The 144,179-nt window shown below is 46.2% G+C and overlaps 1 protein-coding gene across 1 annotated transcript; it reads left to right on the forward strand.

The window, feature by feature from the left end:
* Nucleotides 1-21,735: 21,735 nt before the first annotated feature.
* EIF4EBP1 (eukaryotic translation initiation factor 4E binding protein 1) lies at nucleotides 21,736-69,130 on the forward strand. Its single transcript, XM_086944036.1, has 3 exons — nucleotides 21,736-21,906; nucleotides 56,904-57,074; nucleotides 68,706-69,130. The coding sequence occupies exons 1-3, from the start codon at nucleotides 21,777-21,779 to the stop codon at nucleotides 68,735-68,737; spliced, it is 333 nt and encodes a 110-aa protein (XP_086800162.1). The 5' UTR covers nucleotides 21,736-21,776; the 3' UTR covers nucleotides 68,738-69,130.
* The last annotated feature ends 75,049 nt before the right edge of the window (nucleotides 69,131-144,179 follow it).

A 144,179-nucleotide genomic window follows, 5' to 3' on the forward strand; every position in this document is an offset into this window, starting at 1 on the left:
TAGCTAAAAGCCATGCTGGATCACAAATCTTATCGGCCAAACCAGCTATGTTCCAGGAGATTAAATTCATGCAATCATCAGAAGCTGTACATATAAACCTTTCTCTGGTAGTTAGAGCAGACATTGGAGTAGGTATCTCTGTGTATATATCCCCCAAGTCCACGGGGCTTGCTGCAACTGGTTCTAAATGAGCCAGAGTGGGATTATGGACCACAGGCAGAACATGGAGGTTGTCATTTTTGGGCGGGGATCCAAAGTTAGCGGTAAATTACTAAGGTGGTCTGCATGGTAACCTATAGTACATACGCCCTCTTCAATACCTCTTATGGAAAAACTACTTTCTGACCGCATATCAGATATGGCCAGAGAAGTACACTTGGTTTTCCCATTAGACACTGTGGATAAAACAACTGGCAAACAACCGTTTGTGTCAGCATATGTTACAGCAGAACATGGTCCTGTCTTTTGGCGGCAGGGCCCCTTCACATCATATGGCCTTGACGTACATAAGACATTATCAGTCCCCCCAACACCCTCAATACACCTTGGGCATCAATCGCAATCCTCCAAACCACTAAGGGCCCGATGTAGGTAAACGGGATTTTCCGATTTCAAAATACCGAGGCGGGCCGAATCGGTATTCTGAAATCGGAAAACGAGATGTAGGAAAAAAATACCGACTGAAAACCGATTCGGTCGGCATCGGTAATGAGATTCGGTACGTTCCGATTCAGCTCGGTCCGAATCGGAAATTACCGAATCGGCCAACAACGAATCGGAAAATACCGAATCGGCTACCACCGAATCGGATATTTCCGATTCGGCGAATACCGAATCGGTAAAAGCCGATTCGGTAAAAACCGAATCGGCAATCATAGACCCATGGCGAAAAAGCCCATAGGAATGCATTGCATGACCCGATTCGGCTTTTACCGAATCGGATAATACCGAATCGGATTCTACCGATTCGGATTTTACCGAATCGGTAAAAGCAGACTCGGCAATAGGCGATTCAGCCAATGAGGTGGCTCCCCCTCCCCCACCCAAACAGGGAGTGGCAACCCTGGCAGGTGCAGCCAATTAAGAAGTTCCTAGAAGTTTCTGGAAAGCCTGCCTGAGCCCAACACACAGTTAGCAGCAGTGGGAGAAGGAGGTTGCAGACTGAGCAGGAGCAAGAGAATATGGCAGATCAGGCAGGAAGCCAGAAGTCCTCCCAAAAGAGGAAGCCCAAATTCACCACCACAGAACTACAGGTGCTGGTTGAGGAGGTGGTGAGGGTGCACCGCCAGCTCTTTGGCAAGCTGTCCCTCAACGTGCCAGACAGCACCAAGAGGCGATTGTGGGCAGACATCGCCCAGAAGGTCAATGCTGCTGGAGTCACCCCCAGGTCCATTGACGAACTTAAGAAAAGGTTCTATGACCTCCGCAGCCTCACCAAGAGGAAGCTGGCCGACCTCCAAAGGCAGGCTGGACTCACCGGAGGAGGCAAGAACCCGGCGCCACCCCTCACCGAGCTGGAGGAAATTGTCTCCAGCACCATCGAGAGGGAGAGCATTGTAGGGATCGGGACCCTGGACAGCACTGCGATGGCCACAGCTACAGGTAAGAAGCATGCGCATCATGACACACCCTACCAGACACCTCCCCATTAGACACAATGCATAGGCAAACACCAGCACTGTACTGTCACCAACATACAAGAGACAAGCATCATGGTACATGTAGTCAGCAGGAGTTAGCCAAATATGTCAGTGCAGAATCACAAGACAGGAAACAGTGTGACACGGTGTAAGGAGATGCAAGGACATGTGGAATGCCATAATTGTACTGACTGTAATACATCGGCACTCAGTTTACAAATGCTTCTTTGTACCTAGGGGCACCATCAGGCGGCACCACTGTGGCAGCAGAGGGAGCTTCGACATCACATACTGCAGTGGCAGGGCCGAGCACCAGCCAGCCTGGCCAGGAGGAGGAGGAAGAGGATGAGGAAGGAGACACCCCAGGGCTTGGAATGGAGGGAGTCCTGGTGATTGATTTCCAGGCAGTGCACTCCCCAGTACTGCCCAGCTCACCCCCCTTGCAATTTTCCCCATACAACTCCCCAACAAGGCAGACCATTCCGCCGACAACAGCTCCTGCCACAACCGTGGCCTTGCCACCCGTCCTACCTGTCCTGGGAGCAGGGGCTCCGGGACCGGCCAGCACCACACCACCACCAGTGGCACCCCAGCCCACTCAGCAGGCCGGAGGCAGCAGTGCCAGACGCCGTGCCACCACCACCACCACCACCACCACCACTGCTGCACCAGCACGGGAGGGCAGTGTGTTCCTGGGCCTGGAGGGCCAGATGGTCAAAATCCAGCGCCAACAGGCCAGATCCACCATGGCCTGCCAACGCCAGCTCCTGCAGCACAACCTGCAGATGGGGGAGTTGGTGAAGGGGTTCCAGGCTGTTGTGGACAGCAACAAGGAGGTGGCAGCAGGGTTGGGCAGGCTGACCACTGCCATCACCCACTCCTCTGCCAGGCAGGAGGAGCATGAGGTTGCGCGCAGGAGGGATGCCCGGGTGCTCAACCGGGCCATGGCCCGCCTTGCAGCGGCGACTGCACAGCTGTGCCATCGTAGCGCAAATCAGGAGTCGGTGCAGAGTCAGCATACTGCTGAGCTGACCAGGGGGATGGCCAGGATCACCACGGCCATGGAGGCCATGTTAATATCAAACGCCGCCTCCAATCCTGCCCTGGACCTGGGTGATGCTGGTGACAGCAGCAGCCGCAGCAGCCCGGCCAGCGCTGCATCAGAGCCAAGGAGGAGCACCAGGCGCTCCGCTGATGCTGCTGGCCATTCGGAGGGGGCCGAGGGACACCCCAGTGGGTCTGGAAAGCGGGCCAAAAAATAGGCTGGCAAGGGGGGATGATCATACCAGAACCCTGGACTTTATTTGTTTTGACAGACTCCATTTTTTTATGCACTTCAGTGATGTAACTGTGGTGCATCACTATTAAAAAGTTTATTTTCCAAGCAACATTTAGCTGTCTTTGCATCTGTACTCAGTCAGAAATAGTTCTCAGTGATCTCCTCACGTCTGTATCTGCCATCACATGGCGTACACACCCCAGCTGGCTGTGTCAGTGGCACAGCTTCGTCGTCGTCATAGTCCTCGTAGTCAGACAACTCCACCTCAGTGCCCTTCTTGACCGCAAGGTTGTGTAACATTGCACATACAGCTATGATCTTGCAGCAGGTGATGGGGGTATACTGCCTTGCACCTCCACTCTTGTGCAGGCATCTGAATCTACTTTTCCAGATGCCAAAGGTCCGTTCAACAACATTCCTGGTGCGTATGTGGGCACGGTTATACCTCCTTTGGCTGGGTGTGGAGGGGTTGAGGTAGGGGGTGAGTATGAATGAGCGGAGGGCATATGCACTGTCGCCTGGAAGAGAAAGGGGTCACATTAGACACATGCATACATGTATTACACCTACCTACTATGTGTTATGGGGGTCTGATGATGTGGCTCACCTAGGAGGTATCCTTCTCCAAAATCGCCAGCCATCAGCCGTGCATATATGCCGCTCTGTTGGAATATATAGGAGTCATGGGTACTCCCTGGAAATTTTGCTACCAGGTCTGTGATGGTGCACTTGGCATTGCAGATCACCTGCACGTTGATGGTGTGTGTCGATTTCCGATTGCGGTATATGTATTCGGTGTCCGCTGGTGGGCAAATCGGAATATGCGTGCCATCTATGCAACCGATGACTTGGGGAAAGTGTGCCATCTGGTAGAAGTCCGCTTTGGTTTGTAGCAGTTCTGCGTGGGTTGCAGGGAATGAGATGTATTGGTCCATCCTGTCTATCATGGCGTCAAGGAATATGTGGAAGAACCTTGACAGGCTGCTCTGGCTCACCCCTCCTGCTGCTGCTACTCCACTTTGATAGCTGCCAGACGCTACCAGGTGTAGGCTGCATAGCACCTGGACGTGCGCAGGGATGGCGTGTGCCCTTGGGGTGTGGTGGTCCAAGTATGGCTTAAGGTCCCTGATGAGCTCAAGTATGGTGTCAGAGTCCAGCCTGTATCTCTGTAGGATCTCAGCCTCAGTGAGCATGAACAGGGTTATCCTCTGTCTGTAGACCTGTTCATTTCTTAGCCATTCCCTCAGTCCTTCCTGCTGTAGCCGTAGCCGCCTCGCAATGACATAGAAAGCTGCCATCCTGCAAGTTGCAATGCATTTTGGGACTGTTTATATGGGTTGGAGTTGGTTACCACCTGATTGCAATCCATGGTAAATACCGAGTGAATTCTACCGATTTTGAGCCGATTTCGGTGTTTCTGTGCCTCCCTACATCTCCCCAACTGTCGGAATCGGGGAATTTCCCGATCGGAGATTTATACGAATCGGCATGTTTTCCGAATCGGATCATGTCCGAATCGGTATTTTTTCCGATTCGGTACATGGACCGAATCGGTGATTTTCCGATTCGGTCCCACTACCGATTCGGTAGTGGGACCGAATCGGTGATTTTCCGATTCGGTGTCACTAACGAATCGGTAGTGGGACCGAATCGGTGATTTTCCGATTCGGTGTCGCTAACGAATCGGTAGTGGGACCGAATCGGTGATTTTCCGATTCGGTGTCACTAACGATTCGGTACATGGACCGATTCGGTCTTTGTAACCGAATCGGTGTTTTTCCGATTCGTTACATATCCGATTTTCGGTATGTACGTATCGGATTCTTTCACATTCGGTACACATTCCGAATCGGTTTTCTATCCGATTCGTTCTGTTTTTGGTCCCCTACATCTCGATGGCTGTTTACCGATCGGTAAGGGCCAAAAATCGGTATTTTCGGCCGATACCGATCGGTAAAGCCCTACCTACATCGGGCCCTAAATGCCTCGTATCTGTTGGATAGCTCTAGGGGAGTAAATGGGATCAAATGAGCCATGTTACCGTTCTCACCTATATTACGGCTTAACGGTATAGTACTCCACCCTTGCAGCACAGGGGTTGGAGCTAGTTGATGCAAATAAGCGGGATTCAGGGCAGACTCCTTATTAAGGAAGTGGGTGGAGAAATGGGTATTGTTAGACAAATGTTGTGGTGTAAAAACTGTAGACCTGGGATAAAAATACGTCAGGGGACGTGGTACAATACAATTATTTTTATTTTCATTACCAAAAGGCCAATTCAAAATGTGTTGAACTGCTTTTCTGTCCCTGAAATTTATGACGACAATATCCCCCCCTATGTCCTTCGCTCTACCCCCCAACCAGGACAAGCGACGGGCATGGACTATATCACCGTTTACCAGGTTGGGTTTGGGTCTGTACAGAGAGAGCCAGTGCATGATCTTATTTTTTAATTGAAAATAGCCCTCACGTTTACCGTTTGTCAATTCGGGAACTCCGGTAAGCACTACCACATACGGAAGTGCTTCCGGTGGGAGTTCCACAGGTGGTCTCCTAGTCTCCCCTCCAAGTCCCCGGGTGGTCTCATTCCCTTCTGGTCTTAATGGATTATTTAGGGGGATGCTTGGTACCCCAGGCAAGGCGCTAACTGGGATGACATTGTTACTATTCAATGTTGTGGTTGTTTTACCCAGAGCTACTGTTGGCTCTATTAGCTTAGGTTTATCAGTAATTTTGCCATCAAATGTTGACACACCCACATGCGAGGGGTTGGAAGCAGCAGAGGTTGCTGCTGCCTGATTTTTACCAATAGAGGATGTAGAGGAAGTGGAGGCCACAGCATTTTTTGTATGGTTGTGCGTTGTTATTACAGCTTTTTGTGGGTGTAACACTTTATGGGGCCCTTGTGACCTAACAAAATTCCCTGATTTTGTTAGATCCCCCTCTATTTTGCCCAACCTTGTTTCCATTCCCTTGAATCTATCTGCTAATGCAAGCATGTAACTACGAACAATTAGTTCTATATTGTCCAATAGAGACTTGGGGGAAGCAGGTGGTAGATCTTCTTCCATTGGGATATGGATAATGTCCGGCTCTATGACTTGGGTTGACATTGTCTCTGGTATAGGGGTAGTAGAAACGGGTACTAATGCCTGCTTATTAACAGGAAGTCCCGTAGTCATCATGGTAGCAGTAATCGCCTTTTTACCAAACTCGGTGTGACTTAATTTTGTCTTGTTCATAATTGTAGTTTTCCGTCTCCTTTTTGGTGGTGGAGGCCCATGTATTTTGTGTGGCAATGGCCTCGTGTTTTTACCTCTTACGACTTTACCAGGTCTGATTGTAGGTGAAATCAGGATAGTAGAAGTTTTGGCAATGTTATCAGAGTCATTAGTCACCAGTGGTAGCTCTTGTTGGGTTAGCGTGGGTGACACGGCAGGAGCCAAACATTCTTTAAGGAGTAGGGGTACACTGGCAGTTAGTGATAGGTTATCTACTGTTGTAGTACTCAGGTCATCATCTAAAGTGACAGACATTATAGGTTCAGAGTACGTTCTATTTTTAATCCGATCAATTGAACGGCGTCGTTCTGCCCTCCTCTCTGCTAACAGCAGCTCCTTATTTCCCTCAGATGTAGATTTAAGGAGGTAATCGTTCAGGGTTCGGTTTAACGTACCCCCAGATTTTTCAAAACCAGCAATAGCAGGACTGGTAGCAGCCGTAGCCATCATGCAATGACAAATATATTGGCAGACTTAGTAGGAAATAACACTCACAACTTACGGCAGGCAAACACCAAGTCCTCTGGCCCAGCCCAGCCTCTTCTGGCCGATGAGGGCCGTAGAGGGCCCGCCCTTTGCCCGGGCTTAGCCTCGGGCGTCCCGCGAGGCGGGGCTCCTTCTCCCTTTATGGCGCCTGGGCGCGCTCACTGGCGCGTGTTGCGTCACCTCCACGGGCCGCCGCGAGGCCTGCCGGGAGTTGTAGTCCTCCGGAGCGGCGGCGCGGAGTCCAAAGCCCTGGATTGACTCTCGGCGTTGGCGGCGTTGGCGTGTTACACAGGTAGGTTATATCACCCCAGAATGACTCTCAGCGGTGGCGGCTGAATTGCTGCACAAGATGGATCTGGTAAGTGGCTGAAATTGACCCTCGGCGGTGGCGGCAGGTACGCAACATAGTAGTAACATAAATGATTTAAAAACCAAGCATTGTCACTCTCAGGAAAATTGAAGGAGCGAAGATACCCTGAGAAAGCCATCCGGACCACCCAGAAAAGGGCCCGCAACCAAAATAGAGAAGGCTTACTTGAAGAGACACATAAAACACTCACAGTCGCACCCCTTACTTGTGTGACTACTTATAACACGGTCTTCAACCAAATATCCAGAATAATCCAAAAACAATGGAGAATCGTGGGCACTGGCATATTGAATTGGGAAAAAAACACTGTTTTCCTATTAAAGAGGACAGAGTCTTAGAGACAGTCTTGTGTCCACGAGCACAAGAACCTCCAACGAGCACGGTCCTAAACGCATGGGGCTTGCCAAATGTTAGCGGACATTACCCATGCGGAAATTCTAGCTTGTGTCATCTTATAAAACCTGGAAAAACTCTCCATCTAGAATCTGGTAAGACATGGCAGCTTCTAAAAACTACTAATTGCAATTCTTGCAACGTGATCTATTTGATATCCTGCCCATGTGGACTCCACTACGTGGGGATGACCAACCGAAAGATCAACATTTGCATCTGTGAACACAGAAGTAATATCAGATGCAAGCGGAACGCCGCCAGGATGACAGACATCTATCTGGAAACGGGACACATGACCAATGACCTCAATTGGATGGTCATCGAGCAGGCGACAAAAATCTCACCAACCTACAAAACCGCCTATTTGAAAAAGAACAATGTTATATTTATCGTTTGTCAACCAACATAACTGGTATAAATGACAACATTCCATGGAATGCACTCAACAATACCTGAAGTGCAGTCCCGTGTAATAACTTTGTATCCCACAACTAGTTATTAACTAGGTATTCTCTATTCTTACCCCGTCTATGAACTCAGTCGCCTGGAACTATGGCCAATCATCTCATTGAGAAACACTACATTCTCATCTCATGGGCTTTTCTCCTCTTTCCTTGAGCTTTGCACTTGTTCCAACTGTAACCATATGGTTCATCAGTGGTGCATCCGCACAACTGTTGACATATTTTTGTGTTTACCTGTTCTGAATTATTTTTCTATTGGTCACGCTAAACTCAGCACGAGGCCCCTGTTGAATTTCTCCACTTGTGCAAATTCCTCCTAGGTCCTTTGGAGACTAACGTAAACATAGATTTTTAATACCTCCAGCATTGCCCCCTTCAGTATGTAGCCTCTTCATTCCTTCTTCCCCTATGTCTGTCTGACCAAGAGTCGGCTGTTTTCTATCTTTACCCTCCAGAGTGTCTTTTTTGCCCACGCAGTCCGTGAACAGTCTAGTCTTTTGGAAGCGGTACTATGCTCCGGACGCAACACGCGATGCCACGCTGCTCAACAGCACAGCGCGTGCCGCGCCCGGATCTGTACAGCTCCTTCCGGGTCTCTACATATACGGTTTATCCTGCAGTCGGTGACTACAGGTGTCCGCCCATTCCTGGATCAAGATAGCTTCCCAATTCACGCAGCATTTGTACGATTTTCATTCTCTTTGATACCACCTTTCTCTATTCATATGTGCTAATATCCCGGCCTATACCGAAACATTTTTTGCATACCGGGACTTTGCCTATCCCAACCGTATAAAAAGGTTTTGGGAGGCTATACAAAATTGCATTGCTCTTATCAGATGAGCCACACTGAATGTTCGGTTGTTATTTATAAATTGCGAAAATCACCTATGCTTCACCTGAAGGACTGGGTTTTTCTAAGACCCAGCGGTGCCAGGGACAATACCTGAAACCTTCGTGGGTTACCTGTTCCGGCGTACAAATGACAGAGACACGGGACACTTCCTTCGGCGTCAAAGATTCGAGGTTTATTTACTGCAGGGAACACAGAAGTCACAAGAAGTACATAGCATGTAGGTTCAAGGAGACTGCTTCAAATTGTATCTGTGGATCGCTCCTTTTATACAGTTTTTTCGTCATAGAACAACATGACAAACAAAAGGTTACAACCTGGTTCCCACAGTAAATTTCATAGGGGGTCGCTTTCATATATTCAGGGCCCGGAACATAATCACAGTAGCATTACCGGTTCCCAACTGTAAAAGTACATCTTCCCACCATTAGTGCATTCCGTTCGGCTGTAACCGAATCAAGGAAGAGTCAGAAACAGGTGCAGAGGAAGACAAGGATAGTGAACAGATTAAAAAGAGTGTAAGGGGGTGTTATCAGAAACACGATTGCAGGGATCAAAGGAGACGTGCCTAATGAATGCACAACTGAGACAATAGACCGGCACGGCAAGATGAGCCTCGAGCGGGGCCATCTGCCTTACAGTGTCATCCCCCTCGTCATAAAGACATCCTCAAAGGAACACGTGTCTTCCGCAAGAGTTTGGGAATCCCAGGGTCATGAAGCGGACAGTGTCCGTTCGCTGGCTACTTGAGGGCAAGAAACAAAATGGATGCCGTATCTAAAATGGAACCCGTGGGTTCAGATGAAGAAACCCACGAAACAGACGAACGGTTTAGGTTAGCACAGCGAAAACGCGCACACCCACTAAACTCGTCATTTGCGGTTCATAGATACCAGACTCGACCATATTCGGGCGAGTCGAAAACACCACTTACAATTGTCACGGAACCTCACACCCACTGACACGGGTAGATGTCTGCCACGTCTGCTACCTTTCACTGAGAGACATGTTATATTGCACTATTCACAATGCAAATGATTTCAGCATTTACAAGTGTAGTACGCATGCTCATATGTGAAATGTTATACCTAGGATCAGGGACCCAGTCAACCAACTCAGTAACTGCACATGTATATAATCAGTTGCACTCCTTCATGCACTGGATGAGGTGGCTGCACTCTAGCCGTCTTTTCCAGATTTCATGTTGTGCTTTATTTTTCCAGATTATATATTGAACGGTGGAAACCGTAAGTACGGCTGCACCCCTCACTCACAGCACACCTTAGCGTGTGTGCTGATATTTGCACTTGGTCACTCCAATTGTGACAGATTCCACTCTTTTGGTTTTGAAGTAAGCCTCTGTACCTTTGTTGGGCTGAAACATGCCGACCCTTTGACCATTTTATGAGGATAACGAAGAGCAATTAATTCTTCACAATATCTTCACCACCTTTTTAACTGTGCCCTGGGACCTCAAGAATAAAAATAATGGCAGAGGATCCTATAGGTACTTTTAATTTGCACCAAAATTCACCTTCCTCCCACACAAGACAACCTGCTACGCTGTAATTCAGGCATCGCAGCACAGCTGGGTTGCATTCAGCAGCCCAGCTGGGAACCCCATGATGAAGCATGCCACCAACTAGGTTGGTGGGTGAGGGTTCTTCTTAAAAAACCTAAAGGCTTTTTACAACATTGTGCATGACATTGAGCCATTTGTACATCTGGATTCTTACACTGGGTCTGTCCATTTTGTTGTTGATTTATATTGAAAAGATGTCATTGTGAGAAGTAAGCCTGGTATATGCTGTCCAACATACTGGTGGGCACCTCGCACCAGTCTAATCGACCCCTTATTGATGGTAGGTTATGAAGTCAACCCTATAGAAAGCCATTCTAGGGGTAGCTGTGGAGAACAGCGTTCAGGCTAAGACTTGGAGACGAGTTAAGCAAGTTGTTTTACCATTTATAATGTCTTGAGTGCAAAAGGTGCTCGGGCTGGGGCTTCAAGCACCCCAATGCACAACTTCGGGATACCTCGGGAAGTAGATGCAGGTAGCAAAATGCAGGATGTCCAGGAGTTCCAGTCACATGTCTCTCATGTCCGCCACGGGTCTCAGCTTTGCTGGGAGCGAAGGTCGGGGTCAGAGAAGTCTGGAAGTTTGTGTCCTGTGTCGCAGATTCTTCAGGGTCCGGCGGGAGCCTCGAAAATGCAGACCGGCAAAGATGCTGTTGGTGCCTGTTTGAACAGGGTGGTCACTCCTTGACCACAAGGAAGAATTGAGAGGATTGTGTGCCATAAGAAATTTAAAGCAAGGACAGAGTCCCACCACCCAACATCTGATAGATATCCTAGAGGCAGATGACTTGGCAAAAGCATCAGATCCTAATACTCAGAGTAATAGGGATGGGGGTCATCCATCATCAGAAGAAGATCCTAGTGGGGTTCCCCAACAGGATTCTGAAGGTGATGAGGATGCAGGCCAGGAAGGGGTTGGTGAACCCTTCCTGGGAGACACGGGACTACCTGAGGATGGAGAGGGCCTAGGAAGGCCTCCCTCTATCCCTCCACGTAGGCCTGCTGGTGTTACCAGAAGGCCCAGATCACTCTCAGGAGAATCTGGACATTCTGATTCATCACTAGGGTCCTCTGCCTCATCTCACAGGAGGAGAAAATCCCCTGAGAGAAGAGAGCATGAAGCTAGAATGAAGAAGTCAAGCTTAGGATCCAGAGGCAACAAGTTGCCCTAGAGAAAGAGACCCTAGCTCTTGAAAGAGAGAGAAAATTGTGTGGGCTAGAGCCCACTGGTGGCAGCAAAATCCCTAGTGGTAGGGTTAGGTCTTATGACCATAAAAACTTAAGCAAGATTGTCTCGCACTATCAGAGTGGGGATGACATCCACAAATGGATAACTGCTTTGGAAAAGGCCTGCAAAGTACAGCAGGCACCCCAGAGTCAGTGGGCAGCAATCTTGTGGCTCTCCTTTGCAGACAAAGGTAGAGAAAAGCTGCTCACTGTTAGAGAAGAGGATGCTGACAATTACAATGTTCTGAAGAGTGCTCTAATAGATAGGTTTCGCTTAACCACTGGGCAGTATAGGTTGCTGTTCAGAGACACCCAGAAGACACAGACTCAGGACTGAACTGATTTCGTAGATTGTGCTAATAAGGCTCTGGAGGGCTGGTTACTGGGCAGCAAAGTGCAAGACTGTACATGATTGCATAATTTGATTATGAGGGAGCAGATCCTTAATAATTGTCAAAACCAGCTTCTACACCAGCACCTGGTGGACTCTGATCTGACCTCTCCCCAAGAATTGGGAAAGAAAGCAGACAAATGGGTCAGAACCAGGATGAGGCCTAGAAATCAGGGTGGTGACCAGAAGTCCTCAAACTTTCCTGTAGATTGCTTACTGGGAAATGATCTAGAAATCTCAGCCTGGGCTGTGATAGAAAAAAAGGCTCATTCCAAAATGATAGGCCTTCCTGAACAGGTTGGTAGGGATGTGATGGTCACAGCCCAAACTCAGACAGAATTTATTTTGTGTAGCCTGAAACTATGGATCGCTCCACTCAGACGGAGAGCATTGGGGAGGAAGAAAAGTCTCCCCCCCACCAGACTTTAGGTGAGGGTCAGCCTCCTCAGTGAACTGACCATACCGCTTGTGGAGGAACTGCCCCAGAGGTAGTCAGGCCTGGCCTGGCAGAGCCCCTGATGTCAGTGGACCCTTCCAAGGTGGTACCCAGTCTGGAGCAGGTAACCTGCCCCTCTCTACCCTGCCCCAGTCAGCCCAGGGCTGCAGAGGTCTGGGAGGCCAGTGGACCCCAAAGGGCCCCATGTTCGGAGGACCCCCCCCATCAGCAGATTAGGGGCACCCAGTCTAGTAGCCCTAGCCAGGTGCAAATTCCTCAACATTCTGAGGGATCCCCCTTATCCTTGTGTAGGGACCTCGCCCAGATGGACTCTGTTGGACCAAGGCAAACCTGGGACCCAGTGGTTCCAAACCTGCCTTGTCCCTCCACTGGTCCAACCCAAGGGATCCAACCCCCAGCTGTAGGCAGCCAGAGGTTGACCCTGAGAGCACAGTGCAACTCAGTCATGGAAAGAAAGGCATATATAGTGGATGGTGATTGGAGGAAGCTGAGCCCAACCTTAGTGGAGCCTCACTTCAGTATTCCATCCCAGCACCAGCCTTTTACTTTGCCAAAACACCCCACAGGTAGTAATTCCCTATGGTGGAGACCCTCTGATACCCTTAGGGTGAGGGATTGCTTAGTGGACCATAAGACAGGGGGTAACCATGCTAGTGCAGGTACTTCCTTATATGGCCACTTAGTCAATATAGGCTTGCATGGGCAAGGTTAGCCTTATCTCCTTTCGGTTGTTTTTTTGTGGAGGGGTATAGGAAGGTGGATATCTGACTATATGGTTACCCCCACTTTTTGAATGGTGTTTAGCTGGTTTTCGACTTAGTTGGACTTGGACCCATCTATTCAGGGCCCCAGTCTATCTGCTTTCTCTATAAAATGGACTCCATGTACTTTAGGTACATACCAGATTGGTTACTGGGTCACCCTTGTGAGCCCCTGTATAGTGTACTGTTAGAACTGGGGGTCTCTAGTTGGCAGAGGTAGGTACCACTGTCCAAATAGGGACCCTTGATTCTAGTCAGGGTAAGGAGGAAACCCCCAGGGATAACCCCTGCTCACCCTCTAGGTAGCTTGGCACGAGCAGACAAAGCTAATCAGAAAGCAATGTGTAAAGTATTTGTACCAACACTCACAGTAACACAGTGAAAACACCACAAACTGACTCCACAACAGTTTAGAAAATAAAGGTATTTAATCTAAACCACTCAAGACCAAAACAACAAAAATCCAACATACACAGTTCAAGAATATGGTTTCAAAAGAGTTCTTAAGGTTGTAATAAAAGTTCTTTAGGTTGCTATAAAATAATTTACAGTTGCGTGAAAAGTTCACAGTTGCGTCACGTTTCAGACACAGTGCCTTTAGTTGCAACAAAGTTCCAAAAGCAGAAGCTGGTGCGGTGGAAAACAAGCAAAGCATTGCTCCTGAGACCCTGGGGAGGCATTTGCGACAGCCCCGCTGCAGCAGCGGGCGTGTTGCGACGAAACCGGTCTGTATGGGGAGGAAGGCCACTTGTATGGATTCCGGTGTGTAGGTTCCGTAGGAAGTTTGTTCTCGCAAAGGCACGATGCGTTGATCTTTGGAGTTGCGACGATCTCCGGGGCGACGATGCGCGGACCAGCGGTGATCTTCTCTCTCGCAGCTCCTCGATGCGTTGGCTTTGGCGATGACTCTCGCAGTGACGTGATGTGGTCCGCAAGCAGGCGGTGCGGCGATCTCACCCAGCGACGACAGTCTCTGCAACGACACTCGCAGCGATGTTAGACTTCCCGCACCGATCGGGTGCGTCCCGCAAACGAAGGATGCGACGGCTCTGACAGCGGCAACAGGGGCTGCGACGATCTCGACCTTCGTGGCGGCGGGAATCTTCTCGCACTGTCGGGGATGCGCTCCGCAGCGAGCGATGCGATAACTTTTCTTTAGCAAAGTCTCTCAAGCTTAGTTTCCAGCTTCCCAACACAGGTACAACTTCCAGAGGCACCACACATGGGTCAAGCACTCCAGGAAGAACAGAACTCTCTCAGTAGAGCTCAGGGGAAGCTGGGGATGAAGTCCTTTTGTTCCTGGGACCTCAGAACAGGGAGCAGGCTCTTCTTAGGCCCTTGGAGATTCCTTCAAGCAAGTGGACACTGCACAGCAAAGTCATTCCCCTCTCCTTGGCAGCAAAGCAACAGCAGGGCAATCCAGCAGGGCAACAGCTGGACAATCTTCCTTCTTCAGTTTCAGCTTTCTCTTTGGCAGAGGTTCCTTCTTGATTACAGGATGATCTAATTTTCTGTTGTCAGGGGTCCTGTACTTATACCCCTAAAAGTATTTGTTCTCTTTGTGCATGTGGGCCCTGAGCCCGGTCTGAACCAGTTCTGGGTGTTTCTTGAGCACTTTGTTTTCCTGGCTTCTCCTTTCCTTTCAAAGTGAGGGGCAGGGTCGTCAGCCGCCCAGCAGGAGGTGGAGCCAGCATTGTGGAAGTCAGGCACAGCCCTATTCAGGCCCAGGTGCTATCTCCTCCCACCACTCAAGTTGCAAATGCAGTCATTCAGCCTAGGGCTGACTCAGCCAGCCTCCTGGGGAATCCCCAGCCTCTGTCACTCGCAATCCAGACAGTCAATACACAAACAGGCCAAGGCACACAGGAAGGTCAGACAAGAGAACAGCAACTTTCTAAAAGTGCTGTTCTCAAACACAGAATTCAAAAACAACCTTTCCTAAAAGATGTGTTATTAAATTCTGAGTTCAGGGATATAGACTCTTATGTCCTATCTTGTTCCTATGGGAAGAAAGGCTGGTAGCCACTGTAGCCAGCAACCCCCATGTTAACCTATGGAGCAAGATAGCCTTACAATAGTGAAAAACGAAATTGGCTGTGATTCAGTACCAGAGCATGTCACCTGCACCAGTACATGCTCTAACTTTCACATACACTGCACCCTGCCCATGGGGGTACCTTGGGCCTTTAATAGGGGTGGCCAATGTGCACAAAAAGGGAAGGGTTAGGCCTGGTCAGTGGGGACCTGACCAGGAGGACATGGCAGTTCACAGACTGCACACAGGCACTGCAGTGGCAGGCCTGAGACACCATTTTAGGGCTACTCATGTGGGTGGCACAATCAGTGCTGCAGGCCCACTAGTAGCATTTGGCATCACCAGCCCTGGCACACCTAGTGCACTTTACTAGGGACTTCATGGTGATACAAACATGCCAATCATGTATATCCAATCATAATAACAATTTACACAGAGAGCATATGCACTTTAGCACTGATCAGCAGTGGTAAAGTGTGCAGAGTCCTATTGCCAACAGCCACGGGTCAGGAAAAAGGGAGGAAGAAGCAAAAAGTTTGGTGATGACCCTGCAAGATGGGCCAGTTCCAACACAACCCCCTTCCAGCCTAAAGCCAGGGTAGACCAAACGATACCTCGATGGGATTCCCTGCTTAAGGCGATAGAACACGGAACCTGGCCCAAACAGCAGGGCACTATTCCTGTTCTACGCCTTCCTGTACCTAGTTGGATCACTCCATTAATACTCTCAGGGTCCACCATGCCAATCCATGTGGAACCCTTCACCTCACCTGTGGACACCACCTGTGCAGCACCTAACCTTAATTTCCTCACAGGTGTGTCCCAACAGACTGAGAGCAAGCCACAGTGACCACCAACATTGATCAGGGATGAGACCCAGGCCTCATGCCTCTCATGGCTCTCAAACCCCTGTGGCATCAGAGGGTGGGGGCAGTAGCCCCAGGTGCTTGGCACCCTTTGTCCACTCTCTCTCTTGTCAGGTCAGGTCTGACACTTGGGTACTGACCCACCAGTCCCGGACCTGAATCCGACGGCTGGACAGGAGGCTGAGGTGGTCTTCTCAACACCTGGTCCTCCTCTTCCTTGGGGCTCTGTACCCTCCCACCTGGAGTGGTACCCCCTTCTAGAATAGTCAGGGCACCTGTGGCAGGTACCCTGCACCATTCATCCACCAGTTCAGGGGTTCTATCCTGCAACTGGTATTCCTCACTGGTCATGGTTTTAAGGGCAGGAGCTAGTGCCTCTCTGCCAGATGTCAGCAAAGGGCAGACATCTAAATATGACACATGTCTTCTCCCTCTAGAAGGGTGGAATACTACCCCCGCCGCCAGGACTGGTGGGGGGGCAGTATTCCAAAGTGTTTGACACCTTACACGACATGTTTTGATAAAGCCAAAGCAAGGTTAGCATTAACCGCGAGGATTATAATACACTTAAGAGTATATGGTATGGCTATATCATAGAACAGCTATAAGGAGATGGTTCCGGAAGCTGCAGAGGGGCACAGCTCATGCTAGGGCACCCTCTCAACTAAAACTAAGCACTCTACCTCCAGGATTGTCGAGGTCTACCTTAGGAGTGGCTTATAGGTGCATATGTGTCTATTTATGGATATAGATATAGGTATACTATATCCAAGTAAGGGGTGATTACACCACCTTACCCAGGTTGTAAGAACAGACTTGTGGTGTCAGTTTAGAAGGCAAACCAGGGGTGGCACAAAACATGCTGCAGCCCCTGGTAGGCCTAGGGTGCACTTATGCCCTGGGTACCTATTGTACACTATACAGGGACTCACAAGTGTGACCCAGTAACCAATCGGGTATGTACATGTAGTCCATTTTATAGAGAAAGCAGATAGACTGGGGAACTGAATAGCAGGGTCCCAGTCCAACTAAGTCGAAAACCAGCAAAACACCAGGCAAAAAGTGGGGGTAACCATATAGTCAGATATCCACCTTCCTACAGTCATGATTCTATAATTTCTGTTTGTAGGCTATTGCTGTTATTGGTTTAGGGGATGGAAGCCCCACTTTAGCAACAACCACAATTCTTGTCAGGGTGAACCACATAATGTACTAATTAACATGAGCATAATGCTCTGGTTGCTTTACAGTCTAACTTCTAAATCTTCCACAAGTTTAGGAGTAATCTGATGAGTGGTTCTGAAGTTTCTTATTCATACCTAGTGCCATCCTTTGTTGTGGGGGAATTCCCTGACCTAACCCCACAATTGGTTCTGGTCAGACCTTCACCTTCCCCTGGTCCAGACTCCAAACTTTCTGGGGTGACAAAATGGATGGCAGGCATGGTGCCAGGTTCCTTTGTGTTTGCTGTAGGCAAAGCCCTTTGAAGTATAAGTAAGGTGGGATATAGCTCCTCGCCAGCCATCCTGTTCACACCTAAGCCCCATTTGTCTCATTGCCTGGAAGCAATACACAAACCCCAAACACAGATCTAATCACAGGTCTATGATCCAGGACACTGGTGGGAAGGCACAGTTGGTTGAGGCAAGAACATTACAACTTTCTAGATGTGGCACTTTCAGAATTGTAACTTAAAATCTGACTCCACTATTAGAGATGACTTTAAATAACAATTCATTCAAGTGTAAACAGCATATTTCTACCTGCTCCCAATACGAAGTTAGCACTTTTTTAATACAATAAGGTAACTCAGTGTTAGTCAATGGGTGAGATAGGCCATACAACAATTAAAACGACTTTAGGAGTTTTTCACTGCCAGGATATGTAAAACGTAATTACACATGTCCAAATTTTTAAACATAATGTACCCAGCCTTTGAACCTTTAGGGCCTACCTTAGGGGTGACTTATAAGTATTGAAAAGGAAGGTTTAGGCACTTCAAATGCTTTTTATGCCAAGTCAATGACAATTTTAAAACTGCACACACAGGCAGCAGTGGCAGGCCTGAACATCTTTTACAGTGTTAATTTAGTGGGTGGCACAATGAGTGCTGAAGCCCACAAGTGGCATATAAATTACAGGCTCTGGATTAAGGTAGCAACATTTAGTAGGGATTTACAGATAAATTAACAGTGGTAATTAAGTGTAGGTCACTTTTATCATGTTTGATGCAAAGGAGCACCAGCTAGCAGTGGTCAAGTGCACAGTCCTGGTGTCAGGAAAATAATTAGGGGGTTAATGCAAAAGGTTGGGAGAATACCACGCCAAGGATGTCAGGTCTAAACCTGGTGATAGAGGAGTTAAGGCTACTGTGATCTTTTTGGTAGCTGACTGTCCATTTGAATGTTCAAGAATATGATCTTGAGTGTCCCACTTGTTACAACAATAGTCAGTTTATCTAATCCTTTGGAAATTTAAAACCCACAAACTTTGGCTTCGTAGCATATGATTTTTGCAATCTTTATAATGTTTTTCCACCATCTGAAGGTTTTTGAGCAATAGTGGTTAATGTTGATTCCTTTAAAAAACAAATGTGTTTCTCTCCTTTAGTAAAGTTACCCATAGCAGAGGAAATGGCTCAATGTTTTTGCTGGATACTTTTTAATGTATCTGCTACCTCATACTATTATTTCTGATATTAATACTCAATATTGCTCTCATTTTTGGAAGGCTCTTTATGAGCTCTTACAAATCGAACAAGTTTATTCTTCCGTTTATCATCCTAAGTCAAATGGTCAAACAGAGAGCACCAATCAAAGTTTGGAACAGTATCATAATTGGATCTACTAATTACCCATTGCAGACATTTCCTACAATAATTCATCTCACAGTGCTACCAAGGTTTCACCCTTTTATTTTGCGTAAACTTTTATTCCAAGAGTTTTTTCATTGGTATGGTACGGCTCCGGTAGGCCCTGGTATCTTCCCTCTTGGTGGAGGGACAGATATGACCCTTAGAAGCAGATGTACCTCTTCTTTCTTGGTTGCTGTGCCAGAGTAGTTGGAGAGGGGCTTCCCTACTCCAAAGGAGGTTCTAAGCAATTTGTTGAAGGCTGGATGTACTCGAGGGTTGTTGGAAGCCTCACAGTTGTAGGACAAGACAGCAGACCACGATTGTTGAGTCCTGGAATCAGCCGGCAGGGTTTGGTGGCAGAATTGTGCAACAGGTTCACGGGTCAGTAGCTCTTCTTTGTCCGTTGCTCTTCTTAGGTCCAATGAATCTAAGTTGGAAGGTCCAGGGATACCATAAAAATACTACATTTAGGGTTGTTAAAGGGTAGGCAGGTAGTAGCTAATGGGCTACCTACCTTTAGGGTGCCTACACTATCTAAATAACCACTTCCTGTGGGAAGGTTCACTACACTAGCCCTAATAGGTTGTTGCCTACATTCTCAAGATGGAGGATTTGCACAAGTAGCGTCCACATTGCCTGCCACACCTTAGGAGTGGTATTGGCTGAATGTGGGCACACCTCCTCATCCAACTAATTTTCCCGCCTTTCCTCCCGCCATAAGTGGAGCAGGAAAGGGGGTTGGCATCTTCCACTATGTGGAGATGCCTGGGTGCATTTCACAGGTGGCTTTGCCTTCAAAGCTTCCCACCTCGGAAGACCATCCTGTCCTGAGGGAGGTGTGAAGCACCTTCACCCAGAGCAGGTTTTGTTCCTGGCTGAGAGCGCTGGCCCTCACCACATGAGGTCAGAAACATGTTTGGTGGTGGCAGACTGGCTAAAACTATCAGAGACCACAACAGTGCTTGGTAAGTTTTCTGGGGACCTTTTAAAGGATCGCCTGTGTGGATTTATTAACAAATCCAACACTGGCATCAGTGAGGATTTATTAAGACAAGAGGTTTGGTACCAAACATCTTAGGGTACAGTGAAGCCATCATGGAGCTATGAAACTCATAATGACAAGTATCTATCCCATATACATTCTATGGCTTCCCTGTGCACTTACGGTATCCAAGAATGGATTTGATATTGTAGGGTCATATCTTCTCATGCAAATATGTCCACACATGGGATATAGTGCATCCTTCCTTTGGGTTGTAGGGCTGGAGTAAGGGTGACATTACCTGTACCTCATGCAGTGTATTGGTTTTCTATGCACCAAGACAAGCAGCCTGCAATGGCAGTGTTCATGGTCTTGGTGAGGGGTTCTGGGGTGGCAACATTTGTGCGGCAACCCCAGTGGACCCTCTTGAGTCCCAATGCGCCAGAAACCAGGGGTACCATTTACTAGGGACTTATAAAGTTGCTGAAGAGGTGCCAATTGTGATACATTTTTAGGGAGAGAACACTGGTACTGGGATCCTGGTTGACAGGGACCCAGAACACCTCAGTCAAAGTTGCATCAAAAACCAGGCATAACGTGTGGGTGGCTACTGCAACATACACGCAGTTTCTCACAATTATTCGCTAGGCTTTAAAAGTTAGTACAATGAATATATAATGAAAAACGTGTTTCAAAATGTACTATTTGTGCCAATTTTTCTAACCTTTTCTTGAGGGTGAGCCCCCTGAACCTCCTTGCAGTAGTCTGGCATGCCTGCTGCATTCACTTGTCCACCACGCTCCATATAGGGAGGTGTTTGTCTTTTTTTTGTTTTCTCTACGAGAATGTAGGTGTGATTGGGAATCCTGGTGCACTATAAGGTCATTTACTCTGGTTTAAAGGTTAATGTATATAATGAAAAAATTATTGTAGGATACACTCTGCACCATTTTATTCCAAATGTTCATGGGAGTGAACTCCTGCCAACCCCCAATGAAGTGGTCGGGCTCACTGGGCTCACTCACTGCTCACCGTATAGGGCTGGCCTGACAAAATTTACTTTGGTGTGATAATATTTGCCAGGACTGGTTCTGGTTCCTAGTCCCGCCCTGTGGCGCATATCCTCTTTTCTCCATGCACTATTATAGATGGAGCAAAAATAGTACAAATTAAGTTGCCACTTTTCCTTGCACTGCTTCAAAGTTTCTGAAATATGTTCCTAGATACTGTAATTGTACCAAAATGGCCGTTTATTTGCTCACAGTTGTCTTTTTCAGATGTAATTTTCTATATATACATGTATAGAAAAAAGTTAGCATTTAGGAAAGCAATACAAACATTCCTCTTTAGTTAAATATTTCTCTATCTAATAATCAATTTTATTGCGTGGGTAACTTTTGTATCAGAGCGCTAAATAACTAGGAAGGGATTCGAAAAAGAAATGGGCTAAGAAAAAAATATTATTAAAAAAAATGTATGTGATAAATTAGCGCATTGAAAAATTGTGAACAGTAGAATGTGCCAAGAACAAAAGAAAAAGGAAAATCACTAGCCCTGGGGGCTATGAGAATGAATCAAGCAAACAAAGGGGTGTACTAAAACAAATATGAATGCAGCACAACAAACAAGCAGGCAAAAAGAGGCACAATAAACACAAGGTACGAAATAAGAACGTGTTGCTTTCGCCGTTTTTGTTTGTTTTTGTCTGTGTTGCGCCTATTCGTACACGCACTTGTGCTTGTTTTTTTCAGAGACTTCCATGGTGCACGCGGTGGGCGGACTTGAATAAATAAATACTCTAGTCCTTCCTCTGTGTCTTCAGCCTCGCGCAGAGCTTGTGTGCAACAGAGCCTGCTCCATGGCTTCCCCAGGCTGCAGCCAGAGCCGGGCCATCCCGACCCGGCGGGTGATGCTGAGCGAGGGCACGCAGCTGCCGCATGACTATAGTAGCACCCCCGGGGGCACGCTGTTCAGCACCACGCCTGGAGGTGAGGCTCCAGATACATGGGAAGAGGGACCAGCACCCCTTGGGGGAGGGGGAGTTGGACTTCATAATAAGCGAACGTGCACCGCTGCATGTGCTGCAGCTCTGTAGAAGGGATCAGCAGGAGGGACCCATGAAGGTAGCGGTAAGCGTTAGCAGCACCACGCTTCGTAGGGAGGGGTTGTTTGTGCACAGCAGTGCACTCGCATATGGTGGGTACAGCCATCTCTGTTCCTGGAGCTGTCCCCTCTATTGGCACTGCACTTGCAGTGGCAAAATCACAGCTGTGCCACCCCTGTTCGGGATGGAGCGTAGGGAGATGGGGAGGGGGTGTTCAAGTTGTTGCATCATGGAGGTGTAGAAATATTCACCAGCACCCCGCAGGTGAGGATGGCACACCCACCCTCAAGGTGCAGTCAGCCAGTGAGCTGCAGCAGCACCCACAGGGAGCTGCTCAAGAAATATATGGGCAGTGGTGGAGGGGCTGCTGCGTCACCTATGGATTTGTACGGTTGAGGTACCTAAAGTTCCTGAGTTGAGGCACAATATAGGAGCGGCATCATTACCACCCTTTGAAGATGAGGGAGCACTAAACCGAGGTAAAAATACCACCTGGAAGGATTGGGGCAGTAACAGTACAGCTACCCTGTGAGGTGATGGGTACTAGTGCAGGGGCGTAACACACCTCTGCAGCCCCCACGGTGCATGGGGGCCCTGTTCACCCCAAAACAAAGGACTATATGTGAGATAAGGAAGACTCCCGGCGCACTACATATTAAGCAGGTGAGCATCATTTTGTGTTACACCCCTCTACTAGTGTTGGGCAGTTTCATCATCCCTTTATGTTTAAGGTCTCTAGTATCCGCGTACAGAACCACACCTGGAGGTCAGAGGACCAATGGTATAGACCACCTGATGGTAGAGACACGTTGAAATGAATGCACATGTGAAGACCCACACTAAAGTGGGTTTGTTGTTGTGATAGATGGGAAGTCACCCATGAAAGTGAGGTGCAATGTAAAGGTAGTCAAAAACCCTGAAGATGAAAAGATAGTAGTCTCAAACCTGCAGGTACGGTGATTCAAGGGGTGGGGAGAGCGAGTAGCTTCACTAGTGGATTAGAGGGAGAAGTGGGTGAGACAGCAACACCACCAACTTAACGGATAGTACACAGCTATCAACCTGGCACCTTACTTCTCGAAAGCCCAGAAACATATTTGCAGAGTGCTTAAGGTTCATCGCTCAACCCCTCCCTCTCCAACGCATATATGAATCCTCTGGCCAACGCCATCTGTGCACATGACATAAACATCCACTCCTATGCAAGCAACACACAACTCATACTCTCTCTGACAAGACCCTCCCCCCCAAGAAACCAGTTCACTGTCTACACGACTGAAGATGCTAACTGGATGTAAGCCAACTGTCTCAAGCTCGATGCCGAAAAGACAAAAGTAGTGAATTTCTGCAAGAACACTTCTCCATAGGGTTCCAACTGGTGTTTGTCCGAACTTGGACCCAGAGCCGACACCAGGAACCTCAAAATAATAATTAACCGAAAACTGGGCATGACCGCACAAGTCAATGCCGTCACTGCATCTTGCTTCCACTCCCTGAAGATGCTGAGGAAGATACTCAGATGGTTCCCAAGCAACACTAGAAAAACTGCCACTAATGCAATGGTCACCAGCAAGTTGGACTATGGGAACACTGTGTACGCCAGGATCACTAAGCAGGCCACAAGAAGACTTCAAACCATCCAGAACTCTGCAGCCAGACACAACCTCAACCTCTCACACATAACTCATATCACACCTCGGGGAACTTCACTGGTTCCCGATAAAGAAACACACTTGTTTTAAACTCCTTACACACACATTCAAGGCACTACACAATTTAGGCCCCATCTGTATGAACATTTGCATCCCCTTCTACTAGACACCTCTGCTCCACACACATTCCTCGCACACAAAACCAGATCAGGAGGACGAGTGTTCTCTTACATTGATAAAGCGTGGAAAGATCTCCCACTCCACATCAGAGCCTCCTTGCTTTTTGAATTTCGCAAGAAGCTTAACACCTGGCTTTTAAATTAATCAACCTACCATAAGCAGGGCTAGGCGCGCACACACTTTCTCAGCGCCAGGACACCTTTGCAGGTGATAATGTGCTTTACAAATACGCATAACATCACACCATCAGCCAACGAGAGCAAGCCTTAGATGAAGTGGTAGCAGCACCACACTTTCCAGTTAGGGGAAGTCAAAGTGTAACACCACTACCCCTGCTTGTGACAGGGTGGTTGGTAGTCACATATCTTCAGTTTCAAGGATCTTCAGTTTAGATTTTTATCGAATTAAAGTAAAACTGGAGAAAAATTGTGTTTGTGTTTTCTCACCTGCTAGTGAGAACTGTGTGCGGCCTGCAGGTCTATGTTGTATTTCGGGATAAATCTGTTTTCATCTTGTTTGGTGTGTTAAAGCTGGCCGCTAAGTTGCAATGTTGTCATTTCAGGGCGCTCAGATGAATGTGTTACTGGTACCCAAAATAATGTATGGTGAATACATATATCTCGCAAAACTAAGAGACAGAGCTGGAAATGGCCGGATTCAAGCATGTGGCCTAGCATAGTGCTAGATAAGAGCTGCAAAGGCTTGACACCTCTTATGCTTCACGGTTCGAATTAATAAGTGCAAATGAGGAATGGTAAAAGCCTGTTGCCCCTCCTTGTGAGTAAGGGGGTGGAATGAGGTAGCACACCAAAGTACTTTTTGCATACCCTCTAGGCATGTGTTCTTCAAACTTTGTAAACCCCCTCCCCCTAAAGAAATCAATTAGTTCATTAAATTTGCAATGTTTAATATGTCTAGACTCAGTTAAACATTGCATTGAAGTTTGGTTACAGTTTTAAACTGCAATCCATACTATTCTGCTCCCTCCACCCCCCCCCCCTTACTTTAAAAAACAAACAAAGCACTATTATCAATATATTGCTTCTTTTGTCCAGACCCTTGCGCCCCTGCCCCATCGCTCGAGTTTGAAGATGAAAGGAGGGTCCTTGACACTGTCACATTTTGGTATCCGTGTGAAGAAGCAGTGGATACACGTATGGTACTGGTGGGGTCGGCCCCCTGCCTGACATGCTTCTCAGCATCGCACCAGAGGTTGCGTAGAAAGGATGCCCTTACTGTTAGTTCTAATGGGCCCTTGACGAGGGCCAGTTTGAATGACCCTATCTAATCACGTGTAGGTGCCTCGATGAATTTGTGCATAAACCTAGAACACTGCAAAGTTATCTAGTGAACTCGGAAGTTGATTACCTAATGGACTCGTGCCAGCATTGGTAGATTTGTCGCTTGACTACTTGAAGTGGGCGGTTCTTGCACTCTCACGTGACCAAAGTGAAGCAAATTACGTGTCTTATGGTGCTGTTTCGTCTGTTCTTCGCATTCATCGTGGCCCCCACAAATGATAAATCGTACACGCTGCATCGTGACAATCAGCCGGGGTTCCATTCCGGGAACAAGCGTGGCCACAATCAAACCTTCCCCGGGAATGTCAACATAACCAGTGTCTCTTTAAAGTGATACTTTGCACCTTTAATTGCTAGCACTACATTCTCGGAGGGCGAGGCGCTTATTGTGACCTGCAATCACTTTAGTTTAGAAACTGTAAATAATGTTTGCTGTTTGTTTTGATATTAGATTTATGTGCAGAAAATAAAGTTGGTGGATTTACCCTAGATTTGACGGGCACCGAAACCAGGTCCCGAATTTGTCTTTTCCTTATTCACATTGGCTTCAATGGGCGACCCACAGGTTCTAATCATGGATGGTTCTTTCAGATTTTCACCCCGAGTTCTAAAAATTAACCACTTAAGTTGGCTCGTTACAAAACGCTCCAAATCACGTGTTACTTTCACTCTTTGTAGCAGTACGCGAAGTTTAGACCCAGAGACGGCAAAAGGCCGACTAATTAATGCGTAGATTCAATCTGATGACTTCTAGAATACGATCACGGGTGTCAACCACGCTCGCTTCTCTGTGTGCTGTGTTGCCGCTTGTTAGGCCAGGCTGTTTTGGGCGCCCATTATTTAGGAATAGATACAGCGCGCTGTTCACATTTATTCCCAGCAGCTGTGATTGATCGAAGGCCTGGGCCGACCTCCGGCAGTCTCGGATCCGCAGCGGGGATCCCTGGACAAGGATACTGTATGGAATCTCGAACCGAAATATTAGGGGCCCGTGGCCTTAAAAGAGAAACTTCTGCGTAAGATTGAGGCACAAAGAATGCAGCCTTTCAGATTCAGGCATAGGGTGGGACCTGTCGTCGCCAGCTTTAAAGTTTTAAGAGCTCGCAGTCTCTGCTGTTACTAAAAGGATGAAGGTTGTTGGTGTGCCATTGGGAGTCTTTGACGCCCAGACTTGTCTAAGTAGGATGTGACTAATCACATGCAGCAAGGCAGGATTATTCACTCTTTACAGTTCCTTATTACTGCAAACTCTCCTTGGAAGTGGAAACTGTTTTCCAAGGGCAGAATTCAAGTTTATTCGTGAAAACGCAGTTGCCATGAGACTATAGTCCCGATTTTTAGGTCTTGTTTAAGAGCGCATGCGTGGTCTGTTGGGTGACAGCTTGTTAGTTTATGAGATTTTTTAGCTTTCAGTGGATTTACAGACAGCCCATTGCTTACCATTTGTTGGCTTTTTGTCACTCACTTGTTCTAGCTTCTTATTCAACCAGCTTCTGTGGGCTTTTTTTTTCCTCTTCTGGTGATTGTGCCTTCCCTGGAGCATAGACCGAATACTTTTGCCCATTGCTCCCTTTTCAGGTGCTACTTATTTCTTTTAGTTTAATCACTCTACGAGAGCGTGTTTTTCCAATTGTCCCCCTTGTGTACTTCGTGTTTCTCTCTCTTGCCTGTATTTCTCCCCTCGCCCTCCATCCCTCAGTTACTGTTCTTGCTTCTCCCATCACCAGCTACACATCCTCCGAAATTGGCTTACTGCTCCATCATTGCCGCCCAATTCTCTATTTTCTGTGTGCTTCCAACTATCCACTGTGGGTTGTCAGTGTGCTTCCCCATTCCTGCCCACCCACCTTCTGTCAATTTGCTTTCCCCTCCCTGTCCTCTGCTGTCCTTCCCCATTGTTGTCCTTGTCACTTATCCTTCTGTCCCCTCACCCGAAATCTTCTCACCTGCCATGCTACCTCATATCAAAAAAACTTTTTATTTACTAATCCATCTTGGATTGGTAAACAAAACGAAAAACCTGCTCAGCTCACTTTGTAGGTGTACGCATCTGTGTTGGTGCACACCTACAAAACAGCACAACAGCCTTGTCATAGCATGTTTTTTTGTTAAATTATGTTCAGTCATGCTTCACAAAAGGTCTGCTGCTGTACTGCATGGCAAAAAATCTTTACTTAAGCCAGTGGGGCCCGTAGACCATACCTATTGGCTTTACCAATACTGTTTTTCCCCCTTTTTAAGGTTGAGTGTGCGGTAGCATGCACTAGTGAAAGATTATCGATTACAAGGCGCTGTTAAGTAGAAGGCCTTGGAGCACGCCCTGTGTCTTACAGTTTGTTGGCTTGCGTGGCACTCTTCTTTGCAGCCTCATAACTGGTCACTACAGGCCTAACATCATTTCCATTCCTTTGTGGGGGTCGGGGACCAAACACCGATTGATTCAACTTAATCAGTGCCAGTCTGCTGCTCTTGATGTGACTGGCTAAAACGTGCCCATCAGGACATACAAATTTACAAACTTTTATTTTCTATTGTTAACTTTCTGTATTTTGCCAATTCTTCTTTTCTCACTTTGCACTTGTGATGTGTTTTTTTTTATGCTCGTGGAGCTGTTCCCAAAAGATGGCGATTGTCTTGTTCTATATATTGCAAAGCAACATTGTTTCTTTCTTATGTGTAATTTTTAAACTATGCAGTGCAGTATACCTCAAACCTCCCAATCCACCTCTCACCAATCCACTCGATCCAAACTACCAGAGACCTTCCCAGTCTTCCCCACTCACCCCAATCCACTGCAAACCACCACACTACAATCCTCCCAACCCACCATTTTCCAATCTGCCCCAATCCAGTCTAAAACAAACAGCCCGACTCCAAAACCAAAGCTATCTGCCCCACTCCAAACCAAAACAACTTGCCCCAGTTTGCCCCATTCAAAATCCAAAACAACTTGGCCGACTCCAATCCTAAATAATCTGCCCCACTCCAATACCAAATAATCTTCTCCACTCCATCCTAAATAATCTGGCCTCTCCAAAATAATATGCCTCCAACCTGCCCCACTCCAATCCAAAACAATCTGACTCCAATCTGTCCCACTCCAGACCGCCCCACCCCAATCGTCCCTAATCCAAAACACTCTACCCCACTCCAAAACAATCTGTCCTACTCCAATCTGCCCCACTCTAATCCAACACAATCTGCTCCACTCCATTGCAAAACAGTCTGCTTCAATCCAATGTGCCCCACTCCAATCCAAACCACCCACTCTAATCCATTCCACCCCGTTCCAATCCACCGCAGCCCAGTCCACCCATCCAGTCCACCTTAATCCACTCCAATCCACCCCACCTTCTCCCACTTCAGTCCTCCCCAGTACAGTCGGATCAACTCCATTCCACCCCTCTCAATCCAATCTACCTCGCTCAATACAATTAAACGTTCTCCATTCCAGTCCACCTCACTCCTGTCCACCCCACCTATTCCATCCCACTCAATCCAATTCACCCAACTCTAATCCACCCCACCCCAATCCAGTCCAGTCCACCACAATCCACCTCACCACACCTAAATGCAATCCACACCACTTCAATCCAATCCACCTGGCATCACTCCAATCCACCCCATGCTACTCGAGTCCACTCTGCCTTATTCCAGTCCACCACACCTCAGTTCAGATCACCCTAATCTACTCTACCCCAATCCATCCAGCGCCCCACTCCAAACCAGTTCGCCTTCATCTACCCTACTCCAATCCAACCCACTCCAAACAACCTTAATGGAACCCACCCAAATCCACCCACTTTAATTCAACCCACTTCAATACACCCCACTGGAGTCCATTCCACTCCATTCCATCCCACTGCAACCCACTCCTAAAAACCCAGTCCGCCCCAACTCCAGTCCAATTCATCCTAAACCCATCCACCCACTCCATCCCTGCCCATTCCACCCCAGCCCATTCCACCCCTCCAATTCAACCCACCCCATTCCAATTCACCCCACTGCAGTCCAATCTAACCCACTTCAATTCACCCACTGCAAACCACTTCAATTCACCCACTGCAAACCACTTCAATTCACCCACTGCAAACCACTTCAATTCACCCACTGCAAACCACTCCAATCCACCCACTGCAAACCACTCCAATCCACCCACTGCAAACAACTCCAATCCACCCTAGTCCTATCACTTCATTCCAGTCTACCCACCTCGTTCCAATCTAATCCACCCCACTCCAGTCTACCCCACTCTACTGCAATCCATCCCAATACCTCAACCAACTCTACCCTATTCCACTCCAGGCCACTGCACTCTGCGGCACTCTTAGCCACTGAACCATTAAACTCTACTCCACTCTGCGACACTCAACTCCACCCTACTCCACTCTGTGACACTGTACTCCAACAAATCTACTCTATGGTAATCTACTCCTCCCACTACTGTCTACTACACTACTCCCCCACTCCACTCTACAACACTTTTAGCCATGCTGAACAGCAGCCACACTTGTACAACATCACAAAAACACATTACCTAAGGCAATAATAACTCTTGTATACGCGAGACCTATTGTCTTTACCATCACTTGTTCATTCTGTTTCAGCCTGCCTCTTTACTTCAACCTTGTAACTGGGATAATCACAAGTTCCTCCATGCCACTTGCATTTCATCAGGAGATTTTATATACTCTTATTAGGGGTGAGTGTTCCGCTAGCTTCCAGACTCGCGTACAAGTCGGTGTGCCTGTGTCTTGAGCCCATAGCTCTTCTAGCCTACACAGCTTGACCTGTATCATATGCCGGGCATCCTAGCGGGCGGTGCTTTGCCGGCGGCCTGCCTGGGTCCAACATCCATTTCCTGAGACCGGAGCTCTTCGCTGCGTTGGCCTGTTCTTATTTGTGCCAGCGTCCCAGCTGGCTGTACCTCGCGGGTGGCGCAAACCGTCTGCTTTGGTCTGCAGTGCTCGCCATTTCTGACAATTGCCGCTTGTGGGCGTCCTCCGTGCTGGCTGGGGGTTGTACAGCATCGCCTCCCCTCTACCACTTGGGGTGCCACTCCTGTTCGGCAGCTCCAGGATCTCTCAGCATATTACTTTGAAAGCCCTGGACATTGCTGAGTTGGGTTAGTGCCTCTGCCAGGCGGATGGCCCGGGTCAGCCCGTTCTCTCTGTGAGAGGTCCTGCTTCCGCTCCAGATGTGAGGGTGCACCTTGTATCACCAGGGAGCTTTCGATTTTTGTTTTGGGGACATTATTCTGGATTTCTTGATATAGGTTATCGACTTGGTTGTCACCTGACTGAAGATTTCTCCTGGTTTTTGACATCTGTGGGGTTGTGTTTTTGATGCCTATGTGTGACTAACTCTTCGCTGCTGAAGGATTATATTGGACCTGGTTGTTAAAACTCGAAAAACTTTAAGGATAAGCTGGCAGACCTCAAGCACCATCTTCAACTCGTTAAAGATCGCTTACAGGACCTATTATACTTCTCTCTGAAGATGAAAACGTTTTGGGAGCTTCATTCCCACTTGATATTGGGTTACACAGGTGTGGTAATATTTCACGTCAGTAAATTGATGTACAAGTGCAAATTAACCTTTCATCAATTTCAGAGGTGAATTTGCAATTCCAAAGCAAGTCCTTTTGATGTGTGAGTTTAGCTTAAGCGCCCGATTGGCTTGGTGATTCTGATCCATTGGGATTGGCATGTCTACAGCTACTTTTGTGCTTCTTTTCTGCACATAGCTGGTACTGCCAAGGAGGAAGTGCTCCTCCCGCTCCCCAATCCGTGTACCCTTCGCAAATGCTAAAGCGTAAATGCTCAGATTTGGCCTTGATAAAATATGCTGTGTTAATTGTTGTGTTTGTGCCCTTTCTTGCTTTGCAGTGTGGTGACACTAGCTGTAGCGCTATGCAAAAATAACTGAATAACATTAAGAAGGCAGCTGCCAGTCCCAAGTCGTGTAGCGCCATTGCACCATCTCCTGCCAAGCAGTTTTCTGGTTCTGTGTACAGTTCTCGTGACTGAGCTCCACCCTCTGTGCCCTTAAGGGCAGGCTAACCCTTTACCGTCTGCACTACTGTTTGTGGTACTTGTGTAAGATGGGGCTTGCTAGCTATCCTGCTTTCTGGGTGCTGCTGCGCTCTGACCTCATTAGAGTAAATTGCTGTCTGTTCGTTGTGGCTACACATTCAAACTTGTAGTTGGTTATACAACAAATTGGCACTCTTCACTTGAACACCAACCCTTCAGGGCACTTTTAAAGCTGCATCTATCCATAATATCACCAATATGTTGTATATGTGCTGGTAATGTTCTTTGCATGCTTGAATAAAAGGCAAGTAGCTGTCTCCTCTATTGTACTTTTTAATATTACGTAACCCATGTCTGGTTGAAGAGGAACAATTCCTGGACGTCGATTCTTTAATTACTCCCGGGAAGCGGAAATGACGGCACACAGCCTTTGATACCGATGACATCACAGGGTTGACTCTCTCTAAGCACTCAACCCCATCTCTTTTCTAAAGAGGGGTTAAGAGAAGAGCAAGGAGGGGAATCTGCAGAAAGTAATCAGAGTTGCCAGAGATAACTTTGCCACCCATTTTTTGCCTTTATAAACCCTGAGGCCAGGGAGCAGCAAGGACCATGCCAAGGGTACCAGAGTGCAGATCAGGCCATGGAGTAGTTATTGCACCCCGTAGTTGAGATCTCTGCTGCATTTCTTACCCTAATTAAGGAAAACTTGGATGTCCCTTGAGCGTTTACTCCAAAATTTGCTACGGTTGCTGTTAATCGAGTTCCAAGGCAAATCTGAAAGTAATCGGATGCTGTCAGTGTTGCATCTCCTTTCCAACCAACCTTGTGGAGGGGGGATAGTTTTCCTAGAGTGGTAAATCTGACCCCCGTCTTTCACCTGGTCCAGTGGTTCCCAAACTTTTTCGACCTGCGGCTCCCTTGACCTGTTGGCCAGTGGTTGCAGCTCCCCATAATGTAACTTTTTTTTGGTGGGTGGGGGATGTAAGCCTGGCCTCAGGAGTACTTTTATTTTTCTCCCTGAAAATAATTGGGTGAACCTGATGAAGGGTTTTTAACCATAGATGTGTAAGCAAACAAAACGCCCATCTTTGGATTCAATTCCTTGTGAGTAGATGAGCAGAATTTCCATGATGCGAGTTTTAAAAGAAAAGTATTTTACGTTAATCTAAACAAAATTTGTGTTTAGTTCCTTCAAGCACATACTAACTATGCCAATGTGTGTGGGTGGTGTGGGAATGTTAGCTTACAGGGGTGAGGGAATTGATTTTTGAAGTGTGCCAAGATACATGAGCATTTGTCATTAACAAAAATAGGAACTGTTCTGGCAGCGTCGACTAAATGAAGATTGGCAATGGTTCATGGAAAAATGCTTCCTCTTTGTCATACAAATGATTGATCTTTGCTTTGAATCCAGGTACAGCAAGGCACCACTTTTCGCAGCAGACACAAGCATTTGACAAAATAATAATATTCACTTTGAGAACAAATTCATCCACTCCCCAACGCCCTTCCTTCACCTTTTAAGTTCCATTCCACTCCCCTTATTGGCAGCATAAAGCTAAGGAAATTGTGTTGTGGACCTGCAGCTGGGCGAGTCGCCAGCCACATACTGCTACTCGCCTCCCGATTCAAATGCAGAAGGACATTGAGTATACAATACACAGGCTCCTTGTAGAGCTATGAAAACACAATCTCTGCAACACAGACATCGTCTCCCTGTGCATAGGCCTCTCAGCTGTCACAGGCTGGCTTTTGGATGTACAGGCTGTCTCTGCTTGCTGTAGCGATAAGACAAGCCGGAGCCGTGCTTGTTGCTGCATCCTTACCCATAGGCAAGACGTCTATGATTTACCGGGACAATGCCAGTTTTTGACCATCTATCCTGGCGTCCAGACACTGTTCTTGTAGAAAAAAAACATGCATGTCCCTATTTTTGAGTCAGGCATGCATATTCAAGTTAAAATGCCGAGCATGCACACATTTCTACCAGTCTCTCTTGTGGCATCACAGACAATTGCTTAGCCTTGTGGGAAACCAAGATTACAGGTAGTAGGGACTTGCTCACTGCTGGGTCTTCTGGCACTGGAGCACCGCTATCCGCCCTCTAGCCCGGTCTGTCACCCCAGCTGGAGGGGGAAAAACAGACTACTGCAGAGCCAGATCGGCTTGTAGAGGGAAGCAGGTTCCACCTTATTGACATAGGTTGCTTTTGCTGGCCATTCCCAGCAGCACATCCCACCTTTCGTCCATTGACAGGTTTCCCAGCAATTCTCTGGAAAGCTCTGCCTGTGCTGCCTCGGAGTGAGCTGGCGTCCGGGCCTTAGGCAGCTAGCAGAATCCAGTGCTCCATATATCCGGTATTTGTAAAGCGGGAACTACTCACCCTTACGGGTCTCAAGGCACTGGGGGTCGTCATGGAAATTAAGTGAGCTATTGCCCAAAGTCCCATGGTGCTGAGCTGATCCGGAGCCGGGGATCGAACTGTGAGCCCTGTGCTCCGAAGTCAGATGCCCTGGCCTCTGCACCACACCTGTCCTCTGGCAAAGGGCCTTCCACCGCCAAGGGCCGCATGGCCTGTATAGTGCATCATGAGTGCCTGGACTCTCCTGTAAAATGTAGTGTCTTTCTGGGCTGTTGTAGAACAAGTGTGAGAAGAACTATCAAGGCTGTTGTCTTCTCATAGATTACATCCCCAGCCCCTATAAAACATACAGCACTCAGGTTGGTTCTTAGTCTACCACAGGGAGGTCCCTGGTGGATTTGTGTTTATAGACGTTGACGGTCCCCAGGTGGCAACATGGATTTTTTACACCAAAGGAGAAGTTAGGAATTCAATAACATTAGAGGATGAATATCTGATGTCATGCGTCACAGTTTGAGATTGAACAGTTGGAACTTGCTGTGTCAAAGGGGCATCTCAAAGCAATAGTAGTGCCGTATGGGTGAAGGTTCGGCTTCTAATTCGACTTGAGTCCAACTGTTCGAATAGCACTATATAAAGCTGTGTGTGGTGTTGTCAATAGTAAATCTTAAATGTGCAAACTTGGACATTTTCTCATATGCAACACAGCAAGTGTGTACTGCCTCCCAGTAATACTAGTATTCCTCCGTGCTAGCTACGGGTTCACGAAGGAGCTGAAAGAGTGCCTAGTTGAAGTATTTGCATAGCAGAAGTTCTGTGTAGGCACTGGAATGCCTGTTTGCTAACTGCACACCTAAAATAACTTAGTAATACACAGCTCCTCCCATCAGTAAGCCAATTCAATTCAATAAACTTTATTCGGAAACATGTAAATCATGTCCATAAAAGTACATACATACAGAAAACATGCTAAAATGTTCAAGACAATCGCAATCACTAAGAAAGAAAATACAGTAGAGTACATATAATAAATCAAATAAGACACTTAAAAAGATTTAGAATAGGTAAAATGTTGTATAAAAAACATTAAAAAATCATGCTTTTCCTATAACTAATGGCCCTGAGTAAATAACTAGCTGTATAAAAACAGATGTCAGGATGATGCATATTAAAAAGTAATTTCATTGCCGCATTAACAGTTCTGGCTCCGAATTTAATAAATAAAGGTTTTAAAAAGAATTTACGACATTCGCTATACAAGTTACAAGTAAGTAGAAAGTGCTCTGTGCTTTGTTCTGAGATATTGTCACACCGACATGGACCTGTGGGGCGTGTTTTAATCTCAGGAAATGCAACCAATAGATGGGCCGTACCCATCCTCAACCTGGTAAGAACAAACCTATGTTGCCCTTTAGTTACCTGAGTGAGGTATGGATGTAGGCCCACAAATTCATTCAAATGGTTATAACGTACACAGGTGGAAAGCTTCAGATCATCCGTGGCCCGTCTTTCTGCACAATGATTTAAGAAAATTAATTTCAGACTCTCTTTAGAGAGATCCGAAGCAGAACAATGATCTGATGCAACGTCAAACCCAAACACATTAGAAAAGGATTCAATAATGTATTTAATCCAAGGGATTCTGAGAAAATAGTCAAGACGAAGGCAATCCTCAATGATGGTCCTATTAAATGCAACTTCGTCTTTAATCCAAACAGAACGCCACAACATCAAAGGTCTCAATAATAATAAATCATTTAGATGACATAGTCCTAATTCTTTATGAACCAGACTATTAGCAGTAGAAGTCGGGAGACACAATAATTTTTTCAGAAATGTATTCTCTTCTACGTGCAAAGATTCTGCCCTGGATACTCCCCATACGCCTGCTCCGTAGAGGGCAGCAGATAGACACCTGGCTTCGAAAATCTTAAGCATAGCTTTAGGTCTTCTATTACCTAATTTACTTGCAAAGGCAAATATTCCATTTGCACTCCTGGCCATTTTATCACGCACCACCTTATGCTCGGTGTCCCAGCGGCCGTTTTTAGAAAAGTTGACCCCTAGGTAGCAAAAGTTTTCCACGCACTGCACCTCTTGACCATCGATGAGATACCTATAGGGCTTTTTAGTTTTGACTTTACTAGCTCCACACTCCATCACATAGGTCTTGCTCTTATTAATGACCAGCTTTCTCTTTTCAATGAAGGCCACAAATTTATCTATCAGAAGCTGTAGGCCCCAAGGGGTCCTGGAGAGCAACACAGCGTCGTCCGCATAGAGTAACACGGGGATGGAACTTGTGTTTACTCTAGGGGCGTCCGCTGGTACCTCCTTTAGGATCGAATCAATTTCATTAATAAACAGAGTGAAAAGCAAAGGGGCCAAAACACACCCTTGTCTAATACCTCTCCTGACCCTAAATTTATCTGTGCATTCGCCCGAAGGCCCATAACGGACGCACGAGCTAAGCCTCTCGTATAGACGGGCCAAAAAGTATATAATTTCCCTAGGTGCTCCCATTTCTAGCAATATAGTCCATAATATGGCGTGGTCCACCAGGTCAAAAGCACTGCTCAGGTCAGCGAAACATAGGTAGAGCGAACCGTTTTTAGCTCGGGTGTATTTCCCTATCAGGAGCTCCAGGTTTAAGCATTGTTCAATGCAGCCTCTACCTTTCCTGAACCCGTATTGACAGTCTGTCATTATCTGATTAGACTCAGCCCACTCTTCTAATCGGACGAGGAGTACACGGCTCATAATCTTGACGGACGAATCCAGCAATGAGATTGGCCGGTAGTTTTTAACATTTCCTCGGTCCCCTTTCTTATGAATCGGGACTATTATGGATTCGGACCAGGTGCACGGGAAAGTATAGCGAACAGCAGCATTAAAAACTTTGACCAGTACTGGTCCCCAAGTCTCAGGTGCAAATTTGTACATGTCGACTGGGACACCGTCGGGTCCCTGGGCCTTACCGCCCTTACTAGCCCTAATACAACTTAGGACCTCCTGCAAGGTGATGTCTAAATCAAGTACTGGCCAAGAGCAACTTGTCGGCAACGTTACCGTATTAGAGTTAAAAATACCGGAGAAGTGCTGTACCCACGACTCCTTACCCACGTTTGAGGTTAACACGGGAAGTTTATCGTCTTTTAAAAAGGGGCTATTTACTACTGCCCAAAAAAGGGTACAATTGTTCGATGCAGCCGCCAGATCCAGCCGCTCCCAAGCTTCCTCACGTAATTCATTTTTCCTTTGCTTAAGAGCCAGGTTATAATCGGATCTAAGCTTAGCTACGGCTGTTTTGTCTCTAGGTTTATTGGATAGTGCGTTTTTCAGTGACTTCAATGCCACAGTGCAGGCATTGTTAAACCATCCCCTTGCTTTGTTATTAAAATTTCCAGTCAGCCTAGTAAACTTACCACTAATAAAAACATTGATTTTCGTAAAATGAAAAGTGCAGGCCTCCAGGTTTGGTTTCTCATCGATAATTGATGTAATATCGGTTAAGCAGTATGAGATAATGCAGTTAGAAGTTACTTCTGCTCTATCTCCAACCCACCTTATCCTGAATCCGTTCGGCCTATGTACCTCAATGTTTGTAATAGGGCTGCTATCTGGAATTGTACAAACTTTCCAAAACCTAGTTTCGATAACAAGACAGTTATGGTCACTAACCAAGTAATCAACAACCTTGACATCAGAACTAAAATGGGCTAATTCGGAAGACATGCAAATAAAATCAATTACAGTGTTTGCCCCTCTCCCCACAAAAGTTGGCAAACTATCACCCTTCCCATCCTGTTCAATCTCTAGGATTTCCATATCGTAATCTAGTATGAAGGAGTTCAGAGTATCTCCATAAGTATTATGTTGGAAATGCGTAGCTGGCTCTCCAACACGATTCAGAATGCCACACAACTTGTGGTTAGAGAGAGGACAGACAGAAATATTAAAATCTCCAACATATATGAACTCAAAAACTGTATTGGAAACTTTCATCAATTGTTTGATTGCGGTGTCTAATTCTAAAATAACCTTATATCTACTGGCATCAAAAACGTTATTATACATATTGATCAACAAAATGTTTTTGTGTGCCTCATCAACTAGCCACAACAATTGGGAGTTATTACCCACAGTGATGTGCTCCTTCACCCTTGTTCGCATTTTCACTGAGGTCAGGATTAACAAACCACCTTTAGCCCTACCTGAGGTAGTAGCCGTTGCTGGTAACTCGTAAGCTACAAAGCCATCAAGGCCCTTAAAATTTAGGCACCAGGTCTCTTGAAAACATATGATATCAAATGTTCTAATAAGTTCTAACCACCCCAATACTTCTAATTTAGAGGCTAGTCCTGCAATATTCCAGCTGGCAATAAGGCGGGATGTTGTTGGCCCCGCTAAGGTGTTGCAGGGTGGACCCACGTGCTTAGGCTGTATACTAACAGTAGTAGCAGTAATATTTGGGGACTGATGCAAATCAGATCCAACACCCCCTTCAGCAAGCTCATGTCTGACCTCTTGTCAATCGCAATTATTAAGACCAGACAGAGCATCATACCTATTATGTAGTAGCGTGCTTGGTACTAGGGGGAGTGCCCAGCGATTACGCATATTCAAGTGATTGTCCCACCCTAATGCTGGTGTTTTCGGTAGAGTTACATTTTGTTGTTCCCCATAGAAGAACTTTAATGTTAGGGGTACCACCGTGCCTCTTCTACGCTGAGGTGGGAGAATATGTGTTAGGACATTAGGAAGTACGTCAGGGTGGGCAAACGTTACCACCACACAGTCCCCTTTAAATCTTTTGGGGCGATTCCCTATCCAGGGAACACGTTTGGCTGATTTGATATCATGCGCCAGTTGCTGTATCCCACCAGGCGCTAACCTCATGTTACCAGAGAGCCAGTGAAGGGCCTTACTACACAATGAGCTAGATGACTCGGTGACACCGTCATCCGGCAGAGGTACATTTGCTAACACCATTACGACAGGTGAGGCTTCCTCAATAAACTGCAGGGGGTCTGTTCCATGGACTTGTGCTTGGGGTGCATTTCCTATCAATGGACACTCTACTGTAGTTGCAGTATTATGATTAACTATCGGGGCAGGCTTATGCACTACGTTAGTCGTCACACCAGATGGCCCTTCCCCAGCTTGATTAGCCCTTGCAGTAGTATCTCTTGTTGATAATAGAGTATTAAGACTACCTATTTCCTCGGTCAACTTTGTTTGCACGCCCCCAAGTCGTTTTACTTCTGCCTGTAATTTATCTATTTTGGAGATCAGAGGTTTTACAATTTCAAAAAGTTTACCCTCAACAACCTCAAGCAGTTTAGTAAACATATCATCATCTCCTCTATTTCTTGTAATCCCTTCCCCTACAGCCTTTTGTGGAGCTCTAGAGGGGCCAGGGGATAATATTCTTTTTCTTTTTACTCTTGGCCTTTGTCCGCCCTGTTTCCGTTGGTTCTTCACACAGGCGCGCACCGGCCGTGGTGTATGCTCAGTTAATGGTAGGTCATCCTCCACAGGACCAGATACAGTTTCTGGGTCTGAGTCAGTAACGTTATCAGAGTCTACCTCCAGAGTAACGGGAGATGCTAACATAATCAGTGGCTGGCTGTCAGTCTCAATCCTAGATGATACGTTTGGCGAGACCCTATTTTCCACCAGCACGAAGGGGCTATCCTCTGCTGACTGAGGCAAAGTAGGGCTTAACCTACGCAAGTCTGGTGACTGGCTTAGCCCAAGTGATTCCCTCCTTTGTTCGTTTATTTTCTTCACCGTTTGCACAACATAATTATCCATGGTGTTAGCGGGCAGAGCAACAGGTTTCTTTTTTGTCGCCATATCGATGTCACACAGTTCGCAAACAATGCAGCAGCAAGGTCTTACTTGTAGGCGCGTCTGGTGGTCCAGGGGGTTGGGCCCTGCCCCTGCCTCCTCGTGCCGATGAGGGCCGTAGAGGGCCCGCCCTGTGCCCGGGCTTCGCTCCGGGCGTCCCGCTCGCGTCCCGCGGAGCTGGTCCTGCACTGCTTTATGGCGCCTCCCTGGCGCCCTCGCGTAGTCACAAGCGCGCGCCGCCGCGTAGGCTGCCGGGATTCGTAGTCCCGGAGCGGCGGCGCGACCAAACTGCAAGGAGAGTGACTCTTGGCGGTGGCGGCGTGAAGCGTGGCCGACTGGCAAGCTGCGGCGTTATTCAGGTAAGTTTTGCAGCGTCTCAGCGTGTCTAATTCGACTTGAGTCCAACTGTTCGAATAGCACTATATAAAGCTGTGTGTGGTGTTGTCAATAGTAAATCTTAAATGTGCAAACTTGGACATTTTCTCATATGCAACACAGCAAGTGTGTACTGCCTCCCAGTAATACTAGTATTCCTCCGTGCTAGCTACGGGTTCACGAAGGAGCTGAAAGAGTGCCTAGTTGAAGTATTTGCATAGCAGAAGTTCTGTGTAGGCACTGGAATGCCTGTTTGCTAACTGCACACCTAAAATAACTTAGTAATACACAGCTCCTCCCATCAGTAAGCCACTTGGATTGAAAAGCATGTGAAGCATGAGCCTTTGTTTTTTTTGAAAACCAGAATTGGTAGATTCACCAGTACGCGTATTGTGGGCCACTGATTTTGTCAAAGGTTGAGGATTTCAGTCTTGTCCACTGGTGTGTGGGTAATATTTAAACCATGATGTGTGTTTGCTTGGCCCGGCATGTGTACCTATTCTCCTGAAGCATAAGGAAGACAGAGTGGTGCCCAGTATGAGTTGGAATTGTGTAAGGGAGGTGATTCAATGTCCACTTTAGCAGAGTCGAGTGAGGGGGAGGCCGAATGAGTGGGTAATGATTGGACCTCTGGTGTGTTATTGCTTGACCAATGATTGTTTTGAGTTACCGGTAAAATGTGTGTGTTGATCAAATCTGAGACATTCAAAATTGAAATTTGAAATGGAGCAAACCTAACAGGCACTGGAGAGAAAATGAGTCTTAGGACAATGAAATATTCCTAGTGGAGACCTCAACAAAGGGCTCACTTGCAACACCTTTTCTCCACTAATCGGAGAGATATCTTCTAGAGAGTTCTACCCCTTCCTTGTAAGGCTCTGGGGTGCTGTGGTGCCTCGCTAGTGTGCCTTCCTTCCAACAACAAAACTTCCATAAAGAGCAGAGATTTGACCAAGTATTAAACACATCTACAAAGAACCAAGCCGGCCTCCCTGCGCGGGAGAAGGGTGGACTGGCCTGCTCCTGGAGTTGGAGGCGTGAAGATATATTTGCCATTTGTCAGCCAGAACGCAAAGTGCCTGGAATCACACATGGACTATATACATCTCAGTGAGTAAGCACTGCCACGCTTCCTGTTTCGAAATAGAGTTGTGAGGCGGGGGCTTATTTGGCGCGAGCAGAGGTGCTCGTTTTTAGGAAAGTTCGATCGGGTGTGATTTTTCGAGCTGGTAGTGTGGCAATACACTTCATATGAACAGAACATCCGCGCCGCCCATCCCGTGAAGGCTATTAGAAGCTCACGTGAGTGGGGTTTGTTGACATATGCCCTCGTGAGCGCACTTTAAATCAAACCACGAGTGCAAGCAGGATGCCGTCGAGCCCTGTGTACAAACACGGGCCGCTGTGCCAGTTGGCAATGCATATCTGTGGCATCTCTTCACCTGCAGTCCCCTTACCGGTGAAACGGCTGGTTCAGGGTGTTTGGTTACCCAGAAACGTTTCCTAACCGCAGAATAGTCATCTCTTTGAGCTTAGTTAGCTTAAAGGCGAATTTAATGTGCCATCCACGAAGGAGCAGCCACGTTTTGCCTAAGGGGTAAAAAATAAATCTCCCACCATTGATAGAGCCAAAAACATTAACAACTCCTCTTTGGCAAGAAGAACCTCGCCAGCGCTGGGCTTGGATATTCATGCTGCTGGACACAGTGTAGTGTACAACCCAAAATATTTAGCGAAATGCGCCTTTAAACATATTGCCTCATTAAAAAAAAAATGTTCTATTGACTTTTTACCTATATCTTTCGTTCATTTTGTGGTCTGCCACTGAGTGGAAAATCCTCCTCCTTCCCTAAATCACTGCTGCTCCCAGGAACACCCCTCAACACAAGTTACACAATTTGAGGTACTTCTTGTTCGTGTAGTGTAATATGTGTGGCTGTGGAGACATCCCCTTTAGGGATCAGTCCACTCCAGGGAAATTTCGCGGATTCTCACTATACATTGTATTCCCGAAGTGAGCACTTGCTTTGGTGATGGCTACAGACTCCATTAAGTTTTGATTCTCTTCTATTGCTGCACGTGGTCCAGCAGGCGAAGAGGCCCTTTTCAGATTCAGTCCTACTCATGTCTGCCTAAGGGAGTTCCCTTTGCAGAATGACTCTCCAGTAATTTCAACCTCTGTGTGTTTTTTCTTTCTTTTCTTGAATTTAGTGGAATCTTGGGGAACAGGCATACGTGCTACTTTGCTTTCGATTATGGTCGTTTGGTTTTTGCCCCCTCCAAGATTAGCAACGTGCTTTCCATGAGCATTTTGTGCCAGGTGTTTTTCCTTTGCATATCATGACAGAGAAACAAAAAATCCAAACTGAATTAAAAACAAAACAAAAAATGGAGTAACATTGAATAAACAAAATGACAAAATCCAGTAATGGGAACCCAGAGACCTGCATTTTTCTAACGTTTTAAGTAGAAGTCGCAAATATCACTGAACCACGCAATAGTCATTTAAGGGATTTTTAGTTATTTCTTTTTTAGAGTTTTTTTACCGCGCAAAATTGACCCAAGGGTTTCAGAGCGCTTTACAAGGGTTGAACAGCCATCACTTTTACAAAGTATACAAAAGAATAGTAGTAGACATACCAGGATAGAATACAATAAAAGATACATTAATTGTTAATTTTTTTGCGGAGGTAGGGATGGTCTGAATTTTCGGTTAGGGGAGAGAAAGTGCACAGAAGCAAGCCCATTATCTTTGGTGGGTGGATTTAGGTGTTTGAGTAGGAAAAATGTAAGGTTTTTCCTGTGGCGTCGGAACTATTGATTATCACATAGATCTCGGGGTAGAGCATTCCAGATTCTTGGCGCATTCCCAGAGAAGGAATTTGCAAGTGATTTTTCTTTCTTGAATTTGGGTGGAATCAAGTGTAAGGTGTATAAACTTTGCAGAGCCCTCTTTTGGCCGACTTTTGATCAGTTGTGTGCTAGGTAGTTTGGTTTCACTTTGAAAAGAGCTATGTGGGTTATGCCAGCCATCTTGAATGTGCTTCTTTCTTTAATGGGAAGCCATTTGAGTTTAAGCGTGGCAGTGATGTGATCATAACGTCTCTTCCCTGACAGAAGTTTAGCTGCTGCATTAAGCATGGTCCTCCAGGGGATAAGGTCGTTTTTTTGGTGCACCAGTGAAAGTGGCTTTACCACAGTTCAGTTGAGAGAGGATTAGAGATGGCTTTACAGTGTTTAGACCTTATTGAGGCATGAAGAGTATGGCCTTTTTTAGGTGTTTCAGAGCTACTAGGTAGCACTAGGATAGTCTTCGGGGTTGCTAGCTTTCTGGTCGCAGCCATGCGTATGAAGGCCAGGAAGCTATCCCCGAGGTACTTGGAAGGGTGACCTCACTATACTGCAGATTCTGTTAATGTTTTTAAGTTAATTATTCTCTTTTACATTACACTGTGATTAAATTGTTTTTGTACCAACTTTTTAACTACTTGAATGGACTAGATACTGCTACCGGGTTTGACTTATTAATGATTTTAACTATATGAACTATGTGACATGTCAAATTTTTTAAATATGTATTGTTCTGTTGCTTTTATGATTTTAAGTAATCGAATAAAGCTTGCTTTTGACTTCGACTTTGAGGTGTTTCAGAGTATTAAAACTCCTTTTTTCCGAGGTATTAATATGATCCTTCATGCTTAAATTGTTGTCAAGTTAGGGATAAGGTACTTTTTTGGTGCACCTGTGAAAGAATGTTCCACTAAAGCATTGGTTGTCAGCATTTGTTCATTTGCAGAGGTTGCTAAGATGCTAGTCTAAACGCCTTATTGCAACCAAGATACTTCTTGCATAACCTTCACTGGTGTGCCACAATGCAGAGCGAGAGCACATTTGGTGGCATTTGTAGTTGTTCTTTCGAACTTCTCTCAAGGATTCCAAATATGAATTTTGAATTTGAATAGAATTTATGGAGTGGTTACCCTTTAGGGTGTTATGGAGCTAACGGAAAAGAAAGATTGAATATGCCTAATTCATGCCGAACCTTAGTTTGTATATAATGGCTATTTGTCCCTTTTTTGGGCTAACATATGCACACCGACACTCATTGGCATGGCACTTATTATGGATGAGGAAGTCTCCCATATTTTGGGCCATGCTTCATTGTTGATAACCTCATTCCACTCTGCTAAGATGGTACTAACAGGGCAGACTCCACCTCAATGTGAAGGAGTTTTTGATATTAGATATACTGGATACACAGGGGATCCAGGTGCGATAAATCAAATAAAAAATACCTTGAGGTAAACCAAAGGATATCCCTTTATTAGTGGGTACCCCAGAAATGTTTAAAAAACCAGACGGTTGAGGGGGATGTTCTTAGGGTTTAACCCTTTCGCTGCGGCGGCTATTCCGCCGCAGCACTAAGTGGGCGGGGCGACCGCTCGGCGGCCGCATGCTGGTGACAGAACCGCTCCGTCACCAGCCGCGGTTGAGCTATTCTGGTGACGGAGCGGTTCCGTCATGACCCGCCCCGCTCCTTAAAACTGCCGCGCAGGCGCGAAATCACTGCCGCGCAGGCGCGGCGGCCGGGCCATGACGGAACCGCTCCGTCATCAGCACAGCCCACCGCAGCTGATGACGGAGCGGTTCCGTCATCAGCAGGGGAGGGGTTAATGAGCCTGCATCAGTAATGAGCCAACATGTTTCTGCCCTCTAGTGTTAATACCGATCTGGGACATTCATCAGGGCAAAGATTGCATAATAGACCAAGTGCACAAGTGCAAGAGACATAAGTAAGGGTCAGAAATCAGACATACCTGGTGCATGGAGGGCAGGTAGGTTGTCAAGCCAGTATACTTCTTGAGGAATGTATGACTACAGAGGATACCACCACCACCACCACCCAGACCTTGGTATGGTATTTCAAACTTTAGGGAACATTTTGTTTCCTGGTGCAGTGTGCGAACACCAGGACGCTTGACTGTGCCTGCAGGGCCAACTCCACTTTACTTCTGGACCCTGTGCACTGTAAAGGCACTCATCCACTCTCATTATCTGACGAGGCTGTGCACTGTTGTATGTCAAGTTTAACATCTATAACACAACACCGTGATGGAAGCAAAGAAGCACATCCTGTCACTTCGTAGCTAAGAGGCAAACTAAGATTTAGATTAGGGTGTTTGTAACTGTCGAGCTCTCTGTGTTGGAAAAGTAGGTCTTTCGCGCCTTTGTAAGAATGTGTGATGTGTCTGCCTTTCATTATCATGCTAAGAATCATTAATTTAGCTTCTAGTAATGTCTATACCTACTCAAATGAGATAATTTTAACACAATTAGAAAAACAACAGATTGAAGAAAAAATCTGCAAGTTTCTTAACTTAAGCTTTGCAGGTAATCTGTAGCTCGCTGATGGGGGTGCATAGTTCACTGAGGGAAAATACCGGGATTGTACCTCGCGAGCCACAGGTAACACTGGAACCTCTGTAAGAATTTTGCGTAGAAACAAGCACATTAAGTATCTGTGCTAAATTATATTTCAAACTTGTGACCAAATAATGGGCACACCTCTCCTACAAGTGCATTAACTGCCAGAGTTAACTTGCCATTATACACCTTGAAACTTACTATATAAATACAAATCTCTGCAGCAGGTGCCTTAACTCCAGTGTTTTCTGTGGACAGGTGCTGCCAATCTTCAGTATTCATAAAGGAAAGGAAACATTGGCAATGACAACAGGTTTGGGTTTAAAGTTCTAAAATATGCAGCGTTAACACATTAAGATATACACAATTGAGGGAATCATCAGGAATAGATAGAAAATGATATAGTAGGGAAGCAGTCCCTCACCCAGGTCAATGCAAGCACTCAAGTGGAAGGATACATCCAAGCAACCAGTAGTATTAGGTGAGAAACGAATACTCCTCTGGGCTTAGCCAAGACCTTGATAAGCTCTGAAGACAGTACCTGCAAGAGGCTGTTCGATGAAAGCCATTGGTAGAAAGGGACAAACCTGAAGCCCACTATGTGTATGTTGTTAGCTGTTTGTCTGTTTTGATAGGTGAGCTGCCAGAACCCACACCATGAAAAAGAGGTGCAGAGGGAAGTCCCTACGGGACTCTTTCTAACCTTCATGGCTTTCCAGTCCCTGCTTAATCTGCTGGGAAGTGGTTTCTGGGTGACCCGGAGGTGAAGGATCTCCAACAGGATTAGACCCACCAGGGCGCAGGGGGCAGAATTGGTAGGAACAGGAGGACCAAGGAAACCAGGAGAGCCTGTGTTGGGTCGGAAATGTCCTCTGCGTGGTAATAGAGATGCTGTCCTGCCTTGAGTGCCAACTGTACCGACGTCTGAATCCTTATGCTGATTTTTGTAGTCGTAGGAAAACACTGATCATGCTTGTGCGCCATGACATGGGCCTGTCTCACAGACTGCAGTCTTGTTGGACTGGGAGGCGGGCCCAAAACTCTGCTCTCATAGTGGTGGAAGGATACTGCTCTCCCCAGAAATTAAGGAGCACAAGCGTGGTGGTGGCAGTTTACTGTGTAGTGATCAGTAGGAGCGAACTAGTAATTTTTACCCTGTCACTGGAGTGAGGCCTACATGCTCACTCATTTTAAAGGTGTGCTGCTGATTACTTCACTCACCATTGACCTGTGTCGTTTGGTGTCAAATCCTGCACAGCACAGGAGTGGTGTATCTGCGCTCTGTGTGTGTGTGTGTGTGTGTGTGTGTGTGTGTGTGTGTATGGGAAGGGTACAGTACAAGGGTTCTTATTCTATTTTTATGATTGCTTATTCTCTATTCTAATTAAATGTTTAATGCAATAGAGTATATTTACTACTGCTCAGTGCGTGCATGTTAAATTCATGCACTGGATATATGTAGGCCGCTGAATGGTACAGTACCTGAAGAATGCTGTGCAGTGCGTGCAGGATAAATGCATGTGTTGGGTATATGAGTACCTGTGAGTGCTGCAGTATATAAAATGTGCAGTGTGAGCAAGTAAAATGCATATGCTTGATGTATGTGTGCCTATGAGTGTTACAGTACATGGAGGCTACAGTGCGTGGAGGGTGCTGGCGTCGTAGTGGTTTCTGGTCTCGTGGCGTTCGCAGGGTCCAGGGGTTCTGGCGCTAGGCGTGGTCCAGGTGCGGATGGGCGCGTTGCGCCCGCTGCGCGCGTCCACTGAGCGGCTGCTTCTCGGCCTGCATATGAGGTGGCTTGGGAGGGAGAAGCAGCTTGGAGGCGGGAGCAGGGAGGTGAATGGGTGTGCAGGGGGGGGGGCAGGGCCGCAGGGATGCAGCGGCGGGAAAGGGTTGGATCGGGAGCTGCGGGGGGAACTGGTGCAGAGGCGAGGAAAAAACCCAGGAAGCAAGGTGGCAGGAACCAGGCAGTCGGGTGACGAGCAGCGGCGTGGGGGCTACCTGCCTGCAAGCAGGGTCAAAGGTCACAAAAAAGCACAGATAGGTCACAAAAAACGGGGGGGAACACGAGTGGCACAGAGGCACAAAGGTCACAAGAAAAGGTCACAAAAAACAGGGGGAAATGAGTGGCACAGAGGCAGAAAGGTCATAAGAAAGGGCAGAAAGGTCACAAAAAACGGGGGGAAACGAGTGGCATAGAGGCACAAAGGGGAGTAGAGGCAAGAAAAACGAGTACAATCAGGGGAGCAGAACGCAAGAAAAGCGAGTGCAATCAGGGGAGCAGAAGGCAAGAAAACAAGCACAATTGGGGAACAGAAGGCAAGAGAACGGGCACAGATAAGAATGCAGGCACAGGGGATAGACGGGCAACAGCGGTCACAGACACCAGAAGACAGTATGTGCAGTACAGGGAAGACAGACAGACAGCGACAGTGATACAAACCTAAGGCCTACCACTGGCCACAAGGGATGAGGTGCAAGTGGTAGCCTGCGGGTGAAGGAGGGTCTCAACTTCTGGGGCAGGGTCAGGACACACAGGCAGAGCTGTGTGGTGGGGGGCGACCTACCAGCAAGGTCAAGGGTTGCTCTCCTCAACGAGCAGCGGCCGGCCTATATGGGGAGATGGGAGGATGGAGTAGGGAATGGGCAATTAGGGGGCGGGGCCGCAGGGGTCGCAGCAGCGGGATTGGGAGCAGTGAGGGCACCAAGGCAGCCGGGCACAATCAGAAGCAGTTAGTGGGAACAGAAGGCAAGAAAACATGTACAATCAGGGGAGCAGAAGGCAAGAAAAACATGTACAATCAGGGTGAGCAGAAGGCAAGAAAAACAAGTGCAATCAGGGGAGCGGAAGGCAAGAAAACGAGCACAACAGGGGAGCAGAAGGCAAGAAAACTAGCACAATCAGGGGAGCAGAAGGCAAGAAAAACTGGCACAGCTAAGAATGCAGGCACAGGGGGTAGACCGGCCACAGCAGTCAGACACCAGAAGACAGTATGGGCAGTACAGGGAAGACAGACAGACCGACAGCGACAGTGATACAAACCTAAGGCCTACCACTGGCCACCAGGGATGAGGTGCAGGTGGTAGCCTGCGGGTGGAGGAGGGCCTCCACTTCTACAGCAGCGGCAGCTGAGGCAGGGTCAGGACACACAGGCAGAGCTGTGTGGTGGGGAGCGACCTACCAGCAAGGCCAAGAACCGCATTGGTTCCAGCAGGGTGGTGGTTGGCTTGGGTGGGGGTGTCGGTGGTATGGTGGGTATCGGAGGATACATATATACTCACAGTGTGAAAACATTATACCGGGGATTAATCCTAGCTTCCCATTTTAATAAATTGTGTGATCCTAGGCATCTGTTTTTTTCCACTTTCCCTCCATTTCCTTCATTGCTACATAATAGAGGACCTCGAAATACATGACTTCAGGATGTGCGCTTTACAAAACCTTCTCCTGTGTTTGAGTTAATAAACTGTAATTTTGTTTATGTATGAGGAACCCAGGACACCCAGAGGGTGCACTTTACACCTGACTTGCCTTTTAGGGGCAGGAGGGCCGTATGCGGCCCCTGGGCCGTACTTTGAGTATCACTGATCTAGAAGATCCGGAGCAGATAGAGCAGCACCAAGTAAAAATGGAATCGGAACTGGGGGAAGACTAGAACGAACAATATATGTCATAAAAGGAACAAGGTGCAAAGCAGGAGGAGAGGAGAAGAACTTGGACCAGGTGGTGCAGGAGAAGGAGGATGATCTGTGCAAGGGAAACACGACCAGGAGTACACGGACCAGGAAGATCAGGATCCGAACTAGTAGAAATTAGACCAGGACCTAAAGGAGGGCCAGGAGTAGGAGGGGGAAAGCCAAGAGGCAGAGAAGGAGAACCAGGAAAAGACTAGGAATTAAGGCATAAAAGGAGGAGGACAGGACCAGCAGGAGAAGGAGAACCACACATGATGAGAAGGAGAAATACCAGGAGGAGTTGAAAAGGAACAGAAGGAGATGGGCAATGTTTTAGGCCACATGTATGAATACAGGCCCGCAGTTAAAGATGCCACCCCTTTTATAAACCATTATTAGTTGCTATTCTAAGGCGGTAGCGTCTTTAAAGATACCCACCCTTTTCATCTAATTACATCACAACTTGACTCCCTCGGCCATTGTATATACAGATTGTGGTCTAGTAACAAATCCGACCAATTTTATACCTGTTACAGTTTTTCTTCCTACCAGTGTTTTTGGGAGCAGAGTTTGTCAAAAAAGAATGCACAGACTGGCATTGCCTGCATTATTTAAGACATTTGCAATTGCATCGAGGGAGCGGTCATGAGGATTGCATTTGTTGTGTGACTTGCATAGCGGTTGTGCGAATTATGGGTTGAGTCCTAACGACCTGCAAACTTCCGTTTTTTCCATTTTAATTCCCAACCATAACTACTTTGACTGGGATTTGTACGCGTGTGTGTGTGTATTTTTTATTGTAAATGATGTCTGTGTTGCAGGGCCCACCTCGCAGTGAAATACTTTGGTCTGGAAGTAAATTTCCAGGTCAACTGAGGATGTAATAAAAAGTGGGTTTTTAGGTCAAAAGCTTGAGGGGTGACAAATCTGCAGGACACGAGTTAGAGACATGGCATGACCTGCTTACCTTATTGCTCCTCTGAGGTTGAACATAAGTTATTTGCATTTTGGTAGGTGGTGTGTGGCACTGTTTAAAAACAATATATATGTATTTTTAGGGATTAAAGATTAGATTATTACTTCACATTGACTCCATGCTTCTTATTTCTAGGCTTGTACTTGTTTAAGTTTTTGAAAGGACACTGGCAGAGCGGTATTTCTCACTATTTTGTGGGTGTCTATTACATTTTTTTTTTTTGCTGACTATCTCCAATTTTTTTTTTTTTTTTTACGGGTGTACATGCATCTATGCATGGCTTCTGGACGACCAATAACTAGACCAACGAATGTCGCTTTCATTGTATCTAAATGTATTTTACAAAGATATCCAGCAAATGTGGTATAGGTCTGGCCCTTCTAATCCAACAGTGAACACACTTCTATAGGAACTTAACTTTGGATAGTAACCAAATATCACGGCTGGGAAAGAGTGGGGGAAGGAGGCCTTAAAAGATAATAACAACAGGTACAGTTGGGTGGTGTGGCAACATGTGCGTTGAGGAAGTGCTGTGAAGCCAGTGCCTGCAAGGCACTAATAGTGAAGCAGGTCTTGGCTGGAGCTAATCTGTTGTGTTAAGGGCGCGCAGGTCATGGTCACGGGCCAAGCTCGTACTGGTAGCCCGGGCACTGGTACATAGTCAAGGGCCAAGCTCCGTGTGGTACTTTGGGCACTGGTACTCTCAACCTGGAGAGAACTGCAGAGTGTGACGGGCCGGGTCAGTGACCTGCACCCCGTGTTTGGAGCATAGGATTATATATGCTATGTTGTCAATGGTGGCATGTCTACTGGGTGCTCGGCATGGGCTATGCCATGTCCTGCGCTCATTGCCTAGATGGCATACTTTCAGAACATACATTGTGGGCAATGCAGAAAGTGGGGAAAAGTAGATGATACTAACTCTCAGAAAGTAATGTGAAATATTTTGGTAAACAGATGTTATATTTTTCTCCAAGAATATGTAATGATTTGCAAAAAACGTGAATTCCTCCCTCCCCAAAAAACATTCAGTTGGTTGAAGAGGAGATAAAAAACATTGCTAACTAACTGGAACCACCATCCCACTCCATGCCACAAATTACTTAAATACAGTAATGTGTAACTCTACATCTCCATTAACCACTGGTACGAAACAAAATTGCTCGTGTTCACATGAAGGTTGCTTGAACATATTAGGTATTTAAGGTTCTAACCAGCAATATAATAATAATGTTGTATTTAGGACAGCACTTATGTGTGAAATGACCACGATTCTTTGGCCTATCATGACCTAGAAGACAATATGGTGACAGCGTTGGGGATAGAGGGACCCTGATTGAGGAGGTGCCAACCTTTTTGGCCCTTCTTCTATCCATGTAATATCTGGGGTATGAACTGGCTATTAGTGGAATTGCAGCCTTTTGTTCCCATATGTTCTCTGTGGGGACAACTGCTGGCTGGCAGTGGAAGTTAGCCTTTTGTTGCACTGTAATTTATGAGGACTTCAGTTAGCTGTCTGTGGCAATTCAGCAATACATTCTCAAGTAGTATCTTTGAGGCCTATGTTGCCCATCTGTGGAATTCAAGCCTTTGGTCTCAAGGTAAAGGCTGGGATGACTTGTTGACTTTCACTGAAAGTGTAGGCCTTTGTCTCCATAAAATATTTGTGAGCACATTTGTTGGTTGTCAGCGGAACTGCAGCCTTTCATCTCCATGTAATGTGATGCGATACGATATTAGTGATGTCCCAGGTAATGCGGTCTGCGATTTCATCTAGGATTTGTGTTGGGTCACAAGTGATGTGTTAGGCAGAGTTGTGGGTGCTTAGTTTACATTTTCCTGTCCTGATCAGTAATTCTAAAGTTTTGGTTCATAACCACAATGTAGTGAGGAGGTCCACGCTCCCTCCCTCTGTGCTTTCCCACCCTCTCGCTTCCTGAAGCTGCGCTGCACTGACAGCCTCACAGAGACCCCCATCAGAGCAGCCTGGGATTCTTTGATGACGTGGCAGCTCGGGGAATAGTTTGTTTCCACTGTTGTAAGCCATTGTCGTGAATACCGAGTTATTCATGATATGTTTCTTTTGAAGCCATGCCTGACAACGACTTTCTTCCAGCAGTTCCTCCAGATTCACTTTTTAATAGCACAGCGTTTATGACCTGGATATTTTGGGCAATCCTCCAAACTACACTGCAAATAAAATAATCACGAGGTCTGGCTGTGCACATTGCTTATGTAACAGTTGGCAGGAGATACAACAAAAACAATGCAACGATAAGGCTATCCTTGTGACCTGTTGGCTGCTTTACCTTTTTTGACACCAACTTAAGAGTTACTAGCTGGAAGAGCTGCACGGGCCCAAAGGGTGTATAATTGAACATGTGGAAGAAATGTTTTGCTTGGATTAACTTTAGAGCTATCACTGTACCCTGTACAGATGTTAGTTGTTCTCATTTATGATGGAGAAGCTACTTACCTTTCTGCAGGTATTGCAGTCCAGAGTGTGCAGTTGGGTGGGGGTGGTGTCTTGAAAGAGTGAGAATAGTTTGAGTTACAATTTGCGTCTAAAGCTGTTGCCTGACCGTGAACGGAATTCTTGTCGTTGGCTCTGTTCTTCTTCAGGAAGTATCTCTGTCCCTGTTAGTTTGCTTTTCAGTGCCCCTAGTAAGTATTTAATCTGGAATAGTGGGACTTCTTGCTGAATTGTCTCGAATATTTGGTTTATTAAGTTATTTATAGTGAGAGACCGATAATCCATTCTCTTCTGGTGAGTGAATGTAAATTAATTGGTCAAGTTACCGAGTGCTGTAGTTGGGTGCCACCGTTCTCCCAGTCAGTGCAGCGTATACATCAAGGGATCCTTGCCTGAGTTAAAAGGGTAATAGAACTACCATGATAGAGCGGTCGACTAAACGATGGTCCCAAGCTGGTTAAGCAAATGAATATGTGCAATAAGTATAGCGTAGACCTAACATTCAGTGGAGTGAAATCATTAGAAAATAAGGAGCAATAACCAAAAGCTGTCATGTAAATATGGAGAAAATGTTATATAAATCGTGGGTTAATTGGGTACCATTGAAGTTGAAAGGTGAATAAGGCTAGGGCAGGTGGTAAAATTAAAAGAACGTCATCAAAGATTTAAGCACTGCAAGTGAGTGAAAGTGTCGAAAGCAGCGCGACAAATGATATCCTTAAAAAGCAATTCAGATTGTTTACAATAACGATGATGAGTAAGATGAAAATGGAAGTGAATTTATAGAGCGCGAATTGCTGCCCAAGGGCGTCCAAGCGCTGGTAATAACAGAGAAGACCTGGCAGAGTGGCTAGCGGAGGAGATGCATTCACTCGCATCAATAGGGATGACAAAGCATGCCCTACTCATTTATAGTAGGTGGAAAAATTGGTTCATGTGTGATAGAGACCAGGGTGCATACCAAGCCTATCTAACACCATGAAGGCTTCAAACTGACCGCTAACTTTAAAGAGTTTTAGAAATAAGCGAGACCCTGTAGTAAACTAGGGAGAAGATCAAAGAGCAATGGATGAACCCCCCATGGCTAGCTATGCTAAATCCAATGGTGTGGGAGATTGAAGCTTTAGATTTGCACAGGCATACTTCAGGTGGTGAGTCTTCAACTTGCTGTGTGTGGAAAGACACCTGGACCCCTAACTAGAAGGAGGCGTCAGAGGGATGTGTGTCACCTGGTAACCTGGAAGCTTCCTCAGTGCTCTCAAGAGACAGAAGACAGCTTAAAGTCCCAGCACTTGGGGAAGAGAACATCCCACTAGCTGGAAGCTATCTGCAACATCCTAGACCTGAATAAGGTGCTCTAAATGGGTTCGGACATACTTAGTTTCATATTGATCTTGTTCGGTACAGACTTTTCAATGAGAAGTGAGAGGTTAACGCCATTACAGTTTTACTTAAAACATATGTGTTTCAAAAACCCTTTAGTTGTTTGGGCGACAAAGCATAGCATTCAAAAGTATTGAGCCATCATTTTTTCTCAGGCCATACACATATATTCATTGTAACCTCTTGTCTAGAGTACTGGTGCATACTAATCCCCTTAAAGGAAAATAGCAGTCTGGGTGCACAAAGAAATATAAAGTAATGGGGTAGCTCCTCTAGCTGCTGAGAATGTGGCTGGTTACATGGGAAAGAATAACAAGCCAATAGTTGTCGCCTTAGAAAACTATTGACTCTTCAGATGCTATGCAGCTTAACTGCCTCATTTTGTAGATGTGTGCCTGTGTTATGCATGCACAGCAGCAGCAGTTCCCTCGTTGTGTTTTTTATTTAAAAATGTTATTTTATAAATGTTAAAAGGTCGGAGTAGCAGGTAGGGGAGGGCTCGGGTCAGCAACATACGGCAAGATTCATCAAGCCGAAAACAGCTCGCAAAGGGCCAGATTCTGAGAATCTGGCCCTTTGCAAGCGCTATTTTTGCATTTGGGATTCATCATCCCAAATGCAAAAATCGCAATTCTAGAAATCGCATATTTGCGAATAATTGCATTTAAGGAATCTCAATTAGAGATTCCTTAAATGCAATTCAAGAAGCATTTAAAATGGCGAAATCGCTATTATTGGCCGCTATTTACCGTGAAGTCTAACTTCGTGGTAAATAGCGAAAACTGAGATAAATGCACTTTTGTGTGTGCGCAACATCAGTCTACATTTTCATTTCAGGGGTGCTACAGGGTGTCCTTTGGACACCCCTGGCACCCTTGAAATCGCTTCCTTAGTTGCGATTAGCAAATTGCTAATCGCAAATAAGGAATAACTCCCCATTCATTGGGGAGTTATTCCTTATTTGCGATTAGCAATGTGCTAATCGCAAATAAGGAATGTGTAGCAATCGCAATTTATTTAGCGATTCCTACATGAATCCCGTTTTGCAAGTCCTTAATCGCGATTCCTTAATAATCGCTATTAAGGACTCTCAAAACGGGACAATGATGAATCTAGCTGATAGAGCGCTGGGAGAAGCACACGAATTGCGTTTAATTTATTTTTAATCAGATTAATCATTTCTTTCATGGCGAAGTCTCACTGTGGCATCTCTAACTTTGCAAAAAGGACGTGGCATACAACTGTGAGAAAACCGGGGGATAGGACAGAAGCAGACGGATGAGCAAGATCAGTGTGGCAGAGCACAGAGGCTCATGGGCGAGGGGGCAACAGGAACGGGGGGGGGGCCGAAGCACCAAATGAGTAAAGGGACCAAATGTTTTTATTGCCTCTATAATGAAAATGTGTTCTATATTGTCCCTTTAATCATTTTTTTAATGTATTGAAGTGCAATAACGTGCTTCTGTTTACCTACTGTGGCACACTGAAAGCCTAAATCAAAATATGCTAATGAAAAAGCATGCTTCACTTTTTGAAATCCAGTCACAGGTCGATTGGTCTTCATAGACTCCTATGAAGGACACTGCAAAGCTCATAGAAATGTAACGTGTTTAAAGAAAAATATCGAGCTGCCAAAATATTGAACGCGTGATTGACAATGTCAGTGGACCAGCACTTTGACGTCTGAACCTTTGGCGCAGATAATGGTAAAATCAGTACATTTTCATGCTGCTTTCATGAAATTTCTGCAATGCAGCAAGTGGAGGAAGTGATTAAACCAAAACAGAAGCTAGACACCAACCAGCAAGTGCCGAGCTCTTCTCGAGGAAGAATGTGAGACCTTGAGAGGAGATACTGTGGCTATGGTAGAAAGCGGACATCACGAAGTCAGCCTTTCTCACTTGGCTAAGTCAACCTCAAAGTTAGGCTATGCTTACTTCATCAACCAAGTTAAATGTGCGGTGTACAATGCAGAAATTCAAAATGGCTTTATGTTTAAAATGTTTCGTAATTTGCAATTAAGCTGAGGCTTTAGAATTACTTAAAGCAGGTATTAAAACAATTTCACACGTATATAACTATATATAAAATATATTCTCACTTCCAACACCTGCCCTCGTGATTGTTTTCAGACAAAGTGAAGGCTTTCAAGAAAGTCCGATGAAGCAAGAGATTCTAAAGCTAGCACATTGAAGCTGGGCACAGGCTACACAACACTTTGTGAAGTTGTTTTTTCTCTACTAACCCTGGCTAGCTTGAACGAAACGTCACCTTTCATCCAGTTGAAGTGGAGTATGTATTGGAAGTGGAATGTAAAAGCCAGGGCCAGGCAAAAATGTGTACCGCTGTTGTTTTGCGTGTTCGCTTGCTAATGTTTCATTTGTGCACTTTATTCAGTGTTTACCACAGAATACCACTAGTTCAGTTATTAAAGTACGCAACTCCTGTTATGTGTTTTTCCGTTATGTTTAAGGCTCATCTTGAGCATAATTCATTGATTTCCGTGTGTTCCAAAATTGGAGTCGTAGATGAGGAAGGTGTTTGGCTATTTAAGTCAAATTCCTGAGTCTGATGGCATAGTGCCTCCACCCCGGGTATTTGCTTTGGACCCCATGGTCATCTGTTTGCGTACCTGCGGGTCTACTTAGCCTGTCAGTCTCGAGGTTGATAAAAGGAGTACCATTTAGTTGGGTAACAGTAAACTGAAATTACTGGCAATAGCGCCAAGAAACCTCTGTGGGATGAACATTCTTTCTATAGACATGCCTGTTAATGCAGGCATTGTCAACTATAGATAAAGTGGGTATTGGGTATATTCAGTGTACTTTTATGGTTGTAACAAACCAAATAAAGTTTTGTTTGACTGACTGACAGTGTCACTGTGTCCATGCGAAGAAGGTGACAAGGCCTTGCTACTTTGTAACCCAGGAAGTTAAATGATTGGGAAATTTGGAGTAGCGCTATGTAGAAAAAATTAAAACCAGGAATAGAGCACTAGCAGATGGTTTTCCTGGTACATTCCATCTGCCCCTTTAACTGTTGTCATAGCAAGATTGGGAGCTTTCCCTCCGATGCATTTTGTAGCCGTTGTGTGTGACGCCACTATTTAGTCTGATTACCGGCTTTTCACTTCTAAAATGTGATCTGACCTTAGGACGGAAGTAACTGGACACTCTGAATTCTTTTCAGGCACCAGAATTATTTACGATCGCAAGTTTCTGATGGAGTGCCGCAATTCACCCGTTACCAAAACTCCACCGCGTGACCTTCCGAACATTCCAGGTGTGACCAGCCCAAGCACAGAGGAGCCCAAGCAGGAGGCGAACCACACCAACCACCACGAGGAAAAGCCGGTCAATGGTGAGTAGAGCCGAGTGTAGGGCGCAGGTTTGAGATCCGCTGCTACCTTTAAGTTCGGTGAACTGGTGATCAGTGTCGCTTCTGAAATGAGCTGCAGAGATGAATGGGCTGAGTCGCGAATCTAACGGGTGACACTTGTGTTATTGAGTCGAAGAGATTATAAATGTATAGATGACTCTAGGGAAGTAGTGCTTAAATTCTCTCTCTTTTTTTTTTTTTTTTTTTTTTAAGCGAGATGGGGGGAAGCAGGGGCTCAAATTATTTTGTAGGAACCTGGCACTTTTCATGCCTTTTTTTTTCCATCAACCTACCCGTCTGTGGCTGTATCAAACTCTTGCAGATTCTTTTTAATTCCAGCTTTCCTCCTTTGTCGCTGTTTTCCTGTCTTTCTCTTCCCACTTTCTCCTTGCTCTGCCTTTCTCTATATTGCTCCAGTTCCGCCAGTCACAAAACGTCATTTGGCCAATCATGGCCCTAAAAGTACAGATAATGATATTTCATAAATATAGCAGCATCACAGAGTTCAAAACACATCAGAGGGCATGAGATAAAATACAGTTAGTTTCATGAAACACACTAAATAGAAGACATACCAATAACAAAATACATAACAAACCGATATAAAAAGGCCGGGTGGGCATCAGATTAATGATTTTAAAAATGCTGATATTAAAAGGATGTAAATGTTAATGTTGAGCCAGATTTGTTTCTACCCCTCCCCCCCCCCCCCCACCCCACCACCAGTGAAAATAGGACCAAGTTTACCACTGCCATGCAGACTTTATCATTCTCCAGCCTTTGCAATCACTCAAAAGCCTCCTATTAGGTGTTCGTATTAAAGGACGAAAAATAGGACACACAAATGTATTCCTAGCATGAGCATATAAAGCGCAAAATACAAAAAAATGCAATGTGCATTGAGTGGTAGTGTTATTGCACACGGGCAACTAGGCAGTGGATCTCCCCAGACTATATTCTGAGGAAAAGCAACTATCAGATTCAGTAGACTTAATCGCAGTCTTGTTAAATAAAAACTGAAGTTCTCATTCGAAAACCAGGTGAGGTAAGGCCCTGGATAAAAGTCTGATGATGGGAAAGAAGTCCGGGTGCCCAGAAATGAGTGCCAGTGCCACCGACCACCTGCAACCACTGCCACGAATGAAGCAAGGACAGAAGGCGAGTGTGGTGGTAGATGCAGCAGTGAACAATGTGATTGGATAACCTAGCTTCTAAGAATCATGCGGCTTGGAAGCCTCAATAGATCTGTTACACAGACCTGCGTGTGACGTGTGCTCCCGGTGTAGTGACTTGCAAGCATTTGGGTTATTAGTGCCTCTGATATTTGTCTTTTTGTACAGCCATATTTGTTTGCTTATTGTGCCGTCTGAATGCGATGTCTCTCCAGAATAGGCTAGCCGTTTATCTTGGGCACGTTATTCAGTTCTTGTCAGTAGATGGCACTGTTGTACTGAGAAAGTAATTTATTTGCATGCCGGCACGGATCTAAGTCGTGTTTGATAACGTTAGAAAACAAGGTGCCCCTTCAAAGATAGACAGTCGCGAGGGCATTTGTATCGGAAGTGCCCGGAGACACCGATTCCTTCTATGCTCTCTGGGGGGAGGCACCCATAATCACGGGGCTCTGCTAAAGAGACTATGCTGGGATTCCAGCCTTCCTGAAACAGTGAGTTAGTGCCCAGAGACACGTGAACTGTGAGCTACAAGGCCGGGCGCGTGAGCCCTGGGACTTAGCGCGCGATGCCACCGAGGCATACAAGAGGGAGTCTCCTGGTCGGAGAGCGGAATGCTTAATATAAAGATGGGTGACTGAACAATAAAAGGTGCTCACTGACCAAGAAGTTGTGTCTGGTTTACACGAAGGAACAGAGAAGATGCTATAAACACAGCATACTGGGTGACGTCATTGCTTGGCTTGCTTGAGCCACAATAAATCAATTTTTGGATCTCTACGATTCCTCAGGAGCCAGTCTGGCCTTGAAGTTGTTCTAAGGCAGGGGATGAGGAGCCTTGCTGCATTGCTTTTGTTTCTAGACTACTGCATGTTCCCGTGCAGGCCATAACATTTTGCTACCAGTGTGTGCACTCCTCCTTGCGATTCACAACAGACTGGTCAATGACTGCCCGCACCCCCTTGTGTGATCGTTTGGTATTATCCCCCTTTTTCGAATCACTTTGCGAATGTCAAATCATTTGAACATCAAGACCCTGATGTTTAATGTTGTCTGATGTGCAGAAAGGCATGAAGGAGGCCCCTACTTGAAGAAGAACAGTACCACAGCACCCTGGTCATTTTGGTTGTTAGGCAGCTGGTTTTAAACTTGGTTTTTGACTGAAGAAAAACAAATGGTGTCACTTAGTGACAGATGCCCAGAAGAACAAGTTAGAGCATAAATACTCGCAGCAAAGTGCAGGTTTCTGGCCACTTCCAGGTTCAGTGACCATCTTCCAGCACAACTGAAGCAAACATGCCAACCAAACACAATCCTCTCAGTAGATTCCCACAAACATTGCAGCACTACACAGACACATGGAGCACCAAATAATAAGGAAACTCCATCGTCAAAAAATGCCACAGGAAGGAATTTATTAATAAAAACACAAACTTATGGTGGTACTCACGTCCTCTCTCATTGGGGCGCATATTGATGATACTCTCTTGGTTCTTAATATCCGCTTCTAAGAACATGATTATGTCCTGTGTCGGACCACATCCCTCAAACTCTCAAAACATTTGTCCTTCATTCTCTCCCCTTGCAGTATACATTCACACTCTGGGAACCTCCTCATCCAATGGGTCAGACCATAGCCTTCACTCCACTCTCATTGGGTTAGCCTCTCATTGGGTTAGCCTATCACCCTTTGACCTCAGGCCGTAAACTGCAAGCACCTGCGGGGCATAAAGACCCTCTCACTTTTCGTATCAATAGACACACACACACAATATTGGGACGGAGGATCGCTTACTAGTGTGCAACACATCTCTACCCTTAGTGAAACAGAGCAAAAACAGGACATCACAGTATTGCTTCTGGTTTACTCCTTTGAAACATTAGCTGTTAATTCTGCAAGGTAAATCCTTTATAGCTTTGCATGGAATAGTGCCACGTTCTTGTGTTCTGACTTCTGTAAAGTCGGAGGTGACGGGGTCCGAGTGCTCGCCGGTTGCTAAGGGCCATACCCTGGCGCTCCACTCCCCTAGGGTGGCCTGGGCTAGGCTTACCAGGGTATAAAGTTGCCTAGATGTCTACTCGAGTCAAGCCCATAAGCATTTGGCCCCGAATGGTTTGGACCATTAAGGCCAAATGCTTCTGTTTGTGCACATTTGGAAAGAAGTCCTTGGAACCTAGAAATGCATTGGAAATATTGTGGCTGTGAATGGCCTTGGGATATTGTTGGAGTTCCTAATACAGCTTGTCTAGTTCAACAGAAGTCAATCCCTTGTCACTGTAAATGGCCAAAGCATGAACAATATTATTTACAACATATGAGGATCCGCAATAAGCAGCACATGTAGGCGCAGGTGTGGAAATAATGTGCTAGGCTCTTCACTCGCTCAACCCTACATCAGTTGGAACATTAGGTTGAGTCGGACAGGACACGACGCGTAAAAGCCGAAAATTGTCAAATGGATTTGCTTTTGGGCAGGCTTTATTTTGTCTCTACGTATTACAGCAAACCGGCGTTGATCTTGTTTAATAGAGGGGTAGGATAGGTAGAGAACTAATAGCAACAGGCCCATCTAGAAATTGGGACATGCACCAATCAGGGGGTTTCTCAAACGAATGCAGATTCGTCAGTCCTATCCCAATTAAATGTGAACCAACCTCCAGCACATCTTTGGAAGTGTAGACAGTGGAGAGACATTACAAGTGAGGGAGGTTTTTGAAACCTAGATACTTTTATGGGCAGGTGGATAGTGCTGTGTGAGGCGTGGGTTCAGCGAAGTGTGTTATGTGGCGGTCATCTCAGCATGAGATCTAATTGGATTTCCTCCAAAAGGTTTTCTAAGCCTGGCAGAGCGCCCCAAAGACTATGCAACTGGTGTTTAAACAGGATGTAAAGCGTGTGACTCTGATCAGATGCCCTCATTGTTCTAAAATGGGAAAAAAACAGCTTCAGGTGCCAAGCCACGAGGTGCCTGGCACACAAATATTCCAGAGTGTTCCAACTGGAGCTGTTCAGGTTGGCTGTGCGGGATTGCGAACTTCAAGCTGATCAAGACATGAATAGGTTGGAAGTGTAGCCCGTGATATTTTGTGAGGGACACAGGAGTGAAAATGGAGCTGGCTGGAGCTACTGCACTGTAGACTACTTTGATACCCCCCATAATCTAATTTTAATTTGTGTAAGCTGGGTTGTCAATTTACTGTGCGGCTTTGCAACACCTGGCTTTGCAAATGGGGCTGTTACCTGTAGATGTGTGACACTTGGGTGACGTTTCTCGCATTAGCTCTTTGATCAAGCAGGTTTATTATAAAGTAAAATCCCCCGTTCTGTCTGGGCATGTTACTAAGTTTCTCTTCCTTTTGGTGTTAGAATTCCTTCTCTGTTGACATATGCTAGAAGAGTGCCTTTTCCACAGCCAGGTTTTGTGCAGGATCAGTAGCTGAGTACTACTGTAAGCATTTCTACAAGTACAGCTAATAAACAATTCTCTGCATAATGTTAAAAGAATATTCAGATATCTGTATGAAAGACATACTTGGTAAGAATACACGTAATCGCTAATGTATTATGTACTTTTGAAAAGTCCTTAATGCTCTTTTTACAAAAACAAATTACTTGTCATCGTCTCACCTTTTCCCAAATATTTGAAAATGCGGCCACTTTGTGTGTGGGCCAGACCCTGTTATTAAGCTAATAAAGAAAGACTAATGCTCAGCTGGTGCTGTTCATGCGCATACCTGTAATCTATGCAGGCTATGCCACTTTCCCTAGGTTTCCATCATGTTCCTTATTTCGACTGAACTGTGGAGTCTAGAACATCATTAGGGAATGACACTTAACAGAAACCCTGCACTGTCGAAACTGGTGCTCAGGCTCTTCTTGAGGGCAATTTAGCTTGTTCATATGTGTGTCCACCTAAAGTCCCACGCCTGAAACTAGGGTCATTTTGTTTTTTCAGCTTACCTTGGATTTACCATCTAGAGTGCTAGAGCTCACCTTTACATTGTTCTCAAGTTAAAGACTATCAGCCAGATTCATCAAAGTAAATTCGGCTCGCAAAGGGCCAAATTCTGAGAATCTGGCCCTTTGCGAGCGCTATTTTTGCATTTGGGATTCATCATCCCAAATGCAAAAATCGCAATTCTAGAAATCGCTAAATTGCAATTAATTCCATTTGAGGAATCTCAATTTGAGATTCCTTCAATGCAATTCATGAACCATTTAAAAATTGCAAATTCCCAATCTGGGGCCGCTATTTATCGCGAAGTCTAACTACGTGGTAAATAGCGAAAACTTAGAAAAATGCTTATTAGTGCATTTTTCTAAGTTGTATGTTACACACACACATGTCCTTTGGACATGTGTGTGCGCAACACCAGGGTACATTGCCATTTCAGGGGTGCTAGAGGGTGTCCTTTGGACACCCATGGCACCCTTGAAATTGCTTCCTTATTTGCGATTCGCTAATTGCTAATCGCAAATAAGGAATGACTCCCCATTCATTCCTATGGGCCTTTAGGCTCATAGGAATGAATGGGAAAGCCATTCATTATTTGCGATTAGCAATTAGCGAATCGCAAATAAGGAAGCTGTAGATATCGCATAAAATATTGCGATTTCTACATGCGTCCCGTTTTGCGAGTCTTTAATAGCGATTCCTTAAAATTCGCTATTTGGGACTCTCAAAACGTTACTTTGATGAATCTAGGGGTATGTTGCCTGCCTGGTCAACAGCTACTTGGTGAGATCGTCTCTGCTAAACCTAAATCTGCACTCATTTACAAAGGTGCTCCCTGTCGGCCCCTCAGAGTAGGAGAATACATTATATATCAACATTTTTCTCCAGGCTGGGTCAATATTACATCACTTTATGTTTTGGACAAATTGTTAAAAATAATGCAAATTTTCTATTTCTAAAAGATTTCTTCATATGACCTCAGTTTAGCATTGGGAAGTTGCCTTGTAAGGATAAGACAGTCTCCCTAGAATCTAGTGTCTATATCCAAAGAAGTCTTTATTATTGCAAGATTCACAACCACTATACAAAGTTCATTATTCAAACAGTATGAGAAATATGTTTACATTTGTTGTGCTGTCCATGTAGACTAATGTTGTTTGAAAAGGACGCCACAGAGAATAATTAGCAGTGCAGTAGTAATGGTGAATCGGGGTATGTTGTTGAGACGAGAAATTATTAATTTATTTCTAATTAGCTCATAGTTGAATATGAAAATATATATAAATAATACACTCACTCACTCCACTGGTCTCCCCTGGTGACGTTGATGCGTGTGGTATGATGTTATTTCTTTAAGAGGCTCCAACAGGCCTTATATATCAAGGATCTGTTCAAATTTCCTTTCTACAAAATAAAATGGTATTTTCACTTATAATAACCAAACTACAGCACATTTTATTGTGAATTATTTATCCTTATCTTACAAAGTGTTGAACCTTATTTTGCCTGCAGAAGTGAAAATATTTACAACAAGGGGTGGTGAGGGACAGAGTCTCTGAATTAAGCAGAAAGCTCTCACCCAGTCAAGAGATCAGGGCTAGATCCAACCCCGGTAGCTTGTCTCCTTTCTGGTGAAGAATTGGCTTGGTAGTTTGGTCTGCCCTGTTCCCATGATGCACTGGGCCAGGGACAGACTAATTTGCATATAGCCAGGTTCTGAGCTGGGATGGGGCAGTGAGATAAATAACGGTGATGGATCAAGCCCTGATCTTTGGACTGGGTAAGAGTGGTCTGCTTAATTCAGACACTCTGTTCATCACCACCCCCTTTTCTGTATCAATTTTGGCCACTATAGGTGTGGCAGGGTATACTCAGACATGAGTCCCTTTCTCACTGCTCCATCAGGATTCAAGCAAGCCGGGCCGAAGAGGCTGAAATGCCAGAAACCGGTCCCCGGTAGCTTGTCTCCTTTCTGGTGAAGAATTGGCTTGGTAGTTTGGTCTGCCCTGTTCCCATGATGCACTGGGCCAGGGACAGACTAATTTGCATATAGCCAGGTTCTGAGCTGGGATGGGGCAGTGAGATAAATAACGGTGATGGATCAAGCCCTGATCTTTGGACTGGGTAAGAGTGGTCTGCTTAATTCAGACACTCTGTTCATCACCACCCCCTTTTCTGTATCAATTTTGGCCACTATAGGTGTGGCAGGGTATACTCAGACATGAGTCCCTTTCTCACTGCTCCATCAGGATTCAAGCAAGCCGGGCCGAAGAGGCTGAAATGCCAGCAACCGGTCCCCGGTAGCTTGTCTCCTTTCTGGTGAAGAATTGGCTTGGTAGTTTGGTCTGCCCTGTTCCCATGATGCACTGGGCCAGGGACAGACTAATTTGCATATAGCCAGGTTCTGAGCTGGGATGGGGCAGTGAGATAAATAACGGTGATGGATCAAGCCCTGATCTTTGGACTGGGTAAGAGTGGTCTGCTTAATTCAGACACTCTGTTCATCACCACCCCCTTTTCTGTATCAATTTTGGCCACTATAGGTGTGGCAGGGTATACTCAGACATGAGTCCCTTTCTCACTGCTCCATCAGGATTCAAGCAAGCCGGGCCGAAGAGGCTGAAATGCCAGAAACCGGTCCCCGGTAGCTTGTCTCCTTTCTGGTGAAGAATTGGCTTGGTAGTTTGGTCTGCCCTGTTCCCATGATGCACTGGGCCAGGGACAGACTAATTTGCATATAGCCAGGTTCTGAGCTGGGATGGGGCAGTGAGATAAATAACGGTGATTGATCAAGCCCTGATCTTTGGACTGGGTAAGAGTGGTCTGCTTAATTCAGACACTCTGTTCATCACCACCCCCTTTTCTGTATCAATTTTGGCCACTATAGGTGTGGCAGGGTATACTCAGACATGAGTCCCTTTCTCACTGCTCCATCAGGATTCAAGCAAGCCGGGCCGAAGAGGCTGAAATGCCAGAAACCGGTCCCCGGTAGCTTGTCTCCTTTCTGGTGAAGAATTGGCTTGGTAGTTTGGTCTGCCCTGTTCCCATGATGCACTGGGCCAGGGACAGACTAATTTGCATATAGCCAGGTTCTGAGCTGGGATGGGGCAGTGAGATAAATAACGGTGATGGATCAAGCCCTGATCTTTGGACTGGGTAAGAGTGGTCTGCTTAATTCAGACACTCTGTTCATCACCACCCCCTTTTCTGTATCAATTTTGGCCACTATAGGTGTGGCAGGGTATACTCAGACATGAGTCCCTTTCTCACTGCTCCATCAGGATTCAAGCAAGCCGGGCCGAAGAGGCTGAAATGCCAGAAACCGGTCCCCGGTAGCTTGTCTCCTTTCTGGTGAAGAATTGGCTTGGTAGTTTGGTCTGCCCTGTTCCCATGATGCACTGGGCCAGGGACAGACTAATTTGCATATAGCCAGGTTCTGAGCTGGGATGGGGCAGTGAGATAAATAACGGTGATGGATCAAGCCCTGATCTTTGGACTGGGTAAGAGTGGTCTGCTTAATTCAGACACTCTGTTCATCACCACCCCCTTTTCTGTATCAATTTTGGCCACTATAGGTGTGGCAGGGTATACTCAGACATGAGTCCCTTTCTCACTGCTCCATCAGGATTCAAGCAAGCCGGGCCGAAGAGGCTGAAATGCCAGAAACCGGTCCCCGGTAGCTTGTCTCCTTTCTGGTGAAGAATTGGCTTGGTAGTTTGGTCTGCCCTGTTCCCATGATGCACTGGGCCAGGGACAGACTAATTTGCATATAGCCAGGTTCTGAGCTGGGATGGGGCAGTGAGATAAATAACGGTGATGGATCAAGCCCTGATCTTTGGACTGGGTAAGAGTGGTCTGCTTAATTCAGACACTCTGTTCATCACCACCCCCTTTTCTGTATCAATTTTGGCCACTATAGGTGTGGCAGGGTATACTCAGACATGAGTCCCTTTCTCACTGCTCCATCAGGATTCAAGCAAGCCGGGCCGAAGAGGCTGAAATGCCAGAAACCGGTCCCCGGTAGCTTGTCTCCTTTCTGGTGAAGAATTGGCTTGGTAGTTTGGTCTGCCCTGTTCCCATGATGCACTGGGCCAGGGACAGACTAATTTGCATATAGCCAGGTTCTGAGCTGGGATGGGGCAGTGAGATAAATAACGGTGATGGATCAAGCCCTGATCTTTGGACTGGGTAAGAGTGGTCTGCTTAATTCAGACACTCTGTTCATCACCACCCCCTTTTCTGCAGAAGTGAAAAGGCCTTAAAAGTTACCTGCATAGGCAACATTATTAGAAAGATCACTTATTGAAACATATCGATCATTAGTAATTGAAAATACAAAGTAAGGGAAGTTTTAAACCCCATGCAAAATATTATACTATCTGGAAACCCATTTACTCTGAACTGTAAATTTGCCATTGCTTGATCACTTCTGTGTACCTTAGGTTAAATATGTTACATGAAAATTTGGTTTATATCCATTCCAGAAAATGTGGCACCTTTTTAATATGCAAAGCAGCGTTTTTTGCACTTAGAAGATTAATCAGCCTAATTAAGTAAACATTTAAACCGTTGTTTTCTTACCCTTGTAGACTTTATGCTGGCTCAGGCCAGTCGGGCCCCAAAAATATGGGGGAGAGTATACAGACTCAACTTCATTTCTTTACACAAGGATATCAAATACATTTTATTTTTGTTTTCTAAAGCTTGAGTAAGTAAAAAATACCCTAGAATAATACGTCTATCCAAAAAAGTCTGCTAAATAAAATTCGTTTTTAGGAAAATCCCTCGTATCCAACGTATAGTCATTAAAAACCAGTTTATGCATGACTCTGAAGCTTCAATTTTGCTTAATACCAAATTGTGAATATTCGTTTGGTTTCTCTTATTTTTAGTGAGCTTTTTTTTAACATCACACTGGGCTCTCCCTTGTATAAGAATAGGGCCATTTACCTAATGGATAATTTTATCCTACCAATATTTCAAACTTGAAAGGGGGGGTGGACGGAGAGAATTACCTTAAGAATCTTTGCACGTAATCTCCTGTTGGATTGTTTAAAGGTGGCAGCAAACACATTCCCTGTATTTACAAGATCACGTTTGAGCATGATAGCATAAAACATATGCGTTAGACCTAAGAAAGAGAACTAATGGACTGTGTTGATAAACTCAATCTAAAACCGGAACTAACGTGTGAAAAGATAAGTCACTGAAATGTGTGTGTGTGTGTGTGTGTGTGCATATTAGTGCATGTGCCTGCCTCTGTCTGCATATGTCCACAAGCAAGCATAGCTTTTGTGTCACTGTGTTCATCTCATGCATGTAACTGTATGTGCATTTGCTTCTGTACTTCCCTCACTATGTGACAGCCTGCCTTCTTGTCAATTTTTGCATTTCTGTGCCAATGTCTGTCTCCATACCGCAACTATATTCCTGCAGACAAATCGCACTCCTCCAAAACGTGCTACTTACTCGTCACCAAACATGACACACACACTGTAAATGTGCTCTCCTCTTCCCAATACCAATAGCACTAGTCGATTGAGTAAGCAAGGCCATTCATTCTCAACCCACATTAAAAAAAATAAAAATCTGTTAAAACGAGCGTGAGCTTTCAATTGAGTCATGCTTTTAATTTTTTTTATTTTACCGAACTTTGCTTTCTGTATCGTTCGGGGAAAAATCTATTTTGTAAGGTCTGCACGACATTCTGCCCAACGGCCGGTTTCATTGGATGGTTACTTTAACCAGTGGAGACAATTGAAAGGACGGTCATTTAGTGGACCAGGTATTCTTTAGCTTCCACTTGGTGCAAAGTTTGAGAGCAGATGCACTCTCTAGAGTATATTTGCCCCCTAGTAGGATGTGATATTCAGGTTAATGGCTAGCGTGATTTTAGTTCTGTTATGCTAGTGTGCCGTTAGGATTTCCTAACTCCTGTAGAAGTAAAAGAGCTATTTGCCAAGCAAGTCATATTGTTTGTCTGTTCCATAATTCTGCTTAATGTGGATTAATAGAGGCTTTGGCTGTGAACTGGAAAAGCTCTTCCCAAGTGGCCACTGATCTCGGACTGCCCGAGCCAAGTAACCCATGGAGGCATAGGTCCTTCCAGACTGGTTAAGCCAGGCGCCTGTAGTTAGGGCTTTCTTCCTGTCTCGTGATCCAGGATTCAACGGATCTGTTCAGAGGCATGTACAGGAATGAATTTGCATGTAGGGATTTGGAGGATAGTAGTCACTCGCATCCAGGCGGCTTCCGCAATTGACCTCTCACCAATATGGCCATTGTTCGGGGAGTGCACAGGGTAAATGTGAACTAAGCTATTGGCTCAAAAAATTAATTTGATGTGTATACTTTGAAAGGCAGGTGTGGATCGAGGTGGAGAGCGTCAAGAAAGTGTTATTGAGTCTTTTCCTTGTGAATGTTGTGTATATGATGTTTAAAGTGTGCATCATCGGATCTCACCCATGTCTACTTTTCTGTTGCAGGTGAGGAAGCGCAGTTTGAGATGGACATCTAAAACTTGCCTTGACTGAACGAGTTATCCTCCCAAGATCGGGCCTCGGCTTGTGGACCCCGATGCCACATAATAAGCTTTTTAGAGTTAGCCCATGCTTTCTATCCGAGTGATCTCGTTCACCAGGAAGGGCAGACCCATCTAATCCTACTACCAACAGGGAACGGCCAAATACTGGGCCCAGGTTGAAGGAGTAGAGACGGAGTCGCATGTGTGTATATAGAGGAGAGCGCCCGCCACAGGCGAAGACCTATTGGGAGCTCTTGCAGTGTTTTTTTTTATTATTATTATTTCAATTTTCTCAATCTTTGGTATTCAGTGATTAACAACACATTAACTGTAATGGAAAGGGAGAAATAAAAATTGGATGTAATTATCTGATTGTGGGAATTAAAACTGTGTCTGTACTTTTGATTTCTTCTACTAGCTAGGCTAACAATGCTAGGACGGGCCAGATGTTATGGAATTACCAGCAGGAGTGAGAAAAAACGCAGACTGCCAGTTTTGCGTCTGTGTATCATACTGGGAACTTCAGAATTTCTCCGTGAAGGAGGCGAGCAATGACGCACTCGTTCGGGGGTGCTGGAGTATTATTAACGAGGGTGGGTCTGCTCATACATGTAATAGAGAATAGGGTGTGTGTTTGAGGATGGGACGGTGAATGTATGGCGGTGTCAGTGAAGTGTGTGTGAGAATAAGATACATATGTTAAATTCAAGTGTATGAGATGGTGAAAGTAGATGATGTGATGGTGCATGTTATGTGTCATTATAAATATCATGATGTTTCCATGAGAAACGTGAATCATTTTTGTATGTATATAAGGAATGTGTATGAGATGGAACATTGGATGACGCCATGATGTATATACAGGTTTGATCAAGTGTAGCACTTTGAGGAACAAAAACACAATGTGGTACAATTAAAATTTCAGTTCTGTCCGACAACGTTCCACCACGAGGGGGTGAGACGTGGTTGCTGCTTAAAAGAGAAGGTTGGTGAATTGATAAGTCTTTCACATACTCGATTAGATGGATTTTCCTTATGATTTTCAGGAAAACACAAAGGCTTCTATTGAACTGGAATAAAGCAGCTGCCATTAACCACATAGACGGCAAGGGCGTGTTGACTACAAAAATATCGAGGCTAGCTATGCTTGGAGAACATTAGTACTTTATAAGATGCTAGGGAAAAATACTGAAAACTGCTATGCACAAAGTTTATTTTTAAAATAACTTTGACCTTTTTGAAAGCTGTTTGCATTAGTATGAAGGTAATATAAATCAGAAAGTGTACTCAAAATGTTTGTTGTTGAACATGTTTGTTATGTGATTTGCTTCTTATGAAGAAGCAATTCTGAAGCACCTTGATTCAGTTTATTTATTTATTTATTTTGATATGGAACTCCAACGGAGGTCCACTGAAAGACACAGACCGATTAAAAGAGACATACTTTGCATTTGATACAAAATTCTTCATTTATGCATAGCTGCCCCCTAAAGAAATCCGTATATCGAACATACTGCATGATGTGCAAATAGTGCAATAAATACATGAGACAAATCCAATAGCCAACCATCGGGTGTTTCGACATAAGAATAAAATTGCTATTAAAAGTTACTTAATAAATAGTCCGAAATGTTTTAAAAAATTGGTATATCTAATAACAAACCATTTCATTTGGAGGAGACTGAACCAATGAACGGGCCTCCTGTCCGAGTTAATATTAAATGTGATAAATCATGGCTTTAAAAACACATGCCTGGCCCTTTGCAGCTCCGAACACACAAATAAAACATGATTAAGATCTTGGATTTGTAAATAACATAATTCACAGATTCTCTTCTCCCTTGGTATTGTATCCCAGATACCAGTAAATTCTCAGTAGGAGTATCAGCCTTATAATCCTGTGAGGAATATTCCAAGTTAGATAAGGTTGTGTTTCATTCCCCAGGGCACTCCCACAGACCACCTCATTACTGGTCCTGGACTGACTTAAAGTCGTATCTCTCATCTTGAGCTTTTTGATATGCATAATATACAAAAAATTATGATTTGATAATTTAGGTAGACAATGAAAATATATAAATAATTGAAAGGTCTTTCCGTGGGTTTGCTTTACTTTATATGGGCGAGAGCCTTTAACGTCATGGATATGATAAATTACTAATATATCATATCAGAAAAACATATGAAAAAATTATGGTCTGGAATGCAGCCTACGCAATTGGCAGTGGCTGAGAAAGATTTACCCATTTCTTTCATCACTTTGCTGTTTTTTGTAGTAGTAGCTATATGTGAAAGAAGTATGCCCAGTCTTGTGTCCTATGCTGTATGTACCACAGGGCACCGTCTGAACATCCTTCACATCCACTCTAGTTTTACTTGTCTTCCCGTCTGCATCGGGCCTGCTTCTCTATCGATCATTAATGGCTGAGATTAATTCAACCCGTTTTCTTGTCTCCTTGCTAGTTGAATTACAAATGGCAGCACATGGGAAATAAACGCACTGTCATAATCGTTTCATACTTGGCTGGGGAAGGGCAATCTCTTGTATGACGTGTACCTTTTCTTTAAGGCGGTCTCGATCTTAAACCACACATACACTCCCCGACCCCCCCAAACATACATGTGCCAGACCCAAATGGTAAACCTCTGAAAACCCTATGGGCAAGCAGGAGAATGAGGACCACCAGCGCCCATTAGGCGCTCACTGGAAGTGTGCACGCAGCGGGAGTATTCAAGGCCCGGTATAACCCTTCCATGTAGTTATGTGAGCAGTGGTAGTAGATAGAGCAGAGCTGCTGGTGCTCATTGTAGCTATCCGTGTTCAGAACAGAGTTGCAGGGTCACTGCTCAATTAGAAGTCCATCATCTCCTTGTGTTTGCTTTGTTCACTCCAAGTTGGCAGGGTATACCCAGTGTTGGAAAGGGAATCTTAGGGCTGGACGAGCGCGGTCGAGAGGCCTCCTGGTGAGGTTCCTCTACTAGGATCGTACAGACGAGCAATCACCCCCCTACAGATGGAGACCACACAAAGATAGGTTCTTAAAGTTTTTATCAATACTTTAAGGCAGGTTAACGTAACGATACAGGAATACGGGGATCCTTTCTAGTTTAGTCTCTGAGGGACGGGGGTAGCGGGACAGTCTTGGTACCGGCCTGGTACAGGGATACCCTGCGCTCAGCTCTCAATCCTCGAGCCGGGGGGTTCTTCGGTATGGGCCGTGGCAGCGCCAGCAGGGTTCCAGAGATGGTTTCACAAAAATGGGCCGCGGCAGCGCCAGCAGGGCTCCAGAGATGGTTTCACAAAGATGGGCCGCGGCAGCGCCAGCAGGGCTCCAGAGATGGTTTCACGAAGATGGGCCGCGGCAGCGCCAGCAGTGCTCCAAAGATGGTTTCACGAAGATGGGCCGCAGCAGCGCCAGCAGGGCTCCAAAGATGGATTCACGAAGATGGGCCGCGGCAGCGCCAGCAGGGCTCCAAAGTGGTTACGGGTTCCACGCGGATGAGTTCGTCTCGGTGTCTCTCGACTCCAGGATACAACTCCCGACCTGCTCTGGGGCTGCCCCAGTTATAGGTCTGGCGTCCTTTGATGTCCGGACCCTCGCACCTGTAGGTCGGAGGGGCCGGTATGTGCGGGTCCAGACACCCAGCAGGGGGGTGGAGCCAGCGCCCAGGGAGGCCGAGGGCGATCGAAACCAGGCGGCAGGGGACGGTTGGAGGACCATCAAAACTCTTTCCTCCATTGATCCGTCAAGTGGCCTCGTCACCCCCTGGTCGGATCGTGGTGCCTCGATGTCAGGGCTTCGCTGGGGCTGGGGTTGGGCCGAGGCCACGAGGCCTGGTCGTGGAGGGCCCAAGATGGAGTCTGGGTCTGAGATGGTGGCCCGGGATAGTGTTTGGACCAACCGAGGGTGTTGAGGAGAGGTTGTCGAGTTCCAACGGGGGAGAGCTGGGGGCTGCCCGGAGGGGCGGCTCTTATGGAGGGTGGATGGTGCTGCTCTCGGCCGTGGAACAGGGGTCGAGGTAGTTCGGGACCTGCCATGAGGGAGAAGTGGGACCACGCCAAGAGGCCGTGTCCAACACACGTCCCCCCCCAGCTGAAGGCAGGGAGAGTCACCCATCTTCTTGGGTATTCTCCTCGTCGAGGCGGAAGAAGCGGGACAGGCCGTCTGCATTGGCGTGGTCGTTGCCTGGGCGATGTTCCACAGTGAAGTCCATCCCTTGCAGGGGGATGGACCAACGCAACAGCTTCGGATTCTCCCCTCGCATCTGCATCAGCCACCACAGAGGTCGGTGGTCAGTTTGTACCCGGAAGTGGGTACCGAAGAGATAGGGCCGGAGTTTCTTGAGGACCCACACCACGGTGAAGGCCTCCCGCTCAATGGTGCTCCAGCGCTGTTCTCGGGCCAGCAGGCGTCGGCTGATGAAGGCCACCGGCTGATCAATTCCCTCGGTGTTGACTTGCAAGAGAACCGCCCCAATGCTGTGATCGGAGGCATATGTTTGCACTATGAGTTCCCGGCTGTAATCGGGGGCTTGGAGCACGGGGGCGGTGCACATCGCTGTCTTGAGGGCCTCAAAGGCGGTCTGACACTCAGAGGTCCAGTGCACCTTCTGTGGTTGTCTCTTGGAAGTGAGTTCCGTGAGGGGGCCCACATTACTGCCATAGTTCTTTATGAAGCGCCGGTAATATCCAGTGAGCCCCAGGAAGGCTCGGACCTCCGTCTTGGTGACCGGGGGCTCCCAGGTCATGATGGCGTCGATCTTGGGTTGGAGGGGGGCCACCTGGCCACTTCCCACTTGGTGCCCCAGGTAGGTCACAGAGCTTTGGCCAATCTGGCACTTGCTGGTTTTTATTGTTAATCCGGCCCGGCGGAGGGCGGCCAGGACCTCCCGGAGGTGTTGGAGGTGTTCAGCCCAGTGGAGGCTGTACACCGCGATATCGTCCAGGTAGGCGGCGCTGAACTCCTCGAGCCCCGCCAGCACCTTATTCACTAGTCTCTGGAACGTGGCGGGGGCGTTTTTCATTCCGAAGGGCATTACCCGGAAGTGGTAGTGGCCATCGGGGGTGGAGAACGCGGATCGCTCCTAGGCGCCTGGAATGAGTCCGATCTGCCAGTAGCCCACGGTCAGGTCGAAGGTGCTCAGGTAACGGGCTGCCCCCAGGCGGTCAATCAGTTCATCCGCCCGGGGGATGGGGTGAGCATCTGTTCTGGTGACGGCGTTCAGACCCCGGTAGTCCACACAAAACCTGAGTTTGGGGGCAACGCCAGGGGCGGCGGCCTTGGGGACCAGGACAACAGGACTGGCCCATGGACTGTCAGAGGGTTCGACCACCCCCAGAGCCAGCATTTTGGACACTTCTGACTGGATGCAGGCTCGCACTCGATCGGGAACTCGGTAGGCCCGGTGCCGCACAGGCTGGCTATCCCCCGTGTCGACGTCGTGGAGGCACCACGGGGTAACCCCGGGGGTGAGAGAGAATAGATTGGCAAATTGTCTCAATAGTTCTTGGCAATCTTGGCGTTGTTCTGGGGTCAGTGTGGAAGATAGGTTGACTCCTTCCACGGAGCCGTCTTGTTCGAGGGTATTCAGGAGGTCTGGTAGAGGCTCGGAGTCATCTTCAGCCCCACTGTCGGTAGCCATCAGGAGGCTAAGTTCGGAGCGGACAAAGTGAGGCTGGAGTCTGTTCGCGTGTAGGACCCGGAGGGGGTTCCTAGGGGACTCCATGTCCACTAGGTAGGTGACGGGGCTCTTGCGCTCCACCACCTTGAAGGGCCCGGTCCATTTGTCCTGGAGGGCACATGGTTCAACCGGGGACATGACCCAGACCCGCTGTCCCGGCTCGAACTCAATGGACGAGGCGTTTTGATCATACCAACGTTTCATGTCTTCTTGACTGGCTTCGAGGTTGGCCTTGGCAAGTTCTCGGAACCGCCTAGTCTGGTTCCGGAGGGTCAGGAGGTACGGGTACACATCAGGGGGAGAATCTTGGGCGGTCACCTCCCATCCATCTTTGACCAAGCTTAGGGGACCCTGGACGGGGTGTCCGTACAATAGTTCGAAGGGGCTGAACCCCAGGGACTTCTGGGGGACCTCCCGGTAGGCGAAGAGGAGGCAGGGCAGCAACACGTCCCACTGGCGTCGTAAGGGCTCCTTTAGGCCCATGATCATCCCCTTGAGGGTGCGATTGAAGCGCTCTACCAGTCCGTTCCCTTGGGGGTGGTACGGGGTCGTAAATTTGTACGTGACCCCGCATTGCTGCCATAGAGACTTCATGTATCGGGAGATGAAGTGCGTGCCCCAATCACGGACGACTTCTCGGGGGAAGCCCACCCGGGAGAAGATCCCCATCAAGGCCCGGCCCACCACGGGAGCCGTCACGGTCCGGAGAGGGATGGCTTCGGGATAACGGGTGGCATGGTCTACCAGGACAAGGATGAACCGGTGGCCTTGTGATGTCCGGGGCTCCAGGGGCCCCACGAAGTCGATTCCCACCCGCTCGAAGGGAGTGTTGACGACTGGGAAAGGTTGCAGGGGGACTTTTAGTTTTCCGCCGCTCTTCCCGCTGGCTTGGCAGTTGGGGCAAGTTCGGCAGTGGTTGGTCACATCGTTTCTCATCCCGGGCCAGTAGAAGTGGGTCACCAGGCGGCTGTAAGTTTTGTCCTGCCCCAGGTGCCCGGCGAGGGGCACATCATGTGCCAGTTCCAAGAGGAAGTCTCTGAATCGGAGGGGAACTACCAGCACCCGGCTGGCCCCTAGCTCGGCAATCTTCTGTTCGCTGTAGAGGAGCTCATTGTCCCAATAGACCCAGTGTGCCCCCGAGGCAGCCCCGGTGCTCTGGGCTGCGGCTTGCTGTCGGATCCCCTCGAGGGTGGGACATGTTTTTTGTTCTTGACGGAACTGTTCTCGAGTGGGGCCACCTTCTTGGCGCCACTGGGCCAGTTCCGGGAGGTCGCTGAGCGGGGCATATTCTTCACAGTTGGGCCCCGGTGAACCGGGTTCAGGGGTGGTGTCTTCGGTGACGACTAGCGGTGGAGGCTCGGGCCACTCCGGTTCTTCGGTGGCGGTGATGGCTCGGGTGGCCATGGATCGGGTTGTCGCACAGACCCATTCAGGAAGGCCAAGCATCCCCAGGTGCTCCCTCCGCTCGACGCCAGCCCAGAGGGAACTCTCGAGGTCGTTCCCGAGGAGGCAGTCTACCGGGGCATCGTCTCGGACAGTCACTTTCAGCATGCCTGATACTCCTCCCCATTCAAAGGGGACGCGGGCCATCTGGCACAGGCTCTCGGAATTGTCCGCGGACCGTACTGGACACAGTACATCGGGCAAAATTTGATCTGGAGTCACCAGGTGGCAACGGACGGCCGTTACACGGGCCCCTGTGTCGCGGAGGGCTTCGGCCCGGTGTCCATTAATGGTGACCCACTAGCTGTACTTCTGGGTGTTGGCCGGGATTGAGGTCCGGGGGACCATGTCTCTTTCTCCCAGACATACCAGGGACATGGCTGCGGGCTCCCACTCGGGCTGGTCTTGTTCATAGTCTTCTGCTTCTTCTTCGCCCTGTTCTTCCCCCAGGGAGGCGGCGGCGATCTGGCGGTTTTGTGGACCCGTGGGGTTGGATGGCTGGTTTCTGGGACAGTTGGGGTCATTGGTGTAATGACCGGGTCGCTGGCGTTTGTGGCAGATGTTCGAGCGGGGCCCCGGCCATGCAGGGGGGGGCTCCTCTTCCGGTTAGGAGAGGGGAAGTGTTGGTGGGGGCCACCGTGGTGAAGTCCCTGCCCCGGCCCTGGCCTCCTCCTCCGCCGCCTCGCTGATGGTGGGATCGCTGGTGAGCTCGGCCTTGGTCGCCCATCCCGTTCCGGGGGACCCGGGTGCTTTCCAACCGATCAGCTTCGATGGCGAGTTTACGTGGCTCGGTCAGTTTGCTGTCGAGGAGATGCTGCCTGAGTTTGACGAAACAGTTGTTGGAGAGGTGTTCCCACACAATGAGGTTGAACAACTGTTCGTAGGTGGTGACTTGGCTGCCCTTGATCCACCCCTCTAAGGCTCTACTATAGAAGTTCACATACTCCACCCAGGTGGTACCGGGGATCCTCTTACAGTCTCGGAATCGCTGCCGGTACATCTCGGGAGTGAGTCCATAGCGAGTGAGGAGGGCGGCTTTCATGTGTTCGTAGGAGGTCATCTCGGCGTCGGGGAGCTGAAGCAGGGCGTCTCTCACCTCATTGACGAACCTCCCCCACAACCCGGCACCCCAGTCTTTTTGTGGGACTCGGTGTGAGGTCATGGCTACCTCGTAGGCTTTAAACCACTGCTGGATGTCGTCGTTTTTATAGTACTCTCGGACGACATCTTTGGGGATGTGGACCTTGGTGTCTGTAGCGGTAGGGGGGCCCGTTTTGTTTCCTAATCTCCAGTTCTTTTAGGTTTAAAGTATTTTATTGCAGCACCAAAAGAAAAAGGAAACAATACAAACAAATATTCACGGGTGTCCCACCGGAAATAGTGCAAACAGTTTGTTACAGACTTGCAATCCGCTCGTATAGGGTGTTGGGCACACCATGCTCCGGTTCCTTATGGCGAGTGTACCTGCGGGTGGGACAAACCAAAAAAGAAAAACAATACCCTCTCAACCAACTGCCTTCCTCCCTTCCCTCCCCCCACCCTCTGTACTGTGCTAACGATCTCTCCTCTCCCCACCATAGCAGCATAGTCATCCGTTATTCCCTCCTAGGTATCACCTCAGGCAGTTCAGGTGGACGGGGCTGACTGGGACGTCAGTCGTAGCAGTCTGAGGTATCTAGGACAGGTAATTTCCCTAAATTCTGACTGTAATACTGTATGGAATGGCAGCCACAGCTCTTCAAATGTGTCCACATCCCCCGCCACCACCAGGGACATCTTCTCCATGCCTAGGACATGACACAATCTATGTAGCCAACCAACAACAGTAGGGAGCGTGGTAGTGCGCCAGTGAATGAGTATATTCTGAATCGCCGAGCCCAAGGCAATCGCTATCTGCCTACCTTTCTTAGATCTTAGTGGGTACATCAAGCCATTTGGCAAGCCTAGCAGAACATAGGCAGGGAAGCGGGGCAATTCAATGTCAAAGCACCGGTCTATCTCATTCAACACTTTTTCCCAGTAGGGAGTCAGTAGGGGGCATTCCCATAGTATATGAGTGAGTGTGCCAGTCTGTCCACAGTCTCGCCAACAGGTCCGTGGAATGGTATGGTTCATTTTATGAAGTTTCTCGGGGGTGCGATACCAATAAGTGGATAGTTTGGTGAATGTTTCAGTGAGCCCAGAGTGATAAGCAGAGTGTCGTGCCCGGTAAGAGATGTGGTCCCAGTCAGTGTGGCTTAGCGATCGTCCCAGCTCTCGTTCCCAGCGTTCTCGTCCGAGATTGTAGATATGAAAAGTGGGGGGCTGCAAGAGTTTATAGAGATCTGAGATAAGCTTGGCGTCTGAGGAACGTGTAACTAGCCACCTTTCATAAGGAGTGAGCTTCCGGTCCGCCAAGGCACGTATCTGCGGCTGGAGCGCCCAGTGACGAGCCTGCATGTATCTCATGCGTTCCGTCTCGGGCAGGCCGAAGTCCCGGCTAAGGTCCTGGAAGGAAACGACGCCTTCCGGGCCATACATATGAAATAGGGCAGAGCACCGTGCCGCACGCCAGAGCGCAAAGGCTCCAGGTTCCATACCAGGGCTGAAGTCCGGGTTTCCGAGTATCGGCGTAAACGGGGAAGGAAAGGTGGTAAGCTCATGTTTGGAAGACACAGCATCCCACACTTGGAGCGGAACCCGTGTGACGAAAGACGCATAGAGGTTGGGAGGTCGGTGGGCTCTGCATAGGAAGGGCACTTCCTGCAGTGTTCTGCCCGCCACCGCCTGGTCCTGAAACAACCAGTGTTTATCAGATTCCCAACGACTCCACTCTACTAGGTAGCGTAGTTGTGCAGCCTGGAAATATTTGTGTAAGTCCGGTATGCCAAGCCCCCCGGACTCAGGCGCCAGCGTGGATAAGGTTCTCTTGAGCCTGGGTTTACGGCCTTGCCATACAAAGCGTGCGATATCAGACTGGGCTTGTCTGAGCCACCCCTTAGGGGGTTGTAACGGGAGGGCCCGAAAGAGATACAAGACTTGCGGTAGAAGGGTCATTTTCACTGCGGCTATTCTGCCCAGCAAAGACAATGTGCCTTTGTCCCAACGGGTCAGTTCTTCCTTCATTTTCTTGCTTAAAGCCGTGTAATTGGCTGTGACCATGGCAGGAAGAGAGGGCGCTAGAAGAATTCCTAGATAGGGCACTTGGTCCTTAGACCAGCTCAGAGGGAAAAGCCTCTGTAAGTCAGCCCTAGTGGTGTCAGACAGCGAGATGTCGAGGGCTGCTGATTTCCCAAAGTTCACTTTAAATCCTGCCACAGTCGTGAAGGTTTCCAGCTCCTCAATACAAGCAGGCAGCGACCTCCTAGGGTCGTCGAGCGTCAAGATCACGTCGTCCGCGTAGAGGCTAAGGGTGTGGACAAACTCCCCCATGCGGACGCCTGTCACATCGGGGTTCTGGCGAACCCTCTGAGCGAACGGCTCCATATAAATGGCAAAGAGCAGCGGTGATAACGGGTATCCCTGCCTGGTGCCCCCCTCTATCGCGAACTTCTGGGAGCTGCAACTGTTCACTCTCACCACTGCAGACGGGAATCTATAGCAGTTGAATATCAGGTGCCGAAATTTCTCTCCTATGCCGATTTTACACAACACTTTCTCTAGGTAAGGCCAGTGCACTCTATCGAACGCTTTCTCCGCGTCTATAGAGAGGAGCATGCGTTCCCCGGGAATCCGGGAGGCCTTCTCCAGTATGTGGGTCACCCTTTTAGTATTATCAACTGTCTGCCTGCCTGGGACAAACCCGGCCTGGTCCGGGTCAACCATACGCGGCAGGTGGAGTGCCAGGCGCGCCGCAAGGATACTGGTGTATATCTTCAGATCTACGTTCAGGAGCGAGATCGGGCGGTAGGAGCCGCACTCGGTCCGGTCCTTGCCCGGTTTAGGGATCACTGACACTGTCGCCTGAAGGAACTCCGGAGGGATAGCACCCGGTTCAGAGAACGAGTTAAACAGGCGCGTCAGCATTGGCGCCAGATCTTGGCAGAATGTTTTGTAGAAGAGAGGTATGAAACCATCGGGTCCCGGAGCTTTCCCGTGTTTGAGACGGGAAATGACCGTGACCACCTCCTCAATCCGGATCTCCCGCTCAAGATGCTGGGCCTGGTCCGGCGTGAGGGAGGGGAGAGTTACCGACTCCAGATAGTCAGTCTCGGCTTGCGGTGAGGGGGGGGACACCCGTGTAGAGATCGGCGTAGTATCTACGAAAGCCTTCCGCAATCTGGCCATCCTCCGTAACTGTTCCTCCGTTGGGAACCGATAGTTCTTTCACCCGATGTATGCGGAGCTTATTCGCGAGGAGCCGGCCACACCTGTCTCCGCCAGTATAGTATTTGTGTTTCAGGCGTAGTACTGCGTACTCCGCCCTGTCCATGTCGAGCGCGGATAGGAGCTTCCTGGCGGCCTTAAGTTGCCTCCAGACTCTAGGGGCTCCTGTCCGCTGATGCACCTGTTCCAGCTCCCTCACCTTGCGTGTAAGTTCGTCTTTTTTAAGCTGTCGGTCTCTATTCTCCGCTGAGGAGGTTGCAATAAACTCGCCGCGGAGCACCGCCTTTAAGGCGGCCCATTGTGTTGCGCGGGTGGTTTCATCGTTATCATTGTGACGCTTGTATTCGTCAATTGACTCACGGATATGTTTCACTACCGATTGTTTGTGCAGCAGAGTGTCCCTGAGACGCCAGACCCCCCGTGAGGGAGACACAGGAGGTAGTTGGAAAGTGCCCTCCACCGGGGCATGATCAGAGAGGGACAGGACCCCTATATCAGCGGCCGAGGCCAGCTCAAACATCGGACCCGTCACCAGGAGATGGTCCAGTCTCGCATAGGATTTGTGGGCGTGTGAGTAGTAAGAATAGGTACGAGTCGTAGGATGGAGGCGGCGCCATACATCATGCAGGTCCAGTTTCTCCAGGCGGGACCTAATCGAGTGTGAGAGCTACCCTGATTGCAGGCGTCTTTGCGCCGACCGGTCTAGGGACGTGTCGAAGACCATATTCAGGTCCCCTCCAATAACAATGTGTCTGTCAGGGGTAGTTGTCACTTCCTTCAGTGCCCTGTTCAAAAACTGTTCCTGATGGTCCTTGGGGCTATATATCGAGCCTACAGTGAACACCAGACCTCCCATCTTGACTCTGTAAGCTAGAAGCCTCCCCTTTTGTTCCGCTACCTTGTGTAGTATCTCCCCCTTGAACCTCCTAGACACCATGATCGCCACCCCTGCCGTTTTGGAAGTGCAGGAAGAGAAGAGCTGTGTGGGGAATTTAGGGGATCGTAGTCTGTGGCAGTCCTTAGCTAAAAGGTGGGTCTCCTGCAGAAGACAAATGTCTGCCTGTGTGTCATCAAGTAGGGACAGCACAGCCCTTCGTTCGACCGGGTTATTCAGCCCCTTCACGTTCAGGGTGACAATCTTAAGGGCCATCAGTGAGGAGAGTACCAGTAGCGCTCAGCAAGTCGGGCTCGGCCCGCATAGCGAAATTCAAAGGCAACAGAACGCAGCCGCAGCACACAGCGAATGTAAATGCCATCATAGCACAGTACAGTCCCCTTATCCCCTCCCCCCCCCAACTGTGAAAACACCCACCCTGGAGCCCAACGCCACCCCATCCTCCCCGTCGCCCAGTGAATTCCCCAAACCTCAAACCCCCATCCAACTCCCTCGCCCACCCCCCGCATCCCCAACCATGCATAGTTCTTCATTGTCCCAGTCTGGTCCTCAACGGACAAGGCTGTGGAAAGTTAGTCAAGTGGACGTCCAGCCACAACCCCCAGTGCTCCCGCCACCCCCCTACCCCCGGAACCCCCGCACCTGCAATGAAGATAAGGCTACTGCAATCTCCCCCCGGAGTATGTTCAAGCCGTCAAGGCCACATCACCAGCCGCCGTGGTCCTGGAAGCCTCTTGTATGGCGCTGGTCATTTCTGCCCGAATCGTAGGTGAGTCGGGTCTCGTGGGTGGCGGCGGGGATCGTCGCCCTCGGGCCGGCAACCAGCCGTCCCGTGTGCTTCGCCTACGACGAGGCGCTGGAGTGTCTGCGTCTGTTGCGGTGATTCCCAGCACTCCGCAAACGTCCTGGAGAGACCGGAGCTGGTGTAGAGCCCCATTCCAGCGGAAAATGAGCCTAAAGGGATGACCCCAAGAGTACTGTGTGTCATGTTCCCTCAAAAAATCCGTATCAATTTTAAAGGCCTTCCGTTTCTGCAGCGTTATTGCGGACAAGTCCTGGTACAGAGCCACTTGGTGGTCTCGGAAACGTAAAGGCTGCTGTCGTCTGGCCTCACGGAGAATCCGCTCCTTCAAAGGGAAGTCCGGCAGGAAAGCTAAAATGTCCGGAGGAGGCGCTGAGGCTCGCCGGGGTCGGCCCACTCTGTGTGCCCTATCAATTCGGATCAGGAAGTCTTCAGATTCTCCCAGGATTTCACGAAACAGGGCCCCCAAGTAGGCAGCCACATCTTCTCCTTCTTCACTGGATGGAACGCCCCGGACCCGGATGTTGTTGCGCCTAGACCTGTTTTCAAGGTCCTCGGCATGGGCCTGTAGGTCGATCAGTTGATCTCTCAGTCTCAGGACCTCTTGCTGTAGGTGCGTGATTTCTTCATCTCTGGAGTGGCCAGCCGCCTCCACCGTGTTCACTCTCTCTCCCAGGGAGTCAACCTCTCGCCGAACTTCTCAAACCTCCCCAGCCACCTCCTGTTTTAAGGCTTGAAAATCTTCCCTCAAAGAGCTGAACAGCGACTCCAGAAAGGACCTAGTTACAGGAGGCTCCCCGCCCTCCGCACCCCGAGAGCTGGTCGGGGGGCTCGGGGCTGGCTGGTTCCTGTCTTGTCTCGGGGTGCCTCTGCCCAGCATGTCGGGTAAGATCCGGTCTCCCTTCTTCGTTCCTCTGGCGTTCGACATTGTGGGGGTGGGATATCACAAAGGCCCACGCGTTATGGCGAGGAGGGGGTCAGGGCCTGTACAGCAATCTTTCGTAGGGCGGCAATCCTCACAACTCGTGGGGTCTCTGGATTCCGGAGCGCCGATTCAACCTGGAGCTCCGTTGGGCGCCTCCAAGTGCCGGGCGCGATGGTTGCTCCACAGGGCCAGCGCGCGGTTCGCCCACTTCCAATATGACAATCTGCCTCGTCCTCGAGAACCAGTGTTATTATGGCGCAGTCCTGTCCTTTGGGCTATATGTGTGGTGCCCCACCTCGGCCGGAGTCGAGGCCGAGACCCCCCGCCACAGAGAGAGGCGCCACAGGACGGCTCCCCCTCCGGCCGTAGCTCAGCGCCACGGTCTCCGACCTCGTCTGGGCCGCGTCCGTGGACAGCCACTTCTCCCGGGGCTCTCTGCAAGTGTCCGTCGTCCACACGAGCCAGCCAAAGACCACGATCCGGAGTCCGGGCCCGCTCGATTGCAACTTGTCCCAAGTAGCTTGTTCAGAGGCAGGGACCGGGGAAGGGTCAGGTCCTACAGGCAGCGGGGGTGTTTCTGAGCGCTCGGTAGTCCGGAGTCACCCGGCAGGGGTGCAGGACGGGGCTCGGGGCTGGGCCCTACAGCACAGGCCTCGCGGCCTACCTGATCCCCGGGTTTGCGTAGCTGCTTCCTGCCGGCTCCGCCCCTCTGTTCTCCAGCAATTCGGCCTCGCTCCGCAGGGGATGGCCGCGTCAAGGCCACGCCGGGGTCTCGCTGTCGCAAGCCGCCGGACCTCTCCGTGCTTCAAGGCCTCCTCTCCGGACCTCTAGAGGCCTGCGATCGATGGTTCTCCGGCCTCTCGGCGACTCCCAAGACTGCTCTCGCAGTGGGCCGGCTCCGTTACAGCTGCTGCAGCGAGGAAATTGGGGGTTGCGGACCGCTCCACAACACCGCGGGGTGCACTGGGCGTGTTTCCCGCTCGATCCGGGGGAGATCAGCGGCGTAAAACGATGCAGGGTTTCCAGGGGCTCGGGAGCTCACGGCAAGAGCGTCCTCTCAGCCCGCCATCTTATCTCCAGTTCTTTTAAACCGCGTTCGTGTTCGTACGCGAGTTTCTTCTCCTCCAACTCTCTCTGCCTTCTTTTCTCTTCCAGGTCTCCCTGTAGCCGTAGTTGCTCAAGGGCTATCTTCTTTTCCGCCAGTTGCAGTTCCCCATCTAAGCGGAGTCTAGCCAGGTCCAGTTCGTGGAGCCGGCTACTTTCTCGTTCTCGGGCATCCTCGAGGGAGAGGCCCGTGTTTCTCTCCTCCGCTGGGGTTGCGGTGTTCTTGGGGTGCAGATCGGTGACTGTGATGCCTTCGTTTTGGGGTGGCGACGCTCCTGTCTCCACCCAGGTCTGCAGAGCCTGTTTGAGATCGTCCTTGGTGCTTAGTCCTGTGGTAGCGATACCCAAGTCTTTGCAGAATTGATTCAATTCTTTGTGGCTATAATCTTCTAGTCAGTCCATCTGGAACTCTGCGGTTGGTCTGGTTTCTTTAGTCGTCATGGTTGTCGTGTTTCTTGTTTGTAGTGGGGCGAGTTACTCTCTGTACGATCTGCGTCGGCTTGGATCGCACCGCCTGCCACCAATGTTGGAAAGGGAATCTTAGGGCTGGCCGAGCGCGGTCGAGAGGCCTCCTGGTGAGGTTCCTCCCCTAGGATCGTACAGACAAGCAATCACCCCCCTACAGATGGAGACCACACAAAGATAGGTTCTTAACGTTTTTATCAATACTTTAAGCAGGTTAACGTAACGATACAGGAATATGGGGACCCTTTCTAGTTTAGTCTCTGAGGGACGGGGGTAGCGGGACAGTCTTGGTACCGGCCTGGTACAGGGATACCCTGCGCTCAGCTCTCAATCCTCGAGCCGGGGGATTCTTCGGTATGGGCCGCGGCAGCTCCAGCAGGGCTCCAGAGATGGTTTCACGACGATGGGCCGCGGCAGTGCCAGCAGTTCTCCAGAGATGGTTTCACGAAGATGGGCCGCAGCAGCGCCAGCAGGGCTCCAAAGATGATTTCACGAAGATGGGCCGCGGCAGCGCCAGCAGGGCTCCAGAGATGGTTTCACGAAGATGGGCAGCACCAGCAGGGCTCCAGAGATGGTTTCACGAAGATGGGCCGCGGCAGCGCCAGCAGGGCTCCAGAGATGGTTTCACGAAGATGGGCAGAGGCAGCGCCAGCAGGGCTCCAAAGTGGTTACGGGTTCCACGCGGGTGAGTTCGTCTCGGTGTCTCTCGACTCCAGGATACAACTCCCGACCTACTCTGGGGCTGCCCCAGTTATAGGTCTGGCGTCCTTTGATGTCCGGACCCTCGCACCTGGAGGTCGGAGGGGCCGGGATGTGCGGGTCCAGACACCCAGCAGGGGGGTGGAGCCAGCGCCCAGGGAGGCCGGGGCGATCGAAACCAGGCGTCAGGGGACGGTTGGATGACCATCGAAACTCTTTCCTCCATTGATCCGTCAAGTGGCCTCGTCACCCCCTGGTCGGATCGTGGTGCCTTGATGTCGGGGCTTCGCTGGGTCTGCGGCTGGAGTCGGGCCGAGGCCACGAGGCCTGGTCGTGGAGGGCCCAAGATGGAGTCTGGGTCTGAGATGGTGGCCCGGGATAGTGTTTGGACCAACCGAGGGTGTTGAGGAGAGGTTGTCGAGTTCCAACGGGGGAGAGCTGGGGGCTGCCCGGAGGGGCACTCTCATGGAGGGTGGATGATGCTGCTCTCGGCCGTGGAACAGGGGTCGAGGTAGTTCGGGACCTGCCATGAGGGAGAAGTGGGACCACGCCAAGAGGCCGTGTCCAACACCCAGACATGGGTCCATTGCTCACTTTCCTTTCAGGCATAGTGACTCATAAAATATGCAAAAAACAAGCAGAGAACTCTGGGTAGTTCTCAAGTTTAGGTGGAATGCAGCTCATGTTTACAGCACTCTCAACACCAGCGACACACTAAATTTGCTCACCTAAATGTCTGTTTTTCTATCAACGTCTTTAAGCATAGGATTAAGACAGTGCCATCCACTCAAGATAGAAAAGGACAAAGTCTTCTACCATTTCTACAGCCAAGTTTTTAAGCATAGGTTTAGCACATTGTGTCAGGGGTTGCTTTTATTCATTTCTGGTTGGCTTGGATGGTATTTACCAATCCAAAGCTGTAATACTGTGCCTGGAGTGGTAAAAGGCTTTGGCCATTTCACAGCTCGGCAAGGATAGCACTGTTCTAATCCTATGTTTAAAAACTTTGCTGTGGAAATGTTAAAATACTTTGTCCTTTTCTATCTTGCGTGGATGGCACTGTACTAATCCTACGCATTTAGAGTGTTGCTGGTGTTGAGTGCTCTATACTGGAGCTGCATTCCACCTAAAGTTGAGAACTACCCAGAGTTCTCTGCTTCTTTTTTTTCCATTGCCCACTTTGCCACTGGTTTCAAGCTAGCCTAACTGATGAGGGGTGATACCCCAATACCGGTTCCAGGGTGCTTTCCGGTCCATGGGAGTTCTGGCTTGCCAGTTTGGGCAGGTCTGTTCCCATGAGGAACAGGGTTAAAACTCATTTGCATGTGGCGGGGTCTGAACTGAGGTGGCAAAGTGAGCTTAAGAATGATGATGGATTCAACCCAGATCAGTGACTGAGCGAGTGTCTGAAAAGCTCAGCGCTCTGTCCATCATCTCCTTGTGTTTGCTCAATGCATAGGAGCCAAGCTAGCCTGGCTGATGAGGGATGATCTCCGTCCTAGGAAGCTTGTTTCCAGTCTAGGTAGGACCTGGCCTGGCAGTTTGGGCTGGACTGTTCTCATAGTGAACAGGGTCAAAGCTGATTTGCATATGGCTGGGTGTAAACTGGAATGGCATGGGGAGCAAAAAAAAAGATGGATATAGACCCAGATCTCTGTGTTGGGGTGAATTGAGACATTGTTCAGCATTCTGTCAATCAATTGTTCTTTTTGCAAAAAATAATGGTATGGCTCAATTTGTTTTGTGAGGCCACTGTGTCTGGCCAGAGCAAAAGGCAGGGAAGTTGGGGCAATGTGCCCAATGCCATAACCATCAAGGGCATGACAAAAGGAGCAGCTGTGGGCCAGAATCAGAATGCCCTCTCCAGCAGTGTTGCTGAATATAAAGACTTATGTGCCCTGGGCTGATGGTGCGGCATAGCCCACACATGGGAAAAGATTGGCCACCCACACCTGGTGCACCAGAAGTGACTGACATCTTGAGGAGCCTGCATCGCTAATCGACCTTCGATCCAATGGTGAATAGTGGCTGCAAGGCATTGTGACTCCAAGGGGTTTCATCGAAAATATTCCTGCTAAAAGACTAGTGGGCTGCAGAGTGGAGGGGTGAGACGGCCAAGGTTCCGGTTGGGCTATTTTCATGAGGTCAGCACCGCTTTGCATTAGGTGGGCCTTTGTCCACAATACCACAGTGAGCGAAAATTGATGTTGGAATGTTACTCAAGTTATTCCCACTAGTTAAACTATTTGAAAGCATTCATCCCATCACCTTTTGGGTGTTTGATTGCTAGTAGTATGTTTGAAAACCTGAGACGGGTGCAGCTTTTTCAAGCCTACCACTGCCAATGTTTTTGGTAAACCGGTCCATATTTATTTTTAAGATCCCAATCCAAAAACCTATTAGTGAGATGAAAACAACATCAAAAGCTGATACAAACACAGGGCCCTCGGCCATATCTACCAAATCAAGAATGCATTTGAGGGTTGTCACTCCCCAAACATCCCAGATGAAGTTACTTCCATGCCTGACCCACCTGGGCCTGGTAATTCTTCTTGGGAATTTGACTAGGGTTAGATTCAAGACAACAGCCTGAAGTCCCTGTCCTGTGATAAATGTATTTTCACAGCACATACTTTTTCGTCTCTACTAGAAGAAGCCTTGATGGTAGAGTTGCCTAATCAGTGCATGTGGGCAGGGCTCTGTTTCTAGTCCTCGCTTTTACAAATTATTTTATCAAGTGATTGACGGCCCCGTGTACAAAGCCAGCGTTGCAAACAGAGTAGGGAGCGCAGGCAAATTAATAAGATGAGCTGAGCCAGAGCAGCGCCATGGGTCTGAATTTACTATAAGCCGAGCCCTGGAAATGTTTGACATGCATATCATACAACAAACATAATGTAAAAATATAGATTTTTAAAATTTTGAAGCGATATTTCTTCAACATGTCGAAGCGTTTCACCCTAGAAGAGCAAATTATATCTTTGCATATACAAACATTTATTAAAAGTGATGGTATTTACAAGCATTCATGGCTCAACCCTGACAATGTAATTGCCTGTAATCACACAATTTGGACAATCAGAGAAGCTAGTATTGTTTTCACAGTTCATGGAAGCTGGTATTGATTCCAAGTTCTATAGTTTCACATTTTGAAATTCAGCCAGGTGGGGATCTCGGTCTCTCTATCCCATTTACATCAGTGGTCACTATCTTATCTTTCATTCTATGCTCACTGTGTGAAAAGTCAACACTGAGCTAGAAGGCCCAACTCGGCCCCCAGACACAACTACCAAACCAAGAATGCTTTCAAATACCCCCCTTGCAGCTAAGCCACGGCTCAAAGCAGGGAAGCCGGAGTGGCCACCCAGGTAAAGGGGGTGTTCATGGATGCCAGTATAAACAGACCAGTCATATAGATTTGCCTTCTCGAGGCTAACCAAGCACCCCAGCCTCCCACCAGTGAGCACAGCGTGCTGTGGGGGTATGGAGGTGGGTGAAGGAGAGACCCTATGTCACGGAACATCATGCATCCACCTAGACAGCTGATGAAGGAAAAAACTGGGTTTTGTGACACTATCTATCCTGGGCTTGGAGCCTTAGCACCTCTAAGACTAAGACTAAGAATGACTCTCCGCTCTCCTTCACACATGCGCCCCCACCAACACTGCCCAGACTATGCTGACTACTGCGTTGTGATCCCCACCGGCAAATTGAATGCCAACCACAAAAGAGACCCTGCCCGATCTGCTGACCTTTTATAAGACCCCACCTCGTGCAAAATAAATGAATTCTTGTTAATACACTGAGCAAAACTGGTGTGTGATTTTGCACCAACGCACAAAAAACACATTTGCATCAACTGACCTTGTAAATGTAATTTGTGCACCAGCTGGTGGGTAGGTTATTGCAAAACCTCACTGCAACAGTTTGTTACAAAGTATTCAAGTACCCCAAAGAATAAAGGAACTCATAAATACATGGGTATGTCTTTCTCACTCATTACCCCGGCCCTAGGCTAGCATTTACATTAGTTTCCCTTCTTGTGGACAGGAAGGTGCCACTCGAAGCTGCCTAAATCCTCAGTATATTTTAGATTCCAGGGCATAAGGATTCCAAACCCACCAGGCCTTACCAGACGGGAGTATCACCTAAAATACCAGATTGCTTCAACATTTCCCTTTTGAACGCGCTGCATTGCAGTTTCATTTCATAGTTTATTTTTGTATTAACTGCGACAAACATGCAAATAGCGCCAGTGTCCAAACGACTGCATTACTATATTTTTATGACACTTTTTTCCCATATAGTCGTGTTTTTGAAGAAATGTTTTCAGTTATTTGGATTTAGATGCTAACAGAAAACTGAATTCATAAAGGATGCTACCTGGAAACCAACCTTGCCTCCCATAAAACATGTCAGTTTGCTTTGTTACCCATCTTCCCTCTGCCCCTCCCCATGCCTGCTTTTCAAGAGGCCAATCCACAAGGTGACCGGACAACAGCTGTGTGCTCTTGAAGTGCAGTTAGAGAAGCGGGGCCTTTAAACGGAAGGTCAACCGGGGGATACTAAGGAGCGTCTGGTGTGAGCTTGTCATCTGTTTTACTCTTCCAAGTGGACAGGTGATTGATTCTGAAATGTTTCTTTCGGTTTCTTGTACCTGAACAATTTTGTGCCATAGAGAGCGTCATCAGAGGAGCAAAGGGAGCGAGCATTCAAGATGCTCCCTAACCTGGTGTGGGATTTCTTAAAACACAAACGTGGAAAACCTACTTATGTAAATGACTCGTACTAAAAAATGTGAAAATTGGCAAGACGAAAAGCAAAATAACAGAAACTGACCATGAAAACAATCATTGTATATGTTGACATTATATCACTGACAAGTCTGTTTTTGCCTGTAACAACACATGCAAATAGACATACACAAATGTATTTTATTTCCATGTGATGGAACATTAAAGTTCGACCTAGTGGCTTTCACCAGTTCTGCATATGGTAACTGTGTGGGTATTGGTGGTGATATTTAAGCTGTTATGGGTAGTGGTGGTGTTAACTTTTGTGGCTTATTGATGGGGTAGTATTGGGTGCAGAATTGCTTGTGATATGTTCGCATTGTGATGAGAAGCATGAATGCATACTGTTTATGAAGTACACTTTTTGCTTCTAGTTGAGTGATCTTCTATTTGATGCTGTGAATTGTTGTTTCTTGCATACAGTTCACGGCATAAAATCTTTTAAAAAAATTCTGTGATATGGGAGAGGTTAAAGAATGATGTATGTGCGTTTCCTAAAGGATACTGGAAGAAGGGACCATTTGTATTGGGAAAGTTAGGGTGCACCCTCAAAGAAGCATGTGGAATTCCATCGGGAGATGTACATTTGCCGCTGAAAGGTATACACCGCAAAATACTGGATATTGATTGATGATTTTGACAAAGGGACAATATTTACATTGCATTTTAAGAAAGCCTGTGTATGCACAAGATGGTATTTTATAAACAAAAAAACTGTAGAGCCAACAACATTGTGGTGTGACAGCAAAGTAAATCAAATGAATGTGCCAGGGCTATTGGTGAATATCGCAGTCTCCTTGTAATAATCTGTAAAAGGCCATAATCCTGATGGGCGGGCCAGGCCATCCATGGAGCAATGCAAAGCATGAAACTTACATGAAAGCCAGTGGCTGAATGGGCGGACATAAAGCCCTTTCTCTCTGCACTTCTTATTGTACATTTTATTTTACTTTTTGAACAATCGCAGACAGCAGCATCTAGACCGCTTTGTGTCGATGTTTGCTGTTACGTTGTACCACAGTGGGAGTTTCACGTTTTTTAATTGAAAATTAGTTACAAATACTTTATTTTGCAACTGGATCTTTATTAAGTATGGAAAATTGAATTTTTTCCCCAATTTACTGAATGGTGCCAAATGCATGCTTTGTGGTAAGACTTGAGCACTGCCAATGTTTAGGCAGATTATGCATATGGTAATCTATTTAAACAGCTATACTGTGGGAACGCATGCATTGTCTGTGTGTGTTTAAGTTATTCTAGGCCACAAGGAGAGAGGATGTGGCCTAACGGCTATAGCGATTGACCTCAAATCTGGGCAAGCGAGTTCGAGTCTATGCAAAGAAGCTCAATATTCTGTGATTTGAAGCAAATCACTTGCAGCCTGATTCATCATAGGGAAGTTTTGCGAGTCTGAAATAGAGAATCATAAGGAATCGCTATTCCAGACTCGCAAAACGGGATTCATGTAGGAATAGCAATATTTTTTGCGATTCCTGCAGATTCCTTATTTGCGATTAGCTAATTGCTAATCGCAAATAAGGAATAACTCCCCATTCATTCCTATGGGCCTAAAGGCCCATAGGAATGCATGGGGAGTCATTCCTTATTTGCGATTAGCAATTTGCTAATCGCAAATGAGATTGCGATTTCAAGGGTGCAGGGGTGTCCAAAGGACACCCTGTAACACCCCTGAAATGTCAAATTACACAGATGTTACACACACACATGTCCAAAAGACGTGTGTGTGTGTAACATGCAACTTCGAAAAATGCTTTTAAAAGCATTTTTCTAAGTTTTCGCTATTTACCACGAGGTGTGACCTCGCGGTAAATAGCGGCCCGAAATTGCGATTTCGCAATTTGAAAATGGATGATGAATTGCATTTAAGGAATCTCAAATATAGATTCCTTGAATGTAATTCCTCGCAAATTTGCGAATTCGCTATTACCGATTTTTGCATTTGGGATGATGAATCCCAAATGCAAAAAATGCGCTCGCAAAGGGCCAGATTCTGAGAATCTGGCCCTTTGCGAGCGCAATTCTCCTTCATGAATCAGGCTGTTAATCTCCCCATGCCTAACAAAATAAATGTGTCCTTCTGTAACGCAACAGGTGCTAATGTAAAGCGCTCTGATACCTTCGGTTCACGTTTGCGCTATATAAAACTCCAAAGAAAAAGTATTTGCATTGGGGATACACTGACCTTAGTTAAGGAGAGCCAGGCTTCTCTCTGTCATGTTTAGGCCTTTGCGTTCTGTCATTTCAGGGATTTCTTCAATATCTGCTCAACAATGAGGCCTTTACTCTTAAAAAAGGGACTGAGAGCAACAGAAATGTCTTACTACATCCCTGTGGTTGGATTAGTCAGTAGCTAATTGTGGGGGATGGATGTTCGAGTAGCTGGTGCCACCGAAGTCGGTACAGTCAGTCACTCATTGACCTCTGAATTGCAGTGGCCTTATCTGGATAGTATGGATACATTATAAATCACATGCTATGATATCTTAGTTTAACCATGCACCTTGATGTCTTGCACTGGTTTGGTATAGGCACATTGCTGTGGGTTTCTTTTGGTGGCAGGTATGTACGCCTTGCTTGTCTTTCTGGGTAGGTTGTTCTGGTAATGCTATTGAATTCTCGTGGTGGGTTGGTTGTAGCATATTGCTATTATCTATCTTTGGTGACTTGCTATTGACACATTGCTCGGACATTCTCCAATGAATAGATATAAACATTGCTGGAAATTATTGCTCAGTTGGCATGATTACATTGGTATTTGTGTTCTCTAGTGGTTTGTATGGACATGAACCCTGTGACTTCCTGTAATGGGTGAATATGAACACTGTTGTTGTTGGCTTCCTCTGGAGCAATGGCATGTACTTGTTTCTTGGGATTGTTTTGAGTGTATTTGTATGGTAAGGTGGTTTAGACCTTCTCCAGTACATTGGTATGGACATACTGTTTGAGTCCCTGTGGTGTAGTCATATGTTGAAATTTCTTGGTTTTCCCCCCAGGTGGTTAATGTACCCATTAACTTCTTCAGCTTGGTTGTTACTGTTGCCTTTCTATTAACTTCTTTGGACATGTAGTGCAGTTACTCTGCTAGGGCTTGCTCCTGTGGATTGGTATGGACATGCTGATTTTAATGTCCTACACAAAGTTGGTATGACTCATTTACACTTTCTATCTCTAGCTGGTTTGTATGAACATAATGCTTATACGCGGCTCTGCTCCGTCACTTCCGGGGTAAAACAAAGCTAACGCGGAGCTACACAGCGCCACCTAGCAGTGCACAGGAGCAATGCTCCGTCTGAATTCTGTAAGGCACCTGAGAAATATTCTAAAGATAAGAAAACTGTGGTTAGAGTATCCACCAGAGAGAGCATTACTGAAGATGAGTAACTTGTTCTTCACATGGAGAAACTTTCCCTTCATAGGCGTCCCCCACAAAGGCCATCTTTGTGTGCTGCTGTTGGCATTTGTATAGGACCTAGTCTGATGGATTTCAGAGCTAGGGATGGGGTTTTAGTGAGGACAGGAAGAAGTGGCGCTCAGACTTGTCTGTGTAATGTTCATGAGGATCTAAGTGAATACAGTGCTGCCTGGTTGGGGGATTTACCCGATAACCCCTGGATTTGTGTGGGTCGAAGGATCCATACTGTTGCAAGGATTCTGCTCCTACACATAACTGTGCACAGAGACTTAGGACCTTAGTGTATTAGGGTGTGCCAAAACTCACCTTGGTACCCAACATCCCCTACCAGACTAGCATCAGTGTCTCATTAGCTCTCAGTCCTATAGCCAAGAAAGTAATGATTAGACAACCCAGAACATGCGACTTAGGTTACCTTAGGCAATGTGGAAAACAAGAACACTCTTTTCTCCCATACCAGTCCAAAACAGGGAGTAAATAGAGACACAAGCAAGTTTGAAATATTTATTTCTAATGCTGTGTTCTCATGCGCAGCACCTTAGCTAATACAAGCAGACATATTATTAGAAACAAAATTGTCAGCATAGTTACTATTCCATAAAATACAAAGGGACAAAGCATGTTATAATGCTAAATGGAAATTGGTTAAATATATACCTATATTTCACCCTCCCTTGCTAGTAGGTTATTTTATAACTACAGAAGGTCTCTTTGGGGTTACATAGACGGCCCCATACCCCTGGTATTTAGCAGAAGTGGATCACATCAGATTCTGCACAAGCTCTCAGCATACGAATGTTCTCCAAGTGTGTGAGATCATGCCTACGCAGTGCATTATTAAACCCGCCAATATCAGAGGTGGCCACAGCTGCATATGTGTTATGTTTAGAACGTGCACTGATCAGTCCGAACAACAACCAGTGTTGAAATAACCTTGAAGGCCCCGGCACTCACTGTTCAGACTAAGCTTACCAAGCAAGGCTACTAATGTAGAAAAACATATTCTCGTGTGAAGCAAAACACTCTGCTAAACAATTAATAAAGTGTGTGCCGTGTGCAAAAGGCAGCAGAAAGGAAAAATGGTGTTTAAACTTCTAATAAGCTCATGTCAGCTTAACACTGTGTGAATGCAAGGCTCAGCCCCACGACACCCTCCCTTGATCTGAGCACGGATAAGAAAGGGGCAAATTTAGAACGCAGGGTTCAAGTTCAAGAGTCACAATCAAGTCCAAATTGCCCCAGTGGAAAAACGGGAGCAAAGTCCAAATTTTGCAAGAAACTTTAATGGGCCTTGAAGAAAAAAAATAAAGATAGAAACATTTTTTTTTTTAATCTGATGTCCAACATTTGACGTTGGCCACGAAAGGGGTATAAGAGGAAACGCATCTCTTCCAACAGTGTAAATGCACAGTATGTTGCAACGGTCTCCAATAGGAAGTCATTGTTCTCATCCGAAAACAGTTCAGCCATCCAATTCAGTAATGGGAAGGAACATACATGTTCCTCAATAACCGGAGGCTCTAATACCATCAGAGGACAACTCGGGTTTTCTTCAATATATCTGCGTGCCAAGAAGTCATGCGCCGCCGCAAAAACATTCCAATGTCCCAGGACTCCATGCATCGCTGCAAAGGCCATAATCTCGTCCCCAGAGCAAAGCAATACATGAGCAACTAATGGGCTCATCAGGTGATCGTAATCCGCGTTGGGAGACACCGTATTGCAGAGACACAAATCCAGAGCCCAGTCGAAATCGCAGCTCAGGCAATGAAAGACAGGCTGAACGCATGTGAAAAAGGACAATCGAAACGATAATCCATAAGCTGCACTCAATGTAGCAAGAGGCAGGGCTCCATAATAATCAAGCATTTGGTTGCGGAGCAGCAACAGCCGGGGCAGATAGTCTTGTAACACAGGTCGTGCATCCATTTTGAAACAAACAAAGCAACAAAAGCACTCCTGCTACCAAAGCGAGCATTAGAGGGAAATCCACCAAACAGGCTGGAAAAAATGCTGGGAACACACCAAATATAGTTTGAAAAGAAGTCACAAGATCACTACTAACAACTTTAAAAAAGTGAGCCAGCCCCGTGGTGGAGGAAGCATTGAAGATAGTGTGAATTAATTCCCCGAAATGCAAGGGCAAGTCTGTATTCAATAAAGCATGCACCTCTGTGCGGGTGTTTGCCACGTGAAGGACAAATGTTTCACGAGCAGATGTGAGGGCGACTTCTTTCTGAGACAAAAGAGCTCTTATGCGACTCATCTTGTTGAACTCTGCTTTCAAGGTCGGAATCGATGCCCAGATGGAAACATCCAGCTTCCCATGTGGAGGAGGAAACATTACGTTTTTGCAACAAACTACACGTTCAGAGACTGTAACGACGTAAGGAATTCCAGCTACCATCCCACAACAATCTTAATTATTTAAAAGTAAATACCTACCGTTTGCTAGTAATGTGAATGTGGGTATGATAGCAGGTGTAGGTGTACCTTTCAAAACACAGGCTAAATTAGGCGCGTTCCGGCTGCAAGAGGCATGCAATTGGATATTCCTACACACTAAGTGATCTGGTGTTGTTGTGCAATCCTCACCATTCAAATAAATCTCTTTTCCCTCCCTCCGGCACCTATATGTAAAAGATAGTGACCAAGCTTCATGGAGATAAGCGGTGCCCAGAGGTTCATATCTGCCAATTGCGTAGTACTTCATACAACTTTCTAATTTGAACAAAGGGAAAGGTAATGTTATCACCCCGTGGGCTAGCCACACAGCAGAATTTGTCTCGGGCACAGAAAATGGCAAAGGTTCTAATTTTTCAATATGTAACATAGAAAAAGTTGCATCTTTCATAGACACGCTTGAGGGCTGTAATGGCAGAAACTGACTCGTGGCGCACTTTACTGCTGGCGTATTTTACACATGTAAAGTGGCAGTTGTGTGATTAGGATTTTTTTTAAAGAAATACTCTTTAAAAATCGCTTGAACCTTTTTATAAAATCTTGTGGTGCGCTTTACTGTTGGCGTATTTTGCACATGTATAGTGACAGCTATATGATTAATAATACTTATGATGAAATACTCTCTTAAAATTGTCTGAATCCTCTTTAATAAATCATTTTAAGTTTTGGCGGCGCTCACCTGTAAAGTGGTTCCGTCGCGCTGAGGGGGGGTTAGCGCTCCAGTCCTAGTCCAGCGGCGCCTATATACCGTCAAACTGGAGCGACCACGCAGCGAGAGTGCCAACGGCAAGCCTGTCTGCGCCCAGCACTAGCCATCATGCTGATTTTTATCAAATTACTGCAGCAACTCCCAGATATCATTACACAAGAAAGCAGTTGTATGATATAGGTGAGCAGGGCAACGCACTCAGAGCATTTGCTTTGGACCCCTTAAAGTTGAGTGATTTTGATTAGTTACAAATGGGTAACTTGAATTGTGGCCTTCTCAATTTGAGGTCACTCCCTAAACACCCCACAGAAATCCAACTCCTGATCGAAATGCAGAAGTTGGACGTCCTGTTCATGACCGAGACGTGGACTGTTGCAGGACTGGATCTCTAGTTGGGGTTAGCATGCCTTGCAGGGTATAAAGCATTCCATAAACCAAGACCCAGTGGCAGAGGGGGAGGGACCGGGATCATATTTAAAGATTCATGGGATTTCGCTCCTCTGGACACCCATGAGGTTGCACATGTGGAAATTCTTGATTTTTTTGTTGAAGGATAGGACTGGGTATATCTTGAAGGGCATGGTTTGTTGTAGACCCCCGGAGGCAGTGAATGCTCAACAGCCACAGCAGCTAGTGGAGGTGATTAGTAATCGGACTCTTACCCATCGTTGACTGCTTCTATTAGGATTTTTTTATCTTTGGCCTAATGGGAAGATGGATATAATCTATAACAATTTTATCCAGTCCTGTGCTAACTTGAACTTGGTACAACGGGTCAAAGAAGCAACCCACATAGCAGGACATGTCTTGGATCTGATATTCTCGGGTGATAACTTGGTCATAATGGGTTATATTTTACCAGTTGGATGGTCGGATCATTACCTGGTTCAATTTCGAGTGAATCACTGTAGAAGGACCAGGTCCACCCCTATGGAGAAAAGGTGCGTTCTGGGTAGGGTCTGGAAGGCCCTAGCGAGGAAAGCTAAAATGGTCCCACTCTTCCACATAGTCGTTGTTCGACCCGGGGAAGGTGGTAGATGAGAATTATATAGCTCTCAGCGGGCAATTAACTAGCATAATCGATCAGCTCGCTCCCATGAAGAAGATTAGGAAACAGGAGAAACCCACTGCCCCGTGGTACACGGAGGAATTGAGAGCCTATAAGTTACACTGCAAATGGGCTGAAAGACAGTGGAGATTGCATTATGCTGATGGCGATAAAGCCATTGGGAAGGAATGCTTAGCAAAGTATAAAAAAGAGATAGTAACCACTAAGGCAGCATACTTTGCAGATCGTATTCTAAAATCTCCAAACAGTGCCAAATGTGTTTTTAATATACTGAGAGATATGGCAAATCCTGACTGTACGAGTAGTAAGATTACTCCGTCACAAGAGCTTTGTAATGGACTGGCAGCTTTTTTTCAGGATAAAACCAACAGGATAATTGAGGGTGTGAAACCAGACTCCCCACTAGGCATTTGGTAAAGGGGGGAAACAGGACTAGCCAACTTAATCGGTGTTGGGAAATATTGGGCTGGAGCCAGGGAGGCAAGGGATTACCCTCGACCGCTGGAACTGCCTACGGAGGATGAGTTTGTCAGGGTGGCAATGGGGGTCTCTTCTGGCTCTCCGCTGGAACCCATCCCCCCAAAAATGTGGAAAGAGCTGGGCTCGAGATTTTTCCATTGCTTCACCAGCTCTGTAACCAATCACTCAGTAGTGGGGTGGTTCCATCGTGTTGGAAGGAGGCAATAGTAACCCCCCTGTTTAAAAAACCCTCATTGGACCCTGGCTGCCTTGGCAATTATAGACCTGTTTCCCTTTCACCGTTTCCTGTAAAGATAGTGGAGCGCATGGTTAGCCGAGCTCTCTCTGGCTTTTTGGAAAGTAATAATAAGCTGGGGGAAGATCAATTTGGCTTCCGGCCAGGTCATGGGACTGAGACAGCGTTGGTTACCGTGCTGGACAACCTTTGAATGCGTGCGAACAGGGAGCAATCGGCAAGATTGATTTTGTTGGACCTGCCCGCCGCATTAGATACTGTGAACCATGCTGTCTTACTGGCAAGACTGGAAGAAGTGGGAGTGACAAACGTGGCTCTGCGATGGTTTCACCCTTATCTGGCAGGTAGACGGCAGGCCGTCGCTTTGCCCCCTTTTCAATCAGATTTTTGTGTCAGTAAGCATAGGGTCCCTCAGGGGTCCTCAATCAGCCCCATTTTATTCAATGTTTCAATGCGGCCATTGCTGATTGTTATTAAAGCCAATAATATAAGTGTAGTTAATTAGGCTGACGACACTCAACAGATTGTGTCCTTGGATGGCGACAATGCAGACTCCCAAGAAACATTCCATAGGTGTATGTGTGAAATGGCGTCTTGGTTGAGAAACAATGCTCTGCAATTCAATAGTGACAAGACGGAGATTTTGCACTGTGGGGTGGGCAGAGTGCAGACAGTTTTGCCCTCTGACTTCTGGCCAATTCCTACAGACACACCTCCTGTTCCTGTGAGCATGGTATGCAATCTGGGGGTAGTCACAACAATCATATTATTTTCTTTTTTCTTGTGTTATGACTTATGATGGACGGATTGACAAAAGTAACGTTGACGTTTCGACCCTAGATGTTCGTGCAGAATAATTTGCATCTGTAGCGGGTTTTCATCAGGACAATAAGAAAAACGACAGCCTGAGAACGTGAATAGCTAGAAGTATCTTCAATAGCCGTTGGAGGATTCGGTGTCAGCCGACACCCTTTTGGTGACTAATTCTTCATAAAAATGGACTGATGAAAATCTATGTTTTTCCATAATTCTAAATATGTCATCTTCACTTATTCTTGGCATGGTCATTGCCTGTCACTATTAGTCACTAAATATTTAACCCTGTATGTGATTTTATGTCATTTCTGTCCCTGACAACCATTTTTTACAAATTGAGTGATACATGTAAGATTTCTATAATAAGAAGAACTTTTCAAAATGAGAATTGTAGTGTGTCCTTACATATCATATCGTAAATGCTGACTGAGTGAAATATATAAAGAATAATTATATTCACGAATATAGCAAAGAAATTGACTCGCATTCGACAGAACTAATTGTTTTTGTTCAGCTCTTTAAGTTCAGCCACTCAAACCCAGATCATTTTATGTTTTATTGTGCTACCCTTGGAATCACGAAAGTCATTCTGAATCCAAAAGAACAGGTTTTCATTGTAAGACTGTACACAGTAATAAGAGTTGCTCACAATAAGAGTAGTCACACCAGGATCAGCGTACTCCAATGCAAGCCTCAGAGCAAGGAGCTCAGCCAATTGGGTGGTACAGTCCCCTAATGTCTGCGTATGTACGACATCGGACTTGAATTCATCATTCGCCATGGTTCCAACCACAATGGCACAACCAGAGACATATGCGTGCTTCGACCCATGCGCAACTTGCGCTGAACCATCAGTGTAAATGATACAATAGAAATCCTCCAAATGCCGCATAGTCAACGGGGCAGAATGAACAAACTCATACTGCAAAAACTCCTGCGGCTGTAAGGAGGCGTCAAAAATGAACGTGACATCCGGAGACGTCAATGATGATGCCCATTGTATCCACTGTGGGTGCAAAGCTTTAGAATTAGGTACACTGGCTTTCGTTACTGCCTCTAAGGCAGGATACGGGGTAACAACTAACATGCGTTTTCCCTGCGACAGTGCGCGTTCCTTCAGAATCGCCATTTGCACTGCTGTCAAAACTTTTTCCACAATGGAAAACCGCATTTCAGCCAAACTCTACAAGTGTGACTTGTAAGCGATTGGTACTGTCACCTTCATTAAAAGTAAGGTATGTGAAACGCACCGCCCCGGGATGATTCTTATCACCAGGTTGGTGTGGTTATCGCAAGTCAGTAAGAATTTAGATTCTAACAGATCAGCCTGCAAAGATTGCAAAATGGCTGAATGGTCAGGCAGCCAGCATGATTTGGTAAAAATAGGTTGTATCAAAGCATACAATGGGTTAATACGCTGGGCATATTCGGGAATGTATGTACGCCCGAAATTCAAAACTCCCAGCAAGGATTGTAATATTTTTCAGTGTTGTAGGAGCGCGTAGCTGTGCGCATTTCTCCAAGAAGTGAGGAGCCAACCCTCTACCTTCATTGTTGAGCTCCTAGCCCAGGATCAACACTGTGTACTCTGCAATGTAAAACTTTGCAAAGTTGAATTTGTAACCGAAGTCCGCAAAACAGCAAATTATGCGGTCAACGCGACACAGATGCACCCATATTTCGTTGTCTGTGAGATAAATATCATCCACATACGAAGACACATCCGGTTCGACTCCCTCCAAAAGAGAGACAATACAGGCAGCAAACACGCCTGGACTATTCTTATAGCCCATGGCCAGGCGTTTAAATTGGAGTTCGTAACCCCGATTAGTAAAACTGGTCCATTGGGACCTTAGATCAGACAAGTTGTGGGCAAAAAAACCATTGGAAATGTCAAGTGTGGTTTTAAACCTTTTAAGTACAAGACCATCCACTAAAGCAGAGCCATGGGTATTCTGTACTGCACAGGTACGGCAATGCGAGTTTAAATGCCGGTAATCCAATACCAAAGGGTACGAACCATCAGGCTTAGTTACAGAAAAAAGTGGGTTATTCATTGGAGACACACAAGTTTCAATCACTCCTTGATATTCCAATTGTTCAAGGATTTCTGCCACGGAAGCTTTCGCTTCATGCCGCATGGGATATTGAGGTTGAGGCTGTGGCATAGACCGTAAGGGAATCTCGTGGTGGGGGGTGAATTTATCCCAACCACAGTGACTATGGTACAAAGCTGGTGATAGTCCCTTAGCCCACTCCTCTGCAAAATTCAGTGCATGCTCTTTTGACACTGTGCGCAAAACTAGGGAGGATTACCTCCTCCCCTCTCTGAGCTGCGAGAACAAAAGGTGGGGGCCAGTCAGCCTCCGCTAACAAAATGTCATAGGTAGTTGTAAGATTTTCCCAAAATACCCCTTTTATGGTACGTTGTATGTCACCTTCAATGAAAAGGTCAATTTCAAAAAACCTATCAGGGGGAGCTACTCTGGTATCAGCTGTCTCAACAACAATGAATTGGTCAGTCGCTGTCACCTTCAGTAGTGGACGCAGTGCCTCGCGGACAATGGTAATCTCCGCCACGCTGTCCAACATCGTCGGCGCCCATTTCAAATTTTGAAGCTGCGTTCTCACATCTGAGGCATATATCGCTGTTAAAGCGGCAACTTTCTTTTTCTGAATCTGGAGTCTTTTCTGCGAAGAATCGTCCTGCTTGCCTTTTCCGTCTTTCGGGCGGGGCTGGTCGCGACTCTGCTGGCCACCCCGACCTCTGCCACTGCCTCCACCACCGGAAGATGAGGCCAATGTGTCCTGTAAAGAACGAGGAGAATGTTGATCAGGAACTTGAAATCGATTAAGTGACTTAATCGTAGAACGGTCGCGCAAATCATAAGTGCGCTCAGTAGACACAGGCACGGGTGACGCGGGCAGGAACTCCTGTTTCTGTTGTTGTTTTTCCTGTTTTTTATTTTTGTTCCAATTTTGCTTTCGAGCTTTGGGCTGAACTTCTTTCTCAGACTTTGAACCCTGAGGTTGTTTTTTATCTTTGGCAGAAAAGGGCTTGACACCTAAACTATTACCGCCAGTGGTCTTATAAGCCACCGTGATAATTGTCGGGGTTTGTCGCATCGGGGACATTGCGCAAGGCATTAGCCACTTGAAAGTTCACAGCATCTCCCTTTTTATTAGAAAGGACGAGGTCGGAAACTATGTCAAATGTGTCCACGAGTCTCATTCCCAATTCCACCAAAGCCTCAGGTCCGTGTTCATCCTGAACACGCTTAATGACCGTTAGAAGGACAGCCATTGACGGAGTGCCGAAGCACCTCGTGTAAACTGCCGCAAAAATTCTACCCCACGACTCACAGTCACCGGCTTCCGGTACCAAGTCCTTGGGTAAACTAATTGTAAGAATCCTGTGTTTTTCAACTGGAGTCGAATTAGGGAAAACTGCCTCCAGCTGGTCACATTTCTCGGCAAGCCAAAAAGGCATATCATCCTTATCTTGGGGACGCTTGCCCATAACCGCATTAACCATTACGGGACTAAGCTTCATTCCGCACGGTCCAGCTGGAAGCGCCACAACACCAGGGGCCCGCCCTGGAAATTGTGGGTGATATATTGAACTAGGGCCCTGATAACACTGATAGCAGAGTTATATAGGGTCCACAATTCAGCAACGGAGACCAACCCTGCACGAGGATGCGGGGTAAATCCAGCCAAAACAGGCCAAGAAGCGACTGGAATGGACAAAGGACCTAACCTAATCGCCGTTACACTGTGGGGAAGGACGCCATCAAACCAAACACGGTGCTGCCATGCAGAAATTGTGTGAGTATAAGTGTGAAACACCTGAGTAGCCGCATCCACTGGAGGAAGCATCACCCATGAGTAGAAAATCTCAAACGGGAAAGCAACCTCAGCACTCACCACCAAAATAACTGCCATGCCCTCTAAGCCAACGTTATAAGCCTGCAAATGATTGCGGACCGCAATGCGACTATGCTGCGGTATGTCAACGTTAGTCATAGGGACACAGAGAATTAGAGGTACAATCTAAAACAATGTAGGACAACTGGGTAGTAATTCAAAAGGAAACCATTTTGAAAGACTCAAGCTTGAAAAGACCTATGTAACTATAGGTAGGTTTATCCGTCACCACTGTTAACCGGAAACAATAGTGAAGGGGTTCAGGACTGATATAAGTTCTACTCAAGCGTCCTGTAATAAGACCACCATTGTTAGGGTGCTATGTTGCAGGGATTTTGCTCCTACACAGAACTGTGCACAGAGACTTAGGACCTTAGTGAATTAGGGTGTGCCAAAACTCACCTTAGTACCCAACATCCCCTACCAGACTAGCATCAGTGTCTCATTAGCTCTTAGTCCTGTAGCCAAGAAACCAGTGATTAGACAACCCAGAACATGCGACTTAGGTTACCTCAGGCAATGTGGAAAACTAGAACACTCTTTCGTTATACTCTCATACCAGTCCAAAACAGGGAGTAAAAAGAGACACGGGCAAGTTTGAAATATTTATTTCTAGCACTGTGTTCTCATGCACAGCACCTTAGCTAATACAAGCAGACATATTATTAGAAACAAGATTGTCAGCATAGTTACTATTCCATAAAATACAAAGGGAGAAAGCATGTTATAATGCTAAATGGAAACAGGTTAAATATATACTTATATTTCACCCTCCCTTGCTAGTAGGTTATTTTATAACTACAGAAGGTCTCTTTGGGATTACATAGGCGGCCCATACCTCTGGTATTTAGCAGAAGTGGATCACATCAGATTCTGCACAAGCTCTCAGCACATGAATGTTCTCCAAGTGTGTGTGATCATGCCTACGCAGTGCATTATTAAACTCACCAATATCAGAGGTGGCCACAGCTGCATACGTGTTATGTCTAGAACGTGCCCTGATCAGTCCGAACAACAACAAGTGTTGAAATAACCTTTAAGGCCTCGGCACTCACTGCTCATACGAAGCTTACCAAGCAAGGCTACTAATGTAGAAAAACATATTATTCTTGTGTGAAGCAAAACACTCTGCTAAACTCTAAACAATGAATAAAGTGTGTGCCGTGTGCAAAAGGCAGCAGAAAGGAAAAATGGCGTTTAAACTTCTAATAAGCTCATGTCAATCAACTTAACACTGTGTGAATGCAAGGCTCAGTTAGTGAAAGAAGGGGGTTCCCCAATGGGTTTTAAGGATGTGGGCAGGCTGTAGGGGGAAAGAAACTGAGAATAGAACAAAAGAGAGCAACCCTGCCCTATGATATAGTGGTCCCAGAAATGGGATCCAAACAATATGAACGGGGTGATTTATCTAGGAGCCAGCATTGCACATAACAAGAGACAGATCAATCCAGATATACTCAAAGAAGATTTTTTAGAATATATATATATATTTTTTGTCTTCTTTGATTTAATACAGCAAAAGGTACAAACATTGATTGCATTGTTTAAATCCACATTATATTTAGAACATCAAAACACACATGATAAAGGGAGAGATAAAAAAGAGGAAAGTTCATCCTATGGCATAGCCTACCCAGTAACATACCACACTGCATTCATACTCTCAAGCTTACTTATTCCAATTCACTCAACCTAGTATTCTTTCATTCAACTTTCATTCATTCATATAGTCCTGGTACTTGCAACACAAAGATGGTCAATTTGTTGCATAAGTCAGAATGTTATTCCAGGAGGCAGATGACATATAAAGGAGTCCTGATGGTAAGGGTTCCGGAGAGCAGTTAAGATCGTTCTCCCGAGGCGATGTGCAGTAGTTACAGCTCCGTAAGCGGCGAGCAAGTGGCTGTGGGTGGGGCGATGTGCAGTAGTTACAGCTCCGTGAGCGGCGAGTGAGTGGCTGTTGGTGGGAGTTCCTAACGTGGGATAGAAGACTTTAATCTCCCGTCCTGTCTCCTGTTGCGGTTGGTCGACCGGTGGAGCCGACGGAATCCCATTGAAGGACGACCCACTACTGATTAAAGTCTTCTATCCCACGTTAGGAACTCCCACCAACAGCCACTCGCTCGCCGCTCACGGAGCTGTAACTACTGCACATCGCCCCACCCACAGCCACTTGCTCGCCGCTTACGGAGCTGTAACTACTGCACATCGCCTCGGGAGAACGATCTTAACTGCTCTCCGGAACCCTTACCGAAAGCCACATACTTGTCCCTTGGAATCTTACAAGCCATACACTCCCATCGGAGAGGAGACTGAAAACCTTTCAGGACTACAGTACCCAGTACCCAGTATGAATGGAATCAGAGAGCATTATCCTCCCTGTCCTTAGGTCTTCCGGCCACGAGTATCTGTTCCCCAAATACTAGGATTCCTATATAGCCTATTCTTGTTAAGTTTGAAAATCTCTACTCTCCAAACGAATTATGCCAGTAATCCCCTTGCTCTGACACACATCATATTTTATACCTGTTCCCCTCCCAGTAAACAACCCTTAGCCCTGACGAAGGTGTAGCCCCACTGGCCAGTCACCGAAACGCGCGTCGGCTTGCGTTTCCAGGAACACGGCATACTGACCTATATCCATCAGGACTCCTTTATATGTCATCTGCCTCCTGGAATAACATTCTGACTTATGCAACAAATTGGCCATCTTTGTGTTGCAAGTACCAGGACTATATGAATGAATGAAAGTTGAATGAAAGAATACTAGGTTGAGTGAATTGGAATAAGTAAGCTTGAGAGTATGAATGCAGTGTGGTATGTTACTGGGTAGGCTATGCCATAGGATGAACTTTCCTCTTTTTTATCTCTCCCCTTATCATGTGTGTTTTGATTTTCTAAATATAATGTGGATTTAAACAATGCAATCAATTTTTGTACCTTTTGCTATATTAAATCAAAGAAGACAAAAAAATAAAAAATATATATATATTCTAAAAAATCTTCTTTGAGTATATCTGGATTGACCTGTCTCTTGTTATGTGCAATGCTGGCTCCTAGATAAATCACCCCGTTCATATTGTTTGGATCCCATTTCTGGGACCACTATATCATAGGGCAGGGTTGTTCTCTTTTGTTCTATTCTCTGAATGCAAGACTCAGCCCCACGACAACACTGGAAAATAAGCACAGTCCCGGGCACACATGGTGAGGGTATTTACAAAGTTGGTATAAATGTTCTTAGTTCTGACAAAGCGGCGGTCGACACCAGTGTATGATTTGAAAAAGTTTTTTATATATCACAAGGCAACAACTGTTTTGGACAAAACAACCAGCCCACACGTGTTTCGTCACAAGGAGTTATCCTGTGACTCTTCAGGGCTGTTCCGGGTCGGAAGAGGAAGAAGAGCAGGTGACCGGTGATAATTCCAACCCGGTCTGGGGTGTGCGACGAGCTTGAGATGAAAGTGTTGGAGGTTGTGCTGCTATGGGTTGAAAAAACGGCTGGTCCTTAGTAAAGGAACAGATGCGGTTGGATCACTGGGGCCCCAGGATGAAATCGGTGGGCTGAGGAATCAGATGAGGCGTCCAAGGCGGGTATGTGGTGGTGGCCGAAGGGCAAGTAGTGTTGCCACAAGAAGTGAAATCAGATGAGGCGGCCAAGGCAGGTACGCGGTGGCAGCCGAAGGGCAAGTAGCGCCCAGAGGTAGGCGGGTAGGCGTCCAGTGTCAGCGGGTGAACGTGGTGAAGAAGCCGGTGGATTGGCGGTGTGTGGAAGCCGGGGAGTGAAGCAGTTCTTGTCGTCCGGGTAGGGACACGTGGTGCAGCGGGATCGCCTGGAGTATCGGTAAAGACGTGGTGCAGCGACACTGGATCTTCTGCTCTTCTTCCTCTTCCGACCCGGAACAGCCCTGAAAAGTCACAGGATAACTCCTTGTGACGAAGCACCTGTCAACTGGTTGTTTTGTCCAAAACAGTCTGATGGATTTGTTTCTGACCCAATATTCTTAACTTCCTCTAGTGAGCCGATAAAGAAACATTGTGTGGACACCTTTTTATGTGCTATAGAACTCCTGCAGGAAGTAAAGTGCTTGCAAACCCTCCTGCCCATAAATAAAAATATAAGTAGCAGAGAGAATGATGATTAATTATTGATTATTTTAACATGCTGCTAGAGGTACTTTTTTTTTGGCAGCAGTTTTAGTAAACCATCATTTTGCAAGTTTTTCAATGCAGCCATTCTTAATTTCTTGGCTGTTTGCCATACTGAGGCCAATTACAGAAGGGGTGAATGACCCACCTTTGCAGTAACGTACCCTCGGCACTGGAGACAGCAAAGAACAGAAACTTAACACGGGCTTACCCACCAAATATAGACTGTGCTATCCCTTCTGTATTGTCAGTGTTTCTGCAGGGGCACCTCAGGCCCGCTTGTGGATTTCAATATACTGGGTACCAGGAACCATCTGCAGGGTGCTTCATCAGGGATTCAATGGAGGGTTTAAATGTCTGCTTTAAAAGCCGTTCACCTCCTGCGTTGTGCACACACATTTCATATCTTCAGTGCCTTTTAGCTAGTGTATTTGCATAAAGAGATACTCTGATGCAAATGAGAATATATATATACTTTCTGTACTTAAGGCAAAAAAGTTTTGCTCCTGCTGAGGTTACAGCCAAATAAATATCTACAGATACCTCTGTGCTTTACCTTTACTATACATTGGACAATACTTGCCAGCTGCCAAGTCTTCCCTTCCAACTTGTCCTGTTGGGCGTACAGCCTGGTCTTTAAGAATCTAATCTTATATTGAGTTTGTTTGCTGTTTTTACTGCCTAAATAGATCTGTCGCACATTATAGGACAATTTAGGAGTACTTTAATGTAGTCCAATCACTGCAGGTGCTAAATATCTATTCAATCAAACAGCTTCTTCATCTCACATGGACACTCTGATATTGGATGATAATGAAAATGTCATCCCAACAGATCCCCCCACCTCTCTCTCACTCCAACCATGCCAACTCAGGAGCACAACTGTACACAAAGTATCAGATTGGACAACCCAGATATATCATACAAAATACCATAAAGGGACCTGCTGAGCTGTTCAAAGCTACTAGCATTCTGAAAACAATAGAACAAAGTCTGTCTCTCACTCTTCATCCTCCAGCACAGTGCTGTCTGCTATTTCCCATAACACGATAACTGCACCTCGGTGGTCATTACACACAACATGGAAACACTGCTCACATAGGATCAAAACAAAAACCACCCTTCTAGCTACACACCCCACATGGTGTAGAGTGCTACACATGTAGGCAAACACTTCAACGCCCCCATATCGGGGTAGTAAGTACAATATAAATGCTACAATACGTTACCTTGCCGCAGACCTCTCATTTTATGGAAAACATCTAACATGCTGTTTCAAACACTACCTAAAGAAAGTTAGATTGTAAAAAAAACATTGTGTGAATTATTAACAAACTTACATTTGACTATATTGTATAGAAGATAACAATGTGCTGTATTAGGCGTATATGCCTAGATTGAACTACACTGCTTACATTTGTTAGATTTAATACTTTAACCTAAAATGTATACCTATGTCGCATGCATGTATAAGTAAAGAACAATTTGGTTTATATTAATCTTGTTTAAAAAAAAAGAAAGACTTTTTGTTAGCATCTATCATTGGTACTAGTGATTACTCCTCCACCAACCTTGGCCCTGCAGAACAAAACCATAAAAGGGTAATGATAATATAACATTAACACTAGTAAGAAAGCAGCATTAACGCAAGCACAGAAATACTTTGAGGTTGCTGAAAGGATAAAGCTTTCTTTCTAGGGACTTCTGCCATCACTATAATTTTAACACATCAAGTGGAGTTAATTCGTTATAGTGAGAGGTACCGGTACAGATAACAATTTAGCTGTTGGCTCCTGCTAAGGATACTCATTCTCTCTTTTTCTCAGCTGTGTTTTCCGCATAGTTTATTTTGATGCCTTACGACCTATTCTTCCTTTGTTGATCACAACTCCATGACATGTCCATCAATAAGGCTTCCCCAGCAACACCATCCTTCAGAGGCAGCGACCTGCCAGCATCTTCCACTTCTAAAGTGAACACCCTACCACTAGAAACTTTCCAACGTGTATCTCTAGAGTTCACTCTGTCCTGATACCAACCCATAATGTAAACTGTATTGAAGCACCCTATATTTTGGGGTTACACCTGCATACTTGTAACAAAGTACCCTTTAGTTTCGAAGGACACTAGCCTATCAAACTGCACTGTATCCTTAGAAGGCTAACTAACCACACACCTTGGTGCCTTGAAGGTGCCAACCAACTATAATGCACCTCAGTGCAACAACCCACCACACCCAACTGTAACCCGGGAACACCCACCACAATGTAATGTTCCCAGGTCCACTAGCCCAACACATTGGACTGCATAGTTGTATTGTAATTGCATTTATATAGAGCTTACTACCCCTGATGAGGCGTTGAAGCGCTTATTCGGCATGTAGCACGCTACTCCGGAAGCCATAAAGGATTAGTGGTGAATTAGCATAGTGAAAATATGAAAGTAATTTGAGTGGTAGATTTGTTAGTCAGTTATTTGGATCAAGAAGGATATTGGAGGGATAGAAGGGGGAAAAAGGTTTGCATTTATATAGTGCTTGCTTCCCTTAACGGGGTGTTGAAGTTCTTTTTCGGCAAGTAGCATGCTACTCTGGAACCTATACAGTGTTAGTGCTGAACTGGTATAGTGAAATATGAAAGTAATTTGAGTGGTGGATATGTTAGTACGTCATTTGGATTGAGAAGAATAGCCAAGGGGTAGAAGAGGTAAAAAGGGTTGCATTTATATAGCGCTTGCTACCCCTGATGGCGTATTAAAGTGCTTTATCGGCAAGTAGCACGCTATTTCAGAACCCATAAACGATTAGTGGTGAATTAGTATACTGAAATATGAAATTAATTTGAGTGAGGGTCATGTTAGTCTGTTATTTTGGATTGAAAAGGATAGTGGAGGGATAGAAGGGAAGGATTTAGTATTTCTTTTTTTTTTGGAGCTCAGCAGTAGGAGGAGGCTTGGGATGAGTGTAAAAGGGAGGTGGAGGGGGGTGCGTAAAAGGGAGGTGGAGGGGGAAGAGTCAGAGGGAGGGTTTAGAAAGGTTTGTTTGGGAGATCTGAATAATAAAAGAGATATGAGATGATACACGGAGGGGTAGAGGAGGGATGAGTCTAGATGGGGTTATTTTGGGGATCATAGTAGTGGTATGGGGTTTGGGATGAATGAGAGAGTGGAGGTAATGGATATATTGATAGAGGTATAGGGTGAGAAATAGGGCAGTGCATTGGAAAGAGTAGTAGAAAGAGGTTTGAGATGAGTATTATGCCACCCAGATGGACCTCCTCAAAAACAGCAGGCAGACTGCCATCGTAGAATGCCTGAAATGGTGCAAACCAAAAACCCGACATGAGACACTCCCTGTGTGCCATGCCCATGTACTCCAAACACTTCCAGGCTGCTTACACCACGACAATCATGAAGACTGACTCGTCCAGAAGCTGAACAGCCTCCCCAAACCTTTTCAGTGCTTCGACTTACCCGAATGTCCCGAGGAACTGGAGTGGGATGATTACTACTTTGGGCTCCATGATCAATCCTACGACCTTCTTCTCAACCGGGACCTCTATTTGTGCAGTTGAATGCCGGGATGCCATGAGCTTTACCATCGTATGATGCATGGTGATGCATCATACGGACACAATACATTCCTTCATGAAATCATAGGGACAGTCAACCACCATACTGCACTGTATCAAGTCAGCCCAACCCCAAAGCAGTGCACTGATTCATATGGAAAATTATTCACTGAGGTGCGACCACTGACTCTAAAATGCAGCATCCTAAGGACACCAACATATATGTGCTCCTTAAACTCCTTAAAGACACTAGCCTACCACACTGGGCTCCGTCTTAAGATGTACACACCACGCTGCACTGCATCCTGTGAACATTAACCCATCATTTTGAAACCATCCTGTTATCTTGGACCCCTGTTTTTAGGTCGAGCCTGGGCAGTGCATGCACTGCTCTACAATGCGTGCTGTATTGCAGTAAGGAATAGAAGCTCCACCCATTTCCCGCCCATCTTTCAATTGGCTCCTGTTACTGTCCTTTCCAAAACGTTGCTTTTGATTGATAAATAGGCTTAGTGGTCCCTCATTGATACCGCCTTGTCTGTATTTGTAACCTCCCATAAGTACTGGATTTTTTACTTGTGTTATTACACAGTCTGCTTTATCTTCTCTATGCGGTACAAAAGGGGGTGGTGATGGACGGAGCATCTGAATTAATCAAACACTCACACCCAGTCAAAAGATCTGGGTTTAATCCATCACTGTTCTTTAGCCCACTCTGCCACCCCAGTTCAGACATGGCTATATGCAAATCAGTCTGACCCTGTGCCTCATGGGAACAGTCCAGCCCGAACTGCCAGGCCATGTCTTCCCTGGACCGGAAACAAGCTTCCGAGGACCGGTTTCTGGCATTCCAGCTGTCTTCAGCCCGGCTTGCTTGAATCCAGTGGCAAAGTGAGCAAGGGACTCACGTCTGAGCATACCCTGCCACACTTATGGCGGCCAAAAGCGGTACCAAAGGGGGTGGTGATGGACGGAGCATCTGAATTAATCAAACACTCACACCCAGTCAAAAGATCTGGGTTTAATCCATCACCGTTCTTTAGCCTACTCTGCCACCCCAGTTCAGACATGGATATATGCAAATCAGTCTGACCCTGTGCCTCATGGGAACAGTCCAGCCCGAACTGCCAGGCCATGTCTTCCCTGGACCGGAAACAAGCTTCCGAGGACAGTTTCTGGCATTCCAGCCGTCTTCAGCCCGGCTTGCTTGAATCCAGTGGCAAAGTGAGCAAGGGACTCACGTCTGAGCATACCCTGCCACACTTATGGCGGCCAAAAGCGGTACAAAAGGGGGTGGTGAAGGACGGAGCATCTGAATTAATCAAACACTCACACCCAGTCAAAAGATCTGGGTTTAATCTATCACCGTTCTTTAGCCCACTCTGCCACCCCAGTTCAGACATGGCTATATGCAAATCAGTCTGGCCCTGTGCCTCATGGGAACAGTCCAGCCCGAACTGCCAGGCCATGTCTTCCCTGGACCGGAAACAAGCTTCCGAGGACCGGTTTCTGGCATTCCAGCCGTCTTCAGCCCGGCTTGCTTGAATCCAGTGGCAAAGTGAGCAAGGGACTCACGTCTGAGCATACCCTGCCACACTTATGGCGTCCAAAATCGGTACAAAAGGGGGTGGTGATGGACGGAGCATCTGAATTAATCAAACACTCACACCCAGTCAAAAGATCTGGGTTTAATCCATCACCGTTCTTTAGCCCACTCTGCCACCCCAGTTCAGACATGGCTATATGCAAATCAGTCTGACCCTGTGCCTCATGGGAACAGTCCAGCCCGAACTGCCAGGCCATGTCTTCCCTTGACCGGAAACAAGCTTCCGAGGACCGGTTTCTGGCATTCCAGCCGTCGTCAGCTCGGCTTGCTTGAATCCAGTGGCAAAGTGAGAAAGGGACTCACGTCTGAGCATACCCTGCCACACTTATGGCGGCTAAAAGCGGTACAAAAGGGGGTGGGGATGGAAGGAGCATCTGAATTAATCAAACACTCACACCCAGTCAAAAGATCTGGGTTTAATCCATCACCGTTCTTTAGCCCACTCTGCCACCCCAGTTCAGACATGGCTATATGCAAATCAGTCTGACCCTGTGCCTCATGGGAACAGTCCAGCCCGAACTGCCAGGCCATGTCTTCCCTGGACCGGAAACAAGCTTCCGAGGACCGGTTTCTGGCATTCCAGACGTCTTCAGCCCGGCTTGCTTGAATCCAATGGCAAAGTGAGCAAGGGACTCACGTCTGAGCATACCCTGCCACACTTATGGCGGCCAAAAGCGGTACAAAAGGGGGTGGTGATGGACGGAGCATCTGAATTAATTAAACACTCACACCCAGTCAAAAGATCTGGGTTTAATCCATCACCGTTCTTTATCCCACTTTGCCACCCCAGTTCAGACATGGCTATATGCAAATCAGTCTGACTCTGTGCCTCATGGGAACAGTCCAGCCCGAACTGTCAGGCCATGTCTTCCCTGGACCGGAAACAAGCTTCCGAGGACCGGTTTCTGGCATTCCAGTCGTCTTCAGCCCGGCTTGCTTGAATCCAGTGGCAAAGTGAGCAAGGGACTCACGTCTGAGCATACCCTGCCACACTTATGGCGGCCAAAAGCGGTACAAAAGGGGGTTGTGATGGACGGAGCATCTGAATTAATCAAACACTCACACCCAGTCAAAAGATCTGGGTTTAATCCATCACCGTTCTTTAGCCCACTCTGCCACCCCAGTTCAGACATGGCTATATGCAAATCAGTCTGACCCTGTTGTGGTAAATATAATTACAGTACAATTTTTCCGTATAATTAATGACAGGTAAAAGAATAGCTCAATCAAATGAGAGGCAGAGTCCGTGGTATCTGAGTCATACGGGCTTTAATCAGGATGGCTCGAGCCATGGAAATCAGATCCATCAATACAAGGGTTCGGGAGGGAATATGCAATGATGGCAAAAGATGTCAACGATTTATTAACAGTACATGACATATATAGTAAAACTGTACAATGGTGATGGATACAGTAGGCGTGACAAGTGAGAAGAATAAGATAAGAACACATGTGCGTAGCAAAAAGGCGTGTACAAGGGTGTGCACAGAGGCGTGTACTGGAAACGTCACAGAAAGTGTCATAAGTGGGTGGGTGCATAGAGGATTCTGCAGAGTCAGCAGAAACCTTTGACTTGGGTGCGCGCGGAATTAGTATGACGTGTGATTGACGTGGAACTAGGGAAAGCAGGGGGCTTGACTTTAGCACTAGTAGAGGAGACAGAAGTCGGGCATGTCAGATCGACCTGTCCCTATAACATATCTGATATCTTGTGTTTGGGGGATGTTTAATCTGAAGTAAAAGGTCTATCGGGCAGAGGCTATATTATACTGAATGCATACGTGTCTAGGTGCAATGCGCGGGGCCATGGGCCTACCATGGTAACGGGAGCAATGAATTACATGAAGGAGACAGGAAGGCTTGGCCCTTTGCTCTGCAGGCCGGGAATATGTTTACCTATATCACTAGACTGGAATGTGTTTTCGAGGAGGCCGAGCTGATAACTTGAAGGCAAAATACTGTCTTGGCAGGCAGGCCAGGCTGAGCCAGGCACCGCTTTGCTTGGCAAGAAGTAAGGCAGAGGTCAGGGATGCATCTCCAGGCTGCAGCTTTCAGAGGCAGAGACAGAAGTGGTTCAAAGGCAGGAATCAGGGCCTTGCTCGGCAGAGCCAGGAAAAACGTAAAAGTGTACTATGTAAAGACGTTGGCAAGGCATGTTTAGAAACGGAATTATCGATCCATTCATGGTGGATCTGATAGAGGACATGTTAACGTTGGACGCAAATGTATTTGCGTCTTCATATTCGGTCATGGAGGGAAGTTACATGTACTTTAAGCACGTACAAGGAGACGTTGGGGTACACGTTAGGGGACATACTTGACCATAATAATTTCAATTACCTCATTCCCTCCTTGTCCCCTACGTACCCTTCAAGATATATCTATTTTCATGAGACCATCTATCTGTTCATATAACATCATCTGCTCATCTTTTTTCATACGGGAACTGGAACGTGAACTAGGATGTGGAACGCATGCTGTGGCACACAGGCCGCAAATCGCTGGCCCGCATTGTAGGCATAGACAACAACTGAATACTATGAGCGGTATGATCCCTATGAATGACAATAACTTCCATCCCCAGGCTGATATTACACTCCACAGCCAACCGGACCAAGTCCAGGTGCCTGGATTCTGGTGTATCTGATGGGCTATTTCGTGAAGCCTGGTTATAGCCTTGTATACTGATGGTGCGTTATTAGGAATAAACACACAACAACTGGATCCGATGACTCTACAAGCTCCGCCCCTATCGGCCAGGATGACGTCGAGGACAAGGCGGTTCTGAAGAACAACAAGTCTCATAGCAGACTGCTCCTCTGTTAAGTTACCCAAAGCAGAAGTAGTCTCATTCACTACTGCTTCAAGGATTCTGGTTAATTTGCGTATCAGTTTACTATTTGAGACAGTGCCTAAATAAGGAAAAAATCCTTTATTGAAATCTACATATTGTTCCCATGTGGTTTCAGTCTGATCAACAATTGGGAGATCTCTCTTTTGTCTAACATGAGTGAGGCGGGAATTCCTGTGATAATCAGGTGGGGCTAGGAAAACAGGTGGCAATAGGAATGCTATAAAACAAGTACCATCCCAGTCTAGAGGTAAACGTATATAGGCTGTCTGACCACAAATGAAATAGGAATGTCGGGAAGCTTTGAAAGTAGACTTGCCTTTATCACTGAATTCCACCACAGTAGTACAGTCACTGTGTCCTAGATGTACTGAACCATTCTTTCCGACGCATAATACACCTTTTGCTGGTAAAACTGATATAGATGGCAGGCCTGGACTAGTTTCTGACTGAACATTTAGGATCATGAGGTTAAGTGTAAAATTACCTAATCCATACACTTCATTTTCTAGATCGGTCCCTGTCATTTGTGGAAGACCTTCCTCGTCTGGGAAACATGCTTTGTTCATAACTGTGTTCAGGTTTCCCCATATCCAATTGCCTTGGGAAACTCTGGATTCAGTGTCTAAAGAGGATATTAAACTAAACCATGCACCACAGGAACCATTGTGGGTAAACGCATAAGGAAAGAGGGGCAGAGCTCCCTTGTAGTTCTGATAAGGAGGGAGTCGGCCACATATCCAACAATTAGTAGCATTGTTGATCTGGTGAGAATGGTGTAACATACGGATGAATGTATTGTTGCGCAGCGCAAGTCGATAAGACAATTCATGTGGAGGCAGGGCACTAAACGTGTGCTCTGCAGTGTCATTAGAAAAAGAATGTGCAATAGGAAAGTATATATGTAACATCCAACTTATGCAAATAATCGTAAGACTCAGAAAAAACATAACAAGTAACGTGAAAATACAACGGCTTCGGAGATTTTTACAATATTTTCGTTTCTTGATCTCCTGTCTATCTTTCTCTCTATTGGGGTCTATCTCATACATGTCAGGAACCTGTCTAACCGCTTCACCCGAGGGGGACTTAAACAATTAAACTGTCTGACTTACTAGACCTCAATTTTGATCTGTACTCCTGCTGTGGAGTTTTCTCTAACAGGGGGAGTTTAGTATCAGTGTCTGGAATGCGGCAGTCCTGGGAAACAGTCTTTGGCGGAAGTCCATAAAACCTTTTTACGTGGCTCGAATGTAGCCACCCTTTCCTGCCTTCTACTTTTACTGCAGTCCTTGTAGTCAGCAAAGCGATCTTCGGCTCCTTCCAGCGGGGCTCCAGAGGGCTTGATCTGTCAAAGTTGCGGACCACGACAACATCACCTGGAACAAGTTCATGCGGTTTCACCTCGGTGTTGTCTGGGAAGGCTGCCGCGACCTGTGAACGACATGATAGTAGTGCAGACATCAAGGAGGCAAGGTAATCTGTCAGCATAGAACTGTCAACATCTGTAATTCTACGGGGCATAGGCGTCCCCCACATATTAGGAGGCCTACCGAAGACTACCTCATACGGGGATAGCCCTGTCCTAGAATGGGCTACCATTCGCATATAAAAGAGGGCAACTGGCAAAGCTACCATCCATTCTACACCTTTCTCTGCACATATTTTAGCAAGACGGGTTTTCAGGGTCTGATTGTGTCTCTCCACGAGTCCAGCTGCCTCGGGATGTCGAACACAGTGGAACTTCCATTGATAGCCTAACAGGAGTGAGACCTGCTTCATGAGTTCGGATGAGAATGGCTGACCGTTATCTGAATACACGACACGGGGCAAACCGTACCGAGGGAAGAATTCACGAACCAACTGCTTGGCAGTGGTTACGGCAGTGTAATCTGGGACGGGATATGCTTCTGTCCATCTGGATAGGGCACACACAACTACGAGGACATACTTGAATCCTCGGCATCTCTCCATCTGGATATAATCCATCTGGAGGACTTCAAAAGGATGGTCGGGAGGATGAAATCCACCTCGTTCCACGGGAATACCTTTTCCTGGATTGAACTGACAACAGATCATGCAGGTACGCACTTTCTGTTTTACTGCTGCTCGTAAATGCTTGTTGAACTAAAGGTTCTGTAAACTGTCTAACATGGCTTTTTCTCCTAAATGTGCTGGACTATGTGCTGTGTTGATGATAACTTGAACCATAGAGTCGGGGAGAAACCATGTGGTCTTTCCCTTCGTCATCCATCCCTGTTCTGTCTGGACCCCTCCTTGTTCAGTCCATTTCTTGATTTCGTCTGGAGTAGCATGTGTCTGTATGTCGATTACATCTTGTGTGGGATCTCTAACTGTCATACAATGTGTCAATGAAGTTACGCCAGTCTTTGTCATATCAGTCGTATGAGTATGGGTTTGAGCTATATGTTTCGCTGTTCGATCTGCCAGGTCGTTACCCTGGGAAATGGTGTCTGTAACTTTAGTATGTGCCTTGCACTTCATGATGGCTATGGCTGTAGGCAAATGTATTGCTTCTAACAGAGCTTGAATGAGGGGACCATGCTGGATCTTGGCTCCGTGAGAGGTCAAGAAACCTCTCTCTTGCCAGAGGACACCGAAATCGTGTACGACTCCAAATGCATAACGTGAATCTGTGTATATGTTTACTTTAACGTTCTTGGCTCGTATACAGGCTTGGGTCAGAGCAATGAGCTCTGCTGCTTGAGCTGACAGGGTGTCAATGCGATGTGTTTCTATGACTTCAGTTTCAGTGGTCACTGCATATGCGGCCACTAACTCTCCTGTGCTTGTTCTCATACATGAACCATCCACATAAAGTGTCAGGTCTGGATCGGGTAATGCAACATCTGTCAAGTCTTGTCTGGGCTTCGTGATTGTGTCAATAACATCCACACAGTCATGTGGAGAAGGATCTGTTGTGCTTGACGGTAAAAGTGTAGCAGGATTCAGTGTATTGCAGCGTCTGATCTCTATGTGTGGTTGAAACAATGTCAATTCATAACCTGTCAGTCGTGCTATAGTCAAGTGCTGAGTCTGTGTTCTATTTAGGAGAACTTCCACAGAGTGTGGAACCTGTACTATCAATTGATGTCCTAATACTATGGAATCACTTTGTCTTATTGCTAGAGCTGTTGCTGCAACTGATTTCAAACATGCAGGCAAGGCCTGGGCTACTGGATCCAATGTACTCGAAAAATAAGCACACGGTCTGTGTCTGTCTGCATGAACCTGAGTGAGAACCGATAACGCTGTGCCATCGCGTTCTGTGACAAAAAGTGTAAAAGGTTTGTTGTAGCATGGTGTTGCTAAAACAGGTGCTTGACATAAGGCTTTCTTTAACTCGTCAAAAGCTTGTGTATGTTCCTGAGTCCAAGGGAGAACAGTCGAAGACGCTGCCTCCTGGGTTGTCAACTGTATGAGTGGTTTAGCTAGATATGCATATTGGGGAATCCATTGTCTGCAATAAGAAGTGAGTCCAATAAAGGCTCGTACTTCCTTCTGTGTCTTGGATTGTGGAAGATGTGCAATTAACTGGATACGATCAGGTGTCAGCTGCCTACCCCACTTGGACAGCAAGTGCCCAAGGTATACCACTTGCTGGGCACAGAATTGCAGCTTCGAAGGAGACACCTTGTGTCCCTTGTCCGCCAGAAAATACAAGACAGTCAGTGATGCATGTTCATATTCTTGTTCACTTCGGGCGGTGATCAATAGATCATCGACATACTGGAGTAGGGCCGTGTTAGCAGGCATGTGAATACTGTCAAGTTGTCGTTTCAATGCTTGGCTGTAGATGCTAGGGCTTTCTGTGAATCCTTGAGGGGCGCGTGCAAATTTAAAGCTACGGCCATTTAAACAGAATCCGAAAAGGTACTGGCTTTCCGGATAATGGGGACGCTAAAGAAGGCGTTCTTGAGATCGATTACAGTAAAGAACGTTGCTTCTGAATCAATAGCTGTCAATAATGACGAAATGTCCGGGACCACTGGGTACTGTGGTACAATACATTTATTTAATTCTCGCAAATCGATCACCAACCGATAGACTGGAGGTGCATTCGGATCAGTGCGTTTTAGGATCGGAATGATGGGGGAATTACAAACATTTGAGTCGGTTTCTACAACCACTCCTTGTGCAATGAGCTCGTCAATGATTTTCAGTAAAGCCACTATAGCATCAGGTGGTAACTTGTATTGTCGGATTCGGGGTAGTACAACTCCTGGCTTGAGTGTGACACGGTATGGTGTAATGTGCATACAACCTACATCAGTTGGGCCTTGTGCCCACAGATGTGCAGGAACATTCTGTAACCTGGGATCAAAATCTCTTAACACATAATGGCCCTTAAAATCACGAAGGAACAACCTCACTCCTTCCGGAGAACAACAAATTACAGCTCCTAGAGCTTTTAGCGTTTTAATACCAAGCAAGTTTTCTGGACATGATTTCGTAAGTAACAAATCTGTAGTACGGGATAATGGACCAACTGCAAGGGGAACTGGTTTCGATACTTCATTAACAATGGGCTTTCCTGAAAATTCAAGGGAAACATTCTGTGAGCCTGAGAGGGGTGCCCCTGGAACCTCGTCATGACTAATGGTAGTTCTGCTTGCCCCTGTGTCAATCAAAAATGTTCTATCCTTTCCTAATACCTGACTATGTACATAAGGACCCTCTTGATCTACAGGAACCTCAATAAGAGGCAAGCCAACCTCCCTCTCGAGGCTGTTTCATGTATACTGCTGATAATCGGGGTAATCGGACGGTGCATACTGGTACATCTGCTGTGTGACATGTTGTGTTGCGGCAATGGGCTGGGGCTGTGGTACCGCTACGGTCTGTTGTGGAGTCTGCATAGGCTGCACATTCTGCGGAATATGTTGCTGGACCTGATCCTGTCTAGGTGGACGCGGTCTTTCTTTCGTTCTACCTGTAGCTATATTGTGTTTCAGAACTGTACATTCATTTACATAGTGACCTGGCTGTTTACAATAATTGCATGTCCCTTTAACAGGAGCTGTCGGGTTATTGGACTGTGTCGTACCCCTTTTCTGACCATCAGCTGGAACTGACTGAGAAACTAGTACTTTCATTTTCGTGTCTTTCATACGTCTCTGTTCATGATCATGTTCCTCCCTGATTCTGTTCTGGTGGTACTGTAACATTTGTAACATTTGGGAAGGCGTATTTGCTTGCCACGTACTCTCAACTTTCAATACACGGTTCTTAACCTGGGGTAAGGAATTCTCGACTAATTTGGTCACAAAAAGATGTGGGTAGGACTCGCTACCTGTTTTCAGGCCACAATTAATAATAAAACACTTCTCGAATCTCGAATAAAAATCACTAGTGTCTTCGTCTTGTTTCTGTTTACAGGCTGAGATTGCGTCCCAGTCTTCCTTTTTACTTGTCAACAATCGTGGCAAAACCTGTACTAATAATGCTGGTAATGCTTTTGTTTTGTCCCCAAGACCTAAACCTGGGGTTCGTCCGTTTTCTTCGGTTTCTAATGCAGTCCAATCAATCTTTTGATCTCCCACCTCCCATTCTTTTTCTTTGAGTTTCTCGTAAATACCAGCAGGCAATAATACTTTTAACATTTTCATAATATCGGGATATGTGTAATCTCCCATGAGTAACATGTCTTTTAATTCACGGTGAAACCCTGCTGGATCTTTATCATGACTAGGCACTATTTTCTTCATTTCCAATAATTCCATTTTACTTATGGGCGTGTATACGAATACGCGTTGAAGCGCACCCCCTGGAGATGTCTGGACGGGGTGAACTTCTCGTAAAGGATTCTGTCTGTCTACGTGAAAAGGATGGCTTACTGGGGGTGGAACAGGAACAAAATGCGGAGTCAAAAATGCTCTGTATTTATGACGTTGTTCAAGAATCACATTAATCAAATCAGTACCTAGGCCTCTCCATCTATTCAGGAGTAATTCATCTAATATATTGTATAGGGGACCTGGATCAAAATGCTGACTCTCATATAGCATAATGATATGCTGGATCATGTACATACCAGCTAAACGTTGTTCAGTTGGAGTAAGACTCAAAAACGTTTGCGCTACTGAATCATCTTTATATACGCTGTCATTATCGGCCCACTGTACTGCGGACCGTGCTAGTTCTTGTTCACGCATTGTACTAAGTTCATTGTAACCTATTCTGTCTTTCAGAATTTTATCAGTGGCTTGGAATAAATGTTCAAGAGAACACTTTTCTGGTATAGGAGTAAGAAAACGTCTTTTATTTTCTAGACGTATCGGTCTGTCGAAAGGCCTATCAAAAGAATACTGTTTAGGGAGTTTCGCTCTACCTACGTACGCTATTGTACCTTGACTCGCTACTGGGTTCTCTGGTTCTTCCTCCTCTGAGGAATCTTTTTCGTCTGACTCGGCTGTCCTATCAGCTTTCCGTCGGGTATGTATTGCCACTATTTCTTTACGGATTTTTCTGGACATGGCATCTATACAATTCTGTTTATCATGTTTACAATCTGCAATGTTCTGACTCCATTTTGTCAATACCTCCATCTCTTCTTGAGAAATACCTGGCTGATCTTGTTCTCTTATCAAACAATTAATCAAAAATCGCAATATTAACCCTTGAGTCTCAGCTTTCTGATATGCCATGGCTTCACGAATACTTTCTAGTCCCTCTCCAGTTCTAATAAAGTGATATATTTTGTCTAGATGGTCGGGCATTTCTGGTAATGTCATCAAATAATCTGTAACACGTCTTAGACGTAACGAAGCCAACATCATGTCCCCTTGCTTGCCAGGTACGGGATCATATCTACAATCTGTAAGTAATTGTTTAAGCTTTTCAGATGTGCTCGCTTTCGGAGTGCGTTGCGTTGCTAATTCTCTGATTGTCATTCGTTGTAATTGTGGCGGGGTGTGGAGGTGGCCTCCTACGGCACCTCCCGAAACGGAAGCGTGGGCATAACCTGACTGTGTTGTGGTAGTTGAGGTCATGGCGGGTATATGTAATGGGTTGTACTCTGGATTGCAGTTGTCGAAAAAGGATTATGAGGACCAATAGTAGGGGGAACAGTAGCAGGGGGGCCAGTAGTAGTAGCAACAACAGTAGGGGAAGTGACAACATGCATGGGTATTTGGTGACGTGGAGGGGTCGTGGCTTGAACAGGAAGTTGAGCAGTCGGAGCAGACTGCTGTGCATTGTTAACGGGTGGTACAGGTACATTAGTATATGCTGAAGCTACACCATCTAAATAGAAAGAAAGGAAAATGTCTGCTGCGGTCTGTTTGTGACGAAGTTTAGTCGGAACCAATGGTGGCGGTAGATTACTTGGCATTTCCAGGGTCGCCTTGTGCAGGCCCTCGGCTAGAACTGGATACAGTCCTGTAATAAGGGCATTTCTCTGTCGGTCTTGTTGTTCTATTCTGACTCGTTCTCCTTCTTCTAGTAATTCTTTTTCTCTAGCTTTTTCGGATTCTTCTCTACTTCTCTCTGCTTTCCTGATTTCTTTTTCGTTTCGTCTATGCGATTCTTTACGCCACAATTCTATGGCATCTTTCTGGGATTGTCTGGCTTTCTTTTTCCACAACGCTTCTTCTACTCTCATGATGCACTCGGCATCCCATGTCCCTGTAACGGGCCATCTCTGCTTCTCTTCCAGGTCTTTTGTATAATCCACCCATAAGTCTGAGTACAGTATGGCGTCTAAGCCATGTTTATGGTACATAAAATGTCCTGGAGTGTCCCTAGGTGGGACGGGAACTGCTTCTTCGAGTATCCCTTTCCTAGTTCCTATCTGACGTAATTTTGAGAACAGAGGCATGATTACCTCTACCTGAACGCAAACACGATAAACACAGTAATAAAATACAAACAATCATTCACACCACGACATTAAACACATTGAAACATTTCGAACAGATACTGTCTAGTACATTCTAAAACAAAATACTGGAAACCTCGAATGCTAGAAGACCAGAATACTGAATCACTGAATTTCGGAATTACTAGATTACTAGATGCACTGCTAAACAGTACAGATACACTGCTAAAACAGTGCAGACCGGATCTGTGTACCCAAACCCGTCTTGACCGGGCACAAATAAATGCACCTGTCTAGATGCGTCCCCAGCAACGGTACTCACCGGGAAGCACGAAACGGAAGGCCTCGGAATCTTGACTAGACTGGACTGCTACGACGTCTGGTTACTGCTGCGCACTACGCATGCGCCTCGACGCTTCGTACAGGTGGACCTCTGGATACCTCGGACACTGCTCTCTCGGCTGGGCTCTGGTCGGGATCCTCCGCACTCCTCACCGGCTCGTCTGGATGCTGACCCGCAGTCTTCGTCTCCACCGTGGGCCTGAGGGAGATACAGGAAAACCTGCAGATGCGCATAGAAGTCCGTCACGACTGTGGTAGGGGGCAAGGCCTGCGACGCATCGCCGGCGCGTGAAGTGGGGGAGGGGTCCCTATTTGGGCGCCAAATTATGTGGTAAATATAATTACCGTACAATTTTTCCGTATAATTAATGACAGGTAAAAGAATAGCTCAATCAAATGAGAGGCAGAGTCCGTGGTATCTGAGTCATACGGGCTTTAATCAGGATGGCTCGAGCCATGGAAATCAGATCCATCAATACAAGGGTTCGGGAGGGAATATGCAATGATGGCAAAAGATGTCAACGATTTATTAACAGTACATGACATATATAGTAAAACTGTACAATGGTGATGGATACAGTAGGCGTGACAAGTGAGAAGAATAAGATAAGAACACATGTGCGTAGCAAAAAGGCGTGTACAAGGGTGTGCACAGAGGCGTGTACTGGAAACGTCACAGAAAGTGTTATAAGTGGGTGGGTGCATAGAGGATTCTGCAGAGTCAGCAGAAACCTTTGACTTGAGGGCGCGCGCAATTAGTATGACGTGTGATTGACGTGGAACTAGGGAAAGCAGGGGGCTTGACTTTAGCACTAGTAGAGGAGACAGAAGTCGGGCATGTCAGATCGACCTGTCCCTATAACATATCTGATATCTTGTGTTTGGGGGATGTTTAATCTGAAGTAAAAGGTCTATCGGGCAGAGGCTATATTATACTGAATGCATACGTGTCTAGGTGCAATGCGCGGGGCCATGGGCCTACCATGGTAACGGGAGCAATGAATTACATGAAGGAGACAGGAAGGCTTGGCCCTTTGCTCTGCAGGCCGGGAATATGTTTACCTATATCACTAGACTGGAATGTGTTTTCGAGGAGGCCGAGCTGATAACTTGAAGGCAAAATACTGTCTTGGCAGGCAGGCCAGGCTGAGCTAGGCACCGCTTTGCTTGGCAAGAAGTAAGGCAGAGGTCAGGGATGCATCTCCAGGCTGCAGCTTTCAGAGGCAGAGACAGAAGTGGTTCAAAGGCAGGAATCAGGGCCTGGCTCGGCAGAGCCAGGAAAAACGTAAAAGTGTACCATGTAAAGACGTTGGCAAGGCATGTTTAGAAACGGAATTATCGATCCATTCATGGTGGATCTGATAGAGGACATGTTAACGTTGGACGCAAATGTATTTGCGTCTTTATATTCGGTCATGGAGGGAAGTTACATGTACTTTAAGCACGTACATGGAGACGTTGGGGTACACGTTAGGGGACATACTTGACCATAAAAATTTCAATTTCCTCACTGTGCCTCATGGGAACAGTCCAGCCCGAACTGCCAGGCCATGTCTTCCCTGGACCGGAAACAAGCTTCCGAGGACCGGTTTCTGGCATTCCAGCCGTCTTCAGCCTGGCTTGCTTGAATCCAGTGGCAAAGTGAGCAAGGGACTCAACTCTGAGCATACCCTGCCACACTTATGGTGGCCAAAAGAGGGTGGTGATGGACGGAGCATCTGAATTAATCAAACACTCACACCCAGTCAAAAGATCTGGGTTTAATCCATCACCGTTCTTTAGCCCACTCTGCCACCCCAGTTCAGACAGACCCTGTGCCTCATGGGAACAGTCCAGCCCGAACTGCCAGGCCATGTCTTCCCTGGACCGGAAACAAGCTTCCGAGGACCGGTTTCTGGCATTCCAGCCGTCTTCAGCCCGGCTTGCTTGAATCCAGTGGCAAAGTGAGCAAGGGACTCACGTCTGAGCATACCCTGACACACTTATGGCGGCCAAAAGCGGTACAAAAGGGGGTGGCAGAGTGGGCTAAAGAACGGTGATGGATTAAACTCAGATCTTTTGACTGGGTGTGAGTGTTTGATTGATTCAGATGCACCGTCCATCACCACCCCCTTTTGTACCGCTTTTGGCCGCCATAAGTGTGGCAGGGTATGCTCAGACGTGAGTCCCTTGCTCACTTTGCCACTGGATTCAAGCAAGCCGGGCTGAAGACGGCTGGAATGCCGGAAACCGGTCCTCGGAAGCTTGTTTCCGGTCCAGGGAAGACATGGCTTGGCAGTTCGGGCTGGACTGTTCCCATAAGGCACAGGGTCAGACTGATTTGCATATAGCCATATCTGAACTGGGGTGGCAGAGTGGGCTAAAGAACGGTGATGGATTAAACCCAGATCTTTTGACTGGGTGTGAGTGTTTGATTGATTCAGATGCTCCGTCCATCACCACCCCCTTTTGTACCGTTATCTTCTCTATGAGCAATGTTTTCTTTAATGATCTTCCTGTATTTTACCCTCAACATGCTTTCCTACAAGGTAGCAGGCAGTCTGCTTTTATATTTTTAATAGTAATAGCTGCAGGTCTGCTTTAACTATAGCACCCACATTTATTTGTTTAATTTACAGCATGGTCCGCTTTAAGCATAGTGGACGCGCTTTTTTATTTATTTAATTTTACAGGGCAGTCCACTTTAACTTTTGCGGCCTTACTACAGAACCTTTATTTTTTTGGGTGAAAGCGCCCCAAACCACGCTTTCACTAAAATGTGGCCGGGCCCCTTTCTTTAAACGCTGCTAACTGTAACCAGAATATAATGGGCAGCGTCTAAAGGGGTGCTGCCACCATTAAAGTGGTCTTGCATTTGGGAGCATTTGAGCTATTGGCATTATAAATAACAATGCCTTTTATATGTGTGTTGGGTTTAAAAACACATAAATAGGCATTTCCATTTATAATGCCAATAGCTTAAAATCTCGCAAATGCGAGACCTATTGCATTGAAAATGCTTGTTTAGGGGTTACACCCAGAAGTTCCTTAGCCCTCATTGGTGTAAGCAGTGTCTTGCCCTATAAAGTAAAGTACAATAGAAAGATACATTGCTATATTCAAAAGAAGCTGACAGACTCGTGAGAGATGCTCATGCAATGTTTAAAGGTAGAGCCCCACCCCAAAATCTATCTGAATTAGTAAACATACAAACTTTATAATTTACTGTTTATTATGTGCTAATCTAATACATTTCCAGTGTATTAGGATTATCACCCTAATACCAGATAACTCACTGATAAGGTAAATTATTAGATTTAATTTAATATAACTCTCATTGTTCATCACACACACTAAGTTATTTAGTCTATAAACTCCCTGTCTCGAAGCATCATGTTATTTAACACCATCCCTGCTGATGATATCCTTCTCCTATGCTGGGCCATAATGAAAACGGGCGCGGTCATGACGAGCTCAGCTCGTCATGAGCACACGAGAGGTATACCTCATGACGAGCTGAGCTCGTCATGAGCATCGAAGGGGTTATTATGCTGGAATCTGCAGACTTGATAACCTTGTTTCCCGATGGACAACAAAACCCCCAGCATCTGGTTTCTCTCTCCCGCTATTTCCTAATTGAAAATAGTTTACATAGCCTTTTCTCCAATAGAATTTTTAGGTTGAGCATGGGCAGCACATGCACTGCCCTGCAAATGCAAAAAAAACAGTTGATTGACAGAATGCAGAACAATGTCATACATTCACCCCAGTACAGAGATCTGGGCCTAAATCCATTGTTTATTTGCTCACAATAACACTCCAGTTTGAACCCAGCCATATGCAAATCAGTCTTGAACCTGTGCCCATTGGGAACAGTCCAGCCCAAACTGCCAAGCCAGGCCCTCCCTGGACTGGAAACAAGCATCCTAGGACTGGTTTCTGGGTTTCACCCCTCATCAGCCAGCATAGCTTGACTCTAGTGGCATGGAGGGTACAGGACCCACGTCTTGGTATACCGTCTCACTCGGGGTGACAAATGCAAAAAGAACAATTGATGGACAGAATGCAGAACAATGTCATACATTCACCCCAATACAGAGATGTGGGCCTAAATCCATAGTTTTATAGTTTTTTTGCTCACCATGCCATTCCAGTTTGAACCCAACCATATGCAAATCGGTCTTGATCCTGTGCCCAATGGGAACAGTCCAGCCCAAACTGCCAAGCCAGGTCCTCCCTGGAATGGAAACAAGCATCCTAGGACTGGTTTCGGGGTTTCACCCCTCATCAGCCAGGATAGCTTGACTCCAAGGCATGGGGTATTCAAGTATGGATTTGAAGCTCTGCCCACTCTCCGCCCATATTTTTCATTGGCTTGTGTCATTGTCCTTTGTAAATGTTGGCTTCTGATTCATTAATAGGCTTGTTTGTCCCTCCTTAGTACCACCTTGTCTTTACTTGTAAGTTCCTATGAGGACTGGCCCTTTTACTTCTGTTGTTACACGATATGTCTGTAATGACTTTTTTCTTTAATGAGTTTCTCCTACTGCAGGCAGGACATGCTTTTCTGTAACATTCAGCGTGCCATGCATGCTTTCACTTTCCGAGCAGCCCCGGACAATAGCGACTGCTTCTTTGAAATGAAATAGGTCTCACATTTACAAGAGTTTGAGCTATTGACATTGTAAATGATAATGTCTTTTATGTATGTGTTCATTATCAAAACAGGCAAATGTGGGACCTATTGCATTGCAAATGCTTGTTTTATGGAGCTGCTGGCCCTGTCACACCCTGTTCGGAAAGCAGCAGCTTTTAGCTGAAACACAGGCTTCTAGTTTAAGCACAGAAATATTAATGCATGCTACATTGAGAACCCAATTATTTCAGAGAATGGGTTTTATCAAACATTATGCAAGAAAAGCTTTTCTTCCCAAATGCCTGTCAACAGAGAGTCAAGCAAAAAGGGGAAACTTCCCTTTCAGGCTAAGCAGTCTGGAACATAAAGTTTGCGGCTATCCTGCATTATTCTTCAGACTCTGCACAGGAAAAACACTTCTAATTGAACACTGAATTTCTCAGGACTCCTTTTAGGGTTAATACAAAGTCATGCTAAGTAAATCTACTCCGACGCACCGACCACGTCCATATATGGCGAAGGCTTTACGGTATATAGACATCATCACAAGTATAGGGGCTTATTGGAGAACATTAGGCTGTGGCCATTAATCCATCATATTGTATTATAGAGATGCTTGTCACCTATCCTGCGCGGCTACCTAGGATCGCTAACTTACCAACTGCATTCTAGGGACACTAGTATGCCAAACTTGAAAGCGTGTTTGGACACTAACCTACAGGACGTCATGCAAGAGATACAGATCTGCCACACTGCACTCTCTCCCAGAGATACAAACCTTATACACTTCACTGCGTCTTATGGGTACCAACTTAACACACTGAACTGAAAATTAAGGACACTAACATACAATGCGATAGTCAAGACACCCAAACCCACTGCATCCTAGAGACAATATCTCACTGTGCTGCTCCATAGGAGCACTAACCCGCTACAGTGCACTTCAGTCTTATAAACATTTGTCTATCATACAGAACTGTGCCCGAGAAAAAGTAATCCAACATGTGCCTCTTGTTCTATGGCACTAGTCCATGGCAATGCATCCTAAGAACAATGATCCACTGCATTGCATCCAAGACGCACAAATCTACTACACTACACTTCATCCCAGGATAACAGTCTATTTATTTATTTATTTAAAGAGTTTCATATAGCGCTGGCTAGACCCGAAGGTATCAGAGCGCTTTACATGAGAATCAACGATGTAACAGAAAAATATCAACAATTACACAATACATCAACGAAACAAAATAGGCAATACAGATGCGAAAGGGCGGATAAGGGAAGAGACAACAAGGAGAGACAAAAGGAAGTCTGTCTAAAGACCGACTGGGTAGGTGACGACCAAGGAGGGAATCTACGGCTCATCTCTCCTATAGCTAAACCAGGTAGCTCCATCATCACAGCACATCCTAGGGGCACAAGCACGCCACACTGCGGGATTAGAAACATTTCAGGGGACCATCCTCAAATTGCCTGGCCACAGGTGTGCCTGTTTGCTAAACAGTGATAGTAGATAAGATACCACTTCAGACTGGCACCTAAGTGGGTCCGAAAGTTTAGGGGCCTGCATCTTAGTAAGGCTGGTCACAATTTCCTCTTTGGGGGAGGCAGCAATCATTGGGCAGGGTGATCCTAATCAAGTGCAGGCCCACCAACGTTAGAGTATAACCAAAACATGTAACTATGCTAATTTGGGATCCAAGGGCCATTGAGTGATGATGCAAATGGTACCATATTCAGTGGGACTAAGCCTGCAAAATTAGGTACACAACTGGTCATAATTCAAAGGCAAAAGCCCTTGTGTTTGTCTGATGTCAAAATCAGGAGACACAAGTGTAGGAAGGTGGATATCTGACTATGGCTACCCCCAAACTTTTTGCCTGGTGTTTAGCTGGTTTTTGACATAGTTGGCCTGGGATCCTGCTATTCAGGGCCCCAGGCTAATTGCTCTCTCCTTAAAATGGACTCCATGTACCTTAGGTACATACCCAATTGGAACTGGTTCACCTTATTGGCCCCTGTTACCGTGTACCCTAGGTACCCAGGGCATAGGTGTTTCCAAGGCCTACCACGGGCTGCAGCATGTATTGTGCCACCCCTGGCCTGGCCTCCATATTTGACACAACTGGCTGATCACTCAGCTGGGGTAAGTTGGTGTAATCACCTCTTACTTAGGTATAGTATCCCTATATCTAACCTTAAACTGGACACATATGTTCCTATCAGCCACTCCTATGGAAGGCCTCATCAATCCTGGAGGCAGAGTGCTTGGAAATATGTGAGATGGTGCTCTAGCATGAGCTGAGCCTGTCTGCAGCTGTCGGGAACCACTCCCTTAGCTGTTCCGGGATAATGCCATACCATATACTCTTAAGTGCATTATAATCCTCGCAGTTATATGCTATCTTTGGTTTGGCTTTATCAAAACATGTCGAGTAAGGTGTCATACAATTTGGAATACTATCCCCTCGACAGTTCTGTCGACGGGGATAGCATTCCACCCTTCTAGAGGGACACGACATGTGTGTAGCCTTAACCCCGGTTAAAGTTAACCAGAGCCTCAGCATCACAAAATGGATGCTGCCACCACAGACACAAGTCTGACCTCCTGCTGCTGGGAGTCCTTCCAGCGAGGAAGGCTTGGACAAAGGGTTTCCTGCCTTGGGAGGTGCGAGCACCACCCCAGACAGGATTTTGTGTATTGGGTAGTACAGGGCTGAATAGATTGAGACATGCCCGGGGCACACAAGGTGTCCCCGTGCATAAGCCAGTCCAAACCGGTCCTGGGACTTTCCAGACCCAGGCCTGGTGAGGAGCTGAACAAAGGAAAGGGGGTGTAACCACCCCCCTTCCTGGTCCCACCCAGAGGAGGGACCTAGCAGGTGATCCACCCCTCAGATTGGGAATAAGAGTGGGAGCAGTGCCAGAGCACCTCAGATCATCCTGAAATCAACTTTAAACGAAGAAGACGACTGGACTTCGACATTCTGCTGCACAGAAGACTGAAGAGAATCTCCCTTGTGGCCTAGGAGTGGCCACCCTGTGAATACAGGTACCAACCAGTGAATCGACGTCTGCTTTGCTGCCGCCGGAGCCCGAGCCCAGAGCCTGACAAGACCCAGACTCTCAGACTTCTCACAGCCCGATCCACAGTCCCTGCAAAGAAGGGACCCGTGGAGGCACCGAGAGAAGTGGGACCGGACATCTTGGAAGACACCCGAAGAGCTGACTGCGCAGCATCAGAGGCACCCTCGACGTTGTGCTTTGGGGACTGAGAACCCCCACCACCGAGCAGCCCTTGCACCGAAGATAAGCCCCCCAGCATCTCCACGATCTGCGTGGGGCCCTTTTGCATTGTGCCACTCGACGCGCCATCCCGGCCACTAGCCACGTGGTCAGCGGCCATCTTGGCGACGAAACCGAAGAACTACACAGCGGGTCTGGTTGCTCCAGATTTGCCCTCGCTCCTGTAAAAAGGAGCACCCGCTCTGACCTTGCTGGTCCGAGTGATAAGCCTTTTTCAACTCCTGCGTGGCTTGCATTAGCCAAGGCCTGTTTGCTCCGATCAAGTTGCCGATACCGTCAACAGCGAGAAGCCTGCGTGGGACAGCTCGTGACCGACTCCTGGACGTCCTCGACCCCCGGTGTCCATGTGGCTGCAGAGAGAAGCTACACCTCAATGCCTGTTTGCACCCGACATCGCCTGGTTCCAATCTGGTTCCACAGTAGTCACTGGCTAGTGACTTTGAACATTGTCCCCTCTTCTTTCAGGTCTTCACAACTTCAGATCCACCCTTGGATCCACCGGAACTCTTCACATCGAGCCGCCTGCAGCATCTTCAGCTCCAAGCACCATCGACCAGCGTGACGAAACACGACACTTATTCGACCCTATGCACCCGCTTCCTGTGGGTGAGGTAAATCAGCAACGCCGGTGTTCCTACACTGGTACACACCTCTAGGGCCTGTGTCTCAAGTTCCAGCTTTCTAGGTCACTCGGAAGGTTCCGAACTAACTAACTTTCTAACTTTTAGGCACCATAGACTTTGTATTGGTGAGTGCGTGCACTTTAAACACTGTACCCGAGTCCCGCGGGCCTTTCCCGACTTAGTCACTGCTAGTCCCGATCAGCTCCAGCGATTCCCAAGGCCCTAGGCCTGTTTCCTTTCCGATTGGTATCTCTTATACCACTTTCTTAGTATATGGTTTAGGTGGCCCCTAGGGCTCATCCATATTGTGCAACTTTTGTGTATTTTAAACTGTGTTTTGTTTAACGCTTGTGCTTCTGTGCTCATAAAGAGTTCAGGGGATATTTGTAGTTAATAAATATATATATATATTTTCAATATATATCTGTGTGGTGTCCTTTCATCTGGTATTCAAGGGGGTTGTGTATGGTAATACAGCTGGCTTCACATGCCTTTCAGAGTTTAGCCTAAGACTGGTTTGTCCACGTTACCACTAGGATAACTGGTCTATAAGGTTGACTTACAACCGATCATCATAAGGGTTGCTTGGCATGATACAAGGTGATCACTAGAACTAGTGAGCATCATATATCAGGCCAACTTCTCACAACAAGTTAACCACAAAGACACAAGAAGTTTGGAGCAGATTCATAAGACAATGTACATTCACCTGTAGTACCAGTCCTGTGGTATCAAGCTTGTTGCAACCCACTTATGATTAATTTGATGTTTTGCTTTAGATTGGCTCCTGGTCAGGTGGAAAAGCCTGTGTCCCCTTGGCAGGCTCTTTTTTTCAGTTGGTTCTCAAAATGGGTCTCAATCAGCTGATCCTTTACTAAATGTCCTCAGTTAGGGTAGCCCCTTGCCTTCCAATCAGGGAAACAAATGTCTCCCTTCTGTTCCTAGCTTCATTTCAAACTTGTTTAAGGCATCAATAGGCTGCCCTGCTTCTGACTGGTCTTCCTCTCAGGGAGTACAGCAGAGCTTCTTTCTAAGATCAAAATGAGTACGAGTATAACCCATTAGCAATCCCCTGGGCCAGCATTTCACATCATCTATTTTTAGAGTTGCATGACTATCAAGAAGAACAGGATTGTGAGAAATACATTTTAAAATCAAATTTTGACTCGCACACCGTATTAGAATTTCACCTTAGAATGCATTTAAACTTTTGCAAAATAATTTTGCATAGAAAAAAATGACACTTAGGATAATGTGCCAGCTTTAAAAGTGTTAGGGTCACTTTAGAATGCATTTAAACTTGACTAAAATAATTCATAAGTAAATCACATGTAGGAGAAATGTGCTTACTTAAAGTGAAGATCAAAAGGAATGTAGTAGGCTACCATATTCAATGTGCTTCTGTAACTAGGCCCAACCCATTTTCTCTCGCTCACAGTTAAATAGTCGTTGTGTTGAACATTTTTGCCAGACACCAGCACCCTACTAAAGAATGGGCTGACTTCAACAATGTATTCCTTTGCTTCATCACACCATATTAGAACATCCTGCCTAAACAATGAACTTTGCTATGGATTCTTAAGGAATAAACTGTTAGAATAATGAATAATTGAGATATATTTTAAGTTTGCCTAACCAGACCACTGTCGATAGATTTGTTTTATTGCAATTGACTAGACCTTTGTATTTACAATGGGATATATTGAACCCAGCTAATAGCTTAGGTAAGAAGCTTCTCATTGGAACTTTCCTCCATGTTGCCATTATTGCAACATTTGATTTATTATGTGAATGTTTACCCTGGAAATCAGGAGAAAAAGCCGTGAATGTCGACGATGCCATCGGATGAGAGGTTTAAATTGGCTGGAAGCATCATACACCTACCAATTTTAATTACATTATTGTGCATTGTTATGCGATAATTGAGTGTTCCTACTAAGAGAGAACCTTCTGTTACAGTGAGACCTTTTTGACTCTACTTTGAGAGAGTCCATTCTTTAATCATCCTAAACCCCATTATTTGCTCCTCGTTGCTGAAAGCTACTGCTGACAGTGACTACCCTCCTTTGTCCTGATTCTTCTTGATCAATGCTACTGAAGCGATCGTAATCTATCAATTATTTATTTTAAAGGGATGCTACTGCTTGATGTGACTCAGGGAGTGTGACGAGTGAAGTAAACATTGTAGGCAGAGGTAGGGTGGCCTGACTGGCATTGCTCCCTTGCCCCTCTACCACCGAAGGCCCCTCACCTGCGATGCACAAAACTACCTGGGGGGATGTATTTACTGTTTTTTCTTGACCCTCCACTGTAGTGTAGTTCCTATTTTCCCTATAGGCCCTGCGCATTGGAATAACATAAACAGTAGTGTAGATGTAGAAGTGCGTTCTTCTAGGTCTCTACTGACCCTGTTAGACTTAATTTAGGTTTGCGCCAGCTAGCTCAGAGGTCACTGGAAACTTTATTGACTGAATAGGAAGTGATCAGCTTCCCTGGCTCAGACAAGAAGGGATTCAGCTTCCGACAACCGCATTAACATGACAACTTTGCTCCTCAGAAATAAGAGTCAATCTCTAGAGTCGTGTGAAACAATAGACAGCTATTTCACTCAGTCAGTTGTGCAGAATTACTTTCACCAGTATGTAGAGAATAGAGAGACGGGCGTTTTCAATAAAAGGTATTATTTATTGAACAGTCTTCCTTCTCATGCAAGAGAAATGAATTGCCACAATTGCAAGACTTGTTATTATAAAAAGTGCATACAGTAAAAGGAGTATTGCGAAATAATACTGTAAAAGCATTGATATGGTTTCTTAGCCATACGATAGTTGAAATGAATAAAATATATACATTCATATATACATTTGACTAACGTCCTCAACTGGTGCTTCTAACTACACCTACCCCGGTGTACCTGACCTAAGCCTATTACATGGGAGGGAGTAAGTAAGTAGCAGTTTAAGTTAAGTTGGTTTTGCCAAGGGTTTGCTTCAAGAATTCTCTCTAAAGGTTTAGTCAACACTGTACCTCTGGAATAGAATGCTGGAGGTCTGGTATCTCCTCTCAGGACTCGATATTCCAGTCACCTGCAAGGGTAGGCTGGAAACGCCAGAGCTGGATTTTCTCGGCAGGAGAAAAGACAGCGTCTTTCTCAGCGCGTCAAGGAGGAGGACGGGCAGCGTCCGTGGGCTTCTCGCATCTGCTGGGCTCTGCAAGGGACAGCTGTTCTGCTCCTGTATTCACCACCACCATCGTGTGTGCTTAAGGCAACGTTGGTATTATTTATACCTGAAAGGTGCCGAGTTTGACGTAAGTTTTTGGACATAAGACTTCAATAAAGATGTCACTAAGAACCGGTCGTTCTTACAGTGCTTGTTAGAGTTCTATTACTAATCAAAACAAAGCAAGCGGGGCTTTCCCAGGTTGCTGGGGGTTTGAGCTGTCGAAAGAACTCGGTGTGTTATCTAGGAATCTAAGGAAGTGGCTTCTGCTGTGTCATGTACTGTAATGAGCCGCAGAGATGAGTTACTGAAATATGGCTCTGATCGTTTATGCCATCATAGGGATATGTATTGATTATAGCCGTATAGGGGCATAAGGTCACAATATTGATCGGGGTCCTAGATAGAACACAACACCCACTCCACAAATTTATGTCCATCAAATTACTAAAAACTAAAGCAATAAGATGCGCGTGTATTCCTACCCACCCCAAAATACATATTGCATTTGAAATGGCGTATATGAAATACATGAAAATATAGGTACTGTACGTTTTTAAGCATAGTAATCATTCAAAAATTATTGCATATGTAATCAGTTGAACGATTTTGTGAAAAATTACACATGAAATGTCTCTTAATACAGAAAAGAAGTGCAAGACTATTTCATCACATATAAATACAATTGCTGTGAATTGTGCTAGAGGCCGAGGTAAAGTTTTTGTCTCTAGATCTACTAAGAATAGAAGTTCTGTTCTTTATGAATAGTTCTACTTTAAGCAAAAGTATTTGTGCCAGAAAAAAGGTAAATATTTTGAAAAGTGTCCGATTAAAAAAATATATATTTCATGGTGAACGGGGGAATAGAGTTCCAAACGCTTTTCAGTAGTTTTTGTTGATCAAAACTGAAGGCCGAATTCAGAGTTCATGGGAACGCTGTGCGCCGGAATGTTATTCCAAAATTCATTGTTTGTGTTCAGGGGAGAACATCATATCAGACAGGCTCTCGAAGAATAGGTCTACATATTCAGGTGACAGTTCGACCAGGTTCGATAGTGCAATAACCTGGCAGTTGTGAGAATGATTGCTATCATCGATGTCTGGATCAGCAATGCTCACAGAAGGTCGTACCTGGGTGATGTTGCTTTCATTTACCGCTTCACTGCCGTCACCTAGTCGTAGCGCAGGAGTCTCAACGAATGCCATCATCAGGATTGGTAGCCGCTGGGGACAACACGATGCATGAGCTGTTACAGGACTTAGCAAAGTATCGATATCCATTGGTACTGCTGATGGTAGTGCAAGACAGGTGTCTAACACGCATTCTTCTCCGCATAGCATACATCGAAGCACAGGTAAGATGCAGGTCTGCCATATAGGTCTGAATGAAAGAAACCAGGTCATGTTCAGATCTCTCAGCCGGGCCAATCCAAGGACTCTAGTTATGCGGTCCCGGTAGCGTATTGCTAGGATCGTTTCTTCCATCCTTGCCGGAGTCATGTCAGTGTTTTGGCTTGCCATATCGGAGCAGGAGGGTCAAAAATAAAATGCCTGCTACAAGTCCCAAGATTAGTGGTATGCCGCCAAAGACTGAATGGACAAAATTGGGAATAATGCCCAGAATTGCTTTGAATGGTGTTAACAGTCCCGAAAAAATTGTCTTAAATACGTTTGAGATACCAATGGCATCCGACATATTTAGGATTTGGCTTAGCATTTCTGTGAAATGCACAGGGCAATTTGTTGATAAAAGTTCATGTATCTCCGATGTTGTCCTTGCAACTTGGAGATCATACGTCTCTTTCAATGACGTGATGGGCACTGTTGTCTGTAAAAGCACAGACTTCATTCTGCTTAAAGTATCAATTCGTATAGAAGAGACATTCAAAGGAGGCCAAATCGGCGTCTTGGAATCTCCAGGGCCGTTTGGAAACAATGCTTGCATACAGCAAGTGACCATGGAAGTCACGCTTACGAGATATGCTTTCCCTGGCACCAAGCCGCAACAGCTGTGATCCGTTATTAGAATGTAACTCCCGTTAGAAAGTTGCCTAAAGAAGGGCTCTATCTGTGTTGCAGGTGTGACGTGCTGGTGGCATGAAAGGTTGTTTGAAGTCCCTTCACAGGCCCCATGTAAATTAATACCCTGGCACAAAAGTATACCGCTTAGTGAATGTTTGCAATTTTCAACACTAAGAAATACATTTTTGTTGTTGTCACTGTAGCATGTGTGTGTATATGGTAATTTCCATGATGACTTAATGTACCCTTTTCCCAATCATTCATACTGGCGTGTCGGTATATACTCAAGGCAATGGCTCTATCGGAAAGTTGTTATCGGAATTGTGATAATCCTGTGTATTATCCATTCAGTGACAGGTCTTTCTGACATTGTCAATGGTAATCTCTCAAGTTTTTCGATGCTCAGGATTGTATAGTCTGCTCCTTTCTGTGCCAAACTGATTTGTTTATCAGTAAGGTTAAAGATGGAAAACAATGACGTTGTGTTGATTAGCCGCCATGGCACATAGCCTGAACGAAGATTTTGCAGCGTCCAGCCTAGCTGTACTATAGAACGTAATTGCGACTGGCCATGTTGTAACATTAGCAAGTCTTTATCTATTATATCGATGGCAGATGATACAATACTGTCCAGTGAATATATTCTGGAGGACAGAGTCATTAACCCATTGTCCACAACTGAAAGTGATTTTTCCAAATTAATACGATCAATTTCTCGTATTTTTTCCGCTGTTTCAATTTGCATTATTTTCCATGCCTCGTTGTATGCCGCATATACACTTGCCGCTATGAAACGTTTTTGACGCTGTTTGCGTGGTCCCATAATGAAATCGCGCAAGTCAGCACCATCTTTAAGTAAAGATAAGTGTTGCTTAATTTCTGCCAGTGTGGATGATTCTAGCCATTCAAGGCACAGTTTCCCTACACTGTATGTTGTTACTATCCCTGGATGTTGTCTCTGGGAGTATCTAGGGTCTGGTCTGGCCATTTTTAAACCCTGTGTTTTGTTCAGGAATCTATCTTGACAGTTATTCGTGTCAGTAGGCCAGATTAACCACTTTTTCCAATCAGGATGTGTTCTGTTTAGATGTAAAATTTTTGATACGTCTATTTCAATATCTGCTCTTGCATTATCAGGTATTGGCTTTGGAATAGACGGTTTGTTTAGGTCTTTAATCTTAGCTAGGCCAAGACAGGTTGTTTGGTGAATTGTGTCATTTAAGAACATTATTTGTTCTGGGATCATGCAGGCTCGAAATAATGCTTCTAGGCCTTGTACCTGCCATTCTTTTGTACCCCAGATGGTTTTTGTTTCAATGTTGTTTTTCCAGAAATCAAAACCAAATGACATCATTTTTTCATAAAATGCTTCTGAATATATCAATTTAGTATTTGTCACCGTTGTTTTCGTCCCCGTTTTATCCAACAGTTTATAACAAATGTTTCTGCATCACTTGTTTTAAACCCTGAGAAGTATTGGAATTTTTCAAAAAACGTTTTTGAACTACTTTTAGGTGGAGTAGCACAATGTTCCTATTGGTTATATTTAAAAACATTTCTAGGTTGAGCAGATTTATGTAAGTAATGGTCAGCGTAATGTGAAAAACAGTACATCTGTTCATAATTAGATGAACCTTGTAAATAATCATGTTCTGTAAATTTTGCTGACAACACTAAATCCAACATCATATTATTTATACTTTCAAAATCCCAATCATCAGAGAATGTACTTGGTTTTACAAAGTCACTTAATGAAACCTTGAACTGGTGAGGATATTTCAAGATCTCGACCGGGCCATATATTTCATAGTCAGTCTTGTCCCACACTACCCCGCCGGGTATTGGAATGGCTGTGACATTTACTGATGATAGTCCTCTTTTCTCCACGTGAGATGATTTGTGTGGTTTCAGAACTACGTTGATGTTCTGACTTGCTGTGTCCATTGAACTGTATTTTCCATCAATGAATTTTCCCAAACAAAGTATCATGATGAGCCAGAGTAGGAGGAAAAATACACCTAGCCCAAACCAAATCTCTAACCATGGAGAAATAAGATAAGTTTCCTTGAGTTGATGAAAGAGTCCTGTTGCTTTTTCTTTAAAAGTCTTTTTTTCTGGCGTCACTTCAGGGTCGCTTTGATCTTCAGAAAAGTTATCGAAATTGATGAAGTAACCAGAGGCAGTTCTGTCAATTGTTGGAATTGTTTTCTCCATTTGCTTTTCATTAGCACATTCTGATGCCACATCATTGTAGACTGGAGTTTCATGACGAACTGTTTCAATCTGAGTTCCAAGGGGCACGAGTTCCATGGCTTTGTTGCATAGTCCTTCTTTGTGCACTGTAGATTTATCAAATGTGATTAGTCTTTCAGTTTGAACCTCTTGGATTGTTGCTAATTTGGGTATTCTGTTATTTCTTGGGAGTCCACTGGGCCTGCTATTTATTATATTGTTATGAAACAAGGGGTGACCCAATTTAGTCGAAGTACCTGGGTATCAAGTATTATAAAGAACAAGTGGTCCTTGACAGAAAATTTAACATGTAACAGAATTACAGCCTTAGTTCACGCAATTCTTTAGTCCGCTTCTAGATTGAATCTATACTGTAGGTTGAATAGATACATTAGCCCAAGTTGTCAAAGAAATATCAAAAAAGTACCCAAACATTCGAGAATTCAATTGAATCCAACCGGATTCTCTAATTTAATATAGAATTTGAAAAAAATGTTTCACAAATCAGAATGCAAATATTTACATATTATAATCAACACAATCTTACGTAGTCTAAAAAGATGAACGTGCACAGAGAAAGATAAAGGTTTGTGCTCAAGTGATTGATCAAGGAGATCAGAAAAACAAAGATATAGAATTGTTTATATACAAGAATGAGCCTGCCCTAACCAATACTTGTAAAAAAAATGTGATTCTTTTTTTACTAGCTCCTAGTTTTCAACAACATCCTCCATTGTCCTTGATTTGCACTATTGGCAAGGGGATTAGGAGGGAGACGGAAGGGAGAAGGGGAGAGGGGGGCAAAAACAAATAGATGCAGGCATGTATGGTAGTGCACCACACAGGGGTGCCAAATTGACTATTTTAACCTGCGTGCACATTGAAATTTCCCACTCCCTCATCCCGTCCTGATGAAGACCCTGATCTGAGGAACACAATCACCCTGTTTACGTGTGGGTCAAAATGTCGACACTTTCCCTTTGGAGCCTGCATCTATTTGTTTTTGCCCCCCTCTCCCCTTCTCCCTTCCGTCTCCCTCCTAATCCCCTTGCCAATAGTGCAAATCAAGGACAATGGAGGATGTTGTTGAAAACTAGGAGCTAGTAAAAAAAGAATCACATTTTTTTACAAGTATTGGTTAGGGCAGGCTCATTCTTGTATATAAACAATTCTATATCTTTGTTTTTCTGATCTCCTTGATCAATCACTTGAGCACAAACCTTTATCTTTCTCTGTGCACGTTCATCTTTTTAGACTACGTAAGATTGTGTTGATTATAATATGTAAATATTTGCATTCTGATTTGTGAAACATTTTTTTCAAATTCTATATTAAATTAGAGAATCGGGCTGGATTTAATTGAATTCTTGAATGTTTGGGTACTTTTTTGATATTTCTTTGACAACTTGGGCTAATGTATCTATTCAACCTACAGTATAGATTCAATCTAGAAGCGGACTAAAGAATTGCGTGAACTAAGGCTGTAGTTCTGTTACATGTTAAATTTTCTGTCAAGGACCACTTGTTCTTTATAATGATATTTATTATAGGCCACATGATTGCGGTTTTACCAGGTCGATTGATACAACTCGGTTCTCCTTTTTACCAGCAAGGGGCGGTAGTACTACTGATCTTGTTCCGTTGATTGCTAAGACAGGTACTGCTTTTCTGTAAGAAGACCCAAATTCCTTCTTCACCGCTATTTTTTCTCTGACCAGATCCCCAATCTTTGGAATCCAGACAGATCTTGCTGGGACAGGTGGTGTGTCTTCAGTGGTAGCTGGCTGTTGCTTTAATTTTATGTTGTTTAAGGATTTTCTTGTTTCATTCAAGTCCTGTAAAACAGCCAAACGATATTTGATGTCAAAGTCTTTCTTTTTATCTTTTACCACTGAAGCCTGACTATCAAGATCCTGAATATACATTCTAGTTCCGAACAATAGTTCGTTCGGGCTGAAACCTTTTAGAGAATTTCTTGGCAAATTATTAAGACTACGTTGGACACTTATTAAATGTTTGACCCACCCATCACCCGAACCTAATACCCTCGCTGTTATAGATTGCTTTATGTCTCGTTTTTTTCTTTCCACTACACTGTTTCCCTCAGGGTGAAATGGACAAGAGAATCGCAACCCAATGTCCATACTGGCCATGGCCTCCTTATAAGCTCGAGAGCTAAAAGCAGGACCCTGGTCAGAATGAAACATGGCAATTGCGTATGTGCCGATAAAGACTCTCAGATCTTTTATAACAGTTTTGGCGTCAGCCGAGCGCTGGGGCCACATTTTTAAAGTGAATGTAGTCTTAAACAATTAATAGGACGCTGGATTGCATATAGACAGCATTACCCTGTCCATAAAGGGTATCCGGACAACAGGCTGGACCCGTTCACTACTGCGATCTCTGCTGCAGTCTTGACAGTTTTTTGCAAATATTTGATGTTGCACGCTCATCCCCGGCTACCAGTATTCTGATTGTAATTCAGTCAGAGATTCTTTGATCTTTTTGTGCCTTGGACCTTCACCCATGTGTGCGTCTGCTATTAGTAACTTTCTCCGATTCGTGTTTGGAATTACCCTATCCCCCACTCCAGGGATTCGAGCAAAAGGAACGGAGTTTGCATCAATTACGTATGTATAATTGAGTGGATAGTTCACGGGTAGTGCTGCACAGTCGCCTTTTAAGGACGTTTTTACTGCCAGCATGGTTTCCCCATCTATGTATTTATCTGAACGCTTTTTTGTGGCTACGGAAGCCGGTTTAGTTGCTTCCGCTATGGCTGTCTTAGCCAATGAATTCCCTGCAACGTGAACGCCATCACGTTGATGACTCAGAGTGTGTACCACGTGAGTCTTTTGTAGTTCTTTCTGTAAAATAACTACTTGCTTCCAAAGCATTTTATGCTTGATTGTGGCACCTGTGTCATCTTTGTAATCATTTTGAATCCAGTTCTGCAAATCATTATTGTAGGAGTTGACGCAAAAATGCGAATCGCACACGATTAGTGTCGGGAATTCACGTTCGGCATTTTCAAGCGCCATCTTTAAAGATCTGATTTTAGCTCTCTGAGCCGAACATTTTCTCAGTGATTCAGTTTTTGTTATTTTCGGTCTGAATTTACCGCAGAGCCAGCTACCTTTAATAATCGCACAGGCTGCATCGTAGGATTTATTTTCTACATTGTAATGCTGTACAAATCTGTCTGTATAGATTATACAGGAGTGCTGTTGTAGAGGAAGAATTTCGATTGGCAGAGGATATTCTTTTTCATAATTTAAATCATTCCGTTTTTTCATGTGCGGGGCGAAATAGTATTTCACGTCTTCTGCAGCAAGAGAATTTTCCCACTGTATCCATTTCGGATCCAGTGACACTGTAGGCAGGTTTACTGGGCTGAATAGTGCCTCGAAGGCGGATTCTGCTGTGAGAACAGTGATCCTTTTCCCTTGTGCTAGTTCTCGTTCTTTCGCTATAGCAGTCTGCACTGCTTTCACAGTATTTTCTGTGAGACTGAATGTTTTTTCTGCTTGTGTGTACATGTGAGATTTGTAAGCTATTGGTACCGTTTCTCCCTCATTAGAGGTAAGGTACGTGAATCCGCATCTTCCTGGGATGACTCGGATTACAAGGTTGCGTGTATTGTCACGTGTTTCTAATTTTGTTTTTGATAACATGCCTGTTTGCAGTGATCTCAAAATTTCTGTGTGTTTTTGAGTCCAGTTGATTGGTTTAAAATCAGGTTTAATTAATTCGTAGAGAGGTTTAACCCTCTCCGCATAATTTAGAATGTAAGTTCTTCCGAAATTCAGGAAGCCTAGAATCGATTGTAAGTTCTTCAGCGTTTTCGGTGCTTGAAGTACAGCGCACTTCTCTAAGAAGTTGTCCGCTAGGCTTTTCCCTTCACTTGATAATTCGTATCCTAAGAATAAGACTGTTAGATGGGCAATTCTCGACTTTTTAAAGTTGAATTTGTAACCCTCTGCTGCAAACCCAAGTATTATGGTGTTCACCCTTTTCAAGTGAGTCTCCAAGTCGTCGTCTGTGAGATAGATGTCATCGACATAAGATAATGCCTCATCATCATATATTTGTAGTAACTCTGTTACTCTGGCTGAGAATAGTCCTGGGCAGTTCTTGAATCCCTGTGGGAGCCAACAGAAATTTTTCTGTGACCCCATTATTGAGAAAGCGGTCAAGTACCTGCTTTCTGGTGCAATATTTTGACAAAAGAACCCATTAGATATATCTAATGTCGTTTTGTATTTTTTGCGAACTATGTTATTCATTAGTGCAGCACTATGCGAATTTTGTACTGCAAAAGTTTTGCAACATGAGTTTAGGTGTCTGTAGTCCAAGACTAGACGATACGAATCGTCCGGTTTGGAGACAGGAAACAAAGGATTGTTCATTTGAGAGGTGCATGTTTCAATCACCCCTTGGTATTCAAGTTGATCTAAAATCTCCCTGACCTGTTTTTTAGCTTCTTGCTTAATTGGGTACTGCCTTTGTGCAGTAGGTTGACTTTTTAACTGGATTTTGTGAGGAGGAGAGTCCTCATCCCATCCTACATGATTTTTATATAATGCTGGTGCCTGGGCTACTGCCCATTTCCTTGCATATACATATTTAGTGTGAATCGAAATGTGATTCGAGAAGGCATGCATAATCATTTCTTCGCCATGAAGGCACTCACTGACGAACTCTGGGGGCCAATCTTTCTCAGCTAACAGGATGTCATAGCCTTTTGAGAGTTATCCCAAAATAGACCCCTTATTTTCCTAGTCTTATCCCCCTCTATACGCAGTGTTA

Source organism: Lissotriton vulgaris, chromosome 11 (genome assembly GCF_964263255.1).
Source record: "Lissotriton vulgaris chromosome 11, aLisVul1.2, whole genome shotgun sequence".
NCBI classification, from domain to species: Eukaryota; Metazoa; Chordata; class Amphibia; order Caudata; family Salamandridae; genus Lissotriton; species Lissotriton vulgaris.

Excerpts from the sequence above, each read along its gene's own strand:
- EIF4EBP1 (XM_086944036.1), top strand. The coding sequence starts at position 21,777 with ATGGCTTCCCCAGGCTGCAGCCAGAGCCGGGCCATCCCGACCCGGCGG. Across the intron at positions 21,907-56,903 it reads GTTCAGCACCACGCCTGGAG|GCACCAGAATTATTTACGAT; the intron begins GTGAGGCTCCAG and ends AATTCTTTTCAG. Across the intron at positions 57,075-68,705 it reads CGAGGAAAAGCCGGTCAATG|GTGAGGAAGCGCAGTTTGAG; the intron begins GTGAGTAGAGCC and ends TTTCTGTTGCAG.